General features: G+C 42.3%; 1 protein-coding gene across 1 annotated transcript; it reads left to right on the plus strand.

Moving 5' to 3' along the window:
* The first annotated feature begins 2,778 nt into the window (after positions 1-2,778).
* LOC120990500 (cytochrome P450 26B1) lies at positions 2,779-88,660 on the plus strand. Its single transcript, XM_040419351.1, has 7 exons — positions 2,779-2,925; positions 43,943-44,146; positions 76,371-76,595; positions 82,774-83,049; positions 85,032-85,187; positions 86,491-86,772; positions 87,813-88,660. The coding sequence occupies exons 2-7, from the start codon at positions 43,961-43,963 to the stop codon at positions 88,203-88,205; spliced, it is 1,518 nt and encodes a 505-aa protein (XP_040275285.1). The 5' UTR covers positions 2,779-2,925; positions 43,943-43,960; the 3' UTR covers positions 88,206-88,660.
* Positions 88,661-144,179: the final 55,519 nt, after the last annotated feature.

The raw sequence follows: 144,179 nt of genomic DNA on the forward strand, positions 1-144,179 counted from the left end.
ATACTATATGGTGTCTGTATCCTCTATATACTGTATACTATATGATGTCTGTATCCTCTATATACTGTATACTGTATGATGTCTGTATCCTCTATATACTGTATACTATATGGTGTCTGTATCCTCTATATACTGTATACTATATGGTGTCTGTATCCTGTATATACTGTATACTATATGGTGTCTGTATCCTCTATATACTGTATACTATATGATGTCTGTATCCTCTATATACTGTATACTATATGATGTCTGTATCCTGTATATACTGTATACTATATGATGTCTGTATCCTCTATATACTGTATACTATATGATGTCTGTATCCTGTATATACTGTATACTATATGATGTCTGTATCCTCTATATACTGTATACTATATGGTGTCTGTATCCTCTATATACTGTATACTATATGGTGTCTGTATCCTCTATATACTGTATACTATATGGTGTCTGTATCCTCTATATACTGTATACTATATGATGTCTGTATCCTCTATATACTGTATACTGTATGATGTCTGTATCCTCTATATACTGTATACTATATGATGTCTGTATCCTGTATATACTGTATACTATATGATGTCTGTATCCTCTATATACTGTATACTATATGATGTCTGTATCCTGTATATACTGTATACTATATGATGTCTGTATCCTCTATATACTGTATACTATATGGTGTCTGTATCCTCTATATACTGTATACTATATGGTGTCTGTATCCTCTATATACTGTATACTATATGGTGTCTGTATCCTCTATATACTGTATACTATATGATGTCTGTATCCTCTATATACTGTTTACTGTATGATGTCTGTATCCTCTATATACTGTATACTATATGGTGTCTGTATCCTCTATATACTGTATACTATATGGTGTCTGTATCCTCTATATACTGTATACTGTATGATGTCTGTATCCTCTATATACTGTATACTATATGGTGTCTGTATCCTCTATATACTGTATACTATATGGTGTCTGTATCCTCTATATACTGTATACTATATGATGTCTGTATCCTCTATATACTATATACTATATGATGTCTGTATCCTCTATATACTGTATGATGTCTGTATCCTCTATATACTGTATACTATATGTCTGTATCCTCTATATACTGTATACTATATGGTGTCTGTATCCTCTATATACTGTATACTATATGGTGTCTGTATCCTCTATATACTGTATACTATATGATGTCTGTATCCTCTATATACTGTATACTATATGATGTCTGTATCCTCTATATACTGTATACTATATGGTGTCTGTATCCTCTATATACTATATGATGTCTGTATCCTCTATATACTGTATACTATATGGTGTCTGTATCCTCTATATACTGTATACTATATGATGTCTGTATCCTCTTTATACTGTATGATGTCTGTATCCTCTATATACTGTATACTATATGTCTGTATCCTCTATATACTGTATACTATATGGTGTCTGTATCCTCTATATACTATATACTATATGATGTCTGTATCCTCTATATACTGTATACTATATGGTGTCTGTATCCTCTATATACTGTATACTATATGGTGTCTGTATCCTCTATATACTGTATACTTTATGGTGTCTGTATCCTCTATATACTGTATACTATATGGTGTCTGTATCCTCTATATACTATATACTATATGGTGTCTGTATCCTCTATATACTGTATACTTTATGGTGTCTGTATCCTCTATATACTGTATACTATATGGTGTCTGTATCCTCTATATACTATATACTATATGATGTCTGTATCCTCTATATACTGTATACTATATGGTGTCTGTATCCTCTATATACTGTATACTTTATGGTGTCTGTATCCTCTATATACTGTATACTATATGGTGTCTGTATCCTCTATATACTGTATACTATATGATGTCTGTATCCTCTATATACTGTATACTATATGGTGTCTGTATCCTCTCTATACTGTATACTATATGGTGTCTGTATCCTCTATATACTGTATACTGTCTGTATCCTCTATATACTGTATACTATATGGTGTCTGTATCCTCTATATACTGTATACTATATGGTGTCTGTATCCTCTATATACTGTATACTGTATGATGTCTGTATCCTCTATATACTGTATACTGTATGATGTCTGTATCCTCTATATACTGTATACTATATGGTGTCTGTATCCTCTATATACTGTATACTGTCTGTATCCTCTATATACTGTATACTATATGGTGTCTGTATCCTCTATATACTGTATGGACTATTTCTATAGGTTGACTTTCTGCAGCCGGCGGGCGATGACTGTGGGCGCTGTGCTGGGCACTCAGATGCCCCCGTGGACATAGAAAGTCCTCAGGTCGATGCCCATGGAGACCTCCATCCCTGGACACCAGTGCGGGCAGCCTCGCCATCTGATGGATGTGGTGATGCCAGTGCAGGTGTCATGTCGGAGTCTGATGCCCAGGTAGGTCCTTCCATCAGGACATGGCAGCAGAGCGAACCCCCATCAGCTGGAAGTACAACCACCAGCGTCCCCCTCTTGTCTTGAGCTCTGAGGGTGTAACCTGATAGACCTTGTTGTCTTCTCCTGGCTCCTGCATGTGGAGGACCTCAGGGGGGGGGATATCTGGACTCTTCTGCAAGAGGCACATTGATAAGAAGCAGCAGCAGCAGAAGTCCCTATACCCTGACTGCAGCCTCCTCAGGGGGGAGGGGGCATTTGTTTTGGAAGGAGCCCCCCCCATGGCCTGGCACTGAATATTCATTAGGCGCAGCTCACGGTGGGTGGGGACCCGGCCAAGTTTTCATTCTATAAAATGCAGGATTGTTTGCCTTGTCAGTGACTGCTTTGAAAAATTGCCACAATCTGATTTGATTCCCTGCCCCAAGCCAAGTGCTGCTTCTGGAAGGTAAGTGCTGCTGCTTGTGCTACTTACCTGCATGACCACCTGCTGCTGCTCCTTGTGCTACCTACCTGCTGGGTAGACCTTCTAGGAGGAATAGCTGAGGGGCATTTTCTAATGGGCGTTAAAGAGTAAACATGAAAATGGGCTAGAAAAATATGTAGAGAAGAAAAAAGAATGAGCAAAAATGGAAATAAAATATGCAATAAAAAAACAAAAACTGGGAGATAAAAAATAATCATTTTAAAAGACCAGAAAATGGGTGAAAATAAGGAAATAATTTAATTAAAAAGATGGAAAAAAAGAATCATTTTTAGAAGAAAGTAAGACCCCAAAATGCATGAATGGAAACCATCAGCCGCCTGGTGTGGATGGATCTGTTGTGGTGTGGGTGCCGTAGAGAGCTGCTGCAGTGTAAAGCAATTCCTTCTGCTCCTATCATTACTCCAGGGTGGGGGGCAATGAGCAGATAATGGAATTACAGTGACTTGGCTGCTGATTTACGCACGAGAAGCAATATCGTTCCGTTTTGTTAAGGCTCTAATGAGCGGAACGGCGGCGGCTGCGCAGATTGTTTACGTGCGAATGGTTGGATGCGTCCACGACAATTTCTGCTTTGCTTCACGTTATTGTTTTTTTTTTACCGCGTTGTTAAGAAATGTTAAAAATAATACCCCAAATCTTGATGCATTTTAGAGAATTTGGAGGGATGTTCATCTCAGCTCTGCTACACTGACGAGCTCAGCTCTGCTACATCTGTATTAATACTGCAATGTGAAGTGAAGTTGATACGTTGTATCCGTGTCGCATTCCTGAGAATGCCGGCGTGCTGCTGGGCGGGGGGGGGGGACCACATTATTTAGAGGTGTGCGATCCGTTGTCGTTGACGGTTTTGTGGTTTTATGATCGGATCCATTCGCCTGATCCGTGATTCCGTAGTAACGAGCGGTTTATAATTGATTCTGTCACAGCCGCACAATCCGGTACAAAAAATAAAATAATGTTCTCGCCCCCTCTGTGTTCCGTAACCTGTCGTGTAGCAGAGCTGAGTATGTTAAGCTTTCCTTTTCACAAGGCTGTACGTGATGTAGCAGAGTCAGTAGAGCTTTCTGTCTGCACTGCTATAATTAGCTGCAGTCCTGTGTAAAACCGTGCTTGGAATTTGGACACCTTCCACTCTACACATCTGCGGTGGAGCGGCACATTGTCAGGACCTGATGGTCACATGCTGAGCGGCAGGTGCGGTCACATCATCATCCTACTGTGCGTAGGAAGGGTTAACCGCACCATTATCCGGAACACGCATTTATAGGAACCCAATGAACGTGTGATCCGGGACGGAGCAGAACAAGGGAGGAAGGAATCGTACGTCAGGCAGTGCGAGAACGCCTTTACATGACGGATGTAGCAGAGCTAACAGAGTCATAACTATATGTGTTAGCTCTGCTACATCTGTATATCGGCAGACAATATATGGTGCCACGTAATGGTTGTGCTTCTAAAAGACGGGCACCGAGATACCAGGCAGTTCTGGTCATTAATAAATGTCATTCTGACTCTGTTTAGTGCATTGTGATAATGTAGCAGATTTTACCTGCAGTCCTATGTAACACCACAGATAACACAGTGATAGCTCTCTGAGTACAGATAATGTAGTAGATGTCACCTGCAGTCCTATGTAAGATCGCAGATAACACAGTGATAACTCTCTGAGTACAGATAATGTAGTAGATGTCACCTGCAGTCCTATGTAACACCACAGATAACACAGTGATAGCTCTCTGAGTACAGATAATGTAGTAGATGTCACCTGCAGTCCTATGTAACACCACAGATAACACAGTGATAACTCTCTGATTACAGATAATGTAGTATATGTCACCTGCAGTCCTATGTAACACCACAGATAACACAGTGATAACTCTCTGATTACAGATAATGTAGTAGATGTCACCTGCAGTCCCATGTAACACCACAGATAACACAGTGATAACTCTCTGAGTACATATAATGTAGTAGATGTTACCTGCAGTCCTATGTAACACCACAGATAACATAGTGATAACTCTCTGAGTACAGATAATATAGTAGATGTCACCTGAAGTCCTATGTAACACCACAGATAACACAGTGATAACTCTCTGAGTACAGATAATGTAGTAGATGTCACCTGCAGTCCTATGTAACACCACAGATAACACAGTGATAACTCTCTGAGTACAGATAATGTAGTAGATGTCACCTGCAGTCCCATGTAACACCACAGATAACACAGTGATAACTCTCTGAGTACAGATAATGTAGTAGATGTCACCTGCAGTCCCATGTAACACCACAGATAACACAGTGATAGCTCTCTGAGTACAGATAATGTAGCAGATTTTACCTGCAGTCCTATGTAACACCACAGATAACAGTAATAGCTCTCTGAGTACAGATAATGTAGGAGATGTCACCTGCAGTCCCATGTAACACCACAGATAACACAGTGATAACTCTCTGAGTACAGATAATGTAGTAGATGTCACCTGCAGTCCTATGTAACACCACAGATAACATAGTGATAGCTCTCTGAGTACAGATAATGTAGTAGATGTCACCTGCAGTCCCATGTAACACCACAGATAACACAGTAATACCTCTTTGAGTACAGATAATGTAGTATATGTCACCTGCAGTCCTATGTAACACCACAGATAACACAGTGATAACTTTCTGAGTACAGATAATGTAGTAGATGTCACCTGCAGTCCTATGTAACACCACAGATAATACAGTGATAACTCTCTGAGTACAGATAATGTAGTAGATGTCACCTGCAGTCCTATGTAACACCACAGATAACATAGTGATAGCTCTCTGAGTACAGATAATGTAGTAGATGTCACCTGCAGTCCCATGTAACACCACAGATAACACAGTAATACCTCTTTGAGTACAGATAATGTAGTATATGTCACCTGCAGTCCTATGTAACACCACAGATAACACAGTGATAACTTTCTGAGTACAGATAATGTAGTAGATGTCACCTGCAGTCCTATGTAACACCACAGATAATACAGTGATAACTCTCTGAGTACAGATAATGTAGTAGATGTCACCTGCAGTCCCATGTAACACCACAGATAACACAGTAATACCTCTTTGAGTACAGATAATGTAGTATATGTCACCTGCAGTCCTATGTAACACCACAGATAACACAGTGATAACTTTCTGAGTACAGATAATGTAGTATAAGTCACCTGCAGTCCTATGTAACACCACAGATAACACAGTGATAACTCTGAGTACAGATAATGTAGTAGATGTCACCTGCAGTCCTATGTAACACCACAGATAACACAGTGATAGCTCTCTGAGTACAGATAATGTAGTAGATGTCACCTGCAGTCCTATGTAACACCACAGATAACACAGTGATAACTCTCTGAGTACAGATAATGTAGTAGATGTCACCTGCAGTCCTATGTAACACCACAGATAACACAGTGATAGCTCTCTGAGTACAGATAATGTAGGAGATGTCACCTGCAGTCCTATGTAACACCACAGATAACACAGTGATAGCTCTCTGAGTACAGAAAATGTAGTAGATGTCACCTGCAGTCCTATGTAACACCACAGATAACACAGTGATAACTCTCTGAGTACAGATAATGTAGTAGATGTCACCTGCAGTCCTATGTAACACCACAGATAACACAGTGATAGCTCTCTGAGTACAGATAATGTAGTAGATGTCACCTGCAGTCCTATGTAACACCACAGATAACACAGTGATAACTCTCTGATTACAGATAATGTAGTAGTGTTACCTGCAGTCCTATGTAACACCACAGATTACACAGTTAGAGAAATCCTGAAACCAGGGAGAAAGGCTGAAACCTGTACAGACCCAACACTGTTCACAGCTGAGGGTTTGTTACAATAGGATCCAGTCTCCTCCGATATCTTGTTACAATGTATCAGTGCACAGAGCAAACTTTAGACTGAATACAATTGTAGCAAGCTTTAAGCTATGAGAAATGGTGGGCTGTATGGGTTTCATTCATAAGAATGTTCTCATTCACTGACAGCAAGCAGAAATCTTGTAAATGAGGAACTGAGAATCAAATCCTGTTAGAAAGTTGCAGAACCTCATTAAAGGGGTATTCTGCTATGAATCGATAACCTATGCAGTAAACAGGTGAAGACCGCTGGGTCCTGTGCCCCCCATTTGGATGGAGGGGTGGTCACGCATGCACACTGTAGTCTATACAGTCGGTTCGGGAGTAGGGCGCCGGCCCTTTAAGAATCCCCGGTGGCGGTGGCTTTGGTCAGGTGCTGTTCTGCATCCACGCGGACAGGGATGATCCCCGGGAAATGAATGAGCAGCAGAAGGGGATTCTTGGCCGTGGTACAAAGCGGGACAGTGGTCGGGCAGAGTGTGTGGTTTAACCCCCGACTGACTGCACAAACAATATCTGATCATGGCGACCATCGTCAGTAGGATCAGATCTGATGAAAAATACTCCTCTGGTGCTCGGGAGTAAGAGGTCATCACCCATCACTCTCCCACCGGGGCTCAGGGCTCCGGACTCGGCCATGTCCAGGGTCCAGGAGCCGAAAACTCAATGGAAAGGTGGAAAAATCCATGGTCCAAAAATGTCCTGCTCTTGTTTATGGGAAAAGGAAGGAGCGTGGACCTCAAATATGACTGTGTGAGTGTATACTCTCTATATACTCTCTGTATACTCTCTGTATACTCTCTATATACTGTCTGTATACTCTCTGTATACTCTCTATATACTCTCTATATACTCTCTGTATACTCTCTATATACTCTCTATATACTCTCTGTATACTCTCTATATACTCTCTGTATACTCTCTGTATACTCTCTGTATACTCTCTATATACTCTCTATATACTGTCTGTATTCTCTCTGTATACTCTCTATATACTCTCTGTATACTCTCTATATACTCTCTGTATTCTCTCTGTATACTCTCTATATACTCTCTGTATACTCTCTGTATACTCTCTATATACTCTCTATATACTCTCTGTATACTCTCTATATACTCTCTATATACTGTCTGTATACTCTCTGTATACTCTCTATATACTCTCTATATACTCTCTGTATACTCTCTATATACTCTCTATATACTGTCTGTATACTCTCTATATACTCTCTGTATACTCTCTATATACTCTCTATATACTCTCTGTATACTCTCTATATACTCTCTGTATACTCTCTGTATACTCTCTATATACTCTCTGTATACTCTCTATATACTCTCTATATACTGTCTGTATACTCTCTGTATACTCTCTGTATACTCTCTATATACTCTCTGTATACTCTCTATATACTCTCTATATACTGTCTGTATTCTCTCTATATACTGTCTGTATACTCTCTGTATACTCTCTATATACTCTCTGTATACTCTCTGTATACTCTCTATATACTCTCTGTATTCTCTCTGTATACTCTCTATATACTCTCTGTTTACTCTCTGTATACTCTCTATATACTCTCTATATACTCTCTGTATACTCTCTATATACTGTCTGTATACTCTCTGTATACTCTCTGTATACTCTCTATATACTCTCTGTATACTCTCTATATACTCTCTATATACTGTCTGTATTCTCTCTATATACTGTCTGTATACTCTCTATATACTGTCTGTATTCTCTCTGTATACTCTCTATATACTCTCTGTATACTCTCTGTATACTCTCTATATACTCTCTATATACTCTCTATATACTCTCTATATACTGTCTGTATACTCTCTGTATACTCTCTATATACTCTCTATATACTGTCTGTATACTCTCTATATACTCTCTGTATACTCTCTATATACTCTCTGTATACTCTCTATATACTCTCTGTATACTCTCTATATACTCTCTGTATACTCTCTATATACTCTCTGTATACTCTCTGTATACTCTCTATATACTGTCTGTATACTCTCTATATACTGTCTGTATTCTCTCTATATACTCTCTGTATACTCTCTATATACTCTCTGTATACTCTCTATATACTCTCTATATACTCTCTATATACTGTCTGTATACTCTCTGTATACTCTCTATATACTCTCTATATACTGTCTGTATTCTCTCTATATACTCTTTGTATACTCTATATATACTCTCTGTATACTCTCTATATACACTCTGTATACTCTCTGTATACTCTCTATATACTCTCTGTATACTCTCTATATACTCTCTGTATACTCTCTGTATACTCTCTATATACTGTCTGTATACTCTCTATATACTCTCTGTATACTCTCTATATACTCTCTGTATACTCTCTATATACTCTCTATATACTGTCTGTATTCTCTCTATATACTCTCTGTATACTCTCTATATACTCTCTGTATACTCTCTGTATACTCTCTATATACTCTCTATATACTCTCTATATACTCTCTGTATACTCTCTATATACTCTCTGTATACTCTCTATATACTCTCTGTATACTCTCTATATACTCTCTGTATACTCTCTATATACTGTCTGTATACTCTCTATATACTCTCTGTATACACTCTATATACTGTCTGTATACTCTCTATATACTGTCTGTATTCTCTCTATATGCTCTTGTCATACTCTCCATATACTGTCTGTATTCTCTTTATATACTCTCTATTTCATCTCTGTATTCTCTCTATATTCTCTCCTCATACTCTATATTTTCTCTCTATCTCTATATTCTCTCTATATGCTCTTGTCATACTCTCTATATACTCTCTGTATTATCTATATATTCTCTATATATACTCTGTATTCTCTCTATACACTCTCGTCATACTCTCTATATACTTTATATATGCTCTTATCATACGCTCTATATACTCTCGTCATACTTTCTATATACTCACTGTATTCTCTATATATTCTCTCCATATACTCTATACTCTCTGCATTCTCTCCATATGCTCTCATAATACTCTCTATACACTCTCTATATGCTCTCATCATACTCTATATACTCTCTATATTCCCTCTTTATGCTCTCGTCATACTTTCTATATACTCTCTGTATTCTCTATATATTCTCTCCATATACTCTATACTCTCTGCATTCTCTCCATATGCTCTCATAATACTCTCTATACACTCTCTATATGCTCTCGTCATACTCTATATACTCTCTTCATTCCCTCTTTATGCTCTCGTCATACTCTCTATATACTCACTGTATTCTCTTTACATACTCTCTATACTCTCTGTATAATCTCTGTATTCTCTCTATATTCTCTCGTCATACTCTCTATACACTCTATATGCGCTTGTCATACTCTCTATATACTCCTTGTATTATCTATATATTCTCTCTATATACTCTATACTTTGCATTCTCTCTATATGCTCTTATCATACTCTCTTTATACTCTGTATTCTCTCTATATACTCTATATTCTGATTTCTCTTTATATACTTTCTCTATATGCTCTCATCATACTTTCTATATAATCTCTGTATTCTCTATATATTCTCTCCATATACTTTATACTCTCTATATTCTCTCTATATGCTCCAATCATACTCTCTATATGCTCTCATAATACTCTCTATATGCTCTTGTCATACTCTCTATGTACTCTCTGTATTCTCTATATATACTCTGTATTCTCCCCCGTCATACTCTCTATATTTTCTCTCTATATAATCTCTGTACACTCTCTATTTGTGCTTGTCATACTCTCTATATACTTTCTCTATACTCTCTGTATTCTCTCTATATGTTCTCGTCATAATCTCTATACACTCTCTATATGCTCTAGTTATACTCTCTGTATTCCCTATATATTCTCTCCATATAAACTATACTCTCTATATGCTCTCGTCATACTCTCTATGTACTCCCTGTATTCTCTATATATTCTATACGCTCTATATTCTCTGTTCATACTATCTATATAATCTCTATATACTCTACCCACTACCGTATAATACATACATCTTTTCTATATACCCTCTAGAAAATATATATTCTTATTTAGTATGGATAGCATGTACACTCTCTATATACCCTCTATGTATTATTTACTATGCAGACTCTCTATGTACACTCTATATACTGTTTACTATGTAGACTATCTATGTACACTCTATATACTGTTTACTATGCAGACTCTCTATGTACACTCTATATACTGTTTACTATGTAGACTCTCTATGTACACTCTATATACTGTTTACTATGCAGACTCTCTATGTACACTCTATATACTGTTTACTATGTAGACTCTCTATGTACACTCTATATACTGTTTACTATGTAGACTCTCTATGTACATTCTATATACTGTTTACTATGTAGACTCTCTATGTACATTCTATATACTGTTTACTATGCAGACTCTCTATGTACACTCTATATACTGTTTACTATGTAGACTCTCTATGTACACTCTATATACTGCTTACTATGCAGACTCTCTATGTACACTCTATATACTGTTTACTATGCAGACTCTCTATGTACACTCTGTATATACTGTTTACTATGTAGACTCTCTATGTGCACTCTATATACTGTTTACTATGCAGACTCTCTATGTACACTCTATATACTGTTTACTATGTAGACTCTCTATGTACACTCTATATACTGTTTACTATGTAGACTCTCTATGTACACTCTATATACTGTTTACTATGTAGACTCTCTATGTACACTCTATATACTGTTTACTATGTAGACTCTCTATGTACACTCTATATACTGTTTACTATGCAGACTCTCTATGTACACTCTATATACTGTTTACTATGTAGACTCTCTATGTACACTCTATATACTGCTTACTATGCAGACTCTCTATGTACACTCTATATACTGTTTACTATGTAGACTCTCTATGTACACTCTATATACTGTTTACTATGTAGACTCTCTATGTACACTCTGTATACTGTTTACTATGTAGACTCTCTATGTACACTCTATATACTGTTTACTATGTAGACTCTCTATGTACACTCTGTATACTGTTTACTATGTAGACTCTCTATGTACACTCTATATATACTGTTTACTATGTAAACTCTCTATGTACACTCTATATACTGTTTACTATGCAGACTCTCTATGTACACTCTATATACTGTTTACTATGTAGACTCTCTATGTACACTCTATATACTGTTTACTATGTAGACTCTCTATGTACACTCTATATACTGTTTACTATGTAGACTCTCTATGTACACTCTATATACTGTTTACTATGTAGACTATCTATGTACACTCTATATACTGTTTACTATGTAGACTCTCTATGTACACTCTATATACTGTTTACTATGTAGACTCTCTATGTACACTCTATATACTGTTTACTATGTAGACTCTCTATGTACACTCTATATACTGTTTACTATGCAGACTCTCTATGTACACTCTGTATACTGTTTACTATGTAGACTCTCTATGTACACTCTATATACTGTTTACTATGCAGACTCTCTATGTACACTCTATATACTGTTTACTATGCAGACTCTCTATGTACACTCTATATACTGTTTACTATGCAGACTCTCTATGTACACTCTATATACTGCTTACTATGCAGACTCTCTATGTACACTCTATATACTGTTTACTATGCAGACTCTCTATGTACACTCTGTATACTGTTTACTATGTAGACTCTCTATGTACACTCTATATACTGTTTACTATGTAGACTCTCTATGTACACTCTATATACTGTTTACTATGTAGACTCTCTATGTACACTCTATATACTGCTTACTATGCAGACTCTCTATGTACACTCTATATACTGTTTACTATGTAGACTCTCTATGTACACTCTATATACTGTTTACTATGCAGACTCTCTATGTACACTCTATATACTGTTTACTATGTAGACTCTCTATGTACACTCTATATACTGTTTACTATGTAGACTCTCTATGTACATTCTATATCCTGTTTACTATGTAGACTCTCTATGTACACTCTATATACTGCTTACTATGCAGACTCTCTATGTACACTCTATATACTGTTTACTATGCAGACTCTCTATGTACACTCTATATACTGCTTACTATGCAGACTCTCTATGTACACTCTATATACTGTTTACTATGTAGACTCTCTATGTACACTCTATATACTGTTTACTATGCAGACTCTCTATGTACACTCTATATACTGTTTACTATGTAGACTCTCTATGTACACTATATATACTGTTTACTATGTAGACTCTCTATGTACACTCTATATACTGTTTACTATGTAGACTATCTATGTACACTCTATATACTGTTTACTATGCAGACTCTCTATGTACACTCTATATACTGTTTACTATGTAGACTCTCTATGTACACTCTATATACTGTTTACTATGCAGACTCTATGTACACTCTATATACTGTTTACTATGCAGACTCTCTATGTACACTCTATATACTGTTTACTATGTAGACTCTCTATGTACACTCTATATACTGTTTACTATGTAGACTCTCTATGTACACTCTATATACTGTTTACTATGTAGACTCTCTATGTACACTCTATATACTGTTTACTATGCAGACTCTCTATGTACACTCTATATACTGTTTACTATGTAGACTCTCTATGTACACTCTATATACTGTTTACTATGCAGACTCTCTATGTACACTCTATATACTGTTTACTATGTAGACTCTCTATGTACACTCTATATACTGTTTACTATGCAGACTCTCTATGTACACTCTATATACTGTTTACTATGTAGACTCTCTATGTACACTATATATACTGTTTACTATGTAGACTCTCTATGTACACTCTATATACTGTTTACTATGTAGACTATCTATGTACACTCTATATACTGTTTACTATGCAGACTCTCTATGTACACTCTATATACTGTTTACTATGTAGACTCTCTATGTACACTCTATATACTGTTTACTATGCAGACTCTATGTACACTCTATATACTGTTTACTATGCAGACTCTCTATGTACACTCTATATACTGTTTACTATGTAGACTCTCTATGTACACTCTATATACTGTTTACTATGTAGACTCTCTATGTACACTCTATATACTGTTTACTATGTAGACTCTCTATGTACACTCTATATACTGTTTACTATGCAGACTCTCTATGTACACTCTATATACTGTTTACTATGTAGACTCTCTATGTACACTCTATATACTGTTTACTATGTAGACTCTCTATGTACACTCTATATACTGTTTACTATGCAGACTCTCTATGTACACTCTATATACTGTTTACTATGTAGACTCTCTATGTACACTCTATATACTGCTTACTATGTAGACTCTCTATGTACACTCTATATATACTGTTTACTATGTAGACTCTCTATGTACACTCTATATACTGTTTACTATGTAGACTATCTATGTACACTCTATATACTGTTTACTATGCAGACTCTCTATGTACACTCTATATACTGTTTACTATGTAGACTCTCTATGTACACTCTATATACTGCTTACTATGTAGACTCTCTATGTACACTCTATATACTGTTTACTATGCAGACTCTCTATGTACACTCTATATACTGTTTACTATGCAGACTCTCTATGTACACTCTATATACTGTTTACTATGTAGACTCTCTATGTACACTCTATATACTGTTTACTATGTAGACTCTCTATGTACACTCTATATACTGTTTACTATGCAGACTCTCTATGTACACTCTATATATACTGTTTACTATGTAGACTCTCTATGTACACTCTATATACTGTTTACTATGCAGACTCTCTATGTACACTCTATATATACTGTTTACTATGTAGACTCTCTATGTACACTCTGTATACTGTTTACTATGTAGACTCTCTATGTACACTCTATATATACTGTTTACTATGTAGACTCTCTATGTACACTCTGTATACTGTTTACTATGTAGACTCTCTATGTACACTCTGTATACTGCTTACTATGCAGACTCTCTATGTACACTCTATATACTGTTTACTATGTAGACTCTCTATGTACACTCTGTATACTGTTTACTATGTAGACTCTCTATGTACACTCTATATACTGTTTACTATGTAGACTCTCTATGTACACTCTATATACTGTTTACTATGTAGACTCTCTATGTACACTCTATATACTGCTTACTATGCAGACTCTCTATGTACACTCTATATACTGTTTACTATGTAGACTCTCTATGTACACTCTATATACTGTTTACTATGCAGACTCTCTATGTACACTCTATATACTGCTTACTATGCAGACTCTCTATGTACACTCTATATACTGCTTACTATGTAGACTCTCTATGTACACTCTATATACTGTTTACTATGTAGACTCTCTATGTACACTCTATATACTGTTTACTATGTAGACTCTCTATGTACACTCTATATACTGTTTACTATGCAGACTCTCTATGTACACTCTATATACTGTTTACTATGTAGACTCTCTATGTACACTCTATATACTGTTTACTATGTAGACTCTCTATGTACACTCTATATACTGTTTACTATGCAGACTCTCTATGTACATTCTATATACTGTTTACTATGTAGACTATCTATGTACACTCTATATACTGTTTACTATGTAGACTATCTATGTACACTCTATATACTGCTTACTATGTAGACTCTCTATGTACACTCTATATACTGTTTACTATGTAGACTCTCTATGTACACTCTATATACTGTTTACTATGTAGACTCTCTATGTACACTCTATATATACTGTTTACTATGTAGACTCTCTATGTACACTCTGTATACTGTTTACTATGTAGACTCTCTATGTACACTCTATATATACTGTTTACTATGTAGACTCTCTATGTACACTCTGTATACTGTTTACTATGTAGACTCTCTATGTACACTCTGTATACTGCTTACTATGCAGACTCTCTATGTACACTCTATATACTGTTTACTATGTAGACTCTCTATGTACACTCTGTATACTGTTTACTATGTAGACTCTCTATGTACACTCTATATACTGTTTACTATGCAGACTCTCTATGTACACTCTATATACTGTTTACTATGTAGACTCTCTATGTACACTCTATATACTGTTTACTATGCAGACTCTCTATGTACACTCTATATACTGTTTACTATGTAGACTCTCTATGTACACTCTATATACTGTTTACTATGCAGACTCTCTATGTACACTCTATATACTGTTTACTATGTAGACTATCTATGTACACTCTGTATACTGTTTACTATGCAGACTCTCTATGTACACTCTATATATACTGTTTACTATGTAGACTCTCTATGTACACTCTATATACTGTTTACTATGTAGACTCTCTATGTACACTCTATATACTGTTTACTATGTAGACTATCTATGTACACTCTATATACTGTTTACTATGCAGACTCTCTATGTACACTCTATATACTGTTTACTATGTAGACTCTCTATGTACACTCTATATACTGTTTACTATGTAGACTCTCTATGTACACTCTATATACTGTTTACTATGCAGACTCTCTATGTACACTCTATATACTGTTTACTATGTAGACTCTCTATGTACACTCTATATACTGTTTACTATGCAGACTCTCTATGTACACTCTATATACTGTTTACTATGTAGACTATCTATGTACACTCTATATACTGTTTACTATGTAGACTCTCTATGTACACTCTATATACTGTTTACTATGTAGACTATCTATGTACACTCTATATACTGTTTACTATGCAGACTCTCTATGTACACTCTATATACTGTTTACTATGTAGACTCTCTATGTACACTCTATATACTGTTTACTATGTAGACTCTCTATGTACACTCTATATACTGTTTACTATGCAGACTCTCTATGTACACTCTGTATACTGTTTACTATGTAGACTCTCTATGTACACTCTGTATACTGTTTACTATGCAGACTCTCTATGTACACTCTGTATACTGTTTACTATGTAGACTCTCTATGTACACTCTATATACTGTTTACTATGTAGACTCTCTATGTACACTCTGTATACTGTTTACTATGTAGACTCTCTATGTACACTCTATATACTGTTTACTATGCAGACTCTCTATGTACACTCTGTATACTGTTTACTATGTAGACTCTCTATGTACACTCTGTATACTGTTTACTATGCAGACTCTCTATGTACACTCTGTATACTGTTTACTATGTAGACTCTCTATGTACACTCTATATACTGTTTACTATGTAGACTCTCTATGTACACTCTGTATACTGTTTACTATGTAGACTCTCTATGTACACTCTATATACTGTTTACTATGCAGACTCTCTATGTACACTCTGTATACTGTTTACTATGTAGACTATCTATGTACACTCTATATACTGTTTACTATGTAGACTCTCTATGTACACTCTATATACTGTTTACTATGTAGACTCTCTATGTACAGTCTGTATACTGTTTACTATGTAGACTCTCTATGTACATTCTATATACTGTTTACTATGCAGACTCTCTATGTACACTCTATATACTGTTTACTATGTAGACTCTCTATGTACACTATATATACTGTTTACTATGCAGACTCTCTATGTACACTCTATATATACTGTTTACTATGTAGACTCTCTATGTACACTCTGTATACTGTTTACTATGTAGACTCTCTATGTACACTCTATATATACTGTTTACTATGCAGACTCTCTATGTACACTCTATATACTGTTTACTATGCAGACTCTCTATGTACACTCTATATACTGCTTACTATGTAGACTCTCTATGTACACTCTATATACTGTTTACTATGCAGACTCTCTATGTACACTCTATATACTGTTTACTATGTAGACTCTCTATGTACACTCTGTATATACTGTTTACTATGTAGACTCTCTATGTACACTCTATATACTGTTTACTATGCAGACTCTCTATGTACACTCTGTATACTGTTTACTATGTAGACTCTCTATGTACACTCTATATACTGTTTACTATGTAGACTCTCTATGTACACTCTATATACTGTTTACTATGTAGACTCTCTATGTACACTCTATATACTGTTTACTATGCAGACTCTCTATGTACACTCTATATACTGCTTACTATGCAGACTCTCTATGTACACTCTATATACTGTTTACTATGCAGACTCTCTATGTACACTCTATATACTGCTTACTATGTAGACTCTCTATGTACACTCTATATACTGTTTACTATGCAGACTCTCTATGTACACTCTATATACTGTTTACTATGTAGACTCTCTATGTACACTCTGTATATACTGTTTACTATGTAGACTCTCTATGTACACTCTATATACTGTTTACTATGCAGACTCTCTATGTACACTCTGTATACTGTTTACTATGTAGACTCTCTATGTACACTCTATATACTGTTTACTATGTAGACTCTCTATGTACACTCTATATACTGTTTACTATGCAGACTCTCTATGTACACTCTATATACTGCTTACTATGCAGACTCTCTATGTACACTCTGTATACTGTTTACTATGTAGACTCTCTATGTACACTCTGTATATACTGTTTACTATGTAGACTCTCTATGTACACTCTATATACTGTTTACTATGCAGACTCTCTATGTACACTCTGTATACTGTTTACTATGTAGACTCTCTATGTACACTCTATATACTGTTTACTATGTAGACTCTCTATGTACACTCTATATACTGTTTACTATGTAGACTCTCTATGTACACTCTATATACTGTTTACTATGTAGACTCTCTATGTACACTCTATATACTGTTTACTATGTAGACTCTCTCTGTATACTCTCTATATACTCTCTGTATTCTCTCTATATACTCTCTGTATACTCTCTATATACTCTCTGTATACTCTCTATATACTCTCTGTATACTCTCTATATACTGTCTGTATACTCTCTATATACTCTCTGTATACTCTCTATATACTGTCTGTATACTCTCTGTATACTGTTTACTATGTAGACTCTCTATGTACACTCTGTATACTGTTTACTATGCAGACTCTCTATGTACACTCTGTATACTGTTTACTATGTAGACTCTCTATGTACACTCTGTATACTGTTTACTATGTAGACTCTCTATGTACACTCTGTATACTGTTTACTATGTAGACTCTCTATGTACACTCTATATACTGTTTACTATGTAGACTCTCTATGTACACTCTGTATACTGTTTACTATGTAGACTCTCTATGTACACTCTATATACTGTTTACTATGCAGACTCTCTATGTACACTCTATATACTGTTTACTATGTAGACTCTCTATGTACACTCTATATATACTGTTTACTATGTAGACTCTCTATGTACACTCTATATACTGTTTACTATGCAGACTCTCTATGTACACTCTGTATACTGTTTACTATGTAGACTCTCTATGTACACTCTATATACTGTTTACTATGTAGACTCTCTATGTACACTCTATATACTGTTTACTATGTAGACTCTCTATGTACACTCTATATACTGTTTACTATGCAGACTCTCTATGTACATTCTATATACTGTTTACTATGTAGACTCTCTATGTACACTCTATATACTGTTTACTATGCAGACTCTCTATGTACATTCTATATACTGTTTACTATGTAGACTCTCTATGTACATTCTATATACTGTTTACTATGTAGACTCTCTATGTACACTCTATATACTGTTTACTATGTAGACTATCTATGTACACTCTATATACTGTTTACTATGCAGACTCTCTATGTACATTCTATATACTGTTTACTATGTAGACTCTCTATGTACACTCTATATACTGCTTACTATGTAGACTCTCTATGTACACTCTATATACTGTTTACTATGTAGACTCTCTATGTACACTCTATATACTGTTTACTATGCAGACTCTCTATGTACACTCTATATACTGTTTACTATGTAGACTATCTATGTACACTCTATATACTGTTTACTATGTAGACTCTCTATGTACACTCTATATACTGTTTACTATGTAGACTCTCTATGTACACTCTATATACTGTTTACTATGCAGACTCTCTATGTACACTCTATATATACTGTTTACTATGTAGACTCTCTATGTACACTCTATATACTGTTTACTATGTAGACTATCTATGTACACTCTATATACTGTTTACTATGTAGACTCTCTATGTACACTCTATATACTGTTTACTATGCAGACTCTCTATGTACACTCTATATACTGTTTACTATGTAGACTCTCTATGTACACTCTATATACTGTTTACTATGTAGACTCTCTATGTACACTCTATATACTGTTTACTATGTAGACTCTCTATGTACACTCTATATACTGTTTACTATGTAGACTCTCTATGTACACTCTATATACTGTTTACTATGTAGACTATCTATGTACACTCTATATACTGTTTACTATGTAGACTCTCTATGTACACTCTATATACTGTTTACTATGCAGACTCTCTATGTACACTCTATATACTGTTTACTATGTAGACTCTCTATGTACACTCTATATACTGCTTACTATGTAGACTATCTATGTACACTCTATATACTGTTTACTATGTAGACTCTCTATGTACACTCTATATACTGTTTACTATGTAGACTCTCTATGTACACTCTATATACTGTTTACTATGCAGACTCTCTATGTACACTCTATATACTGTTTACTATGTAGACTCTCTATGTACACTCTATATACTGCTTACTATGTAGACTATCTATGTACACTCTATATACTGTTTACTATGTAGACTCTCTATGTACACTCTAAACTCTCTGTAAACTGTATTTAGTGTCTATCATCTATAGACTATTTAATTTGTATATTCTCTATATACCTGCTATAATCTATAAACTCTTTATATACTGTCTATACTCTCATATACTATTTCTTTGTGTTCTATACTCTCTATAAAGAATCTACCTACTATTTGTTCAGTCTGTGCTCCCTATATGCATCTATAGACTCTGTATTTACTCTCTATATTCTAGATGTACTATTTACTGTCTATACTCTCTATATACATTTATAGACTATTTGCTTTCTATATTCTCTATATACACTAGAAACTCTTTATATACTGTCTATACTCTCTATATACCATGTTTAATCTCTATACATGCAATATATAAACTCTGTATACCCTATTTACCCTCTAATACCTACTCTATATATACTCTACACCATATATACTCTTTATTTACTGTCTATGCTTTCTATACTCTCTGTTTTCCATATATACCACAGTATCGTCTCTATACTTTCTATATACTCTATATATCTGTCATAAACCTGCTGTCTAAACTCTGGGTATCCCCCGTATTCTCTCTATACACTCGTTATTATACTACCCTCTCTATAATGTCTATATATATTCTGTATGTTGCAGTCTATACTGTAGGTACTCTCAGTACTCTGTTTTCTCTGTACACTCCACTCTTTATCTTCTGCCTATACTGTCTATGTCTGTATACTCTATATACTCTCTATAATACCTATATATTCTGTAAGCACTCTCTTCATACTCTAGATGCACCTTTAAATGGTTTCTGCTCCTGAAAAAATCTCAAATCTTAGTATTTAAACAAATAAAATATAACTATGATGCACATTAGATGTATGGTGTCCAAAGCCATTGATTTCTGTGAAATGGGACGATCATCTGAAGTGTATGGGGCCTCCAGACTCTCCCCTGATGGCGGACCTCAGGGACAGAAGATTGGGCAGTTGGATTTCAACTTGCTCAATCCTTTTGTTCTCAAGTGGTGTCATGCGGTGGCTTTCTCACCTCTCCCATTCATGACACTTGCATGCTCGGCTGAGCTGAGGGTGTATGTGTATGAGGGAATTGGTGGAGGTAGCTATGGACTGGACGGGTGTTTGGCAGACAGGAGGATTTCAGAGCCTACATGTAGTCTTAAAGAAATTGAATCGCCTTGTAAAGACCATGATCATACACATGAGATGACTACCAGCCAGGTGTTGCCCCTCTTGAAAAGCATCACTTATGAATGTGGCTGATATGATGGACTCCTCAGTTGTTGGGAGTGGTCTGTCAGGTCACACCTATAGTATATGGTAAGGAAAGTCCATATATTGGTGGAGGGCACTTGTACTCCACTACTGGGAGCTGATAGGGCAGGATACTGGAGGACATCTGTATCTAAAGTCATTTATCTGTCCAGGCTGAGGGGCAGCGCCATTGACAGAAACCAGACCTCTAGCTGCCATGATATGAAGAGCTCCAAACTATTTTAAGAGCTCTATTAGGTGTTAATGTAGGTGGCCCCCATTCTCCTTATTGATTAGAGAGACTCTTATGCTGAGGACCTCTTAGTGGGACGGCCCATTATCTTCAATAAGAACAGTGCAATGCTTCATTTCACCAGTGGTGGTGCTGAACTTATGCTGCTGGGCATCCAGACCACCCGCTCTCCCAACTGCGTAGATAACCTTCAAACTCCTAGGTGGGAGCCAATTGAGTAGCTGGACCAGCACCCAAAAGGGGAGTTGTATAGCCACCACCCCATTAAAATCAATAGACACTATGTGAACCCAAAAAGGCTCTCCTAGACCTCCCTCCACGTGACCACCACCATGATTTACAGGAGGGTAGAACGGGATATTCTCGGATAATTCTGTACCAGCATATAGATGGTGGATGTAGAGGAATCCCAAGGTAAACGCCTGTTTAGTTTCAGTTGGTTCTTTTCTTCCATAGTATGGCTCCAGACGTAGACTGGGTCAGGAGTCTCCACCAGGAAGAGCAGGAGGTCCTCAGTTTGGCTCATTTTGATACATTGTTCTTATTGAGGCCAAAACAGTGGAGAACAGTGTATTAAAATGTATCAAAAAGAGCAAAATAGAATCTTGAAGGATCTCTGATCTACATTCCTACCCCATCACCTTCCATGCATTTTCATGAATCATTGCTTCACCCGAGCAGTTAGAAGAGATGATGAACCTTCAGGCTCCGCTCCATGGGAAGAACATCTAAAGATAACCCCTGGAGATGGAGCTTCTATGTGGCATGGGCTTCGGGTGATGCAATGCTTCCTTCTACACCTTTGATTGGTGACCTCAATGAAGGCTTGGGTTGTCCTGGACTAATTACCAGGGAAATTCTCATGTTATCCTCAGATTACAGAAGCACAGAATTTCTTGGACTTGGTAAATACTATTGGATCCCGGGGAACTTCAGAACCACCATTCCAGAGTCCAAGGCAGCTTCCATCTGAGGTCAAAGACTGAAGGGCATTCTCCGCTGCTAAGTCCACATTCAAAACTCCCCTCTCTCTTCTTCAGTAGCTGATTGGAAAACCTCTGGAGAAGTGACGTCTTCCTTCTTGGAAGCAGATTTGATTGTGGATTTTTATAGAAGTCAAAGGAGAAGCAAAGAAACCTCAAAACTCTTCTAATAATCTTGTAAAAACTCCTCTAAAACTTCCACCAAACTACAAATCTGCCACCAAACCACCTGTTTTCAGCAACTGATTTTTCAGCTGTGGATTTTAGACGTGTGAACACATCCTGAGAGTAATATAGTGTAAGGAGCGGGCGGATTGGCCATAGACCTTACAGGGAAATTTCCCGGGTGGATCGAAGCCCAGAGGGCCGCCTGGGTCCTCCTCACGGCCAGCTAGTGGAAGTATTTGGGGATGTATTTTGTGCTGCTGGCAGTATTTTGTGATGGACTGTGTGTGGTATTTGGCTCTGTTGGGGCAGTATAATGTGCCCTGCCTTCCATCAATTTGGACCCGACTATGAAAACGGGCCACTTTTAGTATTTTTTCCAGGGCCACTTTTAAGTTCCCAGTCCGCTCCTGGGAGCAGGACACTCAGCAATACAGAGTATTTTAGCTGCAAAGGGTGCAGATTTGAAAATTACATTATGGAGGGATTCAGTACCCCATCAGCATAGAGTATTTAAGCAGAGGAGTGTTCTGATCTTGTGGAAGTCACAGGCTGAGAGTTACATAGTGGAAGGAGCAGGATCCTCCCAGCAGCACAGAGGATTTCAGGAGAGAAGTGTACTGGTCTTTTGGAGGTCGCAGACTGAGAGTTACGAAGTGGGAGGAGCAGGGTCCCCAGCAGCACAGAGTATTTCAGTAGAGGAGTGCGCTGATCTTGTGGGAGGTCAGAATACTAATATAAAGCCCCCATCTTATTGTATTGGGAGGCTGTGATGTCAGACTAAGGTCATACACCCAACAGATATGAATTCTTTTGGAAACAGTAAATATCAAGCGAAGGTCAACTACATTCCTCCCTGCTGCGTCCTGCTCAGGTGAAGGCTCGCAGGGTGGGGTCGGGTGATGGCTCCAAGGCTTCTCTCAGGTGTAGTGAGGAATGCCATAGCTGATCCTCCAGGTCTTGCTTTCATGATGTAATTGCTGCAGTCAACACTGTACTGTGACCTTTCTATCACTTAGGAGGCCATGAGGCTCCATACTGGGGCCCACTGGTCCACACCGGCATGGACAAGCTGATGTCCCACCATATTTCAGGAAGTAAAATTCATTATTGATGATAGATCACAATCGTCCAGCTTTCTGTCTCATCCAGTCCTTTGACTTGGGCCATCACCTTCAGATACAAGGAGGAAAAATGTGGACTAATGATGGCCATTGACTCGTCAATCCATGGAAGACCAAATGTACGTAGAGGGAGAGAAGCAGCTGTAGGCTATGGGCGATGTGACAATCTTCTGGGTACAGGTGGTGATGGGGACCTGGAGAGAGGCTGAAATCCATATGTAAGACCGGGGAATTGTAATGTGCTGAAAGTAAGGAAAGAATAATAGAGGATATTGGTGATTCTGAGTCTATGGTGGAAGAAATGGGTGTTTGGTGGAAGGTGTGGGTGATATTGGGTATATGGTAGAGGATATGGGTAATATTAGGTATATGGTAGAGGATGGGGGTGATATTGGTTGTATGGAGGAGGATATGGGTGATATTGGATGTATTGGAGAGGATATTGGATGTATGGAGGAGGATATGGGTGATATTGGGTGTATTGGAGAGGATGGGGGTGATATTGGTTGTATGGAGGAGGATATGGGTGATATTGGGTGTATTGGAGAGGATGTGGGTGATATTGGATGTATTGGAGAGGATGAGGGGATATTGGTTGTATGGAGGAGGATATGGGTGATATTGGGTGTATGGTAGAGGATGTGGGTGATATTAGGTATATGGTAGAGGATGCGGGTAATACTGGGTCTATGGCAGGGGGCGTAACTACCATAGTGGCAGACCATGCGACTGCTATGGGGCCCAGGGCAAGAGGGGACCCAGTCTTAGTTGGGGTTATTTCCTCTTCTACTGGAGGTGAAAACTAGGTCAGGACTCTACCCTCTAAAGGAACAACTTTTAGCAAATGAGGCAGCTGAGAAATAGCCCAAGGGTCATTGAAAGGGGCTTAGGCAGAAACCCTTTTGTCCTGTGGGGGGGATGGGGGGGCTGGTTTTATCCTTGCTGTGGGCCCTTCTCTATGTATGCCACTGGTCTATGGTAGAGGATGTGGGTGATATTAGATGTATTAGAGAGGATGTGGGTGATACTGGGTATATGGTAAAGGATGTGGGTGATACTGGGTATATGGTAGAGGATATGGGTGATATTGGGTATATGGTAGAGGATGGGGGTGATATTGATTGTATGGAGGAGGATATAGGTGATATTGGGTGTATGGTAGAGGATGTGGGTGATACTGGGTATATGGTAGAGGATGGGGTGATATTGGGTGTATGGTAGAGGATGTGGGTCATACTGGGTATATGGTACAGGATTTGTGCGATACTGGGTATATGGTAGAGGATGTAGGTGATATTAGATGTATTAGAGAGGATGTGGGTGATACTGGGTATATGGTAGAGGATGGGGTGATATTGGGTGTATGGTAGAGGATGTGGGTCATACTGGGTATATGGTACAGGATTTGTGCGATACTGGGTATATGGTAGAGGATGTAGGTGATATTAGATGTATTAGAGAGGATGTGGGTTATACTGGTTATATGGTAGAGGATATGGGTGATATTGGGTATATGGTAGAGGATGGGGGAGGATATGGGTGATATTGGGTGTATGGTAGAGGATGTGGGTGATACTGGGTATATGGTAGAGGATGGGGGTGATATTGGGTGTATGGTAGAGGATGTGGGTCATACTGGGTATATCGTAGAGGATGTGTGCGATACTGGGTATATGGTAGAGGATGTAGGTGATATTAGATGTATTAGAGAGGATGTGGGTTATACTGGGTATATGGTAGAGGATATGGGTGATATTGGGTATATGGTAGAGGATGGGGGTGATATTAGTTGTATGGAGGAGGATATGGGTGATATTGGGTGTATGGTAGAGGATGTGGGTGATACTGGGTATATGGTAGAGGATGGGGGTGATATTGGGTGTATGGTAGAGGATGTGGGTCATACTGGGTATATGGTAGAGGATGTGTGCGATACTGGTTATATGGTAGAGGATGTAGGTGATATTAGATGTATTAGAGAGGATGTGGGTGATACTGGGTATATGGTAGAGGATATGGGTGATATTGGGTGTATGGTAGAGGATGTGGGTGATACTGGGTATATAGTAGAGGATGTGGGCGATACTGGTTATATGGTAGAGGATATGGGTGATATTGGGTGTATGGTAGAGGATGTGGGTCATACTGGGTATATGGTAGAGGATGTGTGCGATACTGGTTATATGGTAGAGGATGTAGGTGATATTAGATGTATTAGAGAGGATGTGGGTGATACTGGGTATATGGTAGAGGATATGGGTGATATTGGGTGTATGGTAGAGGATGTGGGTGATACTGGGTATATAGTAGAGGATGTGGGCGATACTGGTTATATGGTAGAGGATATGGGTGATATTGGGTATATGGAGGTGGATATGGGTGATATTGGGTGTATGTACAGTATGTGCTTGATGTTACTGGGTGCACAGGATATGATGAGAGTGATTCTAGGTCTATGATGGAGGATGAGGGTACTGATATCATTAGTCTGTAATATAAAAGTCAACCATTGTGAGACCTTTGAACAAAGCCAAAAGATATTTTACAATCATTTCACAGTCTGGTCTGCACATATTCTCCTAGGATTGTCCACCATCTTGCTTCTTCTAGGACACTACCACATGAGCCCATGTACAGATGTCAGCCTTAATGATCCTTCTCCAAATCTGGTGCCTCTTCTCATATTTTGGAGAAGCAAAGCCCAGCCTGCTCTCCATAGTCCTCAGATTGCTGGAGCTCATGTCTACGGCCAGTCATAGTGATGATGTCTTAGTCTTTCCTCCTTGCAGGAGGTCAGGGGTCAGCAACCTCCGGCACTCCAGGTGCAGTGAAACTACAACTTCCAGCATGGTCCATTGACTTACATGGGAGGTCTGAGAAGAGCTGAGCACATGTACATGCTGGTGGTAGTAGTCTCACAGTAGCTGAAGTAGCTCCCAGTAGAGGTGTCTCCATGACAGACACAGGAGCCTGCACCCAGTCTGAAGATACATGGAGACACTGGGAACGCGTGGTGCCAAATCCCTGCCCTTTGATCACACGGGAGCGTCTTCCTGTCAAGAGGCTCAGTGACAACTTGTTAAAACAGGCAGAAAGTAATTACAAGCGGGTAATTAAGAGCGAGGATCTAATGGCAGCCGCCAGCGCAGCGCTGCCTTTTCTTCTCGTCTGGACTGACAATAAATCAGTGGATATTAGCTGTGAGATCACGTCTGCCGCCATTAATACTGAGAAGTGTCTGGATACCATTACTACTACTGCAACTACTGTTAATGCTACTGTTACTATTACTGCAACTACTGTTACTATTACTACTATTACTGCAACTACTATCACTATTACTGCAACTACTGCTACTATTACGGCAACTACTGCTACTATTACTGCAACTACTGCTACTATTACTACTACTGCTACTATTGCTGCAACTACTTACTATTACTGCAACTACTATTACTACTGCTTCTATTACTATTACTGCAACTACTGATACTACTGCTATTATTGCTGCAACTACTTACTATTACTGCAACTACTGCTACTATTACTACTACTGCTACTATTACTACTACTACTGCTATTATTGCAGCAACAACTTACTATTACTGCAACTACTGCTACTATTACTACTACTGCTATTATTGCTGCAACTACTACTATTACTGCAACTACTGCTACTATTACTACTGTTTCTATTACTATTACTGCAACTACTGATACTACTGCTATTATTGCAGCAACTACTTACTATTACTGCAACTACTTCTTCTATTACTGCAACTACTGCTACTATTACTACTACTGCTTCTATTACTGCAACTACTGCTACTGCTATTATTGCTGCAACTACTTACTATTACTGCTGCTACTTGTACTGCAACTACTATTACTACTACTGCTATTACTGCAACTACTACTACTTTCATTACTATTATTACTACCAAGGCTACTACTACTACTGCAACTACTACTATTACTGCTTAATTTATTACTACTGCTACTACTATTAGTAATAATGCTACTATTACTGCAACTACTACCACTGCTGCTACTTCTACTGCTGCTATTACTGCTTCTACCACTACCACAACTACTATTACTACTACTGCTGCTACTTCTACTACTACTATTGCTACTATTACAATTACTGCCACTATTACTACTACTGCTACTACTATTTCTACTGTTATGACTACTGCTATTATTTGTTTTATTACTGCTACTACTAAGATCACTGCTGCTATTACTACTTCTATTATTATTACTACTACTAGTACTACTATAGTTACTACTGCTACTATGAGTATTGCCCCTATTTCTACTACTGATACTACTTATTCTATTGCTGCTGTATCTATTGCTACCAGTACTTCCACAGCTACTGCTACCATTACTAGTAATAGTATTGCCACTAATATTACTACTACCGCTGCTATTTATTCTATTACACCTACTGCTGCTTCTATTACTACTGTTACTACTTCTAATATTACTCCATCTACTATTGCCACTATTTCTACTGCTACGACTTTTACTTGTTCTGCTACTTTTACTTACTGCTTTTACTACTACTAAAACTACTACTGTTACTACTGCTAATACTTAATTCTACTGCTGCTTCTATTACTACCATTACTAATACAGCAAATACTGCTACAATTACTGATATTACTTGTTATGCTACTTCTGCTGCTTCTATTACTACTGTTACTACTACTTTTGCCACTATTTCTACTAGTAATACTAAAGCTACTACTGATACTTACTGCTGCTATTACTACTATTGCAACTAGTATTTCTACTACAACTAAGATTACTACTACTATTACAACTTGTTCTATTACTTCTGCTGCTGCTTCTATTACTAGTACTAGAACTACTGTTACTACTACTAGTAATACTTCTATTACTACTACTCCTGATACTTCTGCTATTACTCCTCCTACTAGGTCTGCTGCTACTAGTAATACTTCTATTACTACTGCTGCTACTATTACTGTTGGTAATACTTCATTTATTACTGCTACTAGCAGTACATACTAACATAGTACATAAGGCTGAAAAAAGACATCTGTCCATCCTGTGAGGTAGAAGCCAATTTTCCTCACTTTAGGGGAATAAAAAATTCCTTCCCGACTCCAATCAGGCATCAGAATAACTCCCTGGATCAATGACCCCTCTACTACTACTGATATGAATGTTTTTAAATACTTCTACTACTGCTACTAGAGCTAATAACGCTACTGCTTCTATCACCACTGCTACTAGTACAGCTACTATTACTGCTACCTCTATTACTACACCTACTACTACTTTTACCACTACTGCTACTACTACAGCTATTATTACTGCTACTACTACTGCCGCAATTAATACATCTATTACTGCTTTTAGTACCAACAATGCTACTGCTTCTATTACTACCAAAACTACTACTAGTTATATTACCACAAAAACTAGTACTACTGCAACTATTACAACTGTTCCTACTTCCACTATAGCTACTGCTATTACTACTCCTACTACTAATACTACTACTGCCACTGTAACTAATGGTATTATTAATTCTGCTTTTATTACAACTGGAGTTTGTACCACTGTGACTACTGGTGTTACTATTATTAACTACTACTGTACTACTAGAACTATGACTATGACTGATATTACTAGTACTGTTACTACTGGTATTACTGCTACTGCTACTATATCTACTGTTATTACTACTGCAATTACTGCCGTTACTATGACTACTGGTATTACTCCGACTTTTATTACTACTGGTATTAGTACTCATATTATTACTACTGCTACTATGACTACTAGCATTACCTCTACTTCTGTTACTAGTACTAACACTACTGGTATTACTACTACTACAACTATCACAATTATTACTTCTAATACTTCTACCACAGGTATTACTATTACTAGCATTGCTGTGTTTTTATAGTAAACATTCTTTTAGGCTCTTGGTATTTTTGAACTCACTAGATCTGTATTACTATCCTGCCGTTAGGGTCAGCACTGCTGAGGTGTGGGCATCGCACTGCAGTGCTATTAAAGGGGCAGTGATGATAGACCACCAGGATATGCCTCACTTGTAATTGTGGGGGGCTGACCTCTGGGACGCCCACTGATCCTGGTAAATCATAGGCGGTTTGGTGGTAGGCTCAGATAACCGCCTCCACCACGTTAGTATTTGCCACATTACAATCCCCCCCTTCATGTCCTATGTTATGCCGTGAGGGTAGCGGCTGGTGGGTATAGAATGAGATGTGGCTGTACCACATGTGACCACTAGGTGGAGATACAGGGTAAAAAGTGAGACTACAGTGTTCACTTCCAGCAGCCAAGACCTGTGCTTCAACTCTACAACATAGAGGGACACAGAGGAGGAGGAGGAGGGGGAGGGAAAGGCACACAGAGGTCTATTCTCACTCCACACTCTGAGATAGAAGTGGTTTTGGGGAGGGAAATTAGATCCAGTTCACCCAAACACACACAGGGCGCTCACAGACCCGGCGCGGCCCCGCTGCAGAACAATGTGACGGACACGAGAGGTTCACATTCCTCGCTTACATCCAATAGACTTAAAACAGCTGGAGAGGTGGACGGCGAATCAATGAACTTTTGTTTTCCCGAAATGCAAAGCAAATGCGGCGGTGAATTGGCCCTCTGTGGCACGCTGGCCGTCTCCAACAGGCGTGTGGCTGTATCATGCTGCTAGGCACACACGTGGTTAATTCACGGCCGGACACAATCCCTCAAAGCGCCCCCACTGTCGAAATAACTGTCTACGTCATACCGGCACCAAAGAGGCGATAGTCGGAGATGTAGGTGAACAGGTCTTTCCCCTGACCGATCTGCAGACAGAAGAATGCCGCGTCTTCTCTCTTCCCAGGAGGCAGCCGGATTACTTCTTATGGAAGCTCCGATAGGAGGAGAAGCTCGCTGCATCCTGATTCACTGAGCCTGTGGGTGAACTACACGGCCCAGACTCGGGTTTTTGTCAATTTGTAAAAAATAAAAACGACTCCAGAGATCAGATCATGTTTCACATTCTACAGACACAGATACAATCATGTCCTAACTGCCAGGAAGAGCTTATGGAGGATCGACTGGGCGACAGAGCAGTCCCATAAGAGCGGACATGACTGACCCTGGAGCCAAACTATAATCACCTTCTCCAGCAATGGTTTAATGTGTAGAGATCAAAGGTAACATGGCTGAGACACCTATAATCCCGATCATCATGGGATAGTAATACGATCCTGGTCATCACTGGATAGTAATAAGATCCTGGTCATCACTGGACAGTAATAAGATCCTGGTCATCACTGGACAGTAATAAGATCCTGGTCATCACTGGACAGTAATAAGATCCTGGTCATCACTGGACAGTAATAAGATCCCGGTCATTAATAGACAGTATTAAGATCCTGGTCATCACTGGACAGTAATAAGATCCTGGTCATCACTGGGCAGTAATAAGATCCTGGTCATTCCTGGACAGTAATAAGATATAGGTTATCAGTGGTAAGTAATAAGATTCTGGTCATCACCGGATAGTAATAAGATACTGGTCATCATGGGACAGTAATAAAATCCTGGTCATCATGGGACAGTATTAAGATACAGGTCATCATGGGACAGTAATAAGATCCTGGTCATCACCGGACAGTAATAAGATCCTGGTCATCACCGGACAGTAATAAGATCCTGGTCATCACTGGATAGTAATAAGATCCTGGTCATCACTGGACAGTAATAAGATCCTGGTCATCATGGGACAGTAATAAGATCCTGGTCATCACCGGACAGTAATAAGATCCTGGTCATCACCGGACAGTAATAAGATCCTGGTCATCACTGGACAGTAATAAGATCCCGGTCATTAATAGACAGTATTAAGATCCTGGTCATCACTGGACAGTAATAAGATCCTGGTCATCACTGGGCAGTAATAAGATCCTGGTCATCACTGGACAGTAATAAGATATAGGTTATCAGTGGTAAGTAATAAGATTCTGGTCATCACCGGATAGTAATAAGATACTGGTCATTATGGGACAGTAATAAGATCCTGGTCATCATGGGACAGTAATAAGATACAGGTCATCACGGGACAGTAATAAGATACTGGTCATCATGGGACAGTAATAAGATCCTGGTCATCACTCAGCAGAAATAAGATCCTGGTCATCACTGGACAGTAATAAGATCCTGGTCATCACTGGACAGTAATAAGATCCTGGTCATCACTGGGCAGTAATAAGATCCTGGTCATCAATAGACAGTAATAAGATCCTGGTCATCACCGGACAGAAATAAGATCCTGGTCATCACTCGACAGTAATAAGATCCTGATCATCACTGGGCAGTAATAAAATCCTGGTCATCAATAGACAGTAATAAGATCCTGGTCATCACCGGACAGAAATAAGATCCTGGTCATCACTGGACAGTAATAAGATCCTGGTCATCACTGGACAGTAATACGACCCTGGTCATCAATAGACAGTAATAAGATCCTGGTCATCACTGGGCAGTAATAAAATCCTGGTCATCAATAGACAGTAATAAGATCCTGGTCATCACCGGACAGAAATAAGATCCTGGTCATCACTGGACAGTAATACGATCCTGGTCATCATTGGACAGTAATACGATCCTGGTCATCACAGGACAGTAATAAGATCCTGGTCATCACTGGACAGTAATACGACCCTGGTCATCAATAGACAGTATTAAGATCCTGGTCATCACTGGACAGTAAAGATCCTGGCCATCAATAGACAGTATTAAGATCCTGGTCATCACAGGATAGTAATAAGATCCTGGTTATCATGGGACAGTAATAAGATCCTGGCCATCAATAGACAGTATTAAGATCCTGGTCATCACAGGATAGTAATAAGATCCTGGTCATCACTGGACAGTAAAAAGATCCTGGCCATCATGGGACAGTTGGGACAGTAATAAGATCCTGGTGATCACTGGACAGTAATAAAATCCTGGTGATCACTGGACAGTAATAAGATCCTGGCCATCAATAGACAGTATTAAGATCCTGGTCATCACAGGACAGTAATAAGATCCTGGCCATCACTGGACAGTAATAAGATCCTGGCCATCACAGGATAGTAATAAGATACTGGTCATCACAGGACAGTAATAAGATCCTGGTCATCATGGGACAGTTGGGACAGTAATAAGATCCTGGTCATCACTGGACAGTAATAAGATCCTGGTCATCATGGGACAGTACTAAGATCCTGGTCATCACTGGACAGTAGTAATATCCTGGTCATCATGGGACAGTAATAAGATCTTGGCCATCAGGGAACAGTAATAAGATCCTGTTCATCACTGGACAGAAATAAGATCCTGGTCATCACAAGACAGTAATACGATACAGGTCATCACTGGACAGTAATAATATTCTGGTCATCACAGGGCAGTAATAAGATCCTGGTCATCACTGGACAGTAATAAGATCCTGGTCATCATGGGACAGTTATAAGATCCTGGTTATCACTCAGCAGAAATAAGATCCTGGTCATCACTGGACAGTAATAAAATCCTGGTCATCACTGGACAGTAATAAGATCCTGGCATCACTGGACAGTAATAAGATCCTGGTCATCACTGGACAGTAATAAGATCCTGGTCATCACTGGACAGTAATAAGATCCTGGTCATCACCATAAAGTAATGTGATCCATGTCATCACCAGACATTAGTATCATCCATGACATCACCAGACATTGGTATCATCCAGGACATCACCGGACACTGGTATCATCCAGGACATCACCGGACATTGGTATCATCCAGGACATCACCGGACATTGGTATCATCCAGGACATCACCGGACATTGGTATCATCCAGGTCATCACTGGACTGTAATATAATCTTGGACATTGCTGTTTGTGATATCATCATCATCATCTACTCCGCTTTCTATTCATTTGCTACCAGTGATAGTTAGATTGCTGGAGAGTGGCTGCTGGCCATGGTACTGATTTTGTGAAAGCCAATAATCTCCCCTCACATGTGATAAGTTTTTCACCAAGCATCATGAAAGAATTACTGCCATAGGGGACATGTTAAATGTGTTATTCTCCAGAAGGTCCATGGAATTCAGTCTGTTTGGAAAGTGCAGGTTTTTGGAGTCTTAGATTCAATCCAGAACTTTACTTGCGATAGGAGCAATATTCTGCCAGAGGATACAGGTTATTATACTGATCATCAAGTCTATATGTGTAATTACACCTGAAGACGCCCAGGTTATACCAGCATGCTCCATATCACTATATACAAGAAGATGTATAACTTATACCAGCTGTGCATATATAATTATATACAGGAGATACCCAGGTTATACCAGCATGCTCCATATCACTATATACAAGAAGATGTATAACTTATACCAGCTGTGCATATATAATTATATACAGGAGATACCCAGGTTATACCAGCATGGTCCATATCACTATATACAGGAAGATGTATAACTTATACCAGCTGTATATATATAATTATATACAGGAGATGCCCAGGTTATACCAGCTGTACATATATAATTATACACAGGAGATGCCCAGGTTATACCAGCATGGTCCATATCACTATATACAAGAAGATGTATATGTAACGGACCGTTTCAGCAGACAAGGGGTTAAAATCCGTTCAGGCGATATGCCCCTTTTCTGAGAGACAGGCCCAGCTACTGCAGAACACCAATGTCCCGAACTGGATACAAAGTAGCACTCCAAACTGGAACCTCACGAATAGCTGCTAGCAGACGAACAGGGATCAGCTTACACTTCTGGCAATCGGTTCTCTAACAGCATACAGTGAATCCCCCCAATAACGAGACAAGGCTCCGTGTTGAGGGTCAAACAGTGGTCTGACTGTACTTCACGTACAGCCTCTTTTATTCATAAACCACAAACATAGTACTGCCCACAGGGGTTTGAAATGCAACCAATCAGTAATTTACAACACATACAATGTAGTACAGCCCATCTGGTGTACACGCCCCTAGGGGACCAAAATGAAGACTGTGACATAGGACAGATAAACAGCACTTAGGACACACAGACACAACACATCCCCACAATGCATCATGGTTTCCTCCTCTCTGCCCTCGAGACACCCGAGGCGTAATCCAATTATCTCTCAAGACAAAGAGAAGATCACCAATACACATGTGAGGACAACAGAACAGACATCACCATTTAAACACACAATGGGACAATGGCACAATAGAAACACACCCGCATATTCCTCCCAAGCTGACAAGTTACACTTATTATAAATTGTTACAACTTTGTGAGTTTACATTGGCCATACATATAACTTACATTAATTCAAACAGTATAACGTGGAGACAAACCTATCCAAAATTCACTTGAATAGGTTCAGGGGTTTAAAAGTTAGTATATGGCCCATAATCCAGGGGCAAGAGGCCAGCAGCCAGTCCTCTCCGAAACCCAGTGGCGAGGTTGGTTTTGCCACAGTATAACTTATACCAGCTGTACATATATAATTATATACAGGAGATACCCAGGTTATACCAGAATGACATATGACAAATAACACAGAAAAAAACCTGTGCAGCATGGAGGGGCAGTCTATTGTACGACATATAGAAAACAAACCTGTGCAGCATGGAGGGGCAGTCTATTGTATGACATATAGAAAACAAACCTGTGCAGCATGGAGGGGCAGTCTATTGTATGACATATAGAAAACAAACCTGTGCAGCATGGAGGGGCAGTCTATTGTACGACATATAGAAAACAAACCTGTGCAGCATGGAGGGGCAGTCTATTGTATGACATATAGAAAACAAACCTGTGCAGCATGGAGGGGCAGTCTATTGTATGACATATAGAAAACAAACCTGTGCAGCATGGAGGGGCAGTCTATTGTACGACATATAGAAAACAAACCTGTGTAGCATGGAGGGGCAGTCTATTGTACGACATATAGAAAACAAACCTGTGCAGCATGGAGGGGCAGTCTATTATATGACATATAGAAAACAAACCTGTGCAGCATGGAGGGGCAGTCTATTGTATGACATATAGAAAACAAACCTGTGCAGCATGGAGGGGCAGTCTATTGTACGACATATAGAAAACAAACCTGTGTAGCATGGAGGAGCAGTCTATTGTACGACATATTGAAAACAAACCTGTGCAGCATGGAGGGGCAGTCTATTGTATGACATATAGAAAAGAAACCTGTGCAGCATGGAGGGGCAGTCTATTGTACGACATATAGAAAACAAACCTGTGCAGCATGGAGGGGCAGTCTATTGTATGACATATAGAAAACAAACCTGTGCAGCATGGAGGGGCAGTCTATTGTACGACATATAGAAAACAAACCCGTGCAGCATGGAGGGGCAGTCTATTATACGACATATAGAAAACAAACCTGTGTAGCATGGAGGGGCAGTCTATTGTATGACATATAGAAAACAAACCTGTGCAGCATGGAGGGGCAGTCTATTGTACAACATATAGAAAACAAACCTGTGCAGCATGGAGGGGAAGTCTATTGTATAACATATAGAAAACAAACCTGTGCGGCATGGAGGGGCAGTCTATTGTACGACATATAGAAAACAAACCTGTGCAGCATGGAGGGGCAGTCTATTGTACGACATATAGAAAACAAACCTGTGCAGCAAGGAGGGGCAGTCTATTGTACGACATATAGAAAACAAACCTGTGCAGCATGGAGGGGCAGTCTATTGTATGACATATAGAAAACAAACCTGTGCAGCATGAAGGGGCAGTCTATTGTATGACATATAGAAAACAAACCTGTGCAGCATGGAGGGGCAGTCTATTGTACGACATATAGAAAACAAACCTGTGTAGCATGGAGGGGCAGTCTATTGTATGACATATAGAAAAGAAACCTGTGCAGCATGGAGGGGCAGTCTATTGTACGACATATAGAAAACAAACCTGTGTAGCATAGAGGGGCAGTCTATTGTATGACATATAGAAAACAAACCTGTGCAGCATGGAGGGGCAGTCTATTGTACGACATATAGAAAACAAACCTGTGCAGCATGGAGGGGCAGTCTATTGTATGACATATAGAAAAGAAACCTGTGCAGCATGGAGGGGCAGTCTATTGTACGACATATAGAAAACAAACCTGTGTAGCATGGAGGGGCAGTCTATTGTACGACATATAGAAAACAAACCTGTGTAGCATGGAGGGGCAGTCTATTGTACGACATATAGAAAACAAACCTGTGTAGCATGGAGGGGCAGTCTATTGTACGACATATAGAAAACAAACCTGTGTAGCATGGAGGGGCAGTCTATTGTACGACATATAGAAAACAAACCTGTGCAGCATGGAGGGGCAGTCTATTGTACGACATATTGAAAACAAACCTGTGCAGCATGGAGGGGCAGTCTATTGTATGACATATAGAAAACAAACCTGTGCAGCATGGAGGGGCAGTCTATTGTATGACATATAGAAAACAAACCTGTGCAGCATGGAGGGTCAGTCTATTGTACGACATATAGAAAACAAACCTGTGCAGCATGGAGGGGCAGTCTATTGTACGACATATACAAAACAAACCTGTGCAGCATGGAGGGGCAGTCTATTGTATGACATATAGAAAACAAACCTGTGCAGCATGGAGGGGCAGTCTATTGTATAACATATAGAAAACAAACCTGTGCAGCATGGAGGGGCAGTCTATTGTATAAGATGTGACAGAACCCTGTGCAGCATGGAGGGGCAGTCTATTGTATAAGATGTGACAGAACCCTGTGCAGCACAGCATTGTTGTCAGCAGGTTACGGTAATAGTTACCTTAGTAAAAATAGGAAAGAGGACTAGTATTAGTAGATGCATATTACAGAAGTAGTAATAGTAGTAGAATCAGCAGCAGGATGAAGTACTAGTATTGGTGCTAGCAGATTACAGTATTAGTAACTTTAGTAACAGTGGGGTAGAGAATGATTAGTGGCATGTAGTGATAGTAGTATTAGTAGAGGTAAGTGCTGGTATTGGTTGCAGCAGGTTACAGTAGTAGTAACATTTGTAATAGGGTAGAGAACTAGTATTAATGACAGCATGGTACAGAAGTAGTAATAGTAGTATTAGTAGAGTATAGCCCTAGTATTGGTGGCAACAGGTTACAGCAATAGTAACAGTAGATATAAAAGGGTAAAGAACTAGTATTAGTGACAGTACATTAAAGAAGTAGTAATAGCAGTATTAGCAGAGTATAGAACTAGTATTGGTGGCAGCAGGTTACAGTAGTAGTAGTAACAATCGTAAAAAAAAGAGAACTAGTATTAGTGGCAAAATGTTACAGAACTAGTAATAGTAGTCTTAACAGAGTATGAAACTAGTATTAGTGGCAGCAGGTTACAAAAGTAGTAGTATTATCAGAGTATAAAACTAGTATTAGTGGCAGCAGGTTACAGTAGTTATACCAGGGTAGGGCACAAGTATTAATGGAAGAGTTTACAATAGTAGTTACATTAGTAACAGCGGAGAAGAGAACTGATATCAGTGACAGCATGTTAAAGTAGTAATAGTAGTATCAGCAGAGTAAAGTACTAGTATTAGAGGGCAGCAGATCACATTATTAGTATATTGGTAAAATCAGGGCAGAAATTTAGTATTAGTAGAAGCATGTTACAGAAGTACTAATAGTAGTATCAGTAAAATAGTGGCAGTAGGTTACATAACTAGTAATAGTAGTATCAGCTGAGTGTATAAGTAGTATTTGTGGCAGCAGGTTACAGTAGTAACAGTAATAGCAGGGCAAATAACTAATGTTAGTGTCAGCTTCTTTTAGAAGTAGTAATTGTAGTATTAACAGAATAAAGTTGTAGCTCTAGTGGCAGCATGTAATAGTAGTATTAGCAGAGTGCAAGTGTTAGTGGCAGGAGGTTATAGTAGTAGTAACTGTCATTATAGTAGGGTAGAGTACAACTATTAATGGAGCAGGTTACAATTCTAGTTACATTAGTAACAGCAGAGTAGAGAACTAGTATTAGTGATAGCATGTTGCAGAAGTACACTATTTGCAGAGTAAAATGCTAGTATTGATGGCAGCATATTTCAATAGTAGAAACATTACAAATAGGAGGGAAGAGAACTAGTATTAGTGGCATCATGTTACAGAAGTGCTATAGTAGTTTAGCAGAGTAATGTGCAAGTGTTAGTGACAGCAGGTTACAGTATAGTAACAGTAGTATTAGCAGAGTATAGCTCTAATATTAGTGCAGCATGTTTCCAAAGTAGTAATAGTAGTATTAGCAGAGTTAAGTGATAGTGTTAGTGACAGCAGGTTACAGTAGTAGTAACAGTAGTATTAGCAGAGTATAGCTCTAAAATTAGTTCCAGCATGTTTCCAAAGTAGTAATAGTAGTATTAGCAGAGTTAAGTGATAGTGTTAGTGACAGCAGGTTACAGTAGTAGTAACAGTAGTATTAGCAGAGTATAGCTCTAATATTAGTGCCAGCATGTTTCCAAAGTAGTAATAGTAGTATTAGCAGAGTTAAGTGATAGTGTTAGTTACAGTAGTAGTAACAGTAGTATTAGCAGAGTATAGCTCTAATATTAGTGCCAGTATGTTTCCAAAGTAGTAATAGTAGTATTAGCAGAGTTAAGTGATAGTGTTAGTGACAGCAGCTTACAGTAGTAGTAACAGTAGTAACAGTAGTATTAGCAGAGTATAGCTCTAATATTAGTGCCAGCATGTTTCCAAAGTAGTAATAGTAGTATTAGCAGAGTTAAGTGATAGTGTTAGTGACAGCAGGTTACAGTAGTAGTAACAGTAGTATTAGCAGAGTATAGCTCTAAAATTAGTGCCAGCATGTTTACAAAGTAGTAATAGTAGTATTAGCAGAGTTAAGTGATAGTGTTAGTGACAGCAGGTTACAGTAGTAGTAACAGTAGTATTAGCAGAGTATAGCTCTAATATTAGTGCCAGCATGTTTCCAAAGTAGTAATAGTAGTATTAGCAGAGTTAAGTGATAGTGTTAGTGACAGCAGGTTACAGTAGTAGTAACAGTAGTATTAGCAGAGTATAGCTCTAATATTAGTGCCAGCATGTTTCCAAAGTAGTAATAGTAGTATTAGCAGAGTTAAGTGATAGTGTTAGTTACAGTAGTAGTAACAGTAGTATTAGCAGAGTATAGCTCTAATATTAGTGCCAGTATGTTTCCAAAGTAGTAATAGTAGTATTAGCAGAGTTAAGTGATAGTGTTAGTGACAGCTGCTTACAGTAGTAGTAGTAACAGTAGTATTAGCAGAGTATAGCTCTAATATTAGTGCCAGCATGTTTCCAAAGTAGTAATAGTAGTATTAGCAGAGTTAAGTGATAGTGTTAGTGACAGCAGGTTACAGTAGTAGTAACAGTAGTATTAGCAGAGTATAGCTCTAAAATTAGTGCCAGCATGTTTCCAAAGTAGTAATAGTAGTATTAGCAGAGTTAAGTGATAGTGTTAGTGACAGCAGGTTACAGTAGTAGTAACAGTAGTATTAGCAGAGTATAGCTCTAATATTAGTGCCAGCATGTTTCCAAAGTAGTAATAGTAGTATTAGCAGCGTTAAGTGATAGTGTTAGTTACAGTAGTAGTAACAGTAGTATTAGCAGAGTATAGCTCTAATATTAGTGCCAGCATGTTTCCAAAGTAGTAATAGTAGTATTAGCAGAGTTAAGTGATAGTGTTAGTGACAGCAGGTTACAGTAGTAGTAACAGTAGTATTAGCAGAGTATAGCTCTAATATTAGTGCCAGCATGTTTCCAAAGTTGTAATAGTAGTATTAGCAGAGTTAAGTGATAGTGTTAGTTACAGTAGTAGTAACAGTAGTATTAGCAGAGTATAGCTCTAATATTAGTGCCAGTATGTTTCCAAAGTAGTAATAGTAGTATTAGCAGAGTTAAGTGATAGTGTTAGTGACAGCAGCTTACAGTAGTAGTAACAGTAGTAACAGTAGTATTAGCAGAGTATAGCTCTAATATTAGTGCCAGCATGTTTCCAAAGTAGTAATAGTAGTATTAGCAGAGTTAAGTGATAGTGTTAGTGACAGCAGGTTACAGTAGTAGTAACAGTAGTATTAGCAGAGTATAGCTCTAAAATTAGTGCCAGCATGTTTACAAAGTAGTAATAGTAGTATTAGCAGAGTTAAGTGATAGTGTTAGTGACAGCAGGTTACAGTAGTAGTAACAGTAGTATTAGCAGAGTATAGCTCTAATATTAGTGCCAGCATGTTTCCAAAGTAGTAATAGTAGTATTAGCAGAGTTAAGTGATAGTGTTAGTGACAGCAGGTTACAGTAGTAGTAACAGTAGTATTAGCAGAGTATAGCTCTAATATTAGTGCCAGCATGTTTCCAAAGTAGTAATAGTAGTATTAGCAGAGTTAAGTGATAGTGTTAGTTACAGTAGTAGTAACAGTAGTATTAGCAGAGTATAGCTCTAATATTAGTGCCAGTATGTTTCCAAAGTAGTAATAGTAGTATTAGCAGAGTTAAGTGATAGTGTTAGTGACAGCTGCTTACAGTAGTAGTAGTAGTAACAGTAGTATTAGCAGAGTATAGCTCTAATATTAGTGCCAGCATGTTTCCAAAGTAGTAATAGTAGTATTAGCAGAGTTAAGTGATAGTGTTAGTGACAGCAGGTTACAGTAGTAGTAACAGTAGTATTAGCAGAGTATAGCTCTAATATTAGTGCCAGCATGTTTCCAAAGTAGTAATAGTAGTATTAGCAGCGTTAAGTGATAGTGTTAGTTACAGTAGTAGTAACAGTAGTATTAGCAGAGTATAGCTCTAATATTAGTGCCAGCATGTTTCCAAAGTAGTAATAGTAGTATTAGCAGAGTTAAGTGATAGTGTTAGTGACAGCAGGTTACAGTAGTAGTAACAGTAGTATTAGCAGAGTATAGCTCTAATATTAGTGCCAGCATGTTTCCAAAGTTGTAATAGTAGTATTAGCAGAGTTAAGTGATAGTGTTAGTTACAGTAGTAGTAACAGTAGTATTAGCAGAGTATAGCTCTAATATTAGTGCCAGCATGTTTCCAAAGTAGTAATAGTAGTATTAGCAGAGTTAAGTGATAGTGTTAGTGACAGCAGGTTACAGTCGTAGTAACAGTAGTATTAGCAGAATAGAGCTTGAGTATTAACACAAGCAGGTTACAATAGTAGTTGTAAGCAGTAGTATTAGACATGCTGTCAATTAAAGCAGTAGAAGTAATCCCAACACTTGTGAGTATTACTGTATGTGGGTGCAGTATTAGTAGTGGTGTAAGCAGATACAACAAAGGACAGCAGTAGTAGTAGTAGTAACAGAATCCACACAAGGGGTAGTAATAGTAGCTTGATGACAGTGTGAGGGTCCATTTACACGTCCGTAAGTATTCTGCGGATCCACAAAACACGGACACGGTCAATGTGTATTCCACAATTTGCGGACCGCACATCGCCGGCACTATAATAGAAAATGCCTAATCTTGTCCGCAATTTCAAGTACCACTGGCAGCGCTCTCTATCAGGTCGGCAGCGTATAGTAGTATTAGCGGTCTATAACTATAGTAGTATCATTGCAGAGGATGGTACACAGTACTTAAAGTGTGGTAATGATTGCTATCAGTTGTAATCAATCTAGCAGTAATTCCAATCAGTGAAGAGTGCCCGTCTGCCCACTCTGATGCCAGTTTTCATGCCCAGAACCTGTTTGTGCCAGGCTGAGCTCCGCTGTATCCGATGCGGGGCATCACCCTCTGTATGGTGGCAGTGTGAGATCCGTGGCCCAAATTCATTTTATTCCTTAAATCACACTTTTTCGTGCCCACTTTGATGCCCATTTTGTGCCCATCTTTCGTACTTTAATGCCGCTTTTAGCTGGTTTACGTTAATGACCGCTCACTGCAACTTTTCCCGTTACCGTAGATAAGGTGTCCTCAAAATTCACTAAAAAACACAAAAAATACAAATGATGTGAATAAGAAGCTGCCGAATAAGAAAGCAAGTTGAGCCTGGTGTAGAGGGCTCCGTCTCCCCGCCTCCGTCAGTACAGCAGCCAGTAGAGACAGCACCTGGCCTCCAGCCCGCAGCCTCCCCTCCTCTATATAAGAGGCTGCAGTGTGTACAGGAGGAGTAGCATTAGGTGTAGTAGTAGTGTACAGTAGTAGAGGGCTCAGTCTCCCCGCCTCCCTCAGTACAGCAGCCAGTAGAGACAGTACCTGGCCTCCAGCCCGCAGCCTCCCTCCTCTTTATAAGAGGCTGTCGTGTGTGGAGCTGCAGCAGTCTGGCTGCCGGTGCTCGGTCCCTCAGTCTCTGGGCTATGAGTGACGCTCTCTCCCTCCCCAGGTGCTCTGGTCGCTGAGGATGGTGTTGTGGTGCCTGGCCGCTCTGGCCGCCTGCCTGGTCTCCGTGCTCCTGCTCCTCGCCATCTCCCAGCAGCTCTGGCAGTTGCGCTGGGCGGCTACTCGGGACAAGTCCTGCAAACTGCCCATGCCCAAGGGCTCTATGGGATTTCCACTGGTGGGCGAAACCTTCCACTGGATCTTACAGGTACCGACCTCTGTGTGAGTGTGAGTGTGCACTAGCGATATTTCTGTGGTACTTACCTGCCTGTTTTACTGTGTAGGTTACCTGTCAGCCACACTAGTGACAGCAACTTACCTGTCAGACACACTAGTGACAGCAACTTACCTGTCAGCCACACTAATGACAGCAACCTACCTGTCAGCCACACTAGTGACAGCAACTTACCTGTCAGACACACTAGTGGCAGCAACTTACCTGTCAGCCACAGTAGTGACAGCACCTTACCTGTCAGCCACACTAGTGACAGCAACTTACCTGTCAGCCACACTAGTGACAGCAACTTACCTGTCAGCCACACTAGTGACAGCACCTTACCTGTCAGCCACACTAGTGACAGCACCTTACCTGTCAGCCACACTAGTGATAGCCCCTTACCTGTCAGCCACACTAGTGACAGCACCTTACCTGTCAGCCACACTAGTGACAGCACCTTACCTGTCAGCCACACTAGTGATAGCCCCTTACCTGTCAGCCACATTAGTGACAGTACCTTACCTGTCAGCCACACTAGTGACAGCACCTTACCTGTCAGCCACACTAGTGATAGCCCCTTACCTGTCAGCCACACTAGTGATAGCTTCTTACCTGTCAGCCACATTAGTGACAGCACCTTACCTGTCAGCCACACTAGTGATAGCCCCTTACCTGTCAGCCACACTAGTGACAGAACCTTACCTGTCAGCCACACTAGTGATAGCCCCTTACCTGTCAGCCACACTAGTGACAGTACCTTACCTGTCAGCCACACTAGTGATAGCAACTTACCTGTCAGCCACACTAGTGACAGCACCTTACCCGTCAGCCACACTAGTTACAGTACCTTATGTCAGCCACACTAGTGATAGCCCCTTACCTGTCAGCCACACTAGTGACAGCACCTTACCTGTCAGCCACACTAGTGACAGCACCTTACCTGTCAGCCACAGTAGTGACAGCACCTTACCTGTCAGCCACACTAGTGATAGCCCCTTACCTGTCAGCCACACTAGTGACAGCACCTTACCTGTCAGCCACACTAGTGACAGTACCTTATGTCAGCCACACTAGTGATAGCCCCTTACCTGTCAGCCACACTAGTGACAGCACCTTACCTGTCAGCCACACTAGTGACAGCACCTTACCCATCAGCCACACTAGTGACAGTACCTTACCTATCAGCCACACTAGTGACAGTACCTTACCTGTCAGCCACACTAGTGACAGTGCCTTTACTGTCAGCCACACTAGTGACAGTGCCTTACCTGTCAGCCACACTAGTGACAGTACCTTACCTGTCAGCCACACTAGTGACAGCACCTTACCTGTCAGCCACACTAGTGACAGCACCTTACCTGTCAGCCACACTAGTGACAGTACCTTATGTCAGCCACACTAGTGATAGCCCCTTACCTGTCAGCCACACTAGTGACAGCACCTTACCTGTCAGCCACACTAGTGACAGTACCTTACCTGTCAGCCACAGTAGTGACAGTATCTTACCTGTCAGCCACACTAGTGACAGTACCTTACCTGTCAGCCACACTAGTGACAGTACCTTACCTGTCAGCCACAGTAGTGACAGTATCTTACCTGTCAGCCACAGTAGTGACAGCACCTTACCTGTCAGCCACACTAGTGACAGTACTTTACCTGTCAGCCACAGTAGTGACAGTATCTTACCTGTCAGCCACACTAGTGACAGTACCTTACCTGTCAGCCACACTAGTGACAGTACCTTACCTGTCAGCCACAGTAGTGACAGCACCTTACCTGTCAGCCACACTAGTGACAGTACTTTACCTGTCAGCCACAGTAGTGACAGTATCTTACCTGTCAGCCACACTAGTGACAGTACCTTACCTGTCAGCCACACTAGTGACAGTACCTTACCTGTCAGCCACACTAGTGACAGTACCTTACCTGTCAGCCACAGTAGTGACAGTATCTTACCTATCAGCCACACTAGTGACAGTACCTTACCTGTCAGCCACACTAGTGACAGTACCTTACCTGTCAGCCACACTAGTGACAGTACCTTACCTGTCAGCCACACTAGTGACAGTACCTTACCTGTCAGCCACACTAGTGACAGTACCTTACCTGTCAGTCACACTAGTTACATAGTTGCACAGTTAATACAGTTGAAAAAACACATGAGTCCATCTAGTGACAGCAGCTTACGTGTCCTCCAGTGATGCTACCTGCCTGTGACATGTTATAGTGTATATCACGGCTCTACTGCACTAGTGACATTATAGAATCTACATGTGACACGGGTCATGGAAAGTTACCCCCGTTTTTCACTAGTGATGTTATATTACCAGTCTGTGATATTAGTGATGTTATATTTCCCTGCCTTTGATACTAGTGATTTAATATTCTCTGTCTGTGACAGTAGTGATGTTATATCCCTGTCTGTGACACTAGTGATGGTATATGACCTGTATCTGACACTAGTGATGTGATATTATTTGCCAGTGACACTGGTTATGTTATATTGCTTCTGTCTGTGATGATATTATATAACCTTTCAGTGACCCTAGTGATATTGTGTTACCTTTCTGTGATACTATTGATGGTCTATATATGTTATATAAATATCACAAGTGATGATGATTATACCTGTTTGTGATGCTACTGATGTTATCTTACCTGTCAGTGACCCTAGTGATATTGTGTTACCTCTCTGTGACACTGGACATGTTATATTATCTGCCTATATATATGTGTATGTCACCAGTGATGTTCTATGATTTTTGTTATAATTGTGATGTTATATTATCTATAAATGACACTAGTGATGTAATATTACATGTATCTGACACCAGTGATGTAATATTACCTGTATCTGACACTAGTGATGTAATATTACCTGTATCTGACACTAGTGATGTAATATTACCTGTATCTGACACTAGTGATGTAATATTACCTGTCTGTGACACTAGTGATGTAATATCACCTGTCTGTGACACTAGTGATGATATATGACCTGTATCTGACACTAGTGATGTAATATTACCTGTCTGTGACACTAGTGATGTAATATCACCTGTCTGTGACACTAGTGATGTAATATTACCTGTCTGTGACACTAGTGATGTAATATTACCTGTCTGTGACACTAGTGATGTAATATTACCTGTCTGTGACACTAGTGATGTTTTTTTTTATCTTCTTGAGACACTACTGTCTGTGGACATTCTGTTAGTTGGTGTAATGGTGTGCCCCTTGACCCATCCTCCGCTGTCACCTCTGGGATTATATTGTTCAGGGATAAAGTTTTCATTTGTGACATCATCACCATTTGACCTGCCTCTGTTAGTGACATCACCAACTGTTTGGGACTGGCAATGAACAGGTGCCTAACATGGAGACCTGTTACTGGTCTATAATAAATGTCACTGGTCTATTATATATATCATTGGTCTATAATATATATCGGTGGTCTATAACATATATTGGTGGTCTATAACATATATCGGTGGTCTATTATATATATCAGCGGCCAATAATATATATCATTTGTCTATAATATATATCAGTGGTCTATAACATATATCAGTGGTCTATAATATATATCAGTGGTCTATAACATATATCAGTGGTCTATAACATATATCAGTGGTCTATAATATATATCAGTGGTCTATAACATATATCAGTGGTCTATAACATATATCAGTGGTCTATAACATATATCAGCGGCCAATAATATATATCATTTGTCTATAATATATATCAGTGGTCTATAATATATATCAGTGGTCTATAATATATATCAGTGGTCTATAATATATATCAGTGGTCTATAATATATATCATTTGTCTATAATATATATCAGTGGTCTATGATATATCAGTGGTCTATGATATATATAAGTGGTCTATAACATATATCAGTGGTCTATGATATATATCAGTGGTCTATAACATATATCAGTGGTCTACAACATAAATCAGCGGCCTATAATATATATCGGTGGTCTATAATAGATATTGGTGCCCTATAATACATATTGTGGTCTATAATACATATCACTGATCCCTTATAGAAGTCTTTTTTCTGTAGTGACCAGGTCTGCTCTGTAGGGCTCGGTTCTGCTGTATAGTGCCTGGGTCTGCTCTGTAGTGACCATGTCTGCTGTATAGTGCCCGGAAGTGCTGTGTAGTGCCCGGGTCTGCTCTGTAGTGACCATGTCTGCTGTATAGTGCCCGGGTGTGCTGTGTAGTGCCCGGGTCTGCTCTATACTGCCCGAGTCTGCTGTATAGTGCCCGAGTCTACTCTGTAGTGACCATGTCTGCTGTGTAGTGCCCGGGTCTGCTCTATACTGCCCGAGTCTACTGTATAGTGCCCGGGTCTGCTGTATAGTGCCCGGGTCTGCTGTATAGTGCCCGGGTCTGCTCTATACTGCCCGAGTCTGCTGTATAGTGCCCGAGTCTGCTGTATAGTGCCCGGGTCTACTCTGTAGTGACCATGTCTGCTGTGTAGTGCCCGGGTCTGCTCTATACTGCCCGAGTCTGCTGTATAGTGCCCGGGTCTGCTGTATAGTGCCCGGGTCTGCTCTATACTGCCCGAGTCTGCTCTGTCTGTGCTCCCATTACTGGTGTTTCTCAGCAGCCTGCGCTGTCATCTGTCACTACTGTGCAACCTTTCTTCCAGTCGGTGCACCTGGTATACCTTTTCTGAGTCCCCAGTAACCTGTCTGACCTGTGTGACCAAGTTATTGAGAGATTACCCATAGACTGGGGCACCCCTGGTCTACTGATAGCATTACACTGACAGACCAATGACAATGAGCGGAGAACTTTAACAGCATTAAAGACAAACCTATAAAATTCAGTGTAATATAAGAGATAAATGAAAGTAATACCCAGGAATATCACAGTGTAATGTCAGTGACTTGTATAATACTGTAATATTATGATAGTGCTGTATACTAGTGTATAATTGGCAGGGCTGTTATACTAACATAATATGAGTGACACTGCTGTATACTAGTGTAATATCAGTGACAGTGCTGTATACTAGTGTAAAATCAGTGACAGAGCTTTATACTAGTGTAATATCAGTGACAGTGCTGTATACTAGTGTAATATCAGTGACAGAGCTGTATACTAGTGTAATATCAGTGACAGAGCTGTATACTAGTGTAATATCAGTGACAGTGCTGTACACCAGTGTAATATCAGTGACAGAGCTGTATACTAGTGTAATATCAGTAACAGAGCTGTATACTAGTGTAATATCAGTGACAGAGCTGTATACTAGTGTAATATCAGTGACAGAGCTGTATACTAGTGTAATATCAGTGACAGAGCTGTATACTAGTGTAATATCAGTGACAGAGCTGTATACTAGTGTAATATCATTGACAGAGCTGTATACTAGTGTAATATCAGTGACAGAGCTGTATACTAGTGTAATATCAGTGACAGAGCTGTATACTAGTGTAATTTGAGTGACAGAGCTGTATACTAGTGTAATATCAGTGACAGTGCTGTACACCAGTGTAATATCAGTGACAGAGCTGTATACTAGTGTAATATCAGTGACAGAGCTGTATACTAGTGTAATATCAGTGACAGAGCTGTATACTAGTGTAATATCAGTGACAGTGCTGTATACCGGTGTAATATCAGTGACAGAGCTGTATACCGGTGTAATATCAGTGACAGAGCTGTATACCGGTGTAATATCAGTGACAGAGCTGTATACTAGTGTAATATCAGTGACAGAGCTGTATATTAGTGTAATATCAGTGACAGAGCTGTATACTAGTGTAATATCATTGACAGAGCTGTATACTAGTGTAATATCAGTGACAGAGCTGTATACTAGTGTAATATCAGTGACAGAGCTGTATACTAGTGTAATTTGAGTGACAGAGCTGTATACTAGTGTAATATCAGTGACAGTGCTGTACACCAGTGTAATATCAGTGACAGAGCTGTATACTAGTGTAATATCAGTGACAGAGCTGTATACTAGTGTAATATCAGTGACAGAGCTGTATACTAGTGTAATATCAGTGACAGAGCTGTATACTAGTGTAATATCAGTGACAGAGCTGTATACTAGTGTAATATCAGTGACAGTGCTGTATACTAGTGTAATATCAGTGACAGAGCTGTATACTAGTGTAATATCAGTGACAGAGCTGTATACTAGTGTAATATCAGTGACAGTGCTGTACACCAGTGTAATATCAGTGACAGAGCTGTATACTAGTGTAATATCAGTGACAGAGCTGTATACTAGTGTAATATCAGTGACAGTGCTGTATACTTGTGTAATATCAGTGACAGTGCTGTACACTAGTGTAATATTAGTGACAGTGCTGTATACTAGTGTAATATCAGTGACAGTGCTGTATACTAGTGTAATATCAGTGACAGAGCTGTATACTAGTGTAATATCAGTTACAGTGCTGTATACTAGTGTAATATCAGTGACAGAGCTGTATACTAGTGTAATATCAGTGACAGAGCTGTATACTAGTGTAATATCAGTGACAGAGCTGTATACTAGTGTAATATCAGTGACAGAGCTGTATACTAGTGTAATATCAGTGACAGAGCTGTATACTAGTGTAATATCATTGACAGAGCTGTATACTAGTGTAATATCAGTGACAGAGCTGTATACTAGTGTAATATCAGTGACAGAGCTGTATACTAATGTAATATCAGTGACAGAGCTGTATACTAGTGTAATATCAGTGACAGTGCTGTATACCGCTGTAATATCAGTGACAGAGCTGTATACTAGTGTAATATCAGTGACAGAGCTGTATACTAGTGTAATATCAGTGACAGAGCTGTATACTAGTGTAATATCAGTGACAGAGCTGTATACTAGTGTAATATCAGTGACAGAGCTGTATACTAGTGTAATATCATTGACAGAGCTGTATACTAGTGTAATATCAGTGACAGAGCTGTATACTAGTGTAATTTGAGTGACAGAGCTGTATACTAGTGTAATATCAGTGACAGTGCTGTACACCAGTGTAATATCAGTGACAGAGCTGTATACTAGCGTAATATCAGTGACAGAGCTGTATACTAGTGTAATATCAGTGACAGAGCTGTATACTAGTGTAATATCAGTGACAGAGCTGTATACTAGTGTAATATCAGTGACAGTGCTGTATACCGGTGTAATATCAGTGACAGAGCTGTATACCGGTGTAATATCAGTGACAGAGCTGTATACCGGTGTAATATCAGTGACAGAGCTGTATACTAGTGTAATATCAGTGACAGTGCTGTACACCAGTGTAATATCAGTGACAGAGCTGTATACTAGTGTAATATCAGTGACAGAGCTGTATACTAGTGTAATATCAGTGACAGTGCTGTATACCGGTGTAATATCAGTGACAGAGCTGTATACCGGTGTAATATCAGTGACAGAGCTGTATACCGGTGTAATATCAGTGACAGAGCTGTATACTAGTGTAATATCAGTGACAGAGCTGTATACTAGTGTAATATCAGTGACAGAGCTGTATACTAGTGTAATATCATTGACAGAGCTGTATACTAGTGTAATATCAGTGACAGAGCTGTATACTAGTGTAATATCAGTGACAGAGCTGTATACTAGTGTAATTTGAGTGACAGAGCTGTATACTAGTGTAATATCAGTAACAGTGCTGTACACCAGTGTAATATCAGTGACAGAGCTGTATACTAGTGTAATATCAGTGACAGAGCTGTATACTAGTGTAATATCAGTGACAGAGCTGTACACCAGTGGAGTATCAGTGACAGAGCTGTATACTAGTGTAATATCAGTGACAGAGCTGTATACTAGTGTAATATCAGTGACAGAGCTGTATACTAGTGTAATATCAGTGACAGAGCTGTATACTAGTGTAATATCAGTGACAGTGCTGTACACCAGTGGAGTATCAGTGACAGAGCTGTATACTAGTGTAATATCAGTGACAGAGCTGTATACTAGTGTAATATCAGTGACAGAGCTGTATACTAGTGTAATATCATTGACAGAGCTGCACACTAGTGTAATTTGAGTGACAGAGCTGTATACTAGTGTAATATCAGTGACAGTGCTGTACACCAGTGTAATATCAGTGACAGAGCTGTATACTAGTGTAATATCAGTGACAGAGCTGTATACTAGTGTAATATCAGTGACAGTGCTGTACACCAGTGTAATATCAGTGACAGAGCTGTATACTAGTGTAATATCAGTGACAGAGCTGTATACTAGTGTAATATCAGTGACAGAGCTGTATACTAGTGTAATATCAGTGACAGAGCTGTATACTAGTGTAATATCAGTGACAGAGCTGTATACTAGTGTAATATCAGTGACAGTGCTGTATACTAGTGTAATATCAGTGACAGAGCTGTATACTAGTGTAATATCAGTGACAGAGCTGTATACTAGTGTAATATCAGTGACAGAGCTGTATACTAGTGTAATATCAGTGACAGTGCTGTATACTAGTGTAATATGAGTCACAGTGCTGTACACCAGTGTAATATCAGTGACAGAGCTGTATACTAGTGTAATATCAGTGACAGAGCTGTATACTAGTGTAATATCAGTGACAGTGCTGTATTGTAGTGTAATATCAGTGACAGAGCTGTATACTAGTGCAATATCAGTGACGGAGCTGTATACTAGTGTAATATGAGTGACAGTGCTGTACACCAGTGTAATATCAGTGACAGAGCTTTATACTAGTGTAATATCAGTGACAGAGCTGTACACTAGTGTAATATCAGTGGCAGTGCTGTATACTAGTGTAATATCAGTGACAGAGCTGTATACTAGTGTAATATCAGTTACAGTGCTGTATACTAATGTAATATCAGTGACAGAGCTGTATACTAGTGTAATATCAGTGACAGTGCTGTATACCGCTGTAATATCAGTGACAGAGCTGTATACTAGTGTAATATCAGTGACAGAGCTGTATACCAGTGTAATATCAGTGACAGAGCTGTATACTAGTGTAATATCAGTGACAGAGCTGTATACTAATGTAATATCAGTGACAGAGCTGTATACCAGTGTAATATCATCGACAGAGCTGTATACTAGTGTAATATCAGTGACAGAGCTGTATACTAGTGTAATATCAGTGACAGAGCTGTATACTAATGTAATATCAGTGACAGAGCTGTATACCAGTGTAATATCATCGACAGAGCTGTATACTAGTGTAATATCAGTGACAGTGCTGTATATTAGTGCAATATCAGTGATAGAGCTGTATACTATTGTAATATCAGTGACAGAGCTGTATACTAGTGTAATATCAGTGACAGAGCTGTATACTAGTGTAATATCAGTGACAGAGCTGTATACTAGTGTAATATCAGTGACAGAGCTGTATACTAGTGTAATATCAGTAACAGAGCTGTATATATACTAGTGTAATATCATTGACAGAGCTGTATACTAGTGTAATATCAGTGACAGAGCTGTATACTAGTGTAATATCAGTGACAGTGCTGTATACTAGTGCAATATCAGTGACAGAGCTGTATACTAGTGTAATATGAGTGACAGAGCTGTATAGTAGTGTAATATGAGTGACAGTGCTGTACACCAGTGGAATATCAGTGACAGAGCTGTATACTAGTGTAATATCAGTGACAGAGCTGTAAACTAGTGTAATATAAATGACAGAGCTGTATACTAGTGTAATATCAGTGACAGTGCTGTATACTAGTGTAATATCAGTGACAGTGCTGTATACTAGTGCAATATCAGTGACAGAGCTGTATACTAGTGTAATATGAGTGACAGAGCTGTATACTAGTGTAATATCAGTGACAGTGCTGTACACCAGTGTAATATCAGTGACAGAGCTGTATACTAGTGTAATATCAGTGACAGAGCTGTATACTAGTGTAAAATCAGTGACAGTGCTGTATACTAGAGTAAAATCAGTGACAGAGCTGTATGCTAGTGTAATATCAGTGACAGAGCTGTATACTAGTGTAATATCAGTGACAGAGCTGTAAACTAGTGTAATATCAGTGACAGAGCTGTATACTAGTGTAATATCAGTGACAGAGCTGTATACTAGTGTAATATCAGTGACAGTGCTGTATACCAGTGTAATATCAGTAACAGAGCTGTATACCGCTGTAATATCAGTGACAGAGCTGTATACCGGTGTAATATCAGTGACAGTGCTGTATACCGGTGTAATATCAGTGACAGAGCTGTATACTAGTGTAATATCAGTGACAGAGCTGTATACTAGTGTAATATCAGTGACAATGCTGTATACTGGTGTAATATCAGTGACAGAGCTGTATACCGGTGTAATATCAGTGACAGAGCTGTATACTAGTGTAATATCAGTGACAGAGTGTAATATCAGTGACAGAGCTGTATATTAGTGTAATATCAGTGACAGAGCTGTATACTAGTGTAGTATCAGTGATAGAGCTGTATACTAGTGTAATATCAGTGACAGAGCTGTATACTAGTGTAATATCAGTGACAGAGCTGTATACTAGTGTAATATCAGTGACAGTGCTGTATACTAGTGTAATATCAGTGACAGAGCTGTATACTAGTGTAATATCAGTGACAGTGCTGTATACTAGTGTAATATCAGTGACAGAGCTGTATACTAGTGTAATATCAGTGACAGAGCTGTATACTAGTGTAATATCAGTGACAGAGCTGTATATTAGTGTAATATCAGTGACAGAGCTGTATACCAGTGTAATATCAGTGACAGAGCTGTATACTAGTGTAATATCAGTGACAGTGCTGTATACTAGTGTAATATCAGTGACAGAGCTGTATACTAGTGTAATATCAGTGACAGTGCTGTATACCGGTGTAATATCAGTGACAGAGCTGTATACCGGTGTAATATCAGTGACAGAGCTTTATACTAGTGTAATATCAGTGACAGTGCTGTATACTAGTGTAATATCAGTGACAGAGCTGTATACTAGTGTAATATCAGTGACAGAGTGTAATATCAGTGACAGAGCTGTATATTAGTGTAATATCAGTGACAGAGCTGTATACTAGTGTAGTATCAGTGATAGAGCTGTATACTAGTGTAATATCAGTGACAGAGCTGTATACTAGTGTAATATCCGTGACAGAGCTGTATACTAGTGTAATATCAGTGACAGAGCTGTATACTAGTGTAATATCAGTGACAGAGCTGTATACTAGTGTAATATCAGTGACAGAGCTGTATACTAGTGTAATATCAGTGACAGAGCTGTATATTAGTGTAATATCAGTGACAGAGCTGTATACCAGTGTAATATCAGTGACAGTGCTGTATACTAGTGTAATATCAGTGACAGTGCTGTATACTAGTGTAATATCAGTGACAGAGCTGTATACCGCTGTAATATCAGTGACAGAGCTGTATACTAGTGTAATATCAGTGACAAAGCTGTATACCAGTGTAATATCAGTGACAGAGCTGTATACTAGTGTAATATCAGTGACAGAGCTGTATACTAGTGTAATATCAGTGACAGGGCTGTATACTAGTGTAATATCAGTGACAGAGCTGTATACTAGTGTAATATCAGTGACAGAGCTGTATACTAGTGTAATATCAGTGACAGAGCTGTATTCTAGTGTAATATCAGTGACAGAGCTGTATACTAGTGTAATATCAGTGACAGAGCTGTATACTAGTGTAATATCAGTGACAGAGCTGTATACTAGTGTAATATCAGTGACAGAGCTGTATACTAATGTAATATCAGTGACAGAGCTGTATACTAGTGTAATATCAGTGACAGTGCTGTATACTAGTGTAATATCAGTGACAGAGCTGTATACTATTGTAATATCAGTGACAGAGCTGTATACTAGTGTAATATCAGTGACAGAGCTGTATACTAGTGTAATATCAGTGACAGTGCTATATTGTAGTGTAATATCAGTGACAGAGCTGTAGACTAGTGTAATATCAGTGACAGAGCTGTATACTAGTGTAATATCAGTGACAGAGCTGTATACTAGTGTAATATCAGTGACAGTGCTGTATACCAGTGTAATATGAGTGGCAGAGCTGTATACTAGTGTAATATCAGTGACAGTGCTGTACACCAGTGTAATATCAGTGACAGAGCTGTATACTAGTGTAATATCAGTGACAGAGCTGTATACCGGTGTAATATCAGTGACAGTGCTGTATACTAGTGTAATATCAGTGACAGAGCTGTATACTAGTGTAATATCAGTGACAGAGCTGTATACTAGTGTAATATCAGTGACAGAGCTGTATACTAGTGTAATATCAGTGACAGAGCTGTATACTAGTGTAATATCAGTGACAGAGCTGTATACTAGTGTAATATCAGTGACAGAGCTGTATACTAGTGTAATATCAGTGACAGAGCTGTATACTAGTGTAATATCAGTGACAGAGCTGTATACTAGTGTAATATCAGTGACAGAGCTGTATACTAGTGTAATATCAGTGACAGAGCTGTATACTAGTGTAATATCAGTGACAGAGCTGTATACTAGTGTAATATCAGTGACAGAGCTGTATACTAGTGTAATATCAGTGACAGAGCTGTATACTAGTGTAATATCAGTGACAGAGCTGTATACTAGTGTAATATCAGTGACAGAGCTGTATACTAGTGTAATATCAGTGACAGAGCTGTATACTAGTGTAATATCAGTGACAGTGCTGTATACTAGTGTAATATCAGTGACAGAGCTGTATACTAGTGTAATATCAGTGACAGAGCTGTATACTAGTGTAATATCAGTCATATAGATATTTTCTTTCCATCTTGTATCAGTTTTTTATTGATATCTATGTCTGTATAAATAAATAAAATAAATAAAATAAATAAAATAAATAAATATATTTCCTTATTCTTCATTTCTATTTTTCTCCCATCCTCCAGTCTATATGTCTCAGGATTATTTGTAGTTCTATCTCACGTCTGTATCTTTACCATCATTATCCCTTTACCTAGTTTTTTAAGTATTATTTATCCATCTATTATCTATCTATTATCTATTATCTATTATCTATCTATCTATTATCTATCTATTATCTATCTATCTATCTATCTATTATCTATCTATCTATCTATCTATTATCTATCTATTATCTATCTCCTATCTATTATCTATCTATCTATCTATCTATCTATTATCTATCTATTATCTATCTATTATCTATTATCTATCATCTATCTATTATCTATCTATTATCTATCTATTATCTATCTATCTATTATCTATCTATCTATTATCTATCTATTATCTATTATCTATCTATTATCTATCTATTATCTATCTATCTATTATCTATCTATTATCTATCTATTATCTATTATCTATCTATCTATTATCTATCTATTATCTATCTATTATCTATTATCTATCTATTATCTATTATCTATCTATTATCTATCTATCTATTATCTATCTATTATCTATCTATCTATCTTTCTATCTATCTATTATCTATTATCTATCTATCTATTATCTATCTATTATCTATTATCTATTTATCTATCATATATTTATCTATTATCTATCTATCTATCTATCTATCTATTATCTATTATCTATTATCTATTATCTATCTATTATCTATCTATCTATCTATCTATCTATCTATCTATTATCTATCTATTATCTATCTATTATCTATTATCTATCTATTATCTATCTATCAAATATTATCTATCTATCTATCTATCTATTATCTATCTATTATCTATTATCTATTATCTATCTATCTATCTATTATCTATCTATTATCTATCTATCAAATATTATCTATCTATCTATTATCTATCTATTATCTATTATCTATTATCTATCTATCTATCTATTATCTATCTATTATCTATTATCTATTATCTATCTATCTATCTATTATCTATCTATTATCTATCTATTATCTATCTATTATCTATTATCTATCTATCTGTTATCTATTATCTATTATCTATCTATCTATTATCTATTATCTATTATCTATCTATTATCTATCTATTATCTATCTATTTATTATCTATTATCTATCTATCTATTATCTATCTATCTATTATCTATCTATTATCTATTATCTATCTATCTATTATCTATCTATTATCTATTATCTATCTATTATCTATCTATCTATCTATTATCTATCTATTATCTATCTATTATCTATTATCTATTATCTATCTATCTATTATCTATTATCTATTATCTATCTATCTATCTATTATCTATTATCTATCTATTATCTATTATCTATTATCTATTATCTATCTATCTATCTATCTATCTATCTATCTATCTATCTATCTATCTATCTATTTATCTATATATCTCTCTGTCCGTCCATGTAATCCGTGCAGTGTGGTTGTCGGGGGCCCCCGGTGTCAGGGGCCCCGTGTACTCCGCTGTGGGCTCCTGTCTAGCGCCTCCCCCCGGTGGGTCCCACGGTCATTGCCCCTTTAAGGCTCGGCGCAGTGCTGAGGTGTGTGTCGTCCGGTTACATTGTAGCAGATGCCGCAGGATATCCAGGGGGTTGGATACTTTCAGCCCGAGGATTTTACACCCGGATTTATTAACCCTTCCTATACGGATCGCTCTTTCTTGCGGCTGGTGTCGGGGGGTCGCGGGTCTTCACTCCTGCCACCTCCTCCCCTCCTCGGAGTCCGGTAACGGGTCGTATTAACCCCTTCTACCCCTGCCTGTCATGATGACGGAGGCTCCTGTGTAGGGGGATCCCCTCCGGTGACGTCACTGCACATGAATGAATGGCTGCTACTTGCCCGCCCCCCCCCCCCCCTCTCTGCTCTGTTAACTCCTTCAGTGCTGGAGCTGCGCTGCCTTTCTAATGGTTCAGCGATGAATATAGAAAAATGAATGAATATATTATATTATTATATATGAGGTCTGTATATTATATTATTATATATGAGGTCTGTATATTATATTATATATGAGGTCTGTATATTATTATATATGAGGTCTGTATATTATATTATATATCAGGTCTCTATATTATTATATATGAGGTCTGTATATTATATTATATATCAGGTCTCTATATTATTATATATGAGGTCTCTATATTATTATATATGAGGTCTGTATATTATATTATTATATATGAGGTCTGTATATTATATTATATATCAGGTCTGTATATTATATTATTATATATGAGGTCTGTATATTATATTATTATATATGAGGTCTGTATATTATATTATATATCAAGTCTGTATATTATATTATTATATATCAGGTCTGTATATTATTATATATGAGGTCTGTATATTATATTATATATCAGGTCTGTATATTATATTATTATATATCAGGTCTGTATATTATTATATATGAGGTCTGTATATTATATTATTATATATGAGGTCTGTATATTATATTATATATCAAGTCTGTATATTATATTATTATATATCAGGTCTGTATATTATATTATTATATATGAGGTCTGTATATTATATTATTATATATCAGGTCTGTATATTATATTATTATATATCAGGTCTGTATATTATATTATTATATATCAGGTCTGTATATTATATTATTATATATCAGGTCTGTATATTATATTATTATATATCAGGTCTGTATATTATATTATATATCAGGTCTGTATATTATATTATTATATATCAGGTCTGTATATTATTATATATGAGGTCTGTATATTATATTATATATCAGGTCTGTATATTATATTATTATATATCAGGTCTGTATATTATATTATTATATATCTGGTCTGTATATTATATATGTATAAAATATACTATACCTGCAACACATAACCTATAGATTATACTATACATATATCACATACACCTATAGGCTGTAGTCTGAACTGCACTGCCACATCCAATCCCCCAAGTGTCCCTCTCCTCTCCTCACATGTCCCTCTCCTCTCCTCACATGTCCCTCTCCTCTCCTTACATGTCCCTCTCCCCTCCTCTCATGTCCTCTCCTCTCCTTACATGTCCCTCTCCCCTCCTTACATGTCCCTCTCTCCTCCTCACATGTCCTCTCCTCTCCTTACATGTCCATCTCCTCTCCTTCCATGTCCCTCTCCTCTCCTCACATGTCCCTCTCCCCTCCTTACATGTCCCTCTCCTCTCCTTACATGTCCCTCTTCTCTCCTTACATGTCCCTCTCCTCTCCTTCCATGTCCCTCTCCTCTCCTTCCATGTCCCTCTCCTCTCCTTCCATGTCCCTCTCCTCTCCTTCCATGTCCCTCTCCTCTCCTTACATGTCCCTCTCCTCTCCTTCCATGTCCCTCTCCTCTCCTTGCATGTCCCTCTCCTCTCCTCACATGTCCCTCTCCTCTCCTCACATGTCCCTCTCCTCTCCTCACATGTCCCTCTCCTCTCCTTACATGTCCCTCTCCTCTCCTCACATGTCCCTCTCCTCTCCTTACATGTCCCTCTCCCCTCCTCTCATGTCCTCTCCTCTCCTTACATGTCCCTCTCCCCTCCTTACATGTCCCTCTCCTCTCCTCACATGTCCCTCTCCTCTCCTCACATGTCCCTCTCCTCTCCTTACATGTCCCTCTCCTCTCCTCACATGTCCCTCTCCTCTCCTCACATGTCCTTCTCCTTACATGTCCCTCTCCCCTCCTTACATGTCCCTCTCCTCTCCTCACATGTCCCTCTCCTCTCCTCACATGTCCCTCTCCTCTCCTCACATGTCCCTCTCCTCTCCTCACATGTCCCTCTCCTCTCCTCACATGTCCCTCTCCTCTTCTTACATGTCCCTCTCCTCTCCTCACATGTCCCTCTCCTCTCCTCACATGTCCCTCTCCTCTCCTTACATGTCCCTCTCCTCTCCTCCTTACATGTCCCTCTCCTCTCCTTCCATGTCCCTCTCCCCTCCTTACATGTCCCTCTTCTCTCCTTACATGACCCTCTCCTCTCCTTCCATGTCCCTCTCCTCTCCTTCCATGTCCCTCTCCTCTCCTTACATGTCCCTCTCCTCTCCTTCCATGTCCCTCTCCTCTCCTTACATGTCCCTCTCCTCTCCTTACATGTCCCTCTCCTCTCCTCACATGTCCCTCTCCTCTCCTCACATGTCCCTCTCCTCTCCTTACATGTCCCTCTCCTCTCCTCACATGTCCCTCTCCTCTCCTTACATGTCCCTCTCCCCTCCTTACATGTCCCTCTCCTCACATGTCCCTCTCCTCTCCTCACATGTCCCTCTCCTCTCCTCACATGTCCCTCTCCTCTCCTCACATGTCCCTCTCCTCTCCTTACATGTCCCTCTCCTCTCCTCACATGTCCCTCTCCTCTCCTCACATGTCCTTCTCCTTACATGTCCCTCTCCCCTCCTTACATGTCCCTCTCCTCACATGTCCCTCTCCTCTCCTCACATGTCCCTCTCCTCTCCTTACATGTCCCTCTCTCCTCCTTACATGTCCCTCTCCTCCTTACATGTCCCTCTCCTCTCCTCACATGTCCCTCTCCTCTCCTTACATGTCCCTCTCCTCTCCTCATATGTCCCTCTCCTCTCCTCACATGTCCCTCTCCTCTCCTCACATGTCCCTCTCCTCTCCTTACATGTCCATTTCCTCTCCTTACATGTCCCTCTCCCCTCCTTACCTGTCCCTCTCTCCTCCTTACATGTCCCTCTCCTCTCCTTACATGTCCCTCTCCTCTCCTTACATGTCCCTCTCCTCTCCTTACATGTCCCTCTCCCCTCCTTACATGTCCCTCTCTCCTCCTTACATGTCCCTCTCCTCTCCTTACATGTCCCTCTCTCCTCTCCTTACATGTCCCTCTCCTCTCCTTACATGTCCCTCCCCTCTCCTTACATGTCCCTCTCCTCACATGTCCTTCTCCTTACATGTCCCTCTCTCCTCCCCTCACATGTCCCTCTCCTCTCCTTACATGTCCCTCTCCCCTCCTTACATGTCCCTCTCCTCACATGTCCCTCTCCTCTCCTCACATGTCCCTCTCCTCTTCTCACATGTCCCTCTCCTCTCCTCACATGTCCCTCTCTCCTCCTCACATGTCCCTCTCCTCTCCTTACATGTCCCTCTCCTCCTTACATGTCCCTCTCCTCTCCTTACATGTTCCTCTCTCCTCCTTACATGTCCCTCTCCTCTCCTCACATGTCCCTCTCCTCTCCTCACATGTCCCTCTCCTCTCCTCACATGTCCCTCTTCTCCTTACATGTCCCTCTCCTCACATGTCCCTCTCCTCTCCTCACATGTCCCTCTCCTCTCCTCACATGTCCCTCTCCTCTCCTCACATGTCCCTCTCCTCTCCTTACACTTACAATATGTCTTTGTCCGCTTCCTCTCTATATTAGAGCCATCTTGTATATTATTTCATTATTAGATGCAATTTGTATTTTAGAAATTTCTATATTTGTATAATTTTACATTATTTCCTAAGAGAAAACTATATTACTGTCTAAATATGAAGTTTGGAGGTCTTCCGCGTTGTAACAGACGCCCCGTATTTCCTGATTTCTGCTGCACTTTTTCTCGGCACATCCCTCAGCCATGAGTAGTATTAGTTAACAAGAAGGTTCCCAGTCACTGACAGCAAGCAGAGACCATGAAAACAGGGAGCAGTTAAAAAAAAAGTGCATCACCAATTTGTAGAACAGACGATAAAACTTAGACCCCTTTACGTAACTGGGAAGTTTTTACGACCACAGGTGCTGCAGAGCGACGCCGTCCGCAGCCGTCCTCACCACTGGGATCTGCGGCCACTTTCACATCCAGTCTGTATTGGAATATTTTTGGACTGGGCTGCAATGCTCCATGTGACCAATAGGTGTCACCGATCATCTGTTTTCACAAGCCGCCAAAACCAATAGACAGAAGAGAAGGAATCCCGGAAAGTGAGGAAAGAGCACATCTGCAGCTCTGCATCCCCAGGTGCTCCTAAACTAAACCCTGACCTGTTCCTTTAAAGATGCAAATGAGTCCAGACCCCTATTAACCATGTGTCACCTGGTGCAGAGGTTTATGAAGGGGGCTCCTGCTAAGTCCTGGGAGGATAATCTTTACAATGCGGACATGAGATTTGTCATGGTCTTCACCTGTGTCATGTGTGGCTACGTTGTGGTTACACTTCTGCCACGCCTCAGTTGCTGCAGAACCTCCTAATACACACCTCAGCTGCTGCAGAACCTCATAATACACCTCAGCTGCTGCAGAACCTCATAATACACCTCAGCTGCTGCAGAACCTCATAATACACCTCAGCTGCTGCAGAACCTCATAATACACACCTCAGCTGCTGCAGAACCTCATAATACACACCTCAGCTGCTGCAGAACCTCATAATACACACCTCAGCTGCTGCAGAGGTTGCGCTACATTTTTTCCAGAAAAGTAAAAATATTCCTCTTAACAATTTCGAGGAGTATTTTTAGCCGAGGAGGAGTTTACATTTTGCGGTAATTCATATACAGTACAGACCAAAAGTTTGGACACACCTTCTCATTCAAAGAGTTTTCTTTATTTTCATGACTATGAAGGCATCAAAACTATGAATTAACACATGTGGAATTATATACATAACAAACAAGTGTGAAACAACTGAAAATATGTCATATTCTAGGTTCTTCAAAGTAGCCACCTTTTGCTTTGATTACTGCTTTGCACACTCTTGGCATTCTCTTGATGAGCTTCAAGAGGTAGTCCCCTGAAATGGTTTTCACTTCACAGGTATGCCCTGTCAGGTTTAATAAGTGGGATTTCTTGCCTTATAAATGGGGTTGGGACCATCAGTTGCGTTGAGGAGAAGTCAGGTGGATACACAGCTGATAGTCCTACTGAATAGACTGTTAGAATTTGTATTATGGCAAGAAAAAAGCAGCTAAGTAAAGAAAAACGAGTGGCCATCATTACTTTAGGAAATGAAGGTCAGTCAGTCAGCCGAAAAATTGGGAAAACTTTGAAAGTAAGGGCTATTTGACCATGAAGGAGAGTGATGGGGTGCTGCGCCAGATGACCTGGCCTCCACAGTCACCGGACCTGAACCCAAAGACAAAAAGGAGAAGGTGAGGATTGATAGTAAGCAGCTGTTGGTGGGCGATTCCATCATAAGAGGTGTGAAGTTTGAGGAGAATGGTGTTGTGAGATGTCTCCCTGGTGCTACCGCTAGCAGGGATAGACGACGGATCGTTAATATTGTTAGGCAAGCAAAGCAGGAAAGGGAAGTGGATGTTATTCTCCATCTTGGGACAAACGATCTGGCTTGCAATGAGGTTTCAAAGGTGAAAGAAGCTTTTCACACACTTGGAAAGGATATACAGGAGGTTGCATCAACTGTTTCATTCTCTGCAGTTTTGCCTGTGCATAACCTTCAGCATGACAGGAAGATGCGCATTAAGGAATTCAATGTATGGCTTGGTGAATGGTGTCTGAACCAAGGGTTTGGCTTTGTGTCTCATGTTAGCTCTTGTTGGAATGGAAAAGAACTGTACAAGAAAGATGGTTTGCACCTTTCTCTCAAAGGAACGAATGTCCTCGGTGAACAGTTCCAGGTATTTGCTAAGAAGCATTTAAACTAGGAAAGGGGGGCAAAAGAGTGATAATCCAGCAGTCCAACTGCCCCCCGAAACAATGCCAGAAAAGGGCAGTAGCACAAAGGTTAAGAAATGACAAGCTCAGAGTCTTGTCTACAAATGCTCGCAGTCTAGGAAATAAGATCAATGAACTTGAGGCTATAATGGCATCTGAGAATATAGATGTAGTGGCTGTTACTGAGACGTGGTTCAAGGGGAGTAATGACTGGGATATATCAATACCAGGGTTCTCTCTATACAGGAAAGACAGAGAAGGCAAGAAGGGGGGAGGGGTGGCCCTGTATGTGAAAGATAACCTAAAATCTAATTTGATACAAGTTAGTGAGAACAATTTAGAGTCAGTTTGGGTTACCGTGCAGCTTGATAATCATAAGGCAACTCGTGTAGGTGTGATATATAGACCACCTAGCCAAGTCAAAGAATTAGATGATCTACTAGTTGAGGAAATAGCTAAAATGACATTGAAGGGGGAAGTTATCATTATGGGAGACTTCAATCTTCCAGATGTAAACTGGAAAACCAAAATAGCTAGTTCTGCCAGGAGTACAGATATTCTAAATTCCCTACTGGGATTATCTCTACAGCAAGTAGTGGAGGAGCCAACCCGGAAGGAGGCCATTTTAGATTTAGTATTCACAAATGGGAATTTGGTATCTGATATTACTGTAGGGGAAAGCTTGGGATCTAGTGATCACCAGTCAGTGTGGTTTACTATAAGTACAGTGACTGAGTCACACCACACAAAAACAAAAGTTTTAGATTTTAGAAAAACAGACTTTTCTAAAATTAGATTAGTGGTATACGAGTCCCTATCAGATTGGAACAGTTTCATTGGAGTCCAGGAGAAATGGGACTACTTAAAAGTGGCACTATTGAAGGCAACAGAAAATTGCATTAGGCTTGTCAGTAAAAGCAAAAAAAGGAAGAGACCACTGTGGTACTCAGCAGAAGTGGCCAAAATCATTAAAAACAAAAAGATAGCATTTAGGAATTATAAAAAAAAACAAAACGAGGATGACAGACAAATTTATAAGATTAGGCAGAGAGAGGCCAAACAAGTTATAAGAGCTTCCAAAGCACAGGCAGAAGAGAAATTAGCTCAGTCAGGAAAAAAAGGCCAGAAGGCATTCTTCAGATACATAAATGAAAAAAGGAAACTAAAACAAGGAATTACCAAATTAAAAACAAAAGAAGGAATGTATATAGAAGAAGATAAAGAACTAGCTGACTGCCTCAATGAATATTTCTGTTCAGTTTTTACAAAGGAAAATGAAGGAGAAGGACCTCAGTTAGGAAAGAAGACTAATGAATCTTTTGATGCATGTGTCTTTACAGAGGAAGAGGTTCTAAGTCAGCTGTCTAAAATTAATACAAATAAGTCACAGGGGCCTGATGGGATACACCCAAAGCTATTAAAAGAGCTCAGCGTTGAACTAGCAAAACCATTAACAGATTTATTTAACCAATCACTGGCAACAGGAGTCGTCCCAGAAGATTGGAAATTAGCAAATGTTGTGCCCATTCATAAGAAAGGTAGTAGGGAGGAATCGGGCAACTATAGGCCAGTAAGCCTGACATCAATAGTGGGGAAATTAATGGAAACCATACTTAAGGAGAGGATTGTGGAACATCTAAAATCCCATGGATTGAAAGATGAAAAACAGCATGGGTTTACTTCAGGGAGATCTTGTCAAACTAATCTTATTGATTTTTTCGATTGGGTGACTAAAATAATAGATGGAGGAGGTGCAGTAGACATCGCTTATCTAGACTTTAGTAAGGCTTTTGATACTGTCCCACATAGAAAGCTTATCAATAAAGTGCAGTCTTTGGGCTTGGACTCCCATATTGTTGAATGGATTAGGCAGTGGCTGAGGGACAGGCAACAGAGGGTTGTAGTCAATGGAGTATATTCAGACCAAGGTCTTGTTACCAGTGGGGTACCTCAGGGATCTGTTCTGGGACCCATATTGTTTAATATCTTTATCAGCGAAATTGCAGAAGGCCTCGATGGTAAGGTGTGTCTTTTTGCTGATGACACAAAGATTTGTAACAGGGTTGATGTTCCTGGAGGGATACACCAAATGGAAAAGGACTTAGGAAAACTAGAGGAATGGTCAAAAATATGGCAACTAAAATTTAATGTTGATAAGTGCAAGATAATGCACCTGGGCCGTAAAAACCCAAGAGCAGAATATAAAATCAGTGATACAGTCCTAACCTCAGTATCTGAGGAAAGGGATTTAGGGGTCATTATTTCAGAAGACTTAAAGGCAGGCAGACAATGTCATAGAGCAGCAGGAAATGCTAGCAGAATGCTTGGGTGTATAGGGAGAGGCATTACTAGTAGAAAGAGGGAGGTGCTCATGCCGCTCTACAGAGCACTAGTGAGACCTCATTTGGAGTATTGTGCTCAGTACTGGAGACCATATCTCCAGAAGGATATTGATACTTTGGAGAGAGTTCAGAGAAGAGCTACTAAACTGGTACATGGATTGCAGGATAAAACTTACCAGGAAAGATTAAAGGACCTTAACATGTATAGCTTGGAAGAAAGACGAGACAGAGGGGATATGATAGAAACTTTTAAATACATAAAGGGAATCAACAAAGTAAAAGAGGAGAGAATATTTAAAAGAAGAAAAACTGCTACAAGAGGACATAGTTTTAAATTAGAGGGGCAAAGGTTTAAAAGTAATATCAGGAAGTATTACTTTACTGAGAGAGTAGTGGATGCATGGAATAGCCTTCCTGCAGAAGTGGTAGCTGCAAATACAGTGGAGGAGTTTAAGCATGCATGGGATAGGCATAAGGCCATCCTTCATATAAGATAGGGCCAGGGGCTATCCATAGTATTTAGTATATTGGGCAGACTGGATGGGCCAAATGGTTCTTATCTGCCGACACATTCTATGTTTCTATGTTTCTATGAGATGGTTTGGGGTGAGCTGGACCGCAGAGTGAAGGCAAAAGGGCCAACAAGTGCTAAGCATCTCTGGGAACTGCTTCAAGACTGTTGGAAGACCATTTCAGGGGACTACCTCTTGAAGCTCATCAAGAGAATGCCAAGAGTGTGCAAAGCAGTAATCAAAGCAAAAGGTGGCTACTTTGAAGAACCTAGAATATGACATATTTTCAGTTGTTTCACACTTGTTTGTTATGTATATAATTCCACATGTGTTAATTCATAGTTTTGATGCCTTCATAGTCATGAAAATAAAGAAAACTCTTTGAATGAGAAGGTGTGTCCAAACTTTTGGTCTGTACTGTATATAATGCACATAACATTATGAGGCTGATATTTCTAAAGGGAAACCATTGCTAGTCTTCCTGCAGAAATACATGTAGACAATTTTACATCCAACATCGTACACTAAACATCAGACCACTGCTGCCATACACAGCGCCCACCTGACGCTGCCATACACTGCACCCACCTGACGCTGCCATACACTGCACCCACCTAATGCTGCCATACACTGCACCCACCTGACACTGCCATACACAGTCATACACTGCGCCCACCTGACGCTGCCATACACTGCACCCACCTGACGCTGCCATACACTGCACCCACCTGACACTGCCATACACAGTCATACACTGCGCCCACCTGACGCTGCCATACACAGTCATACACTGCGCCCACCTGACGCTGCCATACACAGTCATACACTGCGCCCACCTGACGCTGCCATACACAGTCATACACTGCGCCCACCTGACGCTGCCATACACAGTCATACACTGCGCCCACCTGACCCTGCCATACACTGCGCCCACCTGACGCTGCCATACACAGCGCCCACTGACATAGCCCTGCTTTATACACACCTTCCATACATAAAGTACCTCTGCATTCTCCACAGCACAGTCCTACAGGGAGCCTGTGTTCCTCTAACTCCTCCCACACACACATGGCTGATCACATGACTGTGACATCACCACAGGTCCTGTAACCACAATGTAGTCTGGAGCTGCTCCTGGTGAGAGAGATGTCTGTGAGGGGGGGACCTGGCAGCTTCTGATACAGCGCTCCTGACTAGAAAAAGACTATGGCCCTGATTTATCATACCTTCACCCCAGAATTCTGGCATCAAAAAGTCGCAAAATAGGGCTTTTGCGACTTTTTTGCACTTGCAAAAAATGTATGTGATTGCGAAAAACTTTTTTCATGTGTTCACCACTCACTGCAGTTTTGTAATATGGGTGGGAAAGTGGGCGTGGTCAGCTATGTTAATTAGTTTCACTCCAGATTCATCATTGAGACTTTTTAAAAAAGTCTCAAATAAGTGGCCATCTCCCTCCAGGAGCAGCGTGGGGGAGGAGACGTGGAGGGGCTTCTCTAGACAGGGGTGTCAGGTCTAAGGACAAGCCACAGTCATCAGCAGCAGCAGCATGTGACACTAGATAAACTCCGACTGAAGCCAAGCTGACTGAGAAATCCCCCCCTATGTCTAAAAACACGTAAGAGTCTTTATCCAGGGAGTAAAATGGCCTTAACAGGCGTTATTGCTGCAGAACCTCCTAATACACACCTCAGCTGCTGCAGAACCTCCTAATACACACCTCAGCTGCTGCAGAACCTCATAATACACACCTCAGCTGCTGCAGAACCTCACAATACACCTCAGCTGCTGCAGAACCTCCTAATACACACCTCAGCTGCTACAGAACCTCGTAATACACACCTCAGCTGCTGCAGAACATCATAATACACACCTCAGCTGCTGCAGAACCTCATAATACACACCTCAGCTGCTACAGAACCTCATAATACACCTCAGCTGCTGTAGAACCTCATAATACACCTCAGCTGCTGCAGAACTTCATAATGCACACCTCAGCTGCTGCAGAACCTCATAATACACACCTCAGCTGCTGCAGAACCTCATAATACACACCTCAGCTGCTACAGAACCTCATAATACACCTCAGCTGCTGCAGAACCTCATAATATACACCTCAGCTGCTACAGAACCTCATAATACACCTCAGCTGCTGTAGAACCTCATAATACACCTCAGCTGCTGCAGAACTTCATAATGCACACCTCAGCTGCTGCAGAACCTCCTAATACACACCTCAGCTTCTGCAGAACCTCATAATACACACCTCAGCTGCTGCAGAACCTCCTAATACACACCTCAGCTTCTGCAGAACCTCATAATACACACCTCAGCTGCTGCAGAACCTCACAATACACCTCAGCTGCTGCAGAACCTCCTAATACACACCTCAGCTGCTACAGAACCTCGTAATACACACCTCAGCTGCTGCAGAACCTCATAATACACCTCAGCTGCTGCAGAACCTCCTAATACACACCTCAGCTGCTACAGAACCTCATAATACACTTCAGATGCTGTAGAACCTCATAATACACCTCAGCTGCTGCAGAACTTCATAATGCACACCTCAGCTGCTGCAGAACCTCATAATACACACCTCAGCTGCTGCAGAACCTCATAATACACACCTCAGCTGCAGCAGAACCTCATAATACACACCTCAGCTGCTGCAGAACCTCATAATACACACCTCAGCTGCTACAGAACCTCATAATACACCTCAGCTGCTGTAGAACCTCATAATACACCTCAGCTGCAGCAGAACCTCCTAATACACACCTCAGCTGCTGCAGAACCTCATAATATACACCTCAGCTGCTGTAGAACCTCATAATACACACCTCGGCTGCTGCAGAACCTCATAATATACACCTCAGCTGCTACAGAACCTCATAATACACCTCAGCTGCTGTAGAACCTCATAATACACACCTCGGCTGCTGCAGAACCTCATAATACACCTCAGCTGCTGCAGAACTTCATAATGCACACCTCAGCTGCTGCAGAACCTCCTAATACACACCACAGCTGCTGCAGAACCTCATAATACACCTCAGCTGCTGTAGAACCTCATAATACACCTCAGCTGCTGCAGAACCTCCTAATACACACCTCAGCTGCTACAGAATCTCATAATACACGCCTCAGCTGCTGCAGAACCTCATAATACTCAGCTCAGCTGCTGCAGAACCTCCTAATACACACCTCAGCTGCTGCAGAACCTCACAATACACACCTCAGCTGCTGCAGAACCTCATAATACACCTCAGCTGCTACAGAACCTCATAATACACACCTCAGCTGCTGCAGAACCTCCTAATACTCAGCTCAGCTGCTGCAGAACCTCCTAATACACACCTCAGCTGCTGCAGAACCTCACAATACACACCTCAGCTGCTGCAGAACCTCCTAATACTCAGCTCAGCTGCTGCAGAACCTCCTAATACACACCTCAGCTGCTGCAGAACCTCTGATAAAGGAGGAAGGTTTGGAGTCAATCCTGCTGCAGGTGTGTTATATGGCATTGTATTATAGGACCCTACTTTTCAGTGATTATTACCTCGTCGTTAGGGTGGGGTCATTATCACGTATATAAGGGTGTGCCCACATATCGCAGGGCAGCCATAGAAATTAATGGAGTCGCAGATTTTTTTGCGATTCTGGGGTAACGGTCACAACACGACTTACGCTGCAACCTCATTCATTTCTATGGTAGCGCTGCTACACCGCCATCCCACCGCTGTCGCATGACCGCGTAGCCGAACCCTAAACGTCACACAGAAGGCGCTGTCCCGATCCCCGTTATGCCCAGCGGCACAATATGTCCACTGGTCAAGAAGGTGCCACCGATCCGTTTCCTCCACCCCAGTTTCCGTTTCCTGCACTGGTTCACCCCAGTCTTCTTCTGAGTTACATATTCTAGAAATCAGTAAACACGACTTTTTCGTGCAGCGCATCTACGGGATCTTTTCGGCGGGGCGGCAGAGGGTATATTCCTTTTTCCACAGGCTTCATCCAAAAACAGTCGAAGGCTAAAAATACTATATTTTTTATTTTTTGTATAAATTGGACTCCGGTCGTTGCTGCTCCCACACAAAGGTGGTCTTTGTGCCGCTGTGGAAATGTTGTACAAATATCTCTTTATTAATGGCACAAAAATGACTTTAATTATATTTACGTAGATCAGAAACACGGTCACCTGAACTTTGAAAGCTTCACAACTGCCCTCCTGTTTGCCTGCAGGACCCTGGAGGATTTCTTTCTCTCTATAAGCAACAGAGGCGCTTAGATTGCCTCCATATTTATATTATATTAACCCTTATATTTGTTTTTATGATGCCAAGCTGCGGGGGGAGACAACATAATGGTATGGCCCACAGAGCTTGCAGTCACTCTTCATGCGCGATAGCCGTTTTCTGTTTAGCCAAAGGAGACTGGCAGCGTAAAATAGCAAATAAACTTCTGGTAAGACTGTACAGAGACATGTTCAGTGGTGGGGGAGGGGTGCTAGTGCCTAGATCCAGTGTACATTCATTGGGAAATGTTAAAGGGGTCTCCTAGACTGAAGCATGTTTCACCTATCCACTGCTGGATAGGTGAAGATTCGACCACTAGGACTGTAGTTAGGAGGTGTTTAAATGAAGCAGTGGTCAACCCACCATAGATGTATCATCCAGTGTCTTGAGCTTCCTGATCTCAAAGAGCATCTCTCTGGAGGCCCTGGCACATTGTGTGTTGCATGCTCTTATGTAATCCTTCAGTTCTCCTGTGGTGGCGCTGTAGGGGAATTAAACACTTGCTGCTTGTTTTCTCCACAGAGGATCTCAGGGGAACTCCTAAGATCAGCTTATTTTTGGAGGACTCCCATAAACAAATTGACTGTTCCCATCCAAACTTCATAACAACAGTATTCATACAATAGAGCAGTGTTCCCCATCCTGTGGTTCTTCAGCTGCAAACTCTCAGGGCATGCATGAAATCATGGTTTTCCAACAGCTGAAGAGTCACAAGGTGGGGAACATTGCTCTGGAGGCATTATATGTTTGTGTGCTCAGGGACTCAAGGAATATCTGGGATGGTTGGATAGCTGAGACTGCTCTCATCCTCGCGTCACCACAAATGGAGCAATAATGGAGGAGGTGAACCAACCCAAGGGTTATTTTGCCATTCTTTAGTAGAATAATAGGAATGGAAGAGTCAAAAGGTACCAGGGTTTGTGTGGTGGCATCAACAAGCACCAGGTGTAAGGTTCTGTTTTGTTATGTGCTATGGCCTCCTCCATCTTCACCCATAGTTACAACTCCTTCTTGGGTCACCATAGATGTCTAGAATATCACATGTTGGTTCTTGGTTGGATAGCCTTATACAATCAATTTTCTTAGAAGGCACACGTTCTAACTTACAACAGATTTCATGTTGGCTTGGATGGACTCCAAAAAGTAAGAAAGTCCTCATTAAGTTTGATGAAGTCCATTATGATGGCAAGGCTATGAGATAACCCTTAGGACTAAGTAACCTCAGTGTCATCGTTTACTGTATGTAAGTATATGTAATCCTTCTGACTGGTCTACTTTGTGTAGATCTTGATCAATTGCCAAAGCCTAGTATCCAAGGTCCATGGCAAAAAAATTTGTAGAAAGACTTGCTCGATTATGTTCCCTAGTCCTATGGGGTCCTAGACTGTCCCATCAAGTCTGATCTGGCTCCTCGTGACCATATATAAAGTGTTTCTCTGGAATATTAGTGTGTTATTTGTTTTTTGAGGTGCCTCAATGAGATCTTCATGGTTCCTCCCGTGGTATGCATGGCTCGCTGCTGGTTGTCGTCTGTATTTCTCTTTAAATTTTCAAGACATAAGTATCTTCTCCAATGAGATATATCTTCTTTTTATTATCTAGAATATAATAAAGCTTCAGTTTTCTCATGTTCGCTTCAAGGGAAAGAGTTGATTTGATTCAATCAAGGTTCCAGTTGGGTTGATTTGCTCAGGATCCAGTTGGATTGATTTGTTAAGGAATCCAGTTGGGTTGATTTGGTCTGGGATCCAGTTAGATTGATTTGGTCAGGGATCCAGTTGGATTGAGTTGGTCAGGGATCTAGTTGAATTGATTTTTTCAGGGGCCCAGTTGGATTGATTTGTTGGAATACTCCATACACATTAGATGGTCCTAACTAAATTGGCAGTTTTGTCTGCTGTCTAAGAGTATGTCCACATGGTCAGGGTTCCTGATGCAGTTTTGGATACCAAAACCAGGAGTGGATTCAAATAAGGGATAAGTCATATCTGCCCTTTATACTTTCTATCCTTTTATGATTCACTCCAGATTTTGGTTTCCAAAACTGCCCCAGGAGACCTGACCATGTGTCTTTACCCTAAGATGCAAGACCAGTTTAAGGGATGAGAAGTATGAAGCCCTGGAGTCCCCCTGGTGGGGAAGGTGATCAGAGGAGCAACATGTACCAGCATCAGGATAGGATCTTATTTTTATTTTAGATTTTTTTTCTAGAAGCTCACATTGTTTATTTGTGTGTTTCTGATGCCTTGACGTGGGCAGCTTTAGTATGTTTGTGTATTTTGTCACACTGCACGCCTGGTGCTGGGACAGCCTAACAACCACAACCTCAAAGGAATGTTCTCCTTCATTCCAGCCTTAAGTTCCCTCACGGTGGCCGTTGCAGAGCATTGCTACTGAAATAAGGTCAGGGAGTCATGTTTCAGCTGGAAGGGTGAGACCTTCAGGTGTCCCGAAAAGCTGGGTGACATACCCTGTAATGGCGGACATGCTGTTCATCAGATGTCCAGCTTTCTCACATATAGAACAGGTGGACATCAGTGTGGGACTTATAGTGACTATTGGAATATATGCCTTTTAAGGGTGGAATCTCACTTGCAGGTTTTTATGCAGTTTTTGCTTTTTAAACAAAGCTCATATTTCCCATTTTTTGTGTCAATCCAGGGTTGGTCTTGGTGCAAAAAGCGCCACAAAAAACTATCATGAAAACCGTACAAAAGACAGAAAACCTTGAAAACTACAACAAAAACTGTGGTGAACATTGCACAGTAAACTGCATAAAAGTGCACTAAACTCTGCTGAAAACTGCGCCAAAAACGGCATCAAAATCTGCACAAAAAGTTGCACAAAAACTGCATGTGTGATTCCAGCCTGAAAGAAGCAGCAGCCCAGGGTTTTCACATTCTAGACTCCCAAGGACGGTAATTGAGGCAGAAACAACCTCTGGGTTCAGAGGGAAAACCTTGTAATCACCGAGATTGCTGCTCTGTAACCTTTCACACCCCGACTGTAGCTCCGTATGTGACCCCAGACAATGCACCTTTCACTATTCCGCCTGCCAGTCTGCACAGCCAGACACATCTGTTTCTCCCTTTGCAGCCAAACACCTCCAGTAATTACACCGTCCACGTGCTATCTGCCCGGGGCCAGCTGGCTGCCAGCACCCCGCCAGTCACCGGGCACAAGGCTGCCACTCTGGGCGCTCCACGTACCCTCCGGGCGGCCCCCCAGGACTGGGAAACACATTAACAGACGGGATTCAGTGCAGAAGGAGAAGCTTTCGCAACTCCGCAACTAAAATAGATCTAATAGGAGGAAAGGAAAAAAATACTAAAAATCTGAACCAAACCGAAATAAAGCTGCCCAAAGCCAATAGAAATATCCCCGGCCATAGAATTCTCGCGCTACTTATCGCTTTACTGAATTCAAAAACTTTACATTAGACGTTTTTCTAAATGTTTTTGGCGCCGTCTCCAGGCAATTGATAAAAAAAACATGTAATTTGATGATTTGCATTGTATGGTGAGCGGCATAACCGGTGGATACAGAGGGGGTAGCGTCACCTGTTGTCACAACATTCCCAGGTTCAATGGCAATTTACACTTAGGGCTCACGCACACGACCGCAAAACACGGATCTGCAAAAAATAGGGTCGACGTCCGTGTGACATCCATATTGCATCTTTTTTTCTTTTTTTTTTGCTGATCCACTGTAACAATGCCTAGCCTTGTCCGCAAAACGGACAAGAATAGGACATGTTCTATATTTTTTGCGCAACGGCCATGTGGACACACGGAAACGGATCCATTGAAGTGAATTGTTCTGCATACGGGCCGCAAAAAAAACGGAACAGACACAGAAAAAAAAAAACATGTGCATGAGCCCTTAGGGTATGTTCACACTGAGTTTTTTCTCAGCGTGGGTTTTTGGTGCAGATTTTGCTCCCTCAAAACCATCATTTACCTTGATTTCAGTGGGAAGACCACTTGGAAGTTCACTCAGCGCCTTGTTTTTTTTTTTTCCACATTGTTTTTAAAAACCTCAGCGTGGAAAAAAAAGTGGAATGTTCATTCTTGGTGCAGATTCTGCCTCGAATCCACATCCAAAAAACTGCATTATAAAAACAGGAAAACTGCATCTAAAAAAAAAACACACAAAAAAAACCTCTGTGTGAACATAACCCAATCATACATGCAGTTTTTGGGGCTGTTTTTTTGAACCAAAGCCAGGAGTGGAAGTAATGTGAGGATTTCTCCCCGACGTTTTAGAACTACGTGTTTCTGCGCGTTCCGGACTCCACAGATGATATAAGATCCAGGATTACTAAACCCGATGTGAAGGTTTTTGGCAGCTCCTCAGTGCCCTCTAGGGGATTCACATAGAACTATTAGTCCATCTCAGGCCAGTTCTTGGAATTATTCATTTTGTTGGTTATTTTACCTTTTTCCCGTGTTTCTTCCCTAATTTCTAATGGCTGAATCTTCTCCGTCTCGCCCTTTCAGGGTTCCAACTTCCAGTCCTCCAGAAGAGAAAAATATGGCAGCGTCTTCAAGACTCACTTGCTGGGTCGTCCGCTCATCAGGGTGACAGGAGCTGAAAATGTAAGGAAGATCCTGATGGGGGAGCACCACCTGGTCAGTGCGGAGTGGCCCCGCAGCACGCGCATGTTACTGGGGCCCAACAGCCTGACAAATTCCATTGGAGACATCCACCGACACAAGAGAAAGGTAGGTGGCAAAATGAATCCTTACATCATAGTCACCCCTGATAACGTGTAACACCTGGGCGCCCATTCCAGGTGGGTCCTGTGCCTCTAGTAATAGGTGGTGGGATCTTGTACAGTGATCTGGTCTCCAGACAGAGGAACATGTACCACCATGCTTCACCTTAGGGATGGTATTGGGCATGTGATGAGCAGCGCCTGGTTACCTTTAGACATGATGCTTAGGATTTATGCCAAAAAGTTCAATCTTGGTTTCACCAAACCAGAGAATCTTGTTTGTCACAGTCTGAGAGTCCTTTAGGTGCTTTCATGTATCTTTTACTGAGGAGAGGTTTCTTTATGGCCATACAGCCCAGATTGGTGGAGGCTGCAGTCATGGTTGGCCGTCTGGAAGTTTCTACACTGAGGATCTTTGGAGCTCAGTCAGAGTGACCATTGGGCAGCTATCCCCCGATTACTTAGTTTAGTGTCTAGGCCAGCTCTAGACAGAGTCCTAGATGTTCCAAACTTCTTCCATGTAAGAATTATGGAGGCCATTGTGCTCTTGGGAACTTTCAGTGCCGTTTTTAACTCCAGATCTCCACACAATCCTGTCTCTGAGCTGTACAGGCAGTTCTTTCCTCCTCATGGCTTGGTTTTTGCTCTGATATGGATTGTCCGCTGTAAGATCTTATATAGACAGGGCCGTGTCTTTCTAAATCATGTCCAATCACCCAACACCCCAAGGTGTAGAACATCTCAGAGATGATCCAGAGAAATGGGAGGCCCCAGAGCTAAATGCCAAGTGTCACAGCAAAGGGTCTGAATATTTATGTCCATGGAGAATTGTAGTTTTTTGTTTTCTTATCCAAAGATTTCTAATATTCTGTTCTCACTTTCTCATTATGGGGATTGAGTGCAGAATGATGGGGGGAGAACGAGGAGGGAACGTGAGAAAATGTCTAAGGAGTGAGAGGGTCTGAAGACTCTCCAGATGCACGGTATATTGCCCTCACTAGGGAAGCTCAGATATATATGACAGTTCACACCTAAGGTCAGACTAGTGGTAGGACCCTCCATGTAGACAGTTCTCAGCAGTCCCTATCAGAGAGTGAACAGCTGTGAAATCCGGACACATTGTAACCGATACATTGTAACTGACATATTGTATCTGACACATTGTAACTGACACATTGTAACCGATACATTGTAACTGATACATTATAACCAGCACATTGTAAATGATACATTGTAACTGACACATTGTAACCGAAACATAGTAACCGATACATTGTAACTGGCACATTGTAACCGATACATTGTAACTGACATATTGTATCTGACACATTGTAACTGATACATTGTAACCGATACATTATAACCAGCACATTGTAAATGATACATTGTAACTGACAAATTGTAACCGAAACATAGTAACCGATACATTGTAACTGGCACATTGTAACCGATACATTGTAACTGACACATTGTAACCGATACACTGTAACTGATACATTGTAACCAGCACATTGTAAATGATACATTGTAACTGATACCTTGTAACCAACACATTGTAACCAAAACATTATAACCGATACATTGTAACCGATACATTGTAAATGATAAATTGTAACCGAAACATAGTAAAAGATACATTGTAACCGACATCGTAACCGTCAAATTGTGATTGATACATTGTATTTTACACATTGTAACTGACACATTGTAATTGATACATTGTAATCGATACATTGTAACTGATACATTGTAACTGATACATTGTAACTGACACATTGTAACCGACACATTGTAACCGATACATTGTAAGGGCGGGTTCACAATATACTTGTATTTCTGTTTGGTCAATGACCCCCTATGTCTGTACAGTTCTTCGGTCTCTGTATGCAAACAGGAGTGTTCCCATTCACTGACATCAAGCAGAGTTCATTCATCAGAGAATGGCGAGGAATTGAAACTTTATTAGAATATTATTATTATTAGTATATGAGAAAGTTACCAGGGGTTTCAGTCTACAATGATGAGGGCAGTAGTCTTTTCATGGCTTAATCCTATAAAGTGCATATGACAGACCCAGTGTGTGAGGGGGACCTGGAGACTGGTGCAGGCTGGTAAGGGGTTAATCGGAAGGGTTCCCCCCGGTGGTCCCCATTGAGGCTGCAGAAAGCAGACAAACAATAGCAGCCCCTCTTCAGGGCTCGGTGGCCCCGTCTGCGGTGTGTATGCTGCTGGTGGCACGTGCTGGATGAACTGCAGTAACCCGGGCGGACCGCGCCTCGCCAGCCTCTTAAAGCGGCAATCCCTCCAGCTCCTACCTGTGATAGATCAGTGATGGTGGGGGTCGTAGTCATCTACGTATAGAGTATAGCAGAATTGTATTATGGGATGGTCTAGTGGTCAGGTCATGCTGAGGGTTGTAGTGCTCTATGTATAGGGTAGAATAGAATTGTATTATGGGATGGTCTAGTGGTCAGGTCATGCTGAGGGTTGTAGTGCTCTATGTATAGGGTATAATAGAATTGTATTATGGGATGGTCTAGTGGTCAGGTCATGCTGGGGGTTGTAGTGCTCTATGTATAGGGTATAATAGAATTGTATTATGGGATGGTCTAGTGGTCAGGTCATGCTGGGGGTTGTAGTGCTCTATGTATAGGGTAGAATAGAATTGTATTATGGGATGGTCTAGTGGTCAGGTCATGCTGAGGGTTGTAGTGCTCTATGTATAGGGTAGAATAGAATTGTATTATGGGATGGTCTAGTGGTCAGGTCATGCTGAGGGTTGTAGTGCTCTATGTATAGGGTAGAATAGAATTGTATTATGGGATGGTCTAGTGGTCAGGTCATGCTGAGGGTTGTAGTGCTCTATGTATAGGGTAGAATAGAATTGTATTATGGGATGGTCTAGTGGTCAGGTCATGCTGAGGGTTGTAGTGCTCTATGTATAGGGTATAATAGAATTGTATTATGGGATGGTCTAGTGGTCAGGTCATGCTGAGGGTTGTAGTGCTCTATGTATAGAGTATAATAGAATTGTATTATGGGATGGTCTAGTGGTCAGGTCATGCTGAGGGTTGTAGTGCTCTATGTATAGAGTATAATAGAATTGTATTATGGGATGGTCTAGTGGTCAGGTCATGCTGAGGGTTGTAGTGCTCTATGTATAGGGTATAATAGAATTGGATTATGGGATGGTCTAGTGGTCAGGTCATGCTGAGGGTTGTAGTGCTCTATGTATAGGGTATAATAGAATTGGATTAGGCCTCTTTTACACGACTGTATGTATTTTGCGGTCCGTAAAAAACTGATCCGCAAAAAATACGGATGACGTCCGTGTGCTTTCTGTATTTTGCGGCACGGAACAGCTGGCCCTTCATAGAACAGTACTATCCTTGTCCGTAATGCCGACAATAATAGGACATGTTCTATTTTTTTGCGGAATGGAAATGCGGACATACGGAAACGGAATGCACATGGAGTACCTTCCGTTTTTTTTGCGGACCCATTGAAATGAATGAAAAAAAATACATTAGTGTGCCAGGCCCCTTTCACACGAGCGAGTATTCCGCAATGTGTGATGTGAACGCATTGCGCCCGCACTGAATCCGGACCCATTCACTTCTATGGGGCTGTGCACATGAGCGATGTTTTTCACGCATCACTTGTGCGTTGTGTGAAAATCGCAGCATGCTCTATATTCTGCGTTTTTCACGCAACGCTGGCCCCATAGAAGTGAATGGGGCTGCGTGAAAACCGCAAGCATCCGCAAGCAAGTGGCGATGGGATGTGTTTTTTTTCACGGATGGTTGCTAAGAGATAATGTTTGTAAACACTCAGTTTTTTATCACGCGCGTGAAAAACGTATCAATGCGCATTGCACCCGCGCGATAAAAAGTGAACAACTGAACGCAATCGCAGACAAAACTGACTGAACTTGCTTGCGAAATCGCACATTTTTAACTGAACGCATCCAGACCTAATCCGTATCGCTCGTCTACAAGGGGCCTTAGGGTTATGCCCAGTGGTCAGGTCATGGTCAGAGCATTGCACCCTGGTGCACAGGATGGAGATAGTCAGAGCATTGCACCCTGGGGCACAGGATGCAGATAGTCAGAGCATTGCACCCTGGTGCACAGGATGCAGATAGTCAGAGCATTGCACCCTGGTGCACAGGATGGAGATAGTCAGAGCATTGCACCCTGGTGCACAGGATGGAGATAGTCAGAGCATTGCACCCTGGTGCACAGGATGCAGATAGTCAGAGCATTGCACCCTGGTGCACAGGATGCAGATAGTCAGAGCATTGCACCCTGGTGCACAGGATGGAGATAGTCAGAGCATTGCACCCTGGTGCACAGGATGGAGATAGTCAGAGCATTGCACCCTGGTGCACAGGATGGAGATAGTCAGAGCATTGCACCCTGGTGCACAGGATGGAGATAGTCAGAGCATTGCACCCTGGTGCACAGGATGCAGATAGTCAGAGCATTGCACCCTGGTGCACAGGATGCAGATATTCAGAGCATTGCACCCTGGTGCACAGGATGGAGATAGTCAGAGCATTGCACCCTGGTGCACAGGATGCAGATAGTCAGAGCATTGCACCCTGGTGCACAGGATGCAGATAGTCAGAGCATTGCACCCTGGTGCACAGGATGCAGATAGTCAGAGCATTGCACCCTGGTGCACAGGATGCAGATAGTCAGAGCATTGCACCCTGGTGCACAGGATGGAGATAGTCAGAGCATTGCACCCTGGTGCACAGGATGCAGATAGTCAGAGCATTGCACCCTGGTGCACAGGATGGAGATAGTCAGAGCATTGCATCCTGGTGCACAGGATGCAGATAGTCAGAGCATTGCACCCTGGTGCACAGGATGCAGATAGTCAGAGCATTGCACCCTGGTGCACAGGGTGCAGATAGTCAGAGCATTGCACCCTGGTGCACAGGATGGAGATAGTCAGAGCATTGCACCCTGGTGCACAGGATGGAGATAGTCAGAGCATTGCACCCTGGTGCACAGGATGGAGATAGTCAGAGCATTGCACCCTGGTGCACAGGATGCAGATAGTCAGAGCATTGCACCCTGGTGCACAGGATGCAGATAGTCAGAGCATTGCACCCTGGTGCACAGGATGCAGATAGTCAGAGCATTGCACCCTGGTGCACAGGATGCAGATAGTCAGAGCATTGCACCCTGGTGCACAGGATGCAGATAGTCAGAGCATTGCACCCTGGTGCACAGGATGCAGATAGTCAGAGCATTGCACCCTGGTGCACAGGATGGAGATAGTCAGAGCATTGCACCCTGGTGCACAGGATGCAGATAGTCAGAGCATTGCACCCTGGTGCACAGGATGCAGATAGTCAGAGCATTGCACCCTGGTGCACAGGATGCAGATAGTCAGAGCATTGCACCCTGGTGCACAGGATGCAGATAGTCAGAGCATTGCACCCTGGTGCACAGGATGCAGATAGTCAGAGCATTGCACCCTGGTGCACAGGATGGAGATAGTCAGAGCATTGCACCCTGGTGCACAGGATGGAAAATGAGAATAGTTTAGGAATATATCCATGTGATATACATTTGTGGGGGAGGGGCATTATACCACATTGGAGATTTAGTGCCCTGGATTTGTCAGTGTTGCCCCCGGTTCATGTTGCTTCCTCCTCAGTGTATGTAGGAGACACTCTTGGAAAGGTTTAGTCACCGACTACTGGGATCTCTCTTATGGATGAAAAAGACAGACATGATATCTAAGCAAACGCAAACCTCGGTAAACAGGAGCATTGTGAAAATAGGGCAGGAGCCAGGAAAGTATTACCTTCACTGACTGCTGCTGACTTGTGGGGAAATTCTTCCCTTCATACACTGCTTGTGTTTCTTACGAGTTCAGACTGACAAATATCCTGCCGTATTTTGGTCTTCTACTCGTGGTCAATCATGTTTCAAGAAGCTGAACTTTACTTTGGCTCGATGAATTCCACGCTTATGTTAGATTCTAGCTCAGCGGTTGCCAAGCGACCATGTCGGAACGCTACGCCTGTGCTGGACTTGGCAGCCTGATGACGGAGTAGGCGTTACAGACCTCATTGTGGATCTTGCTTGTGTTCTTTTCTGCCCCAAATAAGTTTAAAAGGTCTAGAAAAAAATGTAACTAATTGTGTAATTATTTATGTTTCAAAGGTCTTCTCGAAAATATTCAGCCATGAGGCTTTGGAGACCTACCTGCCGAAAATACAGTTGGTTATCCAAGACACCCTGAGGGTATGGAGCAGTCATCCTGGGTCTATCAATGTCTACTGTGAGGCACAAAAGTTGACTTTCCGCATGGCCATCCGAGTCCTGCTAGGATTCCGACTCTCCGATGAAGAACTCAACCATTTGTTCCGGGTATTTCAACAGTTTGTTGAGAATGTGTTCTCCTTGCCAGTGGATGTGCCATTCAGTGGCTACCGACGGGTAAGTGACGGGTAACTCATGGACCATGTCATAATACATCATAATATACAAGTCTCAAATGCATTCTAAATGTCCAAAGTATTCCGGTCTTGTGTGTGTTCTTGGTGCCGAAAACATTACGGTCTTATATGTGTTCTAGATACCCAAAGTCTTTAGTTCTCATGTGTGGTCTAGATACCCAAAGTCTTCAGTTCTCATGTGTGGTCTAGATACCCAAAGTCTTCAGTTCTCATGTGTGTTCTAGATACCCAAAGTCTTCAGTTCTCGTGTGTGTTCTAGATACCCAAAGTCTTCAGTTCTCGTGTGTGTTCTAGATACCCAAAGTCTTCTGTTCTCGTGTGTGTGTTCTAGATAACCAAAGTCTTCAGTTCTCATGTGTGTTCTAGATATCCAAAGTATTCAGGTCTTATGTATGTTGTAGATGTCTAAAGTATTCAAGTCTTATGTATGTTGTAGATGTCTAAAGTATTCAAGTCTTATGTGTCTTGTAGAGGCCAAAAGTATTCAGATCTCATGTGTAATCTAGATATCCAAAGCATTCGGATCTCATAGGTGTCCTGGTTAACTAAAAGTATTTCGTTTTCATGTGTGTTTTAGATATCCAAAGTATTCAGGTCTCATGTATGTTGTACATGCCTAAATACCCAAAGTATGCAGTTCTCCTATGTGTTCTAGATGCCCAAAATATTTAGGTCTCATAGGTGTTTTAGACCACACCACAGCCCTCTTAATGCGAATTTCTAGAGGACATCAGTGTATGGCAATGACAGATTAAGAGCAAGGTTGGATTTATGGTATTATATTTGATATATAACATTAATTTATTTAGGTTAATTATGGGATTGCAGTTTATGGTTAGAAGACAATCCAACTTGGTGGCACTAGTGGTACAGAGGCTAGCTTGAGAGGTGATGCTGTGTACCTGACCTATTTATACTGTAACACTATTCTCCCATGCAATGATCCTCAATCTGTTAGTCTTCACTAGTTCCAGGGCTACAACTCCCATCATGCCTTGACAGTCATGCATTTTCAGGGTATGCTGGGTGTTGTAGTTTTGAACAGCTGGAGATCTGCTGGTTGGGGACCACTGCTCTAATGTTTTGTCCTTGGATCTTATTATTTAGTCTGTTACCCACAATAGAGAACTGAGCATAAAATGTCATGAGAGAAAAAGATCTCATTCCTCACTTATGACTAATTGGTGAAGCCAATTTGTTTTATTAAAATTTAGGATTAAGGGAAATGTCTCATAAGTCATTGAACTTGGAGACATTTGTGTGCTTGATACTCACTTTTGAAATACCTGCATTTTTAATGGGATTTCGGGCAGTGCTAGACATGCAAAGAATATGCGGCATGATTTCTTATACCTCGTAAATAGCTTTCTGAGAAAATTCACAGGCATTGTGTCAGATGGAAGGTCATACAGCTGGTGGCATCATGTTACTTGGCACACATGACTATGCGTCAGTGTCTGATGTGGTGTTAAATTCAGAGTACGGTATAAGGAGATAAGTTACTTAGGTTGAAGAAAGACCTAGGTTCATCAAGTCCAACCTATAATTCTACCACAAAGAAACAGTGTCTATTTTAGGTAAAAATTCTGTCTCAACTCCCCAGATGGCAATCTGAAAAGATTTCTGGACCAGCATCCCTGCTCCAGAAATCTGGTGCCTGTAACCTGTGATATCATTACCTTCATGAAAGGCATCCAGGTCCCTACTGAAGGTGTTCAATGAATCAACCACTATAATGTCCTACACTGCTCTTACAGTGAGGAATCGGGTTCAGTTTGATACACAACTAGTTAGACCACCCTAACTTCTAGCAAGATGCACAAAATTTATTATTCAGCGTGAGCCACTGGGATAAATTTGGCACGTCTGCCCAAATCTCTGCTTAGATATATAACGTCTGCTCATATTTGCATCTTACTGTCGACATCTTGGATAGAGAGTCATGCTCTTTTTCTTCGACAGGGTATTCGAGCTCGAGAGACTCTACTGAAGGGCCTGGAGAAAGCTATTCAGGAGAAGTTGCAGAACACACAAGGGAAAGATTATACTGATGCTCTAGATGTTTTGATCGAGAGCGGGAAAGAGCACGGCAACGAGTTGACTATGCAAGAGCTGAAGGTAAGAAACCATCAACGAAAAAAAAATTCCTATAGATCTACTGCATAACTCTACTGATATGAGTGTACATAGAGAAGTTATCCACTTGAGCATACTAACTATCAATGACCATTGTGGTATCTTGAATCCGTGTTGGACTATGTGTAAAAAAACATCAAAGGGAAATCATCGCCACCACGATTCCTTGCATCCCATGTATAGGATGTCATCCTTGATGCTACCTACAAGTGGCCAGAATTGCCGTTACATCAACTAAGCATGTAAGGATCGACTTGCCAACACTATGCAGTGTGGGCAATGGACCATAAGTCCATTTTTATCCCGCCACACACCTGCTACATCAGGTCACCAAAAAGAGATCAAAATACAAAAAGGTACCCACTTAGGCTTATTTTAATGTACATCATGCCTTTAGTGTAATTGTAAAATTGTTCAGGTCTCCAGACAACCCCTTTAACTTGTGAAGACCTGATATTTTGTGTTTGAGGACAAAGAATCCAATGATGTCTACATGAAATTTGGAGACTGAGTCTTGGTTAAATTGCTTAATGTTTCCATCTTTGTAGACTTGTTGATGGTGATATGACTGGTATTCACTTGAGGCAGTTTTAGTAATACAAGCCTACTTTGACAATAGGCTTTAATTTTTGGTGTTCATCCAAAACTAGATATCAAGGATGGTGCCAATGGAATATTTTGATCATTGCTATGATATATGTAACTTTTGATCCGAAAGATGTAGTCAGTGGAATTGTTGAGTTTCTAGCCGCTCTTTGAGCCTGAAGTCAGAGGTTTGATGGGCTTGTGGCTAGTATTTTCAGATACTGTGTACGTGCTACTTAATGACTTAGAGTATCCCAGTAATCCTGACAAGCTTTCCTGCTGTTCACCTCCTAGTGAGGTGCATAGGCTGGAGAGAAGGTGTCCTGCTCGTTCTTGCCCGAGAGTCATATGTTTCTGAAGAATGGCTGGAGATTAGTTAGCTCACAATGCTGAATTAAGATATGGTTACATCATATGGTGGTAATGGCAGATGCCATAAATTACTTGCATGTTGAGGAATTATACTTGGACAATTTGGCTGTTGCCCAGATTGATTTCCGTGCCAAGTATCTAGACTGTTGAATGTCAGCCACCGAAGAAAGACTCCGCATGCGGGAGATTTCTTTGAAAGCACGTTTCCATTACAATGGAAACGTCAAATGTCCATATAACTTCCCAGGTTATCCAAAAACCTTGGTAGACAGTGAGCGTTAGATGTTTTCTCTTGTAGATCTCTTAACACTTTTTTTTTCACCTGTAGGATGCTACCTTGGAATTGATATTTGCAGCTTACGCCACCACGGCAAGTGCCAGTACCTCACTTATTATGCAACTTCTTAAGCATCCAGCAGTCTTGGAGAAGCTGAGAGAGGAGCTTAGAGGGAATGGGATCCTCCATAACGGCTGCATCTGTGAGGGAGCCTTACGCGTGGATACCATCAGCAGTCTGCGTTACCTTGACTGCGTCATTAAGGAGCTTCTGAGGCTCTTCACCCCCATCTCAGGGGGCTATCGGACTGTGCTGCAAACCTTTGAGTTGGATGTAAGTAGTATGGATGACATTTTGAATGAACAAGAACAAATAGCAATGTCAAACTTTTGACAATAAAAATATTTAATATTAGTGCCGATTTCTTAACTATAGAATTTAACAAGTTGTCCAGATGCCTAAAATGTCAAAAAAGTCATTTAGACTGCCTTAAAATAATAGATGAAGGAATAATCACCTTACTGATTCCCTACGGCTCCCATTCCAATTTCTTCCTGGTCCTTTGCCGGTCTCTTTCTTCTGCTCTGGTCATGACGTGTCACCATGGACATCTGACGTTGCAGCCAATCTCTGGTGTCAACACTAATATCAACATTACTGAGATCACCGCTATGGCCAGTGATTGGTTGCAGTGGCCATATGTCCTTGTTGACACATAATCATTGGAACAAGAAGGACAGAGATAGACGGGCCAAGAGGTGTCGCCACCAGAGCAGTGGAAGATTGGTAGGTATTACTTGATTTATTACTTTATAGCATTGTGACTGGTTATAAAAATTTTAGGTGGCTGGACAACCCCTTACCAATGACCTGTCAACTCTCCTGACAGGCTTGTTTTAGTAAATACTTGTATTCTCCATGAAGTACCAATTCGGGAGTCTGTTATTACGAATAAAATGACAATAGGGGCGTTACTATTTCCTTTGTCAAAGAGGTGTTTCCCTACAAAGTATGATGCTTTCAATACTGACTGGCTAGTGTGAGTGTGTAGGGACACACCTCCAAGTGGTGACACCCATGAGGAATAAGAGAGGAGGAGTACAACACACTGTTCTAAGAAAAGAGGTCCCAGAATTATTATTTCGTTAGGAATACAAGTATTTAGTAAAACATTGTTGATGAAAATATAAAAAAAAAAATCTAATTTCTGTTAGAATTTATATGATCTTCTCCTCTTCCGTACTCTTCCCATCTCAGAGATATTGTTCTTTTAGGTGTAAAAGATCACCTTTAGGTATAATTTTGTATGTTAAAACTGGTTCTCCAGTGACCATGTATGGAACTGTTCTAACAGGAGTAATTTGTTGTCACAGGGCTTCCAAATTCCAAAAGGATGGAGCGTTTTGTATAGCATCAGAGACACGCACGACACAGCTCCAGTCTTCAAGGATGTTGACGTCTTTGACCCCGATCGCTTTGGACAAGATCGTACGGAAGACAAAGATGGCAGGTTCCACTATTTGCCATTTGGTGGTGGAGTAAGGAACTGCTTGGGCAAACAGTTGGCCAAACTTTTCTTGAAGACCCTGGCAATTGAATTGGCCAGCATGAGCAGGTTTGAACTGGCAACCAGAACTTTCCCAAAAATCATGCCAGTCCCTGTGGTTCATCCAGCTGGCGAACTAAAAGTCAGATTTTATGGACTTGATTCCAACCAAAATGAAATTGTGACGGAAACAGAAGCCATGTTGGGAGCAACAGTGTAGCCTTCAATATCTCAATTTCAAGAATGAAAAGTGGGAAATAAGCACAAGATCAACAACCAGAGCTACACAGTAATGACCAAGAAAAATATATCCATATACTAACTTAAGTATACCGAGCCACCAAACCATGAATATATCTCTGTGGAATGCTTAACTTAAATATAGTAACATATATACTTTAAGTGACAAAAATGGATCCATGTCCTGTATTTATGAATCCTGCTGCAGAGAAGGACACTCAGAGAACACCAGCTGGAGATTGACCTGATAAATGGATTATTGCGAAGCTGGTTGTTCTCATTATTGAGGGATTCTTGGATGGTCTTCAGCTGTTTACAAGACCTTCCTTTAAAGTTGCATTTTCATCTTTATTCCAAAAGCTTGTTTCAGTGTTACACACATCAGGGATACCAGGGTTTTCCTACTGTTGTTTCTAGACCTGCCTTATTATATTGTCTATGTGAAAAAAGAGGAGCTTTTTGACTAAAGCTTGTTGTGACGGGTCAACACATTGGGTATTCTGTAGTGATAGAATGCTAGCAGTTTACATTACAACCATGGTGGTCAAGATCTGGAATGCAGGACCCAGCAAAATCACTGGAAGCACAGAATGTTCTTTCCAATAAGATGAAGCTAAAGGTGGACACCACTGATAGGTCTTCTCCCCATTCCCATTATAGCACTTTGCTGATGAACATGGTTGGGCCAAGTGGTCTTCAGTCTACTCTTAGCATGACTTTTGCAATTTCACCCATCATAATAGTTCAGATGGGAGAACTTCAGAAGTTCCATGCTGTTGGGAGTGATAAAGAAGTATATATACATCTAGCACATGAGGATTGGAGAAAAATCAAAAGATCTCTAGATTTAGAAACCAGTGCCTTAACTGAACAAGGTCTTATTTACCTGCTTTGCTGGAAGGGCGTATCTTGCAACATAGAGAAGTCCACCAGTCTAAAACAGGACCCTGTGATCGGTTTATCTTACAGTACCTCTACGACATTCCTGTTTCTGGTAGTTCAGTGGCCTTTCCTTCAAGTCTAGGTTCATATCTTTGTTGGAGGCTAAGTTCAAAGCCTCTGTCACAGATTCAGTAATATACTTATGACAAAAAATGTTAAGCAGATGGACACCATAATGCAAGCTAGTAGCTGGTTTTTTTTTAAGTGTGAGCACCAAGGTACCCACCATAGATGTGTCACAGCTTGAATTCCAGCTTTCTGCTGCTGTGATGGAACAGAAAAGCATAATTCATGGTACAGATATGAACCTAGTCTTATACACAGATTTTCCAAGATAATTTTTGCTGGGGGTTTCATCCATGGACCAAGCTGCGAATACATCACTTGGCCTTACATGCACACCCCCTTTGTTTTAAGCAAGTATTTTAGTCATAACAGGGGATCTGTAGCTAATATGTTTGCCAGATTATCTACATTTTGTATGGTCTAAGCTGTCACAACAATGTTCTTAAATCCCAAATTCCCATAATTTTCATTCATTAAAACACAAATTCAATGACCAAGTTACCAGTGACAGTGCGAAGCATTATATCCTGGATATAGCATGCCCAAATAGTCTTCTCAAAAATTTTAAAAACATTTCTTTAGATCTTTTCTCTCTTCTTTTAACGGGGCAAAGACTTTAGCATTTCCATGGTTACTTCTTAAGATCAGAGAATTAAGCATTTTTAGAAAAAGTCAATTTATATATACGTGGATATTTGGTAATAAGTAAGCTAGATAAATCTCATATTCATGGTGTTGAGGTTAGACATAAAATAGTAGTCACTGGAGTGCAACCCTTATGCTACCCTGTGTATTATTTATATACTATTTATTCACACTATAAAAGCTGGAGGGGTTATACTTGTCCGTCCCAATGGCTTTCAGTTATGTACAGAAATAGTCCCTCTCTTCAGCCATCTGCATGTTCCAAAGAGAAATTGCCTACAACCTGACCACTCATTCCCATTGCTGTCAAATACCAAATTCCATCTACCTTCATTGATTAAATACTAGCTGACCATGAAAATGCTCCCTAAAGGCCGAGATAAAATTAAGAGCAATTCTTTTGTCCAAAATTTGACCCAAAATTTGCAACCAATGGTTATTGGCATCTGCTGTGGTGATATCCATTGTTGAGTGAAGTTTGTTGGCCACCAGAGGAAGTCTTTCTGAGGTCCCTACTACAAGCATCAAGAACCAAGTGCCAATTTAGCAACATTTTTAACTTATTAACATGGTTTAAACTCCACGGTCACAGGGACTACTAGGCTAACCATCAAATGGCCTAGAAACGTAATAGACCAGAAGGTGGCTGCTGGACCTCATGGACTCACTTATCATGTTGGGCAAGTCAAGGCCAGGACTGGATTGGCCCAAAAGAAGATTGAAATATTCTCTGGGGGACCCAACAGGTGACATGATGATAAAGTCAGATGTTGGATCCTCCAGTCTTCTGTTGGAACAATGCAGTCCTAGTCTTGTCATCAACAATTATTGCAACATGTTTGAGTTGGGGCTTGGTTTGGATTAGTTTTTGTTCGATGAACTTACTCATGAGGGACTATATTGTGAATTTCTAACTATATAAGAACACATGTTCCATATATGTCTACGTTGATGTACATCTACATGTATCGTCATAATTTACATACCTATGTAGTTTTATATGATATAGAATTATATAAAGACCAGTTTTGATGCCCTTTTCATTATTCTACACCTCAGTTCACTGCCCCCATTCATACTGTGCCACAATATAATGGACTTCTGAGGCTTCTTCAAAAACACCCTTCCTTGTCCTTCAAGTCTACCCAAGAGTTCATCCATTCATCCGTGGTCCTGCAATAGATTTGCAGATTAAGCACTTTGAATGTCAGATTTTATTTCACTTGTGCAGTCCGATGGACTAATTCACTAGGATATTTTCAATGCATCATTCACTGACACCCACCCCATTATAAGCGCCATTTTTGTTCTATGCCAGATAGATGTTTAGTATAAGGTTTTTCCGCCCCTCCTGTTGTTATATAATTGTTATTTTAGTAACGTATGGTTTGCCCTGTATTTGTACACATGGTTCAGATATTAATATGTTTATATAGCTGTCATTTTTAATATTAAAAGAAGCACTTGTGTTTATTTTATTATTTTTATTATTATTGTTTTTTTTGTTATTATAAATTGGTGCCCAATGAACGTGTCTCTCGTTTTATGTTGTGTTTTTTTTTCTGGTGTATGTATATAATATTATGTGTCATATATTAAAATTTAATGTTGTGTATTTTGTGATCTTAAAATAATCAGTACAACAATTTTATAGAGTTCAGTAATAAAAAGACAAAAATGAATGAAAATTGGGGTTTTTGTGTCTTTATCCTGATGACTGTGGAGTATGTAACTAGTGGAGAATCACACAAAGGCGAATCACCTTTTATTAAAGGGGTTTTCCAGACTCTTGATATTGATGACCTATCCTCAGGATAGATCATTAATATGCAATCAGTGGGGGCCCGTGACTCCGCACCCCCAATAATCAGCTGTTCCCACGGCCGGCTCCAAGTTCATGTGGGTCCTTTGGTAATAAAGTCTCAGTGGGCCCCCTTGCAAGCGGCAATGAAACTGCATGTATTATAGATGTTGCCAAATACAATAGACAGAGCATGTGCGCCAGTACAAAAACTACCCCCTTATAATGTTCGTCAGTACATATCAGATACTCAGACCCCCATATCTAACCTCTTATGAGACCCCCATATCAGACCTTAGATCAGACTCCCATTAGACCTGCATGTCAGACCCCCTCATATCAAACCTCAGATCGGACTCCATACCAGACCCCCTTTTAGACCTCCATGTGAGACCTCATTTCAGGACTCCGTATGAGACGGAGCCCTCGTATCAGACCTCAGATCAGACCCCTATTAGACCTCCATGTCAGACCCCCAAAGTATCAGACCTCAGATCAGACACTCATTAGACCTCCATGTCAGACCCCCCAAGTATCAGACCTCAGATCAGACCCTCATTAGACCTCCATGTCAGATCCCCCAAGTATCAGACCTCAGATCAGACTCACTAGCGCTCACTAGTATTCCCTTTATAAGATGCACTTTGTCTTATAAAGTGAAAAATACAGCGCCACTGGCAAGGGGTGCCCGGTGGGCCCTCCTGGCCTAGGGGCCCAATCGCAACTGCAACCGCTGCGACCGCTATAGCTATGCCAGTGGCAGTGGGACCCCCCAGGAGCAGTGGACCAAGATATGCCGGGTACTGACGCCCACCTTGGCTGTTCCCTGCAGCCCATGGTACTGGAACTAGCACTATCAATGGAGAGGGAACCACAAGTGACCATGCAAGGTTACTGCAGCTCGGCCCGGCCACTACACTTTGAACAGAGCTGTTACTTCCTGTTTTATTCAAGAGCAAGTTCTGGTGCCGGAGGCGGCATGGATCGGTGAGGGTGTGGGGAACGGACAGATAGGATATTGACCTGTCCTGAGGATTGGTTATCAACATCAGGAGCCTGAAAAACCCCTTTACTTTTTACTATACAAACCCATAAAACGGCACATAATTCTCTGGTATATTCATGTTACCCCCCCATCCATGTGGAGGAGAGTAGACACTTGACCCTTGGACTAGTTTACCACTACCTTGCTGGATATTGTTCTGTAGGTAGTAAAGAAGGGCGACCATAAAAATGTTCACCCTACCCCATGGCTGTGGGAAGTGTCACAACCTAGGCCAAAGTTTTCTACTGGCTCAATGATAGAAAACAGAGGGTGGTTATTAATGGTACACACTCAGATTCGATCAGTGTCACTAGTGGAGTACCTCAGGGGTCAGTACCGGCGGGGTCACTGTCACTAGTGGGGTACCTCAGGGGTCAGTATTGGAGGGGTCACTGTCACTAGTGGGGTACCTCAGGGGTCAGTATTGGAGGGGTCAGTGTCACTAGTGGGGTACCTCAGGGGTCGGTATTGGGCCCTATTCTCTTCAATATATTTATTAATGATCTTGTAGAAGGCTTGCATAGTAAAATATCAATTTTCGCAGATGACACTAAACTGTGTAAAGTAATTAACACTGAAGAGGACAGTATACTGTATATATACTACAGAGGACAGTATACTGTATATATACTACAGAGGAGAGTATACTGTATATATATACTACAGAGGACAGTATACTGTATATATACTACAGAGGACAGTATACTGTATATATAATACAGAGGACAGTATACTGTATATATACTACAGAGGACAGTATACTGTATATATATACTACAGAGGACAGTATACTGTATATATACTACAGAGGACAGTATACTGTATATATACTACAGAGGACAGTATACTGTATATATACTACAGAGGACAGAATACTGTATATATACTACAGAGGACAATATACTGCATATATACTACAGAGGGCAGTATACTGTATATATACTACAGAGGACAATATACTGCATATATACTACAGAGGGCAGTATACTGTATATATACTACAGAGGACAGTATACTGTATATATACTACAGAGGACAGTATACTGTATATATACTACAGAGGACAGTATACTGTATATATACTACAGAGGACAGTATACTGTATATATACTACAGAGGACAGTATACTGTATATATATACTACAGAGGACAGTATACTGTATATATACTACAGAGGGCAGTATACTGTATATATACTACAGAGGACAGTATACTGTATATATACTACAGAGGACAGTATACTGTATATATACTACAGAGGACAGTATACTGTATATATATACTACAGAGGACAGTATACTGTATATATACTACAGAGGGCAGTATACTGCATATATACTACAGAGGACAGTATACTGCATATATACTACAGAGGACAGTATACTGTATATATACTACAGAGGACAGTATACTGTATATATATACTACAGAGGACAGTATAATGTATATATACTACAGAGGGCAGTATACTGTATATATACTACAGAGGACAGTATACTGTATATATACTACAGAGGACAATATACTGCATATATACTACAGAGGGCAGTATACTGTATATATACTACAGAGGACAATATACTGCATATATACTACAGAGGGCAGTATACTGTATATACACTACAAAGGACAGTATACTGTATATATACTACAAAGGACAGTATACTGTATATATACTACAGAGGACAGTATACTGTATATATATACTACAGAGGACAGTATACTGTATATACACTACAGAGGACAGTATACTGTATATATATACTATAGAGGACAGTATACTGTATATATACTACAGAGGACAGTATACTGTATATATACTACAGAGGACGGTATACTGTATATATACTACAGAGGACAGTATACTGTATATATACTACAGAGGACAATATACTGCATATATACTACAGAGGGCAGTATACTGTATATACACTACAGAGGACAGTATACTGTATATATACTACAGAGGACAGTATACTGTATATATATACTACAGAGGACAGTATACGGTATATATACTACAGAGGACAGTATACGGTATATATACTACAGAGAACAGTATACGGTATATATACTACAGAGGACAGTATACTGTATATATATACTACAGAGGACAGTATACTGTATATATACTACAGAGGACAGTATACTGTATATATACTACAGAGGAGAGTATACTGTATATATACTACAGAGGACAGTATACTGTATATATACTACAGAGGACAGTATACTGTATATATATACTACAGAGGACAGTATACTGTATATACACTACAGAGGACAGTATACTGTATATATACTGCAGAGGACAGTATACTGTATATATACTACAGAGGACAGTATACTGTATATATACTACAGAGGACAGTATACTGTATATATACTACAGAGGACAATATACTGCATATATACTACAGAGGACAGTATACTGTATATATACTACAGAGGACAGTATACTGTATATATACTACAGAGGACAGTATACTATATATATACTACAGAGGACAGTATACTGTATATATACTACAGAGGACAGTATACTGTATATATACTACAAAGGACAATATACTGCATATATACTACAGAGGACAGTATACTGTATATATACTACAGAGGACAGTATACTGTATATATATACTACAGAGGACCGTATACTGTATATATACTACAGAGGACAGTATACTGTATATATATACTACAGAGGACAGTATACTGTATATATACTACAGAGGACAGTATACTGTATATGTACTACAGAGGACAGTATACTGTATATATACTACAGTGGACAGTATACTGTATATATACTACAAAGGACAGTATACTGTATATGTACTACAGAGGACAGTATACTGTATATATACTACAGAGGACAGTATACTGTATATATACTACAGAGGACAGTATACTGTATATATACTACAGAGGACAGTATACTGTATATATACTACAGAGGGCCGTATACTATATATACTACAGAGGACAGTATACTGTATATATACTACAGAGGACAGTATACTGTATATATACTACAGAGGACAGTATACTGTAAATATACTACAGAGGACACTATACTGTATATATACTACAGAGGACAGTATAATGTATACATATACTACAGAGGACAGTATACTGTATATATACTACAGAGGACAGTATACTGTATATATACTACAGAGGACAGTATACTGTATATATACTACAGAGGACAGTATACTGTATATATATACTACAGAGGGCAGTATACTGCATATATACTACAGAGGACAGTATACTGTATATATACTACAGAGGACAGTATACTGTATATATATACTACAGAGGACAGTATACTGTATATATACTACAGAGGACAGTATAATGTATACATATACTACAGAGGACAGTATACTGTATATATACTACAGAGGACAGTATACTGTATATATATACTACAGAAAACAGTATACTGTATATATACTACAAAGGACAGTATACTGTATATATACTACAGAGGACAGTATACTGTATATATACTACAGAGGACAGTATACTGTATATATATACTACAGAGGACAGTATACTGTATATATACTACAGAGGACAGTATACTGTGTATATACTACAGAGGACAGTATACTGTATATATACTACAGAGGACAGTATACTGTATATATATACTACAGAGGACAGTATACTGTATATATACTACAGAGGACAGTATACAGTATATATATATACTACAGAGGACAGTATACTGTATATATACTACAGAGGACAGTATACTGTATATATATACTGCAGAGGACAGTATACTGTATATAAACTACAGAGGACAGTATACTGTATATATACTACAGAGGACAGTATACTGTATATACACTACAGAGGACAGTATACTGTATATATACTACAGAGGACAGTATACTGTATATATACTACAGAGGACAGTATACTGTATATATACTACAAAGGACAGTATACTGTATATATACTACCGAGGACAGTATACTGTATATATACTACAGAGGACAGTATACTGTATATACACTACAGAGGACAGTATATATACACTACAGAGGACAGTATACTGTATATATACTACAGAGGACAGTATACTGCATATATACTACAGAGGACAGTATACTGTATATATACTACAGAGGACAGTATACTGTATATATACTACAGAGGACAATATACTGTATATATACTACAGAGGACAGTATACTGTATATATATATACTACAGAGGACAGTATACTGTATATATACTACAGAGGACAGTATACTGTATATATATATATACTACAGAGGACAGTATACTGTATATATATAATACAGAGGACAGTATACTGTATATGTAATACAGAGGACAGAATACTGTATATATACTACAGAGGACAGTATACTGTATATATACTACAGAGGGCAGTATACTGTATATATATATACTACAGAGGACAGTATACTGTATATATATACTACAGAGGACAGTATACTGCATATATACTACAGAGGACAGTACACAGTATATATACTACAGAGGACAGTATACTGTATATATACTACAGAGGACAGTATACTGTATATATACTACAGAGGACAGTATACTGTATATATACTACAGAGAACAGTATACTGTATATATACTACAGAGGACAGTATACTGTATATACTACAGAGGACAGTATACTGTATATGTAATACAGAGGACAGAATACTGTATATATACTACAGAGGACAGTATACTGTATATATACTACAGAGGACAGTATACTGTATATATATACTACAGAGGACAGAATACTGTATATATACTACAGAGGACAGTATACTGTATATATACTACAGAGGACAGTATACTGTATATATATACTACAGAGGACAGTATACTCTATATATACTACAGAGGACAGTATACTGTATATATACTACAGAGGACAGTATACTGTATATATACTACAGAGGACAGTATACTGTATATATATACTACAGAGGACAGTATACTGTATATATACTACAGAGGACAGTATACTGTATATATATACTATAGAGGACAGTATACTGTATATATACTACAGAGGACAGTATACTGTATATATACTACAGAGGACAGTATACTGTATATATATATACTACAGAGGACAGTATACTGTATATATACTACAGAGGACAGTATACTGTATATATATACTACAGAGGACAGTATACTGTATATATACTACAGAGGACAGTATACTGTATATATACTACAGAGGACAGTATACTGTATATATATACTACAGAGGACAGTATACTGTATATATACTACAGAGGACAGTATACTGTATATATACTACAGAGGACAGTATACTGTATATATATACTACAGAGGACAGTATACTGTATATATACTACAGAGGGCAGTATACTGTATATATACTACAGAGGACAGTATACTGTATATATACTACAGAGGACACTATACTGTATATAAACTACAGAGGACCGTATACTGTATATATACTACAGAGGACAGTATACTGTATATATACTACAGAGGACAGTATACTGTATATATACTACAGAGGACAGTATACTGTATATATACTACAGAGGGCAGTATACTGTATATATACTTCAGAGGGCAGTATACTGTATATATACTACAGAGGGCAGTATACTGTATATATACTACAGAGGACAGTATACTGTATATATACTACAGAGGACAATATACTGTATATATACTACAGAGGACAGTATACTGTATATATACTACAGAGGACAGTATACTGTGTATATACTACAGAGGACAGTATACTGTATATATACTACAGAGGACAGTATACTGTATATATACTACAGAGGACAGTATACTGTATATATACTACAGAGGACAGTACACTACTACAGAGGGATCTGGATAGATTGGAGGCTTGGGCAGATAAGTGGCAGATGAGGTTTAACACTGACAAATGTAAAGTTATGCACATGGGAAGGAATAATGCAAGTCACCCGTACATACTAAATGGTAAAACACTCGGTAACACTGACATGGAAAAGGATCTAGGAATTTTAATAAACAGCAAACTAAGCTGCAAAACACAGTGTCAGGCAGCGGCTGCCAAGGCCAATAAGATAATGGGTAGCATCAGAAGGGGCACAGATGCCAGTGATGAGAACATAATCCTACCCATTTACACATCACTAGACAGACCACACATGGAGGACTGTGTACAGTTCTGGGCTCCTGTAAACAAGGCAGACATAGCAGAGCTGGAGAGGGTCCAGAGGAGGGCAACTAAAGTAATAACTGGAATGGGGGACTACAGTACCCTGAAAGATTATCAAAATTAGGGTTATTCACGTTAGAAAAAAGACGACTGAGAGGAGATCTAATTAATATGTATAAATATATCAGGGGTCAGTACAGAGATCTCTCCCATCATCTATTTATCCCCAGGACTGTGACTGTGACGAGGGGACATCCTCTGCGTCTGGAGGAAAGAAGGTTTGTACACAAACATAGAAGAGGATTCTTTACGGTAAGAGCAGTGAGACTATGGAGCTCTCTCCCTGAGGAGGTGGTGATGGTGAGTACAATAAAGGAATTCAAGAGGGGCCTGGACGTATTTCTGGAGCGTAATAATATTACAGGCTATAGCTACTAGAGAGGGGTCGTTGATCCAGGGAGTTATTCTGATTGCCTGATTGGAGTCGGGAAGGAATTTTTTATTCCCCTAAAGTGGGGAAAATTGGCTTCTACCTCACAGGGTGTTTTTTTTGCCTTTCTCTGGATCAACTGGCAGGATAACAGGCCGAACTGGATGGACAGAGGGCTTTTTTCGGCCTTATGTACTATGTTACTATGTTACATATGACCGTATATTGTCTCAATCTTTAATAAGAATGTGTCAACAGGATCAACCCTATTAAACAAGGCATTCTACCTGGTAGGGTTGATTCTGCTGATTAAAAGCTTCAGTGCACTAAGGCATCAGCAACCTCCGGTTGTGAAACTACAACTCCCAGCATGCATATTTACTCTGCTCTTTTCCAAACTTCCATAAAAGTGAATGAAGCATGCTGGGAATTGTAGTTTCACAGAAGCTGAAGTTCCGAAGGTTGCTGATCCCTGGTCTAGTCCCTCAGTGCTCCTCACCTTTCCAGTGATGACCGCACCCACATACAGTCCTGAACGAATGGCAATCGACAATATGCAAGTTGATCATCGCTCATTTTTACATAGCTCAATGCACACTGAATGGGTATCACGGTCGGCGTGGCTATCACATACGTGACACAGAGGGAGGGAACGAGGTAGGCCCTGCCCAAGTGAGAGGGAAGATGGTGACCCCTGACTCACCTGGCGGCTGGCACCTGGCTGCCCTGACGTCCCTAGACGGGTTCCTCACCCGTACGCCGATCACGTGCCTAAAGCCCTGGCTTTCCCTGAGCTGAGCCCTAGGTAGTGAACAGGGCGATGGGAACACTAGTCCGCACCACTAACTCTAAGGGAAAACACTAAGGGGAGGACAGACAACACAGACTCAACATATATTCCCAGGTGGGCGACAACAGGAGACAACAATAAGCCAAACAGGGATCCGGAGGGTAGCACACAGGAACAACAACCAGGATTAACCACTCCAGTGGGTCAGTATAGATGTCCAGGCAGGAAGCTCTATAACTGGCAACTAGAGAAGTGTGAGGGGAGAATATAAGGAGGTTGGGAGTGGCAGACAAGAAACAGCTAAAGAGGAGAAGCTACGGATCCCTGAGAGAGACAAAAAGGATAGCAAGGCAAACACAGAAAACAATCACTAAGAAACAACGTGATCTTTAGATATAGAGCGCGCAGCCACCCGCTGCGACTTCCTGACCCCGGGTATAACGGAGTCAGACGTGGCTCTTGATACCCTCGTGACACAGTACCCCCCCTTTCACGAGGGGCCTCCGGACACTCAGGACCAGGTCTCTCCGGATGAGAGGCATGGAAAGTCTGAATTAACCTGTTGGCGTTTACCTCTGACGCTGGAACCCACATTCTTTCCTCGGGACCGTAACCCCTCCAATGCACAAGATACTGAAGAGAGCGGCGGACCCGACGAGAATCAACAATTCTGGCTATTTGAAACTCCAGATTACCATCCACAATAACAGGAGGAGGTGGCAGCGGCGATGGTTCTAGAGGTGGAACATACTTCTTGAGTAACGATTTATGGAAGACGTTATGGATCTTAAAAGTCTGAGGTAGCTCCAGGCGAAAAGCCACAGGGTTAATGACGGCTACTATTTTATAGGGACCAATGAACCTAGGACCCAGTTTCCAAGAAGGAACCTTCAACTTAATATTCCTAGTAGACAACCACACATAGTCATTCACCCCTAGGTCCGGACCTGGCGACCGTTTCTTATCGGCCATGCATTTATATTTACCACTCATCTTTTTCAAGTTAACTTGCACCTTCTGCCATACCGAAGAAAGAGATGAAGAAAACCTTTCCTCTTCGGGAACCCCAGAAGACCCCCCCTCTTTGAAAGTACAAAATTGGGGATGAAAACCGTATGCACCAAGGAATGGTGACTTGCCAGTGGACTCCTGATAATGATTATTTATGGCAAACTCAGCTAAAGGTAAGTATGATTAGCACAACTCTTGGTTTTCAGACACAAAACACCTTAAATATGTTTCTAGGTTTTGGTTGGTACGCTCAGTCTGTCCATTCGACTGAGGATGGAAAGCTGAGGAAAAGGACAAGTGAACCCCCAAACGGGAACAAAAAGCTTTCCAAAACTTAGAAATAAACTGGGTTCCCCGATCCGAAACCACATCGGAAGCGACCCCGTGAAGCTTCACGATTTCACTGATAAACACCTGAGCGAGAGTTTTAGCATTAGGAAGTGCGGGTAGCGCAATAAAGTGTACCATTTTGCTAAACCTGTCTACTACTACCAAAATAACTGTTTTACCCGCAGACAACGGTAAGTCAGTGATGAAATCCATTGACAGATGTGTCCATGGCCTATTGGGAATGAAAAGTGGCAATAAAGACCCTGCTGGACGTGTATGAGAGACTTTCGCGCGTGCACAAGTAGAACAAGTAGACACGAAATCCATTACATCCTGACGCAACCTTGGCCACCAAAAACGACGAGATAAAAGCTCCAAGGTTGCTTTACTACCCGGGTGTCCAGCAAGTGCCGAATTATGATGTTCTTTTAATAATTCAAGACGCAGGTTTAACGGTACAAACAATTTCTCTGAGGGGCAAGAGGCCGGGGCGTCCCCCTGAGCCTCTAACACCTTTCCCTCTAGAACAGAGTGTACAGCAGAGACAACCACTCCTCTTTGTAAAATAGGTACCGGATCACTAACATTACCCCCTCCAGGGAAACTACGAGATAATGCGTCTGCCTTGGTATTTTTTGCCCCAGGACGATAGGTGATTACAAAATTAAATCTGGTAAAGAATAGCAACCACCTAGCTTGTCTAGGGGTGAGACGTTTAGCCGATTCTAGGTACAGAAGGTTCTTGTGATCCGTAATCACCGTGACGGGGTGGATTGCTCCCTCTAAGAAGTGACGCCACTCTTCAAGCGCCAGTTTAATCGCCAACAGTTCCCTATTTCCAATATCATAATTCTTCTCTGCAGAAGATAATTTTTTGGAAAAGAAAGCGCAAGGACGCCATTTGCCAGGAGACGGACCCTGAGACAATACAGCTCCCACTCCCACCTCTGACGCATCTACCTCGACAATAAAAGGCTGGGAGACATCAGGTTGAATTAGAACAGGTGCCGAGGTAAACCTCTCCTTTAGAGAGGAAAATGCATCTTTAGCGGCGTCAGACCATTTGGAAAAATCCGTCCCCTTCCTAGTCATGTCGGTAAGGGGTTTAACGATCACTGAATAATTTTTAATGAACTTTCTATAGAAATTAGCGAAACCCAAAAACCGTTGTAGGGCTTTAAGGTTCTCAGGAAGATCCCAATCTAAAATTGCCTGGACCTTCCCAGGATCCATGCGGAAACCTGAAGCAGATAATAGATATCCCAGGAACTGTAATTCCTGAACAGCGAAGACACATTTTTCAATTTTCGCATATAATTTATTCGTCCGTAGGACCTGCAGTACTTGCCTGACATGCACCTCATGTGTTTTCAGATCAGCCGAATAAATTAAGATATCATCTAGGTATATGACTACAAACCTGCCGATGAGATGACTAAAAATATCATTAACGAAATGTTGGAAGACAGCAGGGGCATTGGTCAGACCGAAAGGCATAACAAGATTTTCATAATGCCCCTCAGGGGTGTTAAAAGCTGTCTTCCACTCATCCCCTTCCCTGATACGAATCAGATTGTAGGCCCCCCTAAGATCAAGTTTGGAGAACCACTTAGCACCCGCAATCTGATTAAAAAGGTCAGGAATGAGAGGAAGAGGGTATGGGTCACGGATGGTTATCTGGTTTAACTCACGGAAATCTAAGCAAGGACGCAGGCCCCCATCTTTCTTTTTAACAAAGAAAAACCCTGCAGCCACGGGTGAAGAAGAGGGTCTGATGTGTCCCTTAGCCAGACTCTCGGAGATATAATCTTTCATGGCTTGTCTCTCGGGACCCGAAAGATTATACAACCTGGACTTGGGTAATTTTGCCCCGGGAATCAGGTTAACCCGGCAGTCATAAGGACGATGAGGTGGTAGTTTCTGACAACCCTTTTCAGAAAAAACGTCCTCAAAGTCCGAAATAAATGTAGGTAGGGAAGCTATGGAGGCGATTAAGCAATTGTTATTTAAGCAATTCTCTCTGCAATGCTCACTCCACTCCAATATCTCCCTGGCCTGCCAATCCACCACTGGATTGTGCACTACCAACCAGGGAAGACCCAATACCACCGGAGAGGGAAGGCCCTCCAGAACGTAACATGAAAGACACTCATTATGGTGGTCCCCTACCCGAAGGTGTAAATTACGAACAATGTGGGTGAGGTTTCTCTGAGACAGAGGAGCAGAATCTATAGCGAATACGGGAATAGGTCTCTGCAGCGTACAGAGAGACAAACCCATAGTGCGGGCAAAATGGGCATCAATCAAGTTTACCCCTGCTCCACTGTCTAGAAAAACAGAAATAGACTCCGTCTTAACACCAAAAACAATGACCGCTGGTAACACAAATTGAGATGTTCGTATGGAGGAAACGTATACCCCCCGGCTGACATCCTCCGCACAGCCCGGGGTTAGTAGTTTTCCGACGGTCTTTTGTTTTTGAGAAAGGAGGGACAGACATTAATGAAATGACCCCTTCCCCCACAGAAAAAACAAGCCCCCACCCTACGGCGAATCTCGGGAGGACGGACCTGACGAGAAGTTCCGCCTAGCTGCATAGGCTCGTCTAAGTCCGTACAGACTAACTGCTGCTTGGGAGAGGTAACCAATTGCTCCGGAATTTTCGATCTCTCCCTAAGACGTCTATCTATTCTGATAGAGAGGGACATAACAGCATCAAGGGAAAGGGGGGTCTCATACAGCGCCAGTGCATCCCTAACCCTTTCAGATAACCCAGAGCAGAACTGACTCCTGAGAGCCGGGTCGTTCCACTGAGTATCCGTAGCCCACCTACGGAACTCTGAGCAATATTCCTCTGCTGACCGATCTCCCTGTAGGAGTCTCCGTAACTTCGACTCAGCCAGGGCGACTCGGTCAGGGTCATCATATATGAGACCCAAAGCCGCAAAAAATCCCTCCACTGACCGAAGAGCCTGAGAACCAGGGGGCAACGAGAACGCCCAGGATTGCGGATCCGCCTGAAGCAGGGAAATGACAATCCCAACCCGCTGTTCTTCATGACCTGAGGAGTAAGGGCGCAACTTAAAATATAATTTGCAGGCCTCCCGGAACGTTGCAAATTTGTCCCTTCCCCCAGAAAATCTGTCGGGAAGAGCAACCTTGGGTTCAGTGACAACCTGGTTACCCATAGCAACCGCTGGGGGTGCGGTCTGCTGCATTTGCTGCTGTTGTTGGAGAACAGACGCCTTCAATCCTGCCACCTCCAAAGACAGGCTTTGAAGCTGTTCTGCCAAGGCATCAATAGGATCCATATTGGATTCTAAGTAGAGAGAGAAAAAAAAACAACAAACAAAAAATTATTTTTTTTTTTCCCTCAAAAAGTAAGGGCCAGTTATAATATCACGGTCGGCGTGGCTATCACATACGTGACACAGAGGGAGGGAACGAGGTAGGCCCTGCCCAAGTGAGAGGGAAGATGGTGACCCCTGACTCACCTGGCGGCTGGCACCTGGCTGCCCTGACGTCCCTAGACGGGTTCCTCACCCGTACGCCAATCACGTGCCTAAAGCCCTGGCTTTCCCTGAGCTGAGCCCTAGGTAGTGAACAGGGCGGTGGGAACACTAGTCCGCACCACTAGCTCTAAAGGAAAACACCAAGGGGAGGACAGACAACACAGACTCAACATATATTCCCAGGTAGGCGACAACAGGAGACAACAATAAGCCAAACAGGGATCCGGAGGGTAGCACACAGGAACGACAACCAGGATTAACCACTCCAGTGGGTCAGTATAGATGTCCAGGCAGGAAGCTCTATAACTGGCAACTAGAGAAGTGTGAGGGGAGAATATAAGGAGGTAGGGAGTGGCAGACAAGAAACAGCTGAGGAGGAGAAGCTACGGATCCCTGAGAGAGACAAAAAGGATAGCAAGGCAAACACAGAAAACAATAACTAAGAAACAACGTGATCTTTAGATATAGAGCGCGCAGCCACCCGCTGCGACTTCCTGACCCCGGGTATAACGGAGTCAGACGTGGCTCTTGATACCCTCGTGACAATGGGGGATGAATGATCATTGCTATGATCGTTCTTCCCCCTTTCAGTTTGTAAACATCCCCTGTTTACACAACAATTGTTGGTGCTGTTTGAGCATTTTCTCATTTGTCACGTTTGTGATGGTGCATTTATACAGGGCAATGATTGGGAATGACCTTTTTTTTTGTTCCCGATGATCAGCACGTGTAAAAGAGCCCTTAAAGGGTCCCATACACCTTCAATAGACAGCTATTCTTCATAACACCCTCCTTATTCCCATATAGATGCATGATTGGGCAAGCTTAGGCAACTTTTCGGGGGAGAGTTGGAGCATCCCCATATACATTATATTCGTGAATTCGAGAAATTCGGCAATGTATTATCGCGAGACTTTTCTATTGGTTGCTAGGGATGTTGCTAAGCTGTGACAAAGCCTTCTCATTGGCTCACAAGCTAGAAGAAGGGAGGGATGATCACCTGATGTGTACTGTGTTAAAAAAACAAAAAACAAAAAAAAAGAATATCCGTCATTACGAATATCTAGCACTATATTCTAAATATTCGCAAATCCTTGAAGTGCCGATATTCACGAAAAATTCGCTTTTCGAATATTCGCGCTCAACACTTTTGTCCACCCCACGCTGGTATTTTGCGCGCATCACGCAAATAATACATTGCCGATTTTCGCAATCAAGAATATAATCTCGAATTTGCGAATTCATGAATATATGACGAATATTCTACAAAATATTCTCGAAATATCGCAAATTCGAAAATTGCCTCTGCTGCTCATCACCAGGGCCGCTGATAGGCCAGTACAGCTGGCCCAGTTGTACCGGGCCCGGCTGGCAGGGGGGCCCGGGCAGCCTCGACATAACCAATTAACCACCTCCGGACCGCTGTACGCAGATTCGCGTTCCGGAGGTGGCAGCCCTGCGCTCAGCGACGCATATACGCGTCATCTCGCGTGAGCCGGGATTTCCTGTGAACGCGCGCACACAGGCGCGCGCGCTCACAGGAACGGAAGGTAAGAGAGTTGATCTCCAGCCTGCCAGCGGCGATCGTTCGCTGGCAGGCTGGAGATGTGTTTTTTTTAACCCCTAACAGGTATATTAGACGCTGTTTTGATAACAGCGTCTAATATACCTGCTACCTGGTCCTCTGGTGGTCCCCTTTGTTTGGATCGACCACCAGAGGACACAGGTAGCTCTGTAAAGTAGCACCAAGCACCACTACACTACACTACACCCCCCCCCCGTCACTTATTAACCCCTTATTAGCCCCTGATCACCCCATATAGACTCCCTGATCACCCCCCTGTCATTGATTACCCTCCTGTCATTGATCACCCCCCTGTAAAGCTCCATTCAGATGTCCGCATGATTTTTACGGATCCACTGATAGATGGATCGGATCCGCAAAACGCATCCGGATGTCTGAATGAAGCCTTACAGGGGCGTGATCAATGACTGTGGTGATCACCCCATATAGACTCCCTGATCACCCCCCTGTCATTGATTACCCCCCTGTCATTGATCAACCCCCTGTAAAGCTCCATTCAGACGTCCGCATGATTTTTACGGATCCACTGATAGATGGATCGGATCCGCAAAACGCATCCGGACGTCTGAATGAAGCCTTACAGGGCTTACAGAAGGCGGCGTCTGGGGAGGGGCCAAGGGCGGGGCCAGGGGTGTGGCTGAAGAAGGGATCAGGGGGTGGAGCTGAAGGGGGCCCCGTCATGTATGCTGTACGGGGCCCCATGATTTCTATCAGCGGCCCTGCTCATCACTACTGATCATCTGCCACCACTCTTCTTCAGATCTCCCAAGCCAAGAGGAAAGTTAAGGAAGGACACATTTGCATGTTTTTATGTAGTTATTCATAGTAACGTCATCCCAAAGTCTACGTAACTCTGATAAACTCACCCACACTTTTTACTTAGACACCAAGACAGGGGGACTATAATAGAAAATAATAACTCTGTTCCTCTGTGGTTCCTCTTCCGTTTCTCAGCCTCTGAACAATCACAGGTGTCAGAACTTAGTGTCCAAGACTCAGCTTTCATCTTTTCTGATACCTACAGCCAGGTCCATAAATATTGGGACATCGACACAATTCTAACATTTTTGGCTCTATACCCCACCACAATGAATTTGAAATGAAGCGAACAAGATGTGCTTTACCTGCAGACTGTCAGCTTTAATTTGAGGCTATTTACATCCAAATCAGGTGAACGGTGCAGGAAATACAGCAGTTTCCATATGTGCCTCCCACTTGTTAAGGAACCAAAAGTAATGGGACAGAATAATAATCATAAATCAAACTTTCACTTTTTAATACTTGGTTGCAAATCCTTTGCAGTCAATTACAGCCTGAAGTCTGGAACGCATAGACATCACCAGACGCTGGGTCTCATCCCTGGTGATGCTCTGCCAGGCCTCTACTGCAACTGTCTTCAGTTCCTGCTTGTTCTTGGGGCATTTTCCCTTCAGTTTTGTCTTCAGCAAGTGAAATGCATGCTCAATCGGATTCAGGTCCGGTGATTGACTCGGCCATTGCAGAACATTCCACTTCTTTCCCTTAAAAAACTCTTTGGTTGCTTTTGCAGTATGCTTTGGGTCATTGTCCATCTGCACTGTGAAGCGCCGTCCAATGAGTTCTGAAGCATTTGGCTGAATATGAGCAGATAATATTGCCCGAAACACTTCAGAATTCATCCTGCTGCTTTGGTCAGCAGTCACATCATCAATATATACAAGAGAACCAGTTCCATTGGCAGCCATACATGCCCACGCCATGACACTACCACCACCATGCTTCACTGATGAGGTGGTATGCTTAGGATCATGAGCAGTTCCTTTCCTTCTCCATACTCTTCTCTTCCCATCACTCTGGTACAAGTTGATCTTGGTCTCATCTGTCCATAGGATGTTGTTCCAGAACTGTGAAGGCTTTTTTAGATGTTGTTTGGCAAACTCTAATCTGGCCTTACTGTTTTTGAGGCTCACCAATGGTTTACATCTTGTGGTGAACCCTCTGTATTCACTCTGGTGAAGTCTTCTCTTGATTGTTGACTTTGACACACATACACCTACCTCCTGGAGAGTGTTCTTGATCTGGCCAACTGCTGTGAAGGGTGTTTTCTTCACCAGGGAAAGAATTCTTCGGTCATCCTTTACAGTTGTTTTCCGTGGTCTTCCAGGTCTCTTGGTGTTGATGAGCTCACCGGTGCATTCCTTCTTTTTAAGAATGTTCCAAACAGTTGTTTTGGCCATGCCTAATGTTTTTGCTATATCTCTGATGGGTTTCACTGATAGTGACAGCTCCTTGGATCTCATCTTGAGAGTTGACAGCAACAGATTCCAAATGCAGATAGCAGACTGGAAATGAACTCTGTAACTTTTATCTGCAGGTAAAGCAAATCTTGTTCGTTTCATTTCAAATCCATTGTGGTGGTGTATAGAGCCAAAAATGTTATAATTGTGTCAATAACCCAATATTTATAGACCTGACTGTACATTATACCTACCTGTTGGTGGAAAAAAAATTGCAATCACAGAAGAAAATCCTGCTATAAATGTGACATCCATTGGTACTAGAGATGAGCGAATCGATTAATCGGCACGGAGGATGAAGATGGAGGAACACATGATCCTGGGAAGAGCATTGGCCAGTGGGCTTGCCCACAATGCTTTGAAGGCAGCCTGACTATCAATCCGGTGGCAGGATATTGGCTGGTCTGCTAAGGTGGATTTAGACGTGCAGATTCTCTGACGTGCATGATTATTGGGAATGAACGTTCCTGCAAACGCTCGTTCCTGGCAATCTGTCCATATAAATGTGTCGTCGATCATCCAACGAACAAGTGAAACGCTCCTTCATCGGGTGATCCTGTTGTTAGTGCAGGTACTTATATTATACTTTGTGGGCAGCAGATCGTGTTGTCTAAACAGCGATCTGCTGCCCAGAAACAATGCAGAAACAATGCAGATGTATGAGGACAAGCGATCACTATAGCCATCCATCGTTTTCATACTGTGGAGGTGTTCTCTGCATGTAAATGTGTCCCCTCCACTGAGCGAGCAGCAGAATGTTGGGAAAGAAAGCTTTCTTCCCAACAATCTGCTGCTGCTCGGGGTGTCTAAATGCGCCTTAAGGCGCTGTGCTAGCTGTGAACAGTGTAGCGATTGTGGAGAAGATATATTTAGATAGGTAGATGGAATTACTAAGTAGAAAGTCAGGTTTTACCAGTAGGGAGAGCTTAGGGGCAGTTAGCATTCTGGAACTGGGTGTCTTACAGTGTAGGCAGCTGCTGGAGCTGTCAATGTCTTTCACTGCCTGCACAAAGATCCTGCATAAAGATCATTTTTTTCTGTTCATCCTCCAGCCTTTTCTCCCAACAGCCTGTTACAAAACTTGTAGAGGTCATATGTTTTATAGGCATATTTCCAGCACTGCTAGCCGCATATATTTCGCTGTATATGCTGCACAATTGTGCCTTTTTTCATTCCAAAAAGCAGTTGCAATTTTGCTACCGTTTATAATTGTGCAGATCCAGACATTTCTGTGTGTCAATACCAGTTTTCATAGCAGGAACGTTTAATTGCACCTTTGTGGATTACAAAAAAAACTTAACATTTTCCTACCATTTATAATTGCATAATTCACCTCATTTCAGTGTGTTAATACCAGTGCACAGTGTGGTCGCAGAATGGGATGTTTAATTGCACCTGTATTAATTACAAAAAAAAAGAACAGCAGCAATTTTGCTACTGTTTATAAGTGCACAATTCATTGTATTTTAGTGTGTTAATACCAGTTTATACTGTGTTCGTAGCAGGGAAAATTTTATTGCGTCTTTGTTGAGGATGGGCAAGAAAAAAAAACTGCTGAGCCTGGGCAAGAGAAGCCACACAGAAAATGATTTGCTAATTTGCATCAAGCAGCAAATTTCCCGTTGTATGTTTCCCAACCATAATAACCCACAACGACCTACCTGAATGCCACCTTGGCCGAGACGTTAGTGTACAAATAAAATATAACTTTTAATTGCTGTTCATTAAAACACACAAGGAGTGAGCCAAAACCAAAAGAAATAAAAAATTTACTGTTTCCTGTCTCAGTGGCTAACGTATAATTGTATGTTTGCTCATGACACCAATTGGGATGTGCACTCTCCCCACAATGGTCACTCACTGACTAATGGCAGAACACTTGTTGCCAGTTACAGCACTGGCTGTTTACAGTGACTAGATGTGCCTGCATACTTGGCTAGTATTTAACATAACACTACCACTGATTGGACTGAATGAGACACTGATTGAAGCTCAGAGAGACAGGTTGACAGTATATCTAAAAACCTAAAAACTGCCCCCCGACATGTTTCACCAGCTAACCTGGCTCCTTCAGGGGTTTGGGCAGCAATGTGTCAATACCAGTTTATACTGTGTTTGTAGCAGGGAAAATTTAATTGCGTCTTTGTTAAGGCTGGGCAAGAGAAAAAAAAATGCTGAGCCTGGGCAAGAGAAGCCACACAGCAAATCATTTGCTAAATCGCATCAAGCAGCAAATTTCCCATTGGATGTTTCCCAACCAACAAAAATTGGGCAAGGTGGATTGAGGGGAAATACCACATGCTGATGCACAACACCACCATAGCAGGGAGCATGGGTTATTTTGAGCTCACGTAGTGGCAGCTCATCAGGGACACGTATCTCATACTCAGGCCCTTTAAAGAGGCCACTAGATTTGTCAGAGGGGACAATTAAGGCATCAACATTATCATCCTTCTGATAATTATATTAGAGGAAATGCTCACAATGATACAACCAGTAATGGTGGAAGAACAGCCTCCACAGTGCTATGGAGGAGGAAGTGGAGGATGAGAAGCGTCAATTTTGACGTAAATTTGTTTTCCCTTAGTCCTAACAGCAGCACAAGTGGGGTATTTGCCCCTGTGAAGCTGGTCAGGACAGGCGGAATTTTTTGTTAAATAAAATTCTGCATCATCAATAATTAATTAGTTAATTAATTCCCCCCCTTATATAGACCGTCCTCCACACGACTAGTTGCTTTTTTAACAAGTAATCATAACAGCATAGAGGGAGGGATATTTGTGTGCTGCTGTTAGGACTAAGGGAAAACAAATTTACGTCAAAATTGACGCTTCCCTTTCGTCCTAATGAGCAGCACAAGTGGGGAAGTAGCAAGGAACCTCACACAAATTTTGGGAGGGCTAAAGGACTTCCTACTAAGTAGTTGAACTATCCCACAGGAGTTAGAGAGCTGACCTATGGAAGAGCAGCATTTAACACAGACCGTCCAAAGGCTGTTCCCTCTGAACGCCTACTCTCTAGGCGGTAATGGGAAATAAAGGTATTTTGCGTACTCCACGAGGCAGCAGCACAAATTTGCTCTAAAGGGATTAGTTTCCTTTCTGCATATGACGTAGAAACTGCCCTTGTAGAATGGGCAGATAAGAAGGATGGCGGTGGTAAGTCTTAGGACATAAAAGCCATCTTAATAGCCTCTTTAATCCATCTGCTCAAGGTGGGCTTGGAAACCTTGAGCCCTCTGTTGTTCCCCGAATAAGCAATCAGCAGATTTTCCGATCTCCTGAACTCTTCAGTTCTGTTTAAATATATTCTGAGGACCCTTGGGATGTCCAAGGTAAGTAATCTCTCCTCCTCAGGAGTGTTAGAAGTAGGAGAAAACACAGGTAGTGTTATCGTCTGATTGGTATTTACAAACGAAGGAACCTTTGGAAGAAAGGTAGGCAGAAATCTTAACATGACCTTGTCCTGCAGAAAACTTAAATATGGTTCCGCTGCCCCCAGAGCCTGGATTTTCCTAACCCTCTTGGCTGAGGTTATGGCCAAGAGAAAGGTAATTTTGAGGGGAAGGTATTTTAAGTCTACCTGTTCCAAAGGCTCGAAGGGGGAGAGCACAACCCCCTTAAGACCACTGGCAGCTCCCACTCAGGGATTGGTCTCTGGATTCTGGGCCTAAGCCTCTGTGCACCTTTAAGGAACCTCTTGATTAGGGGGTCCTAAAGAAATTGGTTTACCAAGGCATGCTGACAGGGCAGCAACATGAGCTCTCAGTGTAGATGGGCTTAGACCCTTGTCTAGACCATCCTGCAGGAATTGAAGGATATCAGAGAGAGGAGGATCTGAGGAAACTACCTCTCTATTCGTGCACCATCGCATAAATATCTTGAATATGCGGGAATATTTCTGGTTCGTAGAATCCGCCCTGGAGTGAGAGATTGTTCTCAGGACCTCCACCGAAAGCCCTCTAGCTTCTAGAAGGGACCGGTCAGTCTCCAGGCTGTCAGACTGAGCCTCCTCAGATCTAGACAGGGACCTGTGTTCTGGTACAGTAGGTTCTGTATTAGGGGAAGTCTCCAATAATTGCCCTGACTCATCTGCATGAGCTGGGTGAACCAAGACCTCTTCGGCCAGAATGGACTGATGGCTATTACTGAGGTCTGGTCTTGCTTGATCTTCATCAATACCCTTGGTATCATGGAAATTGGAGGGAACACATAAGCCAGCCTGAACCTCCATGTTATGGACAGAGCATCTATCGCTACCGGATTATCCTCTTTGTACAGGGAGCAGAACCTGCTTACTTTGGTGTTCAAACGAGGTGCCATCAAATCGATCTCGGGAGTCCCCCAGCGCTGGACTATCCTGGAGAAGATGTTGTCGATCAGGGACCACTCTCCCGGTACCGGAAGGCCCCGACTTAGACGATCTGCTACTATGTTGAGATCCCCTCTGATGTGAACTGCCACTAGATGAGATAGATTGCTCTCTGCCCAAGATAGAATTAATCCCAGCTCCCTCAGGAGGGTCTGGGATCTCGTTCCTCACTGTCTGTTTAGATAAGCAACCACAGTTGTGTTGTCAGTCCGTACTCTCACAGCCTGATTTTGGATGAGAGGAGAGAAGTTATTGAGGGCTAACCTGACCGCCCTCAACTCCCTCAGATTGGACGAGAGGAGTCTCTCCTGAGGATTCCAGGTATTCTGAACTGTATTGTGTCCCAGATGGGCTCCCCAGCCTAGAAGGGAGGCGTCCGTGGTCAAAATCACCCAGGTAGGTTGGGATAAAGGCATTCCATCCACTAGTTCTTCCACCACCTGAGGGAGGAACGTACTTCTACAGACAGGGAGTGATTCCGATCTAGGTCCCTGGGTTTGCGACTCCAAACCGCTAAGACCTCCTCTTGCAGTGGGCGAAGATGCCACAAGGCCCAAGGTACTGCCTCTACAGACGCTGACATGTGGCCTAACATCTTCATGAGAACCCGAATAGACACCTGTCTGGGGGATAGGAGGAACTCTGCAGCTTTTATTACTTTGTCTCTCCTCTGTGGAGACAGATATAGGGTCATTAGTTGTGAATCTATCACAAACCCCAGAAACCGCCTTGTGGTAGAGGGGACCAACTCTGATTTGTCCCAATTTACGAGCCATCCCAGGTTCTGCAGAGTGTGGAGAACTTGTTGAAGCTGGATTTGTAAGATGTCTGCGGACGCGGCTTTTAAAAGCCAATCGTCTAAATAAGGGACGACTTCTAAGCCTAGAAGTCTTAAGTGGGCGACCACAGGAGCCACAACCTTTGTGAAGGTGTGTGGCGCAGAGGAGATGCCGAAGGTCAACACAGCAAACTGGTAGTGCTTCACTACCTCTTTTATGAAGACAGCAACTCTGAGATATTTCCTGTGGGCCGGATAGATAGGAACATGAAGGTAAGCATCCTTCAGATCTATCGTTACCATCACGTTTGCCGGGCTCAGGATGTTTAGGACTGAGCGAATGGTTTCCATCCGGAAACGCTTCTTTCTGATAAACCGATTTAGGTAACGCAGATCGATAATCATGCGCCAATCTCCTGACGGTTTTGGAACAAGAAAAATGGGAGAATATACTCCCTGACCGAGCTCGCGAGGGGGAACCTCCTCTAAGGCCCCCTTGACTATGTACTGGAGTACAGAGTCCTCCAGGATCAGCTGCCTGCTGGGTGTTAAACGCCCTGTAAGGACGAACCTCTCCTGAGGTTGGGAAATAAAATCGATCCTGTATCCGGCTGTGATGACCTGCAGCACCCAAGGATCTGGAATTGTTTGCTTCCAAAAATTTTTTAACAAAAATAAACGACCTCCTACTGGAGGATTCAAACAGGGAGATTCATGCGGAAGTCTGGGGGGTGGGGATGGGGAGGTGGTGGGCTGCCGAGAGTCATTGATCAGCCCTGCGGTTCCCGCGACCTCTACCCCTCTTGTAACCTTCGGAACGTTTCTGGTTCCTCTCTCTTCCCTGGAATCTTCCTCCTCTGCCTCTTCCACATCCTCGAAAGGATTGTTGAGGAAGTGACTTCCCCTTCTTGTCAGCTAGATTTTCCATCAAGCGATCAAGTTCGGAGCCAAACAACCTGCCAGGCTCATAAGGAAGAGTGCACAGATTGAATTTGGAGATATTGTCTGCTAACCAGGGCTTCAGCCATAGAGGATGTCTGCTAGCAGCAGACAAAGCCATTGATTTAGCAGCTAGCTTTAGTTGCTGCTGAGACGCATCCGCCATGAAATCTATGCCCAACAGTAGAGTCTTGAACTGGTCGAGAATATCATCTCTGGCGACTCCCGAATCTATATCTGACTGAATCTTGAGCGTGCGGGCGCGAATGAAGTCAGACACTTCCGTACAGGCTATGGCCACGGAGGCAGAGGCGGATGCCGCAGAATAATTGCGCCTAAGCGAACATTCTGCGCGTCTGTCAAGGGGATCCTTCAGATTACTCCCGTCATTAGAAAGGCACCAAGGTTCTCCTGGAAAGCTTGACTATTGCCATATCCACCTTAGGTGGTGGGACCCAATCCAGGGAGTCCCCGTCCTGTAGGGGAAACATAAGTTTAAACCTTTTGGTTAAAACCGGACCTTTCTCCGGATGTTTCCATTCTGTCGCCATTAATTTTTTAAGCGACTCATCCACTTTGAAGGCCCTTAGCCCCCTAGTGGTGGAGTGTGGAGCTTCCCCTTGCTCAACATCCTGGTCCCCTGACCTGATGGAGCGCAGTAATCTCTGTTTTTTTTCGGCTGGAAAGGAAAAAACCGACTCTTCTTCCTCAGAGGAGGAATCATCCCCGAGCGAGACCACATCCTCGGACATCGGAACAGGCCCAGGAGAGGCCTGCCTAGGTCTCTTATTAGAGACCGTCCCCTTGATCTCCGCGATGGAGGTGTCCATGAACTCCTTCATCCACGATAACATCTCCATGACCGTAGGCTCAGGATTGGCCGGTCTAGGGCGACAGCCTGGACACCGATGAAACTTGTAGGAGTCCGGCAACGGGGTGCCACAACCGGAACAAGTCAGATGTTTTTGCTTGTGAGCAGACTTTCCTAAGAAAGAAATAGCACTATTAAAATAGCTCCAAACCTAAAGGGTCTGCACCAGACGTCAATCTTACCGTGAGAAGGGGACGTCATATTTGAGAACTTGAACACAGCCTTGAGAAACTTCTGATCAGAATAAGGAACACCGGATCAGCCAACAGTCAAGGTCAGCTGCACACAGAAACTGAGTGCAACACTGACCCAGCAAGCAGCCTGGCCTTATATAGCAGGAAGGGGAGGGAGGGGGGAGGAGGGATGTAACAGCTCCTCCTCCAACAACCCCCAGGCTCCCCAACTATATTAGAACTAACTTATAGATTATAAAAAGTTAAAATTTTAAAGTTCAGGGCCTGCTCTGCCCCCCCCCCCCCTGCCTCCCCCGCAAGAATTAGTATCGCTATAGGGAGACAGTGTAACCTGGCCGCGCCAGGTATCTGCCACCGCGGACCGGAAGTGCATAGTGACGCACTTCCGGTCGCGCGTCCGACTCACCGGGAGCTGAATTCGCAACCCAGCAGCGGGACAGAGGCGAAAGGTACAGAGGGTGGGGAGCAGCGGAGGAGGACATAAGGAGAAGGGAGCGCCGCACGAATCTGGTCACGTGTGCGCCCCTGTTCCGACTTACAGGCTAGTACATAGCCAGGACGCTCCTCATTTTCACGCTGCCCCGGATGACAGGCAGGAGACAGAGCCAGTCCCCTGCCCGAACCTGTTGAAAGAAAATCGCAGAATTAACAACAAACAGAAAGAATTAATAATTTCTCCCCCAAAACACAGGGGGAGAGACTCTTGGGGTAGAGTCATGCCTGTCTGACCGAACCCACAGGACAGAAAAAAAGCAACTAGCCCTGTGGAGGACGGTCTATATAAGGGGGGGAATTAATTAACTAATTAATTATTGATGATGCAGAATTTTATTCAACAAAAATTCTGCCTGTCCTGACCAGCTTCACAGGGGCAAATACCCCACTTGTGCTGCTGGTTAGGACGAAAGGGAAGCTACCACTGGAGAAGTTGGTGATGCAGGAGGAAGAGGATGATGATGACGACACTGCCTATTGTAACCAATCATCACAGTGGGGGAGGAACCAGAAAGAACTGGGTCTTCAGGCATTTTGGTACGCATGGCAAGCTGTATGCTTGCATGCTTACCTGTTGACAGGTGTATTATTAGCAACAAGCAAACTGGTGATTACCGGACAGCCATGCTTTTAGACCCTTGCTATCAAAGCAAAATGAGAGAATTTTGTTAAAACGCAAAAATGAATCCAAGCATCTCACGCACGTAGGTCAAAAAACTGAAGACATTACATATGGTTGTTCCATCACATCTAGACTATGATGCTTGCCTTGGAGACACCAAGCCTAAGACGCTGGAACGCCCCAGCAAGGTGTAAAGAGTCAGAGAAATTCCACTACACAAGCTGAAATGTCAGCAGGAGGTTAGAGATGGCAATCATTGCATTTAATTATGTGTAAGCCCTTTAATTGTTCCATCTGGCTTGATAATATTCATACAGTCATTAAATTAATCATGAAAAACTAGTTCTACTTCTGCTTACAAATCTGGCATCCCCTGCCCTATAGTTACATATACAATGCATCTGTCAGCAGGATCAACCCTATTAAACCAGTCAGTACTTTTAATACATATGCAAATGAACCCAGGCCCAGGCCACTATGTGCACCCCTACTCTTCCACTTTCCTTTACTAGCCCCTCTCTTTTCTTCTTGATTGGCAGGACCAAGTTCCTACATAGTCATCCCGTGAGGCTCTGTCAAATCAAGAAAGAGGTGGGGCTGGCAAAGAAATGGTGCACAGAGTGGCTTGGGACCACCCTTGGCGCACCTAAACTGGTCTAAGCCATGGTAGATCTGGGGGTTCGATGTTGTGACAGGATGTAAAGTATAAAATGCACTAAGACATGAGGGAGCGAAGTGTTACACATTTATGCATTGGTCGTCTCTTCTATTCCTCCCAAGACGCAGTCCTAACGCTGACTCTACTGCTCTCCCATGTAACCTGCTCCAAACCCCCTTGTCTATTGCTACTTACCCTTGGAGTTTGCATTTTAATGACTATAGCAAAAATTTCCAAAGATTTCTGCCAGAGCAAGCACAAGTGTCCGTTGTTTTGAGTGAACGCATGGTTGACGGCATAGACTGAGGGGGTCTTGAGTTTACGTTCTCCGGTGCCTGACCGCAGGCTCGGAATCCATTTCCCATTTTTTAGGGCTGCAAATATATGGAAAAGGAGCCCCGTCTGGGTATATTCCAGGTGCAACAGAAATCCCAGCAGGTGTTTCCCTCTGCAGGCTATTCTTGGACTTTTAAAACCTCTGTGATCTTCAATGTAAAATAATTTTATGTAATTTTCAATTTAAAATAACTATTTTTTGTCTGTGGAAACTTAATACGGAGTACGTCGTTTTGGGGAACATGCTAGCTGTTTCTGGCCGACCTAAGACTTCTTCCTTTATGGTTACCCGGAATATGGTGGAGTTATCATCCACAGCAATTACTTACAAAGTCATATTGCAATTATCATGGTAGAACTTTTCATAATAAAGTGGACCTACTTACCTTTAATACCAAGTTCAACCTACTGTTCTAGTGTTGATCCAGAAGAAGGTCAAAGAAGATTCCAATTGATTCCATGTTATCTGTATATCCTTGAATCAATGAGTTATCTAATATGGGTGGATATCCTGTGACATTCTTTCGTTCTAAAAAAAGGTATCTAGAATTTCCAGTTTTCATCGTGTGGAGATACCATCTTTCCTCTAGTCTAGACGTAGAGAATGACACCTTTTCTGTGTTGGCATTTTGGAAGTGGTGAAGGGGGTGCCACAGCTAATCATGGTTGCAACCAGTGATTGGCTGAAAGGGCAAGTCAAGGAATTTACTGTGTGCCAGGACTGGGTGCTGGAAGTGGAGAAGAGTAGGGATCTGGGTAGCATAAGAACTTCAGTGGCGGGGAAGGTGCCATCTCCTTTGTTTAGACTGTTTCCTCTTTTTTTTATTTCACTTCTGTCTTTTTACTCCTTCCCTTCGTTCTAGTTTGGGGCCTGTTGTCACACAATGCCCTGATGGTTCTTGTAGTGTATTCCTAGGTGACATAATCCTTGTGTCATTTGTCAATGTCATGAGTGTGTGTGAAGGTTGATAACTCATGTCTGGATAAGCCATGGCCCACAATCTTGTTCACCTTCCCAGATGTCTTCCTAGGTGTCTAAAGTTTCTCTAGACACATGAATGGAACGGTGTCCAAACACACTGGATAAATGGCGGCCACCACCACTTAGTTCAGAAGCATCGGATTATCTCCGTGTAGAGGGGATTTTGTCTTTGGTTTGCACAAGTTAAGCCTCTGCCAAAAGTATAAAGCTTGCAATACACACATATGTATGTCGGCCGAAACCATCGATTTCAGTGCAACCATCTCTTCTGTATGGAGAACTACCGGCTCTCCCTTGGTGCCACATGTTGGAAGAAAAACGGATTAGGCTGTTGGATTTTAACATTCCCCATCTTTTTGTTCTCAGGAGAGATAAGGCGCTGCCAAAGATATCTGGAAGGTGTCGGGCAGCAGTTTACTTCCTTCTCCCTCTGGAGAAAAGAAAGAGAGAAATAGCGTTGAATTATCTTTTACAGTCAGGTCCATAAATATTGGGACATGGACACAATTCTAACATTTTTGGCTCTATACACCACCACAATGGATTTGAAATGAAACGAACAAGATGTGCTTTACCTGCAGACTGTCAGCTGTAATTTGAGGGTATTTACATCCAAATCAGGTGAACGGTGCAGGAATTACAGCAGTTTGTATATGTGCCTCCCACTTGTGAAGGGACCAAAAGTAATAGGACAATTGTCTTCTCAGCTGTTCCATGGCCGGGTGTGTGTTATTCCCTCATTATCCCAATTACAATGAGCAGATAAAAGGTCCAGAGGTCATTTCCAGTCTGCTATTTGCATTTGGAATCTGTTGCTGTTAACTCTTAAGATGAGATCCAAAGAGCTGTCACTATCAGAGTTGAGCGGACACCTGGATGTTCGGGTTCGGCAGGTTCGGCCGAACGTGAAAAAAAAAAAAATCGGGTTCGGGACCCGAACTTGACCCGAACTTGACCCCGAACCCGAACCCTATTGAAGTCAATGGGGACTCGAACTTTTGAGCACTAAAATGGCTGTAAAAATGTCATGGAAGGAGCTAGAGGGCTGCAAAAGGCAGCAAAATGTGCTTAAGAGCATGGCAAGTGCTCTGCAAACAAATGTGGATAGGTAAATGAATTAAAAAAACATAAAAGACCTTAAAAAATAAAAATTCAGAATGATGTAGGAGGAAGAGGTTGAGGAGTCGGTGAATGGGTGGATGTGGCCGTGTAGGCTCACGTGGCGGTCTAGGTGGAAGCGGCGGCGAAGGAGGAATAGGTAGCCAACACAGATGTGTGTTATTTTGCATTTTTACAAAGTAGTCGGCACACGTTAAAATGTGGGCAACTCTGCTGTCGTTGCGCAGGCACTGCAGCATGTAGTCGCTCATGTGTGCCAGGCTGCCCAGAGGTAAGGATAAGCTGTCCTCTGTGGGAGGCGTATCGTCTGCGTCCTCCGTATCACCCCAAGCCATGCACCAGTGATGGGCCCGAGCTGCGTTGGATGCCACCCCGCTGTGAACATGCTTCATCCTCATCCTCCTCCTCATCCTCATCCTCCTCCAGTAGTGGGCCCTGGCTGGCCAAGTTTGTACCTGGCCTCTGCTGTTGCAAAAATCCTCTTTCTGAGCCACTTCTAAAAGACTGGCCTGAAAGTGTTAGAGATGACCCCTCTTCCTCCTCCTCGTCCTGGGCCACATCCTCTTCCATCATCGCCTTAAGTGTTTTCTCAAGGAGACATAGAAGTGGTATTGTAACGCTGATAACGGCGTCATCGCCACTGGCCATGTTGGTGGAGTACTCGAAACAGCGCAACAGGGCAAACAGGTCTCGCATGGAGGCCCAGTCATTGGTGGTGAAGTGGTGCTGTTCCGCAGTGCGACTGACCCGTGCGTGCTGCAGCTGAAACTCCACTATGGCCTGCTGCTGCTCGCACAGTCTGTCCAGCATGTGCAAGGTGGAGTTCCACCTGGTGGGCACGTCACATATGAGGCGGTGAGCGGGAAGGCCGAAGTTACGCTGTAGAGCAGACAGCCGAGCGGCGGCAGGATGAGAACGCAGGATGAATTTCTGCACCACCAAATTCAGCACATGCGCCAGGCAAGGGATGTGCGTCAAACCGGCTAGTCCCAGAGCTGCAACGAGATTTCGCCCATTATCGCACACCACCAGGCAGGGCTTGAGGCTCACTGGCAGCAACCACTCGTCTGTCTGTTGTTCTATACCCCGCCACAACTCCTGTGTGGTGTGGGGCCTGTCCCCCAAACATATCAGTTTCAGAATGGCCTGCTGACGTTTACTCCGGGCTGTGCTGAAGTTGGTGGTGAAGGTCTGTCGCTGACCGGATGAGGAGGTGGTAGAAGAGGAGGAGGAAGCCGAGTAGGAAGAGGAGGCAACAGGAGGCAAAGAATGATGCCCTGCGATCCTTGGCGGCGGAAGGACGTGCGCCAAACAGCTCTCCGCCTGGGGCCCAGCCGCCACTACATTTACCGAGTGTGCAGTTAGGCAGATATAGCGTCCCTGGCCATGCTTACTGGTCCACGTATCTGTGGTCAGGAGGACCTTGCCACAGATGGCGTTGCGCAGTGCACACTTGATTTTATCCGATACTTGGTTGTGCAGAGAAAGGCACGGCTCTCCTGGAGAAGTAGTGCCGGCTGGGAACAACATACTGTGGGACAGCAAGCGACATGAGCTGTTTGAAGCTGTCCGTCTCCACCAGCCTGAATGACAGCACTTCAAAGGCCAGTAGTTTAGAAATGCTGGCATTCAGGGCCAGGGATCGAGGGTGGCTAGGTGGGAATTTACGCTTTCTATCAAAGGTTTGTGAGATGGAGAGCTGAACGCTTCCGTGTGACATGGTGGAGATGCTTGGTGATGGAGGTGGTGTTGTTGGTGGCAAATCCTCTGTTTGCTGGGCGGCAGGTGCCAACGTTCCTCCAGAGGCAGAGGAAGAGGCCGAGGCAGCAGCAGAAGAGGGAGCAGGAGGGGCCTGAGCCCTTTCTTGGTTTTGAAGGTGCTTACTCCACTGCAGCCCGTGTCTCGCATGTAGATGCCTGGTCATGCAGGTTGTGCTAAGGTTCAGAACGTTAATGCCTCGCTTCAGGCTCTGATGGCACAGCGTGCAAACCACTCGGGTCTTGTCGTCAGCACATTGTGTGAAGAAGTGCCATGCCAGGGAACTCCTTGAAGCTGCCTTTGGTGTGCTCGGTCCCTGGTGATGGTGGCCAGTAGCAGGCGAACTGTTTTGGCGACGGCTGCTCTGCTTTTGCACCGTGCTCCCTCTTTTGCTACGCTGTTGGCTCGGTCTCACCACTGCCTCTTCCTCCGAACTCTGAAAGTCAGTGGCACGACCTTCATTCCATGTGGGGTCTAGGACCTCATCGTCCCCTGCATCGTCTTCCACCCAGTCTTCCTCCCTGACCTCCTTTTCGGTCTGCACACTGCAGAAAGACGCAGCAGTTGGCACCTGTGTTTCGTCATCGTCAGAGACGTGCTGAGGTGGTATTCCCATGTCCTCATCAGGAAACATAAGTGGTTGTGCATCAGTGCATTCTATGTCTTCCAAACCCTGGGGAAGGGCTAGGTGGATGCCCTTGGGAAACCCTGCCAGCAGAGTCTTCAAACAGCATAAGAGACTGCTGCATGACTTGAGGCTCAGACAGGTTCCCCGATATGCACAGGGGTGATGTGACAGACTGATGGGCATGGGTTTCAGGCGCCACCTGTGCGCTTTCTGCAGAAGACTGGGTGGGAGATAATGTGAACGTGCTGGATCCACTGTCGGCCACCCAATTGACTAGCGCCTGTACTTGCTCAGGCCTTACCATCTTTAGAACGGCATTAGGCCCGACCAAATATCGCAGTAGATTCTGGCGGCTACTGGGACCTGAGGTAGTAGGTTCAGTAGGACGTGTACCTGCACCAGAGGCTCCACCAACACCACCACCACGACCGCGTCCCTTATTAGATGTTTGCCTCATAGTTAGCGTTCACAAAGCAAAGTAAAAAGTGGTTAAGTCTGTTAAAAATAATTAACCGCCAATAAAAACCCTGATGTAGGGTATTGCAAATTATTATTTTTTTAACTCTATATGACAGCGGAATTTGTGGCCTAAATTTCACAGTAACTTATGCACGTCTTATCCCAGATGTGCAGTATATCAGAGGGTTTTTTCACCCCAGTAACCAAAAAGCCGTATTTCTGGCCTAAATGTGACAGTCACTTATGCACGTCTAATCCCAGATGTGCAGTATATTAGAGGGTTTTTTCACCCCAGTAACCAAAAAGCCGTATTTCTGGCCAAAATGTGACAGTCGCTTATGCACATCTAATCCCAGATGTGCAGTATATTAGAGGATTTTTTCACCCCAGTAAGCAAAAAGATGTATTTCTGGCCTAAATGTGACAGTCACTTATGCACGTCTTATCCCAGATGTGCAGTATATCAGAGGGTTTTTTCACCCCAGTAAGCAAAAAGATGTATTTCTGGCCTAAATGTGACAGTCACTTATGCACGTCTAATCCCAGATGTGCAGTATATTAGAGGGTTTTTTCACCCCAGTAAGCAAAAAGATGTATTTCTGGCCTAAATGTGACAGTCACTTATGCACGTCTAATCCCAGATGTGCAGTATATATCAGAGGGTTCTTTCACCCCAGTAAGCAAAAAGATGTATTTCTGGCCTAAATGTTCCACTCACTTATGCACGTCTAATCCTAGATTTGCACTATATGAAAAAAAAATTTTTTTTAACCCCAGTAAGCAAAAAGCTGTATTTCTGGACTAGCAGACATGCAGATATCCTGTGCTGATGCACTATCTTTGCATAAAATGACTGCCGATTATGAATTGATATTGACAAACTGAAGTAAAAAAAGTTCGTTTTCAGCAGTAGTTGGCTCAGGGCAGGCTTAAAAAAATTGTGCACTGCACCCACAAAACACATTTGCTGTAGATCGCTGAGTAAAAAAAGCAGTTCTTGATAAGATTTCTCCCTGTTCTCTCCCTCACAGCAGCTGCAGCCTCTCCCTACACTAATCCGAGCAGAGTGACAGGCGGCGCTACGTGACTCCAGCTTAAATAGAGGCTGGGTTACATGCTGCAGTTGGCCAATCACAGCCATGCCAATTTTAGGCATGGCTGTGATGGCCTTTTGGGGCAAGTAGAATGACGCTTGTTGATTGGCTGCTTTGCAGCCATTCAAAAAGCACCATAAAAATCGCTGAACACCGAACCCGAACCCGAACTTTTACGTAAATGTTCGGGTTCGGGTCCGGGTGCCGAAAAACCTAAAGTTCGGTACGAACCCGAACTTTACAGTTCGGGTTCGCTCAACTCTAGTCACTATCAGTGAAGCAAGCCATTATTAGGCTGAAAAAAACACAAAAAAACATCAGAGAGATAGCAAAAACATTAGGCGTGGCCAAAACAACTGTTTGGAACATTCTTAAAAAGAAGGAACGCACCGGTGAGCTCAGCAACACCAAAAGACCCAGAAAACCACAGAAAACAACTGTGGTGGATGACCGAATAATTTTTTCCCTGGGTAAGCAAACACCCTTCACAACAGTTGGCCAGATCAAGAATACTCTCCAGGAGGTAGGTGTATGTGTGTCAAAGTCAACAATCAAGAGAAGACTTCACCAGAGTGAATACAGAGGGTTCACCACAAGATGTAAACCATTGGTGAGCCTCAAAAACAGGAAGGCCAGATTAGAGTTTGCCAAACGACATCTAAAAAAGCCTTCACAGTTCTGGAACAACATCCTATGGACAGATGATGAGACCAAGATCAACTTGTACCAGAGTGATGGGAAGAGAAGAGTATGGAGAAGGAAAGGAACTGCTCATGATCCTAAGCATACCACCTCATCAGTGAAGCATGGTGGTGGTAGTGTCATGGCGTGGGCATGTATGGCTGCCAATGGAACTGCTTCTCTTGTATTTATTGATGATGTGACTGCTGACAAAAGCAGCAGGATGAATTCTGAAGTGTTTCAGGCAATATTATCTGCTCATATTCAGCCAAATGCTCCAGAACTCATTGGACGGCGCTTCACAGTGCAGATGAACAATGACCCAAAGCCAGTGGCGTAACTATCAGGGAAGCAGGGGAAGCAGCTGCTTCGGGGCCCGAGCTCAGAAGGGGCCCGGGAGCAGTCACTGTACTTCGTCACCCCGGGCCCCTGTCAGAGCAGCTGACTTCTCCTGCACTTCACTTGCACCTCTGACCTGACATCAGTGACATTGCTCCGCCGCTCCCCCTCCTCAGTTCTTATGATGGACACTGACCAGCAACAGGACGGCCCGATGTGGGCGGGGCTATACTAGCCCCGCCCCCTTTTCTACCCACGATTCCTGCAGCCTGACCCTTCCATGCCCAGCAAGCTGAACATCAGTTGCATTGCCACAACTGCACCAGTGATGTGAGTGTCAGGGGAACTGGGGTTATATTCAGCTTTCCCAGACTGTGCACATGTGACCTGCAGTACAGTAGGAAAGCTGGGTGAATTATATCATGAAATGTCATCCAGCTTCCCTGCTATCCTGCATGGCACAAGTGCAGAGGCATTAGTGTATGCGGGAGAGGCACAGCAGGAAAGCTGGGTGTCTATATATGTGTATTGTATATGTGTGCGTTCATGTATGTGAAGAGTATGTGTATGAGTGCGTTCATGTATGTGGAGAGTGTGTGTATGACTGCGTCCATGTATGTGGAGAGTGTGTATGACTGCGTCCATGTATGTGGTGAGCACATGTATGAGTACATCTATGTATATGTTGAGTGTGTGTATGAGTGCATCTATATATGTGGAGAGTACGTCCATATATGTGGAGAATGTGTGTATGACTGCGTCCATGTATGTGGAGAGTGTGTGTATGCATCGTCTTCCACCCAGTCTTCCTCCCTGACCTCCTGTTCAGTCTGCACACTGCAGAAAGACGCAGCAGTTGGCACCTGTGTTTCGTCATCATCAGAGACGTGCTGAGGTGGTATTCCCATGTCCTCATCAGGAAACATAAGTGGTTGTGCGTTAGTGCATTCTATGTCTTCCAAACCCTGGGGAAGGGCTAGGTGGATGCCCTTACGAAACCCTGCCAGCAGAGTCTTTAAACAGCATAAGAGACTGCTGCATGACTTGAGGCTCAGACAGGTTCCCCGATATGCACAGGGGTGATGTAACAGACTGATGGGCATGGGTTTCAGGCGCCACCTGTGCGCTTTCTGCAGAAGACTAGGTGGGAGATAATGTGAACGTGCTGGATGCACTGTCGGCCACCCAATTGACTAGCGCCTGTACTTGCTCAGGCCTTACCATCTTTAGAACGGCATTAGGCCCGACCAAATATCGCTGTAGATTCTGGCGGCTACTGGGACCTGAGGTAGTAGGTTCAGTAGGACGTGTACCTGCACCAGAGGCTCCACCAACACCACCACCACGACCGCGTCCCTTATTAGATGTTTGCCTCATAGTTAGCGTTCACAAAGCAAAGTAAAAAGTGGTTAAGTCTGTTAAAAATAATTAACCGCCAATAAAAACCCTGATGTAGGGTATTGCAATTTATTTATTTTTTTTAACTCTATATGACAGCGGAATTTGTGGCCTAAATTTCACAGTAACTTCTGCACGTCTTATCCCAGATGTGCAGTATATCAGAGGGTTTTTTCACCCCAGTAAGCAAAAAGATGTATTTCTGGCCTAAATGTTCCACTCACTTATGCACGTCTAATCCTAGATTTGCACTATATGAATTTTTTTTTTTTTTTAACCCCAGTAAGCAAAAAGCTGTATTTCTGGACTAGCAGACATGCAGATATCCTGTGCTGATGCACTATCGTTGCATAAAATGACTGCCGATTATGTATTGATATTGACAAACTGAAGTAAAAAAAGTTCGTTTTCAGCAGTAGTTGGCTCAGGGCAGGCTTAAAAAAATTGTGCACTGCACCCACAAAACACATTTGCTGTAGATCGCTGAGTAAAAAAAGCAGTTCTTGATAAGATTTCTCCCTGTTCTCTCCCTCACAGCAGCTGCAGCCTCTCCCTACACTAATCCGAGCAGAGTGACGGGCGGCTCTACGTGACTCCAGCTTAAATAGAGGCTGGGTCACATGCTGCAGTTGGCCAATCACAGCCATGCCAATTTTAGGCATGGCTGTGATGGCCTTTTGGGGCAAGTCGTATGACGCTTGTTGATTGGCTGCTTTGCAGCCATTCAAAAAGCGCCATAAAAATCGCTGAACACCGAACCCGAACTTTTACGTAAACCTTCACAGTTCGGGTTCGCTCAACTCTAGTCACTATCAGTGAAGCAAGCCATTATTAGGCTGAAAAAAACACAAAAAACCATCAGAGAGATAGCAAAAACATTAGGCGTGGCCAAAACAACTGTTTGGAACATTCTTAAAAAGAAGGAACGCACCGGTGAGCTCAGCAACACCAAAAGACCCAGAAGACCACAGAAAACAACTGTGGTGGATGACCGAAGAATTTTTTCCCTGGTGAAGAAAACACCCTTCACAACAGTTGGCCAGATCAAGAATACTCTCCAGGAGGTAGGTGTATGTGTGTCAAAGTCAACAATCAGGAGACGACTTCACCAGAGTGAATACAGAGGGTTCACCACAAGATGTAAACCATTGGTGAGCCTCAAAAACAGGAAGGCCAGATTAGAGTTTGCCAAACGACATCTAAAAAAGCCTTCACAGTTCTGGAACAACATCCTATGGACAGATGAGACCAAGATCAACTTGTACCACAGTGAAGGGAAGAGAAGAGTATGGAGAAGAAAAGGAACTGCTCATAATCCTAAGCATACCACCTCATCAGTGAAGCATGGTGGTGGTAGTGTCATGGCGTGGGCATGTATGGCTGCCGATGGAACTGGTTCTCTTGTATTTATTGATGATGTGACAGCTGGCAAAAGCAGCAGGATGAATTCTGAAGTGTTTCGGGCAATATTATCTGCTCATATTCAGCCAAATGCTCCAGAACTCATTGGACGGCGCTTCACAGTGCAGATGGACAATGACCCAAAGCCAGTGGCGTAACTATCAGGGAAGCAGGGGAAGCAGCTGCTTCGGGGCCCGAGCTCAGAAGGGGCCCGGGAGCAGTCACTGTACTTCGTCACCCCGGGCCCCTGTCAGAGCAGCTGACTTCTCCTGCACTTGCACCTCTGACCTGACATCAGTGACATTGCTCCGCCTCTCCCCCTCCTCAGTTCTTATGATGGACACTGACCAGCAACAGGACGGCCCGATGTGGGCGGGGCTATACTAACCCCGCCCCCTTTTCTACCCACGATTCCTGCAGCCTGAACCTTCCATGCCCAGCAAGCTGAACATCAGTTGCATTGCCACAACTGCACCAGTGATGTGAGTGTCAGGGGAACTGGGGTTATATTCAGCTTTCCCAGACTGTGCACATGTGACCTGCAGTACAGTAGGAAAGCTGGGTGAATTATATCATGAAATGTCATCCAGCTTCCCTGCTATCCTGCATGGCACAAGTGCAGAGGCATTAGTGTATGCGGGAGAGGCACAGCAGGAAAGCTGGGTGTCTATATATGTGTATTGTATATGACTGCGTCCATGTATGTGGTAACTGTGTGTATGAGTGCGTCCATGTATGTGGAGAGTGTGTGTATGACTGCATCTATGTATGTGGTGAGCGCATGTATGAGTGCATCTATATATGTGGAGAGTGCGTGTATGAGTGCATCCATGTATGTGGAGAGTGCGTGTATGACTGCATCCATGTATGTAGAGAGTGCGTGTATGACTGCATCCATGTATGTGGAGAGTGCGTGTATGACTGCATCCATGTATGTGGAGAGTGCGTGTATGACTGCATCCATGTATGTGGAGAGTGTGTGTATGAGTGCGTTCATGTATGTGGAGAGTGCGTGTATGACTGCGTCCATGTATGTGGAGAGTGTGTGTATGACTGTGTCCATGTATGTGGAGAGTGTGTGTATCATTGCGTCCATCTATGTGGAGAGTGCGTCTATGCATTTGGAGAGTGCGTCCATGTATGTGGAGAGTGCATGTATGACTGTGTCCATGTATGGGGAGAGTGCGTGTATGACTGCTTCCATGTATGTGGAGAGTGTGTCTATGACTGCGTCCATGTATGTGGAGAGTGTGTGTATGACTGCGTCCATGTACGTGTAGAGTGCGTGTATGACTGCGTCCATGTATGTGGAGAGTGCGTGTATGACTGCGCCCATGTATGTGGAGAGTGCGTGTATGACTGCGTCCATGTATGTGGAGAGTGCGTGTATGACTGCGTGCGTGTATGACTGCGTCCATGTACGTGGAGAGTGTGTGTATGACTGCGTCCATGTACGTGGAGAGTGTGTGTATGACTGCTTCCATGTATGTGGTGAGTGCGTGTATGAGTGCGTCCATGTATGTGGAAAGTGTGTGTATGACTGCGTCCATGTATGTGGAGAGTGTGTGTATGACTGCGTCCATGTATGTGGAGAGTGCGTGTATGACTGCGTCCATGTATGTGGAGAGTGCGTGTATGACTGCGTCCATGTATGTGGAGAGTGTGTGTATGACTGCGTCCATGTATGTGGAGAGTGCGTGTATGACTGCGTCCATGTATGTGGAGAGTGTGTGTATGACTGCGTCCATGTACGTGTAGAGTGCGTGTATGACTGCGTCCATGTATGTGGAGAGTGCGTGTATGACTGCGTCCATGTACGTGTAGAGTGCGTGTATGAGTGCGTCCATGTATGTGGAGAGTGCGTGTATGACTGCGTCCATGTATGTGGAGAGTGCGTGTATGACTGCGTCCATGTATGTGGAGAGTGCGTGTATGACTGCGTCCATGTATGTGGAGAGTGCGTGTATGACTGCGTCCATGTATGTGGAGAGTGTGTGTATGACTGCGTCCATGTATGTGGAGAGTGCGTGTATGACTGCGTCCATGTACGTGGAGAGTGTGTGTATGACTGCGTCCATGTATGTGGAGAGTGCGTGTATGACTGCGTCCATGTATGTGGAGAGTGCGTGTATGACTGCGTCCATGTATGTGGAGAGTGCGTGTATGACTGCGTCCATGTATGTGGAGAGTGTGTGTATGACTGCGTCCATGTATGTGGAGAGTGCGTGTATGACTGTGTCCATGTATGTGGAGAGTGCGTGTATGACTGCGTCCATGTATGTGGAGAGTGCGTGTATGACTGCGTCCATGTACGTGGAGAGTGCGTGTATGACTGCGTCCATGTATGTGGAGAGTGCGTGTATGACTGCGTCCATGTACGTGGAGAGTGCGTGTATGACTGCGTCCATGTACGTGGAGAGTGCGTGTATGACTGCGTCCATGTATGTGGAGAGTGCGTGTATGACTGCGTCCATGTATGTGGAGAGTGCGTGTATGACTGCGTGCGTGTATGACTGCGTCCATGTACGTGGAGAGTGTGTGTATGACTGCGTCCATGTACGTGGAGAGTGCGTGTCTGACTGCTTCCATGTATGTGGTGAGTGCGTGTATGAGTGCGTCCATGTATGTGGAGAGTGCGTGTATGACTGCGTCCATGTATGTGGAGAGTGCGTGTCTGACTGCGTCCATGTATGTGGAGAGTGCGTGTATGACTGCGTCCATGTATGTGGAGAGTGTGTGTATGACTGCGTCCATGTATGTGGAGAGTGCGTGTATGACTGCGTCCATGTATGTGGAGAGTGCGTGTATGACTGCGTCCATGTATGTGGAGAGTGCGTGTATGACTGCGTGCGTGTATGACTGCGTCCATGTACGTGGAGAGTGTGTGTATGACTGCGTCCATGTACGTGGAGAGTGCGTGTCTGACTGCTTCCATGTATGTGGTGAGTGCGTGTATGAGTGCGTCCATGTATGTGGAGAGTGCGTGTATGACTGCGTCCATGTACGTGGAGAGTGCGTGTCTGACTGCGTCCATGTATGTCGAGAGTGCGTGTATGACTGCGTCCATGTATGTGGAGAGTGTGTGTATGACTGCGTCCATGTATGTGGAGAGTGCGTGTATGACTGCGTCCATGTATGTGGAGAGTGCGTGTATGACTGCGTCCATGTATGTGGAGACTGTGTGTCTGACTGCGTCCATGTATGTGGAGAGTGCGTGTATGACTGCGTCCATGTATGTGGAGAGTGCGTGTATGACTGCGTCCATGTATGTGGAGAGTGCGTGTATGACTGCGTCCATGTATGTGGAGAGTGCGTGTATGACTGCGTCCATGTATGTGGAGAGTGCGTGTATGACTGCGTCCATGTATGTGGAGAGTGCGTGTATGACTGCGTCCATGTATGTGGAGAGTGCGTGTATGACTGCGTCCATGTACGTGGAGAGTGCGTGTATGACTGCGTCCATGTATGTGGAGAGTGCGTGTATGACTGCGTCCATGTATGTGGAGAGTGCGTGTATGACTGCGTGCGTGTATGACTGCGTCCATGTACGTGGAGAGTGTGTGTATGACTGCGTCCATGTACGTGGAGAGTGCGTGTCTGACTGCTTCCATGTATGTGGTGAGTGCGTGTATGAGTGCGTCCATGTATGTGGAGAGTGCGTGTATGACTGCGTCCATGTATGTGGAGAGTGCGTGTCTGACTGCGTCCATGTATGTGGAGAGTGCGTGTATGACTGCGTCCATGTATGTGGAGAGTGTGTGTATGACTGCGTCCATGTATGTGGAGAGTGCGTGTATGACTGCGTCCATGTATGTGGAGAGTGCGTGTATGACTGCGTCCATGTATGTGGAGAGTGCGTGTATGACTGCGTGCGTGTATGACTGCGTCCATGTACGTGGAGAGTGTGTGTATGACTGCGTCCATGTACGTGGAGAGTGCGTGTCTGACTGCTTCCATGTATGTGGTGAGTGCGTGTATGAGTGCGTCCATGTATGTGGAGAGTGCGTGTATGACTGCGTCCATGTACGTGGAGAGTGCGTGTCTGACTGCGTCCATGTATGTCGAGAGTGCGTGTATGACTGCGTCCATGTATGTGGAGAGTGTGTGTATGACTGCGTCCATGTATGTGGAGAGTGCGTGTATGACTGCGTCCATGTATGTGGAGAGTGCGTGTATGACTGCGTCCATGTATGTGGAGACTGTGTGTCTGACTGCGTCCATGTATGTGGAGAGTGCGTGTATGACTGCGTCCATGTATGTGGAGAGTGCGTGTATGACTGCGTCCATGTATGTGGAGAGTGCGTGTATGACTGCGTCCATGTATGTGGAGAGTGCGTGTATGACTGCGTCCATGTATGTGGAGAGTGCGTGTATGACTGCGTCCATGTATGTGGAGAGTGCGTGTATGACTGCGTCCATGTATGTGGAGAGTGCGTGTATGACTGCGTCCATGTATGTGGAGAGTGCGTGTATGACTGCGTCCATGTATGTGGAGAGTGCGTGTATGACTGCGTCCATGTATGTGGAGAGTGCGTGTATGACTGCGTCCATGTATGTGGAGAGTGCGTGTATGACTGCGTGCGTGTATGACTGCGTCCATGTATGTGCAGAGTGTGTGTATGACTGCGTCCATTTATGTGCAGAGTGTGTGTATGACTGCGTCCATGTATGTGCAGAGTGTGTGTATGACTGCGTCCATGTATGTGCAGAGTGTGTGTATGACTGCGTCCATGTATGTGCAGAGTGCGTGTATGACTGCGTCCATGTATGTGCAGAGTGCGTGTATGACTGCGTCCATGTATGTGCAGAGTGCGTGTATGACTGCGTCCATGTATGTGCAGAGTGTGTGTATGACTGCGTCCATGTATGTGCAGAGTGTGTGTATGACTGCGTCCATGTATGTGGAGAGTGTGTGTATGACTGCGTCCATGTATGTGGAGAGTGCGTGTATGACTGCGTCCATGTACGTGGAGAGTGTGTGTATGACTGCGTCCATGTATGTGGAGAGTGCGTGTATGACTGCGTCCATGTACGTGGAGAGTGTGTGTATGACTGCGTCCATGTATGTGGAGAGTGCGTGTATGACTGCGTCCATGTATGTGGAGAGTGCGTGTATGACTGCGTCCATGTATGTGGAGAGTGTGTGTATGACTGCGTCCATGTATGTGGAGAGTGCGTGTATGACTGTGTCCATGTATGTGGAGAGTGCGTGTATGACTGCGTCCATGTATGTGGAGAGTGGGTGTATGACTGCGTCCATGTACGTGGAGAGTGCGTGTATGACTGCGTCCATGTATGTGGAGAGTGCGTGTATGACTGCGTCCATGTACGTGGAGAGTGCGTGTATGACTGCGTCCATGTACGTGGAGAGTGCGTGTATGACTGCGTCCATGTATGTGGAGAGTGCGTGTATGACTGCGTCCATGTATGTGGAGAGTGCGTGTATGACTGCGTCCATGTACGTGGAGAGTGTGTGTATGACTGCGTCCATGTACGTGGAGAGTGCGTGTCTGACTGCTTCCATGTATGTGGTGAGTGCGTGTATGAGTGCGTCCATGTATGTGGAGAGTGCGTGTATGACTGCGTCCATGTACGTGGAGAGTGCGTGTCTGACTGCGTCCATGTATGTGGAGAGTGCGTGTATGACTGCGTCCATGTATGTGGAGAGTGCGTGTATGACTGCGTCCATGTATGTGGAGAGTGCGTGTATGACTGCGTCCATGTATGTGGAGAGTGCGTATATGACTGCGTCCATGTATGTGGAGAGTGCGTGTATGACTGCGTGCGTGTATGACTGCGTCCATGTACGTGGAGAGTGTGTGTATGACTGCGTGCGTGTATGACTGCGTCCATGTACGTGGAGAGTGTGTGTATGACTGCGTCCATGTACGTGGAGAGTGCGTGTATGACTGCGTCCATGTATGTGGAGAGTGCGTGTATGACTGCGTGCGTGTATGACTGCGTCCATGTACGTGGAGAGTGTGTGTATGACTGCGTCCATGTACGTGGAGAGTGCGTGTATGACTGCGTCCATGTATGTGGAGAGTGCGTGTCTGACTGCTTCCATGTATGTGGTGAGTGCGTGTATGACTGCGTCCATGTACGTGGAGAGTGCGTGTCTGACTGCGTCCATGTATGTGGAGAGTGCGTGTATGACTGCGTCCATGTATGTGGAGAGTGTGTGTATGACTGCGTCCATGTATGTGGAGAGTGCGTGTATGACTGCGTCCATGTATGTGGAGAGTGCGTGTCTGACTGCGTCCATGTACGTGGAGAGTGCGTGTATGACTGCGTCCATGTATGTGGAGAGTGCGTGTATGACTGCGTCCATGTATGTGGAGAGTGCGTGTATGACTGCGTCCATGTATGTGGAGAGTGTGTGTATGACTGCGTCCATGTATGTGCAGAGTGCGTGTATGACTGCGTCCATGTATGTGGAGAGTGCGTGTATGACTGCGTCCATGTATGTGGAGAGTGTGTGTATGACTGCGTCCATGTATGTGCAGAGTGCGTGTATGACTGCGTCCATGTATGTGCAGAGTGCGTGTATGACTGCGTCCATGTACGTGGAGAGTGCGTGTATGACTGCGTCCATGTACGTGGAGAGTGCGTGTATGACTGCGTCCATGTATGTGGAGAGTGCGTGTATGACTGCGTCCATGTACGTGGAGAGTGTGTGTATGACTGCGTCCATGTACGTGGAGAGTGCGTGTATGACTGCGTCCATGTACGTGGAGAGTGCGTGTATGACTGCGTCCATGTACGTGGAGAGTGCGTGTATGACTGCGTCCATGTACGTGGAGAGTGCGTGTATGACTGCGTCCATGTATGTGGAGAGTGCGTGTATGACTGCGTCCATGTATGTGGAGAGTGCGTGTATGACTGCGTCCATGTACGTGGAGAGTGCGTGTATGACTGCGTCCATGTATGTGGAGAGTGCGTGTATGACTGCGTCCATGTATGTGGAGAGTGCGTGTATGACTGCGTCCATGTATGTGGAGAGTGCGTGTATGACTGCGTCCATGTACGTGGAGAGTGTGTGTATGACTGCGTCCATGTACGTGGAGAGTGCGTGTCTGACTGCTTCCATGTATGTGGTGAGTGCGTGTATGAGTGCGTCCATGTATGTGGAGAGTGCGTGTATGACTGCGTCCATGTACGTGGAGAGTGCGTGTCTGACTGCGTCCATGTATGTGGAGAGTGCGTGTATGACTGCGTCCATGTATGTGGAGAGTGCGTGTATGACTGCGTCCATGTATGTGGAGAGTGCGTGTATGACTGCGTCCATGTATGTGGAGAGTGCGTATATGACTGCGTCCATGTATGTGGAGAGTGCGTGTATGACTGCGTGCGTGTATGACTGCGTCCATGTACGTGGAGAGTGTGTGTATGACTGCGTGCGTGTATGACTGCGTCCATGTACGTGGAGAGTGTGTGTATGACTGCGTCCATGTACGTGGAGAGTGCGTGTATGACTGCGTCCATGTATGTGGAGAGTGCGTGTATGACTGCGTGCGTGTATGACTGCGTCCATGTACGTGGAGAGTGTGTGTATGACTGCGTCCATGTACGTGGAGAGTGCGTGTATGACTGCGTCCATGTATGTGGAGAGTGCGTTTCTGACTGCTTCCATGTATGTGGTGAGTGCGTGTATGACTGCGTCCATGTACGTGGAGAGTGCGTGTCTGACTGCGTCCATGTATGTGGAGAGTGCGTGTATGACTGCGTCCATGTATGTGGAGAGTGTGTGTATGACTGCGTCCATGTATGTGGAGAGTGCGTGTATGACTGCGTCCATGTATGTGGAGAGTGCGTGTCTGACTGCGTCCATGTACGTGGAGAGTGCGTGTATGACTGCGTCCATGTATGTGGAGAGTGCGTGTATGACTGCGTCCATGTATGTGGAGAGTGCGTGTATGACTGCGTCCATGTATGTGGAGAGTGTGTGTATGACTGCGTCCATGTATGTGCAGAGTGCGTGTATGACTGCGTCCATGTATGTGGAGAGTGCGTGTATGACTGCGTCCATGTATGTGGAGAGTGTGTGTATGACTGCGTCCATGTATGTGCAGAGTGCGTGTATGACTGCGTCCATGTATGTGCAGAGTGCGTGTATGACTGCGTCCATGTATGTGCAGAGTGCGTGTATGACTGCGTCCATGTACGTGGAGAGTGCGTGTATGACTGCGTCCATGTACGTGGAGAGTGCGTGTATGACTGCGTCCATGTATGTGGAGAGTGCGTGTATGACTGCGTCCATGTACGTGGAGAGTGTGTGTATGACTGCGTCCATGTACGTGGAGAGTGCGTGTATGACTGCGTCCATGTACGTGGAGAGTGCGTGTATGACTGCGTCCATGTACGTGGAGAGTGCGTGTATGACTGCGTCCATGTACGTGGAGAGTGCGTGTATGACTGCGTCCATGTATGTGGAGAGTGCGTGTATGACTGCGTCCATGTATGTGGAGAGTGCGTGTATGACTGCGTCCATGTACGTGGAGAGTGTGTGTATGACTGCGTCCATGTATGTGCAGAGTGTGTGTATGACTGCGTCCATGTACGTGGAGAGTGCGTGTATGACTGCTTCCATGTATGTGGTGAGTGCGTGTATGAGTGCGTCCATGTATGTGGAGAGTGCGTGTATGACTGCGTCCATGTACGTGGAGAGTGCGTGTCTGACTGCGTCCATGTATGTGGAGAGTGCGTGTATGACTGCGTCCATGTATGTGGAGAGTGCGTGTATGACTGCGTCCATGTATGTGGAGAGTGCGTGTATGACTGCGTCCATGTATGTGGAGAGTGCGTATATGACTGCGTCCATGTATGTGGAGAGTGCGTGTATGACTGCGTGCGTGTATGACTGCGTCCATGTACGTGGAGAGTGTGTGTATGACTGCGTGCGTGTATGACTGCGTCCATGTACGTGGAGAGTGTGTGTATGACTGCGTCCATGTACGTGGAGAGTGCGTGTATGACTGCGTCCATGTATGTGGAGAGTGCGTGTATGACTGCGTGCGTGTATGACTGCGTCCATGTACGTGGAGAGTGTGTGTATGACTGCGTCCATGTACGTGGAGAGTGCGTGTATGACTGCGTCCATGTATGTGGAGAGTGCGTGTCTGACTGCTTCCATGTATGTGGTGAGTGCGTGTATGACTGCGTCCATGTACGTGGAGAGTGCGTGTCTGACTGCGTCCATGTATGTGGAGAGTGCGTGTATGACTGCGTCCATGTATGTGGAGAGTGTGTGTATGACTGCGTCCATGTATGTGGAGAGTGCGTGTATGACTGCGTCCATGTATGTGGAGAGTGCGTGTCTGACTGCGTCCATGTACGTGGAGAGTGCGTGTATGACTGCGTCCATGTATGTGGAGAGTGCGTGTATGACTGCGTCCATGTATGTGGAGAGTGCGTGTATGACTGCGTCCATGTATGTGGAGAGTGTGTGTATGACTGCGTCCATGTATGTGCAGAGTGCGTGTATGACTGCGTCCATGTATGTGGAGAGTGCGTGTATGACTGCGTCCATGTATGTGCAGAGTGCGTGTATGACTGCGTCCATGTATGTGCAGAGTGCGTGTATGACTGCGTCCATGTATGTGCAGAGTGCGTGTATGACTGCGTCCATGTATGTGGAGAGTGTGTGTATGACTGCGTCCGTGTATGTGGAGAGTGCGTGTATGACTGCGTCCATGTATGTGGAGAGTGCGTATATGACTGCGTCCATGTATGTGGAGAGTGCGTGTATGACTGCGTCCGTGGCTGCAGTATGAAAGGTACAGAGGCTGAGATGCTTGTGGATATGTAGAGGTAAATCAGACGGGTCTATTACAATTGCAGCGCAGGTTATAAAGGGGTTGAGTTGAATATAAACTCCGTCATCAGCAACTGGAAATGTTAAAAAACAAAGTCGTGCTAAAAATGACAGTAAATAAAAAGTCACAAAATAGCCGTATAAGAGAGGTTTGCACAGGAGGAGGCGGTTTGTGAAGAAGTGTGTAAGTGTGTGTGGGGGGCCCCGTACAAAAATTTGCTGTGGGGCCCAGTCAGTTCTAGTTACGCCTCTGCCCAAAGCATACTGCAAAAGTAACCAAAGAGTTTTTTAAGGGAAAGAAGTGGAATGTTCTGCAATGGCCAAGTCAATCACCGGACCTGAATCCGATTGAGCTGCATTTCACTTGCTGAAGACAAAACTGAAGGGAAAATGCCCCAAGAACAAGCAGGAACTGAAGACAGTTGCAGTAGAGGCCTGGCAGAGCATCACCAGGGATGAGACCCAGCGTCTGGGGATGTCTATGCGTTCCAGACTTCAGGCTGTAATTGACTGCAAAGGATTTGCAACCAAGTATTAAAAAGGGAAAGTTTGATTTATGATTATTATTCTGTCCCATTACTTTTGGTTTCTTCACAAGTGGGAGGCACATATGCAAACTGTTGTAATTCCTGCACCGTTCACCTGATTTGGATGTAAATACCCTCAAATTAAAGCTGACAGTCTGCAGGTAAAGCACATCTTGTTCGTTTCATTTCAAATCCATTGTGGTGGTGTATAGAGCCAAAAATGTTAGAATTGTGTCCATGTCCCAATATTTATGGACCTGACTGTATGTCCTATAAACACAGGGGCACATTTATTAAGTCCAGTTTTTAGACGCTGGTCTTAATAAAGCCCTAAACTGATGGTGGATCAGCCGAAGTTACGAAGAGGCCCCGGCCTCTCCGCCAGTTCTAAATGTAAGCCAGCTCTGAGCTGTCTTTAATTTAGACCTTTCCGTTGGCCTGCCCGTCCTCTTGCCCTCCACACCCGCAATTTTAGACCTGGCATGAGCGGGGAGAAGTCACCTAATTTAGGCATATTTCAGATTGATAAATGACCCCCACAGTGTTCACTTAAAAAATGATCCTCTTTCCGAAATACAATCTGCTCATTCCACACTCCCCACTGAGCAAACATGGACACTTGGCCGAGCATGTGTATGGTAGAATCCATACGATCGGCTGTTGACGGAACAAAATACATGCACAACCCCTTCACGAAGCTTCACTTCACTATTTTGTAAAAAAAAAAGAAAAGAAAAATATAATAATCCTCAACATTTAGACCACCACCAATCAATGTGGTCATGTTGAAAGGTTAGAAGTTCTGCTGTCCCATTGAGGTCATGTTAACTATCCTTAGTTGCAATTTAGCAGTGTGACATTGCACTCTTAATGTTACGTGGTCAATATTACCTCGTAGCCATAGCCCAAATGTCATAAATAATATTATGGTATGAGTAAAGATCAGTCTGGCTGTAATGGAAGTAACATTTGTCTTTCTCATACGTGAGGTGCAATGCATGTATACTGATGACGTGCCATTGGAAATCTCTTTGTGAGTGAGTCCCCCTTTTGGACAAACATTGCAATGAAAAATGTCCATCATAAAGCACCAAAATGAATGAATCCTAGACCAATAGGTAAAGTCTCCAAGGGTCCATTCTCTGGAGAGGGAATCTTGAGATATGTGAGGTTCTTCATATGAAATACTATTATATTTGCCTTTGTCCACATATGCAGGTCCATAACGTTCTCCGGTTATCCCTTTGGACAATCTCCTCATCTATGAGAACATATAAGGAAGTGATGTCAGTCTTTAAGGTCTGTCCACCTCCCACCAGGAGGTATAGTCTGCCTCACACATTGTCATATTTGTAATATGATTGAAAGGATTTCTGCAAGAAATCACTGGTAATAACATCTAAACATATGCAAACATATTTTATTGTCCTCGAGGGATAAATTAGCTAATAGGGTTGAGGAACACTGTATGAAGCTTCACTACGTGAGCAGTGAGGTCAGGATTATGATGCCTTGGTTACAGTACACAACCATCAACAGTGAGGAGAAATGAGCAGAAATATATGGATGGAAGATGAATATAATGCATTGCCTAATGCAGCACAACTAATCATCCATATAGAATGTATACGACAGGGATGGGTTGGAGGCAGGAAAAATAGGTATGAGTACGTGTAAGAATCTGAGTGACTGTGACAAGGGCCACATTGTGCCGCGTAGACAACTGGGTCAGAGCATCTCTAAAAAGACAGATCATGTGGAGTGTTCCAGGTATGTAGTAGTACCTACTGAAGGTGATCCACGGAAAGACAACCAGTGAACCGGTGACAGGGTCAGAGGTGCTCGATTGGGGAGTGAAGACTAAGCAATCTAGTCTGATACCTCAAAAGAGCTGCTGAAAAAGGAGGCTGTATAGGTGCTGTCCATGTTGATTCCTGTCCACTTCCAAAATCATCTACGATGGGAACATGAGATCAGAACCATCTTGCTTGAAGATCTCGTCCTAAATCACGTGCAACGCGAGATTACGTCATCACGCCGGCCGGCGTGATGATGTAATCTCACGCCACACTGGGTTTCAGCCGAGATCTTCAAGCAAGATGGAGGCTGGCGGCCCTTCACTCGCAAATGGAGGTGGTAAGTTTGAATTTCAGGATTAATCGATTTGCTGACACAAAGCACGAGGAAATTTGGCTTCTAGGCGAATCGAATAATTCCTAAAATTCGGATCGAATTCCACTTCGTGGGATTCGATTCTCTCATCTCTAGTCATGGCATCATGTGGCTGGGACGTATTACCTACCTGTACAGACATGAACCCCCTTTCATGGCAGCTGTGCCCCCTAATGGCAGAGCCATCTTTCAGCAGGATTATGCCCTGGCCACACTGCAAAAAGTCTTCAAGAATGAGGAACATGACAAAAATTTCAAGGTAGTGACTTTTCTCCAAATTCCCAGATCTTAATCCAATCGTCATCTGTGGGATGTGGTGATAAAACAAGTCACATCAATAGAGGTAGCACCGATTTGCTGGTGACGTGCGGTTTACCACAGGACACCTCAGAGGTCTTGTCGAGTCCAGGTCTCTAAGCATCAGAGCTGCGGAGGTGAACCTATAAAATAATAGGTTATTTTTGTGTTATGGCTGATCAGTATAGATATACACTACTCACAAAAAGTTTGGAATTTGACTTGTGGGTGAAATTTCAGAATAAACCTAAAATGCACTCTAACCTTTACAGGTGAACTTAATGTGACCTTCTCTTAACTTTTCAATGCACATGTCCAACTGTTCAATGTTTCAGTACTTTTTGCACAACTTGCTGTTCTCTAACAAGGAGCTTAACGGCAAAATTCACAACAGATGTTTGATCCATGAATAATAACATAGTAATATAGTTTATAAGGCTGAAAAAAAGACATCTGTCCATCCAGTTCGGCCTGTTATTCTGCAAGTTGATCCAGAGGAAGGCAAAAAAACCTGTGAGGTAGAAGCCAATTTTTCCCACATAAGGGGAAAAAAATTCCTTCCCGACTCCAATCAGGCAATCAGAATAACTCCCTGGATCAACGACCCATCTCTAGTAGCTATAGCCTGTAATATTATTACACTCCAGAAATACATCCAGGCCCCTCTTGAATTCCTTTATTGTACTCACCATCACCACCTCCTCAGGCAGAGAGCTCCATAGTCTCACTGCTCTTATCGTAAAGAATCCTCTTCTATGTTTGTGTACAAACCTTCTTTCCTCCAGACGCAGAGGATGTCCCCTCGTCACAGTCCTGGGGATAAATAGATGATGGGAGTGATCTCTGTACTGACCCCTGATATATTTATACATAGTTATTAGATCTCTCCTCAGTCGTCTAATGCTTTCAGGGTACTGTAGTCCCCCATTCCAGTTATTACTATACTTGCCCTCCTCTGAACCCTCTCCAGCTCTGCTATGTCTGCCTTGTTCCCAGGAGCCCAGAACTGTACACAGTCCTCCATGTGTGGTCTGACTAATGATTTGTAAAGTGGCAGGACTATGTTCTCATCACGGACATCTATGCCCCTTTTGATGCTACCCATTATCTTATTGGCCTTGGCAGCAGCTGCCTGACACTGGTTTCTACAGCATAGTTTGCGGCTCACTAAAATTCCTTAGTCCTTTTCCATGTCAGTGTTACCGAGTGTTTTACCATTTAGTATGTACGGGTGACTTGCATTATTCCTTCCCATGTGCATAACTTTACATTTGTCAGTGTTAAACCTCATATGCCACTTATCTGCCCAAGCCTCTAATCTATCCAGATCCCTCTGTAGCAGTATACTGTTCTCTGTAGTATATATACAGTATACTGTCCTCTGTAGTATATATACAGTATACTGTCCTCTGTAGTATATATACAGTATACTGTCCTCTGTAGTATATATACAGTATACTGTCCTCTTCAGTGTAAATTACTTTGCACAGTTTAGTGTCACCTGCAAAAATTTATATTTTACTGTGCAAGCCTTCTACTAGATCATTAATAAATATATTGAAGAGAATAGGGCCCAATACTGACCCCTGAGGTACCCCACTAGTGACAGTGACCCAATCTGAGTGTGTACCACTAATAACCACCCTCTGTTTTCTATCCCTCAGCCAGTTACCCACATACAGACATTTTCCCCCAGTCCAAGCGTTCTCATTTTATTTACTAACCTTTTATGTGGTACAGTGTCAAATGCTTTGGAGAAGTCCAGATATAGGACATCCATTGATTCACCGCGGTCAAGTCTAGAACTTGCCTCCTCATAGAAACTGATTAAATTAGTTTGACATGACCGATCCCACATGAAGCCATGTTGATATGGCGTTATTTGCTTATTTTCACTGAGGTAATCCAAGATAGCATCTCTTAGAAAACCTTCAAACAGTTTACCTACGACAGATGTTAAACTTACCAGCCTATAGTTTCCCGGCTCTGTTTTTGGACCCTTTTTGAATATTGGCACCACATTTGCTATGCGCCAATCCTATGGAACACTCCCTGTCATTATAGAGTCCTTAAATATCAGAAATAAGGGTCTGGATATGACATTACTTCATTATCTTAAGATACGGGGGGTGTATGCCATCTGGTCCCGGCGATTTGTCTATTTCAATCTTTTTAAGACGCCACTGTACTTCTTCCTGGGTCAGACAGGGCACTTTTAATGGGAAATTTACTTTTACATTTTGCATTTCATCTGACAGTTTGATCTGAATACAGTGGGGAAAAAAATATTTAATAGCTTTGCTTTCTCCTCATCGCTCTCTGCAACTCCTTCCTCATTACTCTGTAGAGGGCTGACAACTTCAGATTTATACTAGTTACCATTTATATAACTGAAGAACATTTTAGGGTTAGTTTTACTCTCTTTGGCAATTAATCTCTCTGTCTCTAGTTTAGCTGCTTTTATTTGTCTTTTACATATTCTATTTTTTCCTTATAGTTTTCAATGCTTCCTCGCCTCCCTCCTGTTTTAGTGATTTAAATGCTTTCTTTTTGTCATTTATTGCTTTCTTTACATTTCTATTTATCCACATTGGCTTCTTCTTGTTCCTTAACCCTTTTTTTCCCATAAGGTATGTACCTCTCACAATTAGATTTTAGAATGGTTTTAAAAATATCCCATTTTGTGGCTGTATTTTTATTTTTGACGACTTCGTCCCAGTTAGCCTATGGCCTCTCTTAGTTGGCTAAATTTTGATTTTTTGAAGTTTGGTATTTTTGTTCCTCCCTGAAGAAACACTCTTTTGAATGACAATTGGAAGGTTATTAATTTATGGTCACTATTTCCCAGATGTCCCCCGACCTGCACATCTGTTGTTCTGTCAGGTCTATTGGTTAATACTAAGTCCAGTATGGCCGTCCCTCTAGTCGGGTCCTGAACCAGTTTGGAGAGGTAATTGTCTTTGGTTATTGCCAAGAATCTGTTTCCTTTATGAGATATACAAGTTTCAGCTTCCCAGTCTGTAACTGGATAGTTGAAGTCCCCTATAATAACCACCTCATTATGATTTGCCGCCTCGTCTATCTCGTTTAGTAGCACATTTTCTGTGGACTTTGGTATATTAGGTGGTTTATAATAAACTCCTATTAGTAATTTATTATTGTTTTTTCCTCCATGTATTTCTACCCACAGTGACTCCACATGTTCATGTCCCTCACTTATATCTCTCCGGACTGTGGGCTTTAGACAGGACTTTACATAAAGGCAGACCCCCTCCCCCTCTCCGGTTTTGACGATCCTTTCTAAACAGACTGTAACCTTGTACATTAACTGCCCAGTCATAGCTATCATCCAGCCATGTCTCAGTTTTTCCCACTGTCATAGCTATCAC

Source organism: Bufo bufo, chromosome 2, assembly GCF_905171765.1.
Source record: "Bufo bufo chromosome 2, aBufBuf1.1, whole genome shotgun sequence".
NCBI lineage: Eukaryota > Metazoa > Chordata > Amphibia > Anura > Bufonidae > Bufo > Bufo bufo.

Excerpts from the sequence above, each read along its gene's own strand:
- LOC120990500 (XM_040419351.1), top strand. The coding sequence starts at position 43,961 with ATGGTGTTGTGGTGCCTGGCCGCTCTGGCCGCCTGCCTGGTCTCCGTG. Across the intron at positions 85,188-86,490 it reads TGACTATGCAAGAGCTGAAG|GATGCTACCTTGGAATTGAT; the intron begins GTAAGAAACCAT and ends TTTCACCTGTAG. Across the intron at positions 86,773-87,812 it reads TGCAAACCTTTGAGTTGGAT|GGCTTCCAAATTCCAAAAGG; the intron begins GTAAGTAGTATG and ends TTGTTGTCACAG.